Raw genomic sequence first — 121,896 nt, 5'->3', positions numbered from 1 at the left:
GGTCCCTGCACTTGGGTAGGAATATTCAATGTTTATGACTACTGATGAGGATCCCCCCTGGAAGAGAATAGTCTGTTGTTGTGGAACAGAATACACATATCCTTGAACTGTAAAGTGTGACTGATTGTGCACACCTCTGCTGCATTCTTCTACTTTGCCAAAATTCAGTGCTCATCAGTGCAGGGGCTTTGTAAAACATTGACAAACCCATGAGAGTGGCTTCCCTTTAGAAATTAAGGACCCCACAGAACTTGAACTGAGTCTGTGACGTAGGTCTCTAACTGCATTACCCTAGGCCACTGCACTCTATTCTGCACCACTCTACACTATGCCCCTGCACTCTAACCCACTCCACACAATGCAACTCTACACCATGCCACTCCACTCTACTGCATTGTACCGCACCTAACTCTGCACAAATCGCTGTACAACATGGCTAAACGACATTGGCTGAGCCAATAACTCTTGGAGAGGCAAAACTTATTGGCTTTGCCAATGCTTGATTAATAACTTGCAAGTGACCAATCACAAACACACCAAAGTGAGAAAGCTCTGGGAATGTGGACCAAAGTGTGTGGTTGGTTTGTGCGGGGGCCTCTGTTATCCTGGACATGTCAGGGTTTTGGATGAACTAACGCAGACAGCTAAAGTGTGAGCTTTCTTTAGGTCACATTGCCCACTATTCCCTGTCAGGAGAAATAAATAAAGATTTGGAAAATTAAAAAGCATTATCCTGTCTCAATAATACCTAGAAATGAAATATCTTTTGCCGATACCAGAATTATATTATCTGCTGCAAATAAATAACAAGCCATCCACTCTGGTATCAATCTATCGTATGAAATGGTCACACTAAAAGGAGACCCACATTAACATTAAATAGACATCACCCCTCCCCACCAAATAAACGGCAAATGTTGGAACATAATCTACACTTTATATCCCAAGAATTTAGTTGAACTCCTTCCATGACACATGGATGTTCCCCACCATTCGTGTGGAGTAAATGTTTTATTTAAAAACGGACTAAACCAATCACATAATAAGAACAATGAACTCAAAGTAGTCAAGTGTAGCATGCTGCAGCCCCACAAAGAAAACAGAATTTAAATATACACAGACATTATTTGCAAACTGTTGTGTGGATGACTTCATCATCCATGCAGGCAGTGGTCCAAGAGATGAGATTATAGGCTTCTAAGAAATTCCAATTAATGTCCAATACAAAGAAGGATTAACCAGAGCATCCTCTACAGCCGCAATGTGTGCATTCAATGATTCTCCCCTGTGGAATAGAAAAGAAAGAAAAACATAGAAATATTCTTTAGTTGAAGGTACTGAAGTACAACTGAATTTGACTTACAAATGTATCCGAACTGGCACAGTTTGCTAGTAACTTAATTTACAAAATTATGCAGTAATGCAGTCTTATACCCAAAATGAAAAGGTTGTATGTTGTAGCACAATAATTGTAATGCTATGTGTGATAAAGCATACACAAATCAATTTTACAGACTGTGTTACAGTACAAAAGTCACCATTTCAATTGTAAAACATCAATACTGTCCAATAACTGCTAACATTTCTTATTTTGTATATTGTGCTGTGCTCCCCTCACCCTGCGCAACCCATTGCATTTAAATGTGAAATCCTAAAACAATACAAAAAATAATTATGTTACGTTGGGTAGAATTGTAGAGGGCACTATCGCCCAGGAGGGAATCCTGTAGCTGAGAAGGTGTGTGTCAAGTCACACCAGGGGCCTAGTGGGACTACTCGAAAAGCCAGGTCTTCAACTTCTTGCGGAACTCACGAAGTAAAGAATAGGCCATTATGTGTGGCGGCAGATCATTCCACAGTTTAGACATGAAGTAGAAGGCTCGACCACCAGATCTGAATTTCTGCATGTGTGGGATTTGTACAATAAGAGTCCAGACGAACAGAGTTGCCTGGAAGCTTTGTGAAAGCAGATGAGATTGTTCAGTTATGCTTGTCCAGTGCTATGTAGTGGCTTGAACGTGTGCCTTAGGAGTCTGAATTGTGCTAGTTTGTGAATGAGGAGCCAGTGGGGCTCCTTCAGGTATGCTGTGATACAAGTGCGGCATGAGTGGTTGAGAGTGATTCTGGCCACATAGTTCTGAATGGTCTGCAGCCTTCTGGTGAGATGTTTGTTAATCCCAGCATAGAGGGTGTTCCTGTAGTCCGGCCTGCTTGTAACCAGGGTGGGCATGATGGCTTTCCAAGGGCTGATTGGGAGTCATTTGACTTCAGCATATTCAGGGTATGGAAGCATCAGGCTGTGACGGCACCGACTTTGGTGATCATACCGAGTTTGCGGTCGATGATGATCCAGAGGTTCTTGGCAGGGGTCGTAGAAGTAGGTATCGGTCCCAGCTCTGTTGAGCATCTGATGGAGTCCAACGGTGATGGGATCTTTATAAAGATCACGATTTCACTCTTTTTGGTGTCCAGCTTTAGACAGTTGGTCTTGAAATTAGTGATTTCAGTCATGTAGGCATTGAACTTGATCTAGGGTACTGGGCACCTTATCCTTGAGGGAGAGAATGAGTTACACGTCGCCTGCGTAAGACAGAATTTTGAAGTTAGGAAAGCAAATGACACTGGCTACAGGGAATCATGTATGAGCTGACTAGTGTCTGTCTCAGGACGGACCATTAAGGTTCTCTACAGATGAGTTCACAAGCGTCCAAGCTGGATGGTGCAGGCTGACTGACTGGGTACTTCCAGTCAGGAGGGAGCAGATCCATCAGAGCGCATGTCCTTGGATTCCGATGTCTTGAATGTGTTGGATTTTTTGGGAGCCTCTGTCAAAATCTGGGGAAAGGTCCAGGAGGATGAGGGCTTCCATGTCTCCTCTCTCCAGAGTCATGCAGATGTCATCAGCAGTTGCTATTAGGGCAATTTCCATGATGTGGTTGGGTCTGAAACCTTACTGAGTGGTGTTGAGGAGTTGGCGGCTGTTGAGGTCTGCAATGAGGCATCTGCTGATGATTTGCTCCAAGATCTTGGCTGGGAATAATTTTTTATTAAGCCAAAAAGAAACAGAAGTCAGACGTGGAATAATTAAATAGCAAAGGAGGAAATATTGGAGGAGAGGGAGGAAGGGGGAGACAAGTAATCACAAATTCAGTGTAGCTTTGCAGAGTCCCTCGTAATTTAGGTCTTTAAAACCAGCTAAGTGCACTACATCGTGTATTGCTGGGGCGGAAAAATCCTCCGCATGGAAATGGAGGTGCACCCATGCCCCAATTGTACTGAAATCCGAATGCCTAATGCTGATTTTTGTTGTGATAGGCAAAACATGTAGTGTGTGTGTGCCACAAAATGAGCCTGTTGCACAGAACTCGCGCTTGTTGGACAGGGAGGGGCACTCAAAGCACGACCTTCATTGTGGTCAAAGGCAAATTCCTTTACAAGGATTTAAGCAGCACAACCACGGTGGGGACAGCATACCATGTAGTGATCAGTAGGAGCGAACAGCTCCTTTTTAACCTGTGTCATTGTAGTGAGGCCTACAGGCTCTCTCATATAATGTTCCACTGCTGTGTGATTAACTCACCTTTGGCCTACATTGGTTTGGTGTGTAGGTCTGTATACTGGGTGTATGTTTGCCTGTGAATGCTATAATACAGGGATGATGCAGTACTGTGCAGTGTGTTATGTGGTATATTCATGTGCTGGGGGGGTATGCATGCCTGTGAGTTGTACAATACATTAAGATGCAGTGCTGTGCATGTTATATGCATGTGCTCAGTGTATGTGTGCTGTGAATGATACAGTACATGGCAGACTATAGGTTCCATTTTGGCAGACCCAGGGTAGTACGATGAAACGTGAGGAGAAGAGGTAGAGGAATACCCTCCAGACCTATTTGTGTAAGGGTATTTAATTTAAAAAAAATACAATTAAAAAAAAAGTCATATAGTCAAGGAGATATGTTTTACTCCTGTTCAAGCTTGACAATATTATCAGAAAAGGTTAACAGAGAAGGTTTCAAGGGTGATGTCAATATGCACAACATGGATATACAGCTAGGAGTTTATGGAAGTCAACCCACCAAAATGAAGGGGTATTTTCAAGGGAAAATCATGTACAGAAATTGTGTAGCACATGCAAAGTTATACATGTTATTACAAGGAGACCATATCCTTGACTGGCCCATTGAAAAAGACGCCATATATATTTAGATCCTAATGCATGTCCCCAAATTTAAATACAGTCTGTGCAAAATTACACAACTTTTGAGAAAAAAATTCCCAGAAGTTTTCAATGAGAAGCTTAGGTGCCTCAAAACATATTATATATATATATATATATATATATATATATATATATATATATATATATATATATATATATATATGGAAAATGTCACTTACCCAGTGTACATCTGTTCGTGGCATGAGTCGCTGCAGATTCACATGCTTTGCACATCCCGCCACCTAGTGTTGGGCTCGGAGTGTTACAAGTTGTTTTTCTTCGAAGAAGTCTTTTCGAGTCACGAGATCGAGGGACTCCTCCCATTTCGGCTCCATTGCGCATGGGTGTCGACTCAATCTTAGATTGTTTTCCCCGCAGAGGGTGAGGTAGGATTGTGTATTATAGTAATAGTTCCCATGCAATGGAGTGAATATGTATGTACATAATGTAGTTTAAAGTAATATATTTACAAATGTTTAAGATCAACTTCAAAACGGCTACAGGCTCCCGGGGAGGCGGGTGGGGGCATGTGAATCTGCAGCGACTCATGCCACGAACAGATGTACACTGGGTAAGTGACATTTTCCGTTCGATGGCATGTGTAGCTGCAGATACACATGCTTTGCATAGACTAGTAAGCAGTTATCTCCCCAAAAGCGGAGGTTCAGCCTGTAGGAGTTGAAGTTGTTTGAAACAATGTTCGTAGTACTGCTTGGCCTACTGTGGCCTGTTGTGCTGTTAACACATCCACGCAGTAGTGTTTGGTAAACGTATGAGGCGTAGACCATGTGGCTGCCTTACATATTTCAGTCATTGGAATATTTCCTAGAAAGGCCGTGGTAGCACCCTTCTTTCTAGTTGAGTGTGCCTTTGGTGTGATAGGCAGTTGTCTTTTTGCTTTGAGATAGCAAGTTTGAATGCACTTAACTATCCATCTAGCAATGCCTTGTTTTGAAATTGGATTTCCTGTATGAGGTTTTTGGAAAGCAACAAATAACTGTTGTGTTTTCCTAATTGGTTTTGTTCTGTCAATGTAGTACATTAACTCTCTTTTGATGTCTAATGTATGTAGTGCTCTTTCAGCTACGGAATCTGGCTCTGGGAAGAACACTGGTAGTTCTACTGTTTGATTCAAGTGGAACGGTGATATGACTTTTGGTAAGAATTTAGGATTTGTTCATAAGACTACTTTATGCTTGTGTATTTGAATAAATGGTTCTTGTATGGTAAATGCTTGTATCTCACTTACTCTTCTTAGAGATGTGATAGCAATTAGAAATGCAACTTTCCATGTTAAGAATTGCATTTCACATGAGTGCATAGGTTCAAAAGGTGGACCCATAAGTCGAGTTAAGACAATGTTGAGGTTCCACGAAGGAACTGGTGGTGTTCTCTGTGGTATAATTCTCTTTAGGCCTTCCATAAACGCTTTTATGACTGGTATCCTAAATAATGAACGAGTGCGTAATTTGCAGATACGCTGAAATTGCGGTAAGATGTATTTTAATGGATGAAAAAAGCTAGCTTTGACTTTTGCAAATGTAGTAAGTAGCTTACAATGTCTTTAGCAGATGCGTGTAATGGCTGGATTCGATTATTATGACAATAATAAACAAATCTTTGCCACTTATTTGCATAGCAATGTCTAGTGGTTGGTTTCCTAGCTTGTTTTATGACCTCCATACATTCCTGTGTAAGGTGTAAGTGTCCGAATTCTAAGATTTCAGGAGCCAAATTGCTAGATTCAGCGATGCTAGATTTGGGTGTCTGATTTGTTGTTTGTATTGAGTTAACAGATCTGGTTTGTTTGGTAGTTTCACATGAGGCACTACTGAGAGTTCTAGTAGTGTTGTGTACCAAGGTTGTCTTGCCCAAGTTGGTGCTATTAGTATGAGTTTGAGTTTGTTTTGACTCAATTTGTTTACCAGATATGGAAGGAGTGGGAGAGGGGGAAAAGCGTATGCAAATATCCCTGACCAACTCATCCATAACGCATTGCCCTGAGACTGATCCTGTGGGTATCTGGATGCGAAGTTTTGGCATTTTGTGTTTTCTTTTGTTGCAAATAGGTCTATTTGTGGTGTTCCCCATCTTTGGAAGTAACTGTTTAGTATTTGGGGGTGAATCTCCCATTCGTGGATCTGTTGGTGATCCCCAAGAGAGATTGTCTGCTAACTGATTTTGAATCCCTGGAATAAACTGTGCTATTAGGCGAATGTGGTTGTGAATCGCCCAATGCCATATTTTCTGTGCCAGGAGACACAACTGTGTTGAGTGTGTTCCTCCTTGTTTGTTGAGATAATACATCGTTGTCATGTTGTCTGTTTTGACAAGGATGTGTTTGTGGCTTATTATGGGTTGGAATGCTTTTAACGCTAGAAATACTGCCAGTAGTTCTAAGTGATTTATGTGAAACTGTCTTTGCTGAGTGTCCCATTGTCCTTGAATGCTGTGTTGATTGAGGTGTGCTCCCCACCCTATCATGGAGGCATCTGTAGTTATTACGTATTGAGGCACTGGGTCTTGGAAAGGCCGCCCTTGGTTTAAATTTATATTGTTCCACCATAGAAGCGAGGTGTATGTTTGGCGGTTTATCAACACTAGATCTAGAATTTGACCCTGTGCCTGTGACCATTGTGATGCTAGGCACTGTTGTAAGGGCCGCATGTGCAATCTGGCGTTTGGGACAATGGCTATGCATGAGGACATCATGCCTAGTAGTTTCATCACCATTTTGACTTGTATTTTTTGTTTTGGATACATGGCTTGTATTACATTGTGAAATGCTTGTACCCTTTGTGGACTTGGAGTGGCAACCCCTTTTGTTGTGTTGATTGTTGCCCCTAAGTATTGCTGTGTTAGACACGGCTGAAGGTGTGACTTTGCGTAGTTGAGTGAGAAACCTAGTTTGTGGAGGGTTTCTATGACATACTTTGTGTGTTGTGAACACCGTTCTTGCGTGTTGGTTTTGATTAACCAATCGTCTAGGTACGGGAACACGTGTATTTGCTGTCTTCTGATATGCGCAGCTACTACTGCCAGGCATTTTGTAAAAACTCTTGGCGCAGTTGTTATCCCGGCTGGCAACACTTTGAATTGGTAAGGTACCCCTTGGAATACAAACCTTAGGTACTTTCTGTGCGAAGGATGTATCGGTATATGGAAGTATGCATCCTTTAGCTCTAGTGTTGTCATGTAGTCTTGTTGTTTGAGCAATGGGATTACGTCTTGTAATGTCACCATGTGAAAGTGATCTGATCTGATGTAGGTATTTAACGTCCTGAGATCTAATATTGGTCTCAGTGTTTTGTCCTTTTTGGGTATGAGAAAGTACAGAGAGTAAACTCCTGTTCCTTTTTGTTGAATTGGTACGAATTCTATTGCTCCTTTTTGTAGCAATGCCTGGACCTCTAGTCCTAGAAGATCCATGTGTTGTTTTGACATATTGTGTTTTTTTGGTGGGACGTTTGGAGGGAATCTGAGAAATTCTATGCAATAACCATGCTGGATAATTGCAAGTACCCAAGTGTCTGTTGTTATCTCCTCCCAATGTTTGTAAAAATTGCTTAGTCTCCCCCCCACAGGTGTTATGTGTTGGGGATTTGTGAATTGGAAGTCACTGTTTGTTTTGAGGAGTTTTAGGGCTCTGGAACTTCCCCCTATTCTTTTGGAATTGTCACCCTCTATATTGCCCCTGAAAACCTCCCCGCTGATATTGGCTTTGATAAGTGGGCCTTGTTTGAGAGGTTGTGGGTTCTGTAGCTTGTCCTCGAAACCCCCCTCTGAACTGTGTTTTACTAAATGTGCCTCTGCTTTGTGGGGAGTAGAGTGCGCCCATGGCTTTGGCTGTATCAGTGTCTTTTTTAAGTTTTTCGATAGCAGTGTCCACCTCCGGCCCAAACAACTGCTGTCCATTAAAAGGCTTATTCAGCACACTTGTTGTATTTCCGGCTTGAATCCTGACGTACGCAGCCATGCGTGTCTCCTTATTGTTACTGCAGTATTTACTGTCCTTGCAGCTGTATCTGCTGCATCCATTGCTGACCGTATCTGATTGTTTGAGATACTTTGTCCTTCCTCCACCACTTGTTGTGCCCTTTTCTGGAACTCTTTGGGTAAGTGTTCTATGAAATGTTGCATTTCGTCCCAATGAGCCCTATCATATCTTGCCAGAAGTGCTTGTTGTAAGGAAATGCCTCCTTGGCATGGTTGCCCCCTGACTTTTTGCCTTTGCTGATGCTATGTTTACAATTGAAAGTGTGCTGAGGCCTGCTAACCAGGCCCCAGCACCAGTGTTCTTTCCCTAACCTGTACTTTTGTATCCACAATTGGCAGACCCTGGCATCCAGATAAGTCCCTTGTAACTGGTACTTCTAGTACCAAGGGCCCTGATGCCAAGGAAGGTCTCTAAGGGCTGCAGCATGTCTTATGCCACCCTGGAGACCTCTCACTCTGCACAGACACACTGCTTGCCAGCTTGTGTGTGCTAGTGAGGACAAAACGAGTAAGTCGACATGGCACTCCCCTCAGGGTGCCATGCCAGCCTCTCACTGCCTATGCAGTATAGGTAAGACACCCCTCTAGCAGGCCTTACAGCCCTAAGGCAGGGTGCACTATACCATAGGTGAGGGTACCAGTGCATGAGCATGGTACCCCTACAGTGTCTAAATAAAACCTTAGACATTGTAAGTGCAGGGTAGCCATAAGAGTATATGGTCTGGGAGTATGTCAAACACGAACTCCACAGCACCATAATGGCTACACTGAAAACTGGGAAGTTTGGTATCAAACTTCTCAGCACAATAAATGCACACTGATGCCAGTGTACATTTTATTGTAAAATACACCACAGAGGGCACCTTAGAGGTGCCCCCTGAAACTTAACCGACTATCTGTGTAGGCTGACTAGTTTTAGCAGCCTGCCACAAACCGAGACATGTTGCTGGCCCCATGGGGAGAGTGCCTTTGTCACTCTGAGGCCAGTAACAAAGCCTGCACTGGGTGGAGATGCTAACACCTCTCCCAGGCAGGAATTGTCACACCTGGCGGTGAGCCTCAAAGGCTCACCTCCTTTGTGCCAACCCAGCAGGACACTCCAGCTAGTGGAGTTGCCCGCCCCCTCCGGCCAGGCCCCACTTTTGGCGGCAAGGCCGGAGAAAATAATGAGAATAACAAGGAGGAGTCACTGGCCAGTCAGGACAGCCCCTAAGGTGTCCTGAGCTGAGGTGACTCTAACTTTTAGAAATCCTCCATCTTGCAGATGGAGGATTCCCCCAATAGGGTTAGGATTGTGACCCCCTCCCCTTGGGAGGAGGCACAAAGAGGGTGTACCCACCCTCAGGGCTAGTAGCCATTGGCTACTAACCCCCCAGACCTAAACACGCCCTTAAATTTAGTATTTAAGGGCTACCCTGAACCCTAGAAAATTAGATTCCTGCAACTACAAGAAGAAGGACTGCCTAGCTGAAAAAAAACCCTGCAGAGGAAGACCAGAAGACGACAACTGCCTTGGCTCCAGAAACTCACCGGCCTGTCTCCTGCCTTCCAAAGATCCTGCTCCAGCGACGCCTTCCAAAGGGACCAGCGACCTCGACATCCTCTGAGGACTGCCCCTGCTTCGAAAAGACAAGAAACTCCCGAGGACAGCGGACCTGCTCCAAAGAAAAGCTGCAACTTTGTTTCCAGCAGCTTTAAAGAACCCTGCAAGCTCCCCGCAAAAGGCGTGAGACTTGCAACACTGCACCCGGCGACCCCGACTCGGTTGGTGGCGATCCAACACCTCAGGAGGGACCCCAGGACTACTCTAAGACTGTGAGTACAAAAACCTGTCCCCCCTGAGCCCCCACAGCGCCGCCTGCAGAGGGAATCCCGAGGCTTCCCCTGACCGCGACTCTTTGAATCCTAAGTCCCGACACCTGGGAGAGACCCTGCACCCGCAGCCCCCAGGACCTGAAGGACCGGACTTTCACTGGAGGAGTGACCCCCAGGAGTCCCTCTCCCTTGCCCAAGTGGAGGTTTCCCCGAGGAACCCCCCCCTTGCCTGCCTGCAGCGCTGAAGAGACCCCTAGATCTCCCATTGACTTCCATTACAAACCCGACGCTTGTTTCTACACTGCACCCGGCCGCCCCCGCGCTGCTGAGGGTGAAATTTCTGTGTCAACTTGTGTCCCCCCCGGTGCCCTACAAAACCCCTCTGGTCTGCCCTCCGAAGACGCGGGTACTTACCTGCAAGCAGATCGGAACCGGGGCACCCCCTTCTCTCCATTCTAGCCTATGTGTTTTGGGCACCACTTTGAACTCTGCACCTGACCGGCCCTGAGCTGCTGGTGTGGTGACTTTGGGGTTGCTCTGAACCCCCAACGGTGGGCTACCTTGGACCAAGAACTGAACCCTGTAAGTGTCCTACTTACCTGGTAAAACTAACAAAAACTTACCTCCCCCAGGAACTGTGAAAATTGCACTAAGTGTCCACTTTTGAAACAGCTATTTGACAATAACTTGAAAAGTATACATGCAATTTTGATGATTTGAAGTTCCTAAAGTACTTACCTGCAATACCTTTCGAACAAGATATTACATGTTAAATTTGAACCTGTGGTTCTTAAAATAAACTAAGAAAAGATATTTTTCTATATAAAAACCTATTGGCTGGATTTGTCTCTGAGTGTGTGTACCTCATTTATTGTCTATGTGTATGTACAACAAATGCTTAACACTACTCCTTGGATAAGCCTACTGCTCGACCACACTACCACAAAATAGAGCATTAGTATTATCTATTTTTACCACTATTTTACCTCTAAGGGGAACCCTTGGACTCTGTGCATGCTATTCCTTACTTTGAAATAGCACATACAGAGCCAACTTCCTACATTGGTGGATCAGCGGTGGGGTACAAGACTTTGCATTTGCTGGACTACTCAGCCAATACCTGATCACACGACAAATTCCAAAATTGTCATTAGAAATTGATTTTTGCAATTTGAAAAGTTTTCTAAATTCTTAAAAGACCTGCTAGGGCCTTGTGTTAGATCCTGTTTAGCATTTCTTTTAGAGTTTAAAAGTTTGTAAAAGTTTGAATTAGAACCTAGAACTAGTTGTAGATTCTTAAAAAGTATCCCAACTTTTAGAAGCAAAATGTCTAGCACAGATGTGAATGTGGTGGAACTCGACACCACACCTTACCTCCATCTACAGATGAGAGAGCTAAGGTCACTCTGTAAACTAAAGAAAATAACAATGGGCCCCAAACCTACCAAAATACAGCTCCAGGAGCTTTTGGCAGAGTTTGAAAAGGCCAACCCCTCTGAGGGTGGCAACTCAGAGGAAGAGGATAGTGACTTGGAGGACAATTCCCCCCTACCAGTCCTATCTAGGGAGAACAGGGTCCCTCAAACCCTGACTCCTAAAATAATAGTCAGAGATGCTGGTTCCCTCACAGGAGAGACCAACACCTCTGAAATCACTGAGGATAGCCCCAGTGAAGAGGACATCCAGTTAGCCAGGATGGCCAAAAGATTGGCTTTGGAAAGACAGATCCTAGCCATAGAGAGGGAAAGACAAGAGATGGGCCTAGGACCCATCAATGGTGGCAGCAACATAAATAGGGTCAGAGATTCTCCTGACATGTTGAAAATCCCCAAAGGGATTGTAACTAAATATGAAGATGGTGATGACATCACCAAATGGTTCACAGCTTTTGAGAGGGCTTGTGTAACCAGAAAAGTGAACAGATCTCACTGGGGTGCTCTCCTTTGGGAAATGTTCACAGGAAAGTGTAGGGATAGACTCCTCACACTCTCTGGACAAGATGCAGAATCTTATGACCTCATGAAGGGTACCCTGATTGAGGGCTTTGGATTCTCCACTGAGGAGTACAGGATTAGGTTCAGGGGGGCTCAAAAATCCTCGAGCCAGACCTGGGTTGACTTTGTTGACTACTCAGTGAAAACACTAGATGGTTGGATTCAAGGCAGTGGTGTAAGTAATTATGATGGGCTGTACAATTTATTTGTGAAAGAACACCTGTTAAGTAATTGTTTCAATGATAAACTGCATCAGCATCTGGTAGACCTAGGACCAATTTCTCCCCAAGAATTGGGAAAGAAGGCGGACCATTGGGTCAAGACAAGGGTGTCCAAGACTTCAACAGGGGGTGACCAAAAGAAAGGGGTCACAAAGACTCCCCAGCAGAAGGGTGATGAGACAACCAAAACTAAAAATAGTAAAGAGTCTTCTACAGGCCCCCAAAAACCTGCACAGGAGGGTGGGCCCAGAGCCTCTTCACAAAACAATGGGTACAAGGGTAAAAACTTTGATCCCAAAAAGGCCTGGTGTCATAGCTGTAAACAGCATGGACACCAAACTGGAGACAAGGCCTGTCCCAAGAAAGGTTCCACTCCAAACTCCCATCCAGGTAACACTGGTATGGCTAGTCTCCAAGTGGGATCAACAGTGTGCCCAGAGCAAATCAGGGTCCACACTGAAGCTACTCTAGTTTCTGAGGGTGGGGTGGATTTAGCCACACTAGCTGTCTGGCCGCCTAACATGCAAAAATACAGACAGCAACTCTTAATTAATGGGACTAGAATAGAGGGCCTGAGGGATACAGGTGCCAGTGTCACCATGGTGACAGAGAAACTGGTTTCCCCTGGCCAATACCTGACTGGAAAAACTTACACAGTCACCAACGCTGACAATCAGAGAAAAGTACATCCCATGGCAATGGTTACTTTAGAATGGGGAGGGGTCAATGGCCTGAAACAGGTGGTGGTCTCCTCAAATATCCCAGTGGACTGTCTGCTTGGAAATGACCTGGAGTCCTCAGCATGGGCTGAGGTAGAACTAAAAACCCATGCAGCAATGCTGGGTATCCCTGAACTGGTGTGTGTGAAAACAAGAGCACAATGCAAGGCACAGGGTGAACAAGTAGAGCTGGAGTCTGGAAGAATGGCCCAGCCTACCAAGAGGAAAGGAAAGTCAGTTGGGAAACCAACTGCAACACAGCAAAAGAAAGGGAACCTCTCTTCTCAGGAAGATGTTCTGCCCTCTGAGGGAACTGAGCCTTTGGAGCTTGAACCTTACCAGGTTGAGCTCTTAGGCCCAGGGGGACCCTCAAGGGAAGAGCTGTGTAAGGGACAAGAAACCTGTCCCTCTCTTGAAGGCCTTAGGCAGCAAGCTGCTGAAGAGTCCAAAGGCAAGAAAAATGGAACACATAGGGTCTATTGGGAAGATGGGCTCCTGTACACTGAGGCCAGAGACCCCAAACCTGGTGCCACTAGGAGAGTGGTAGTGCCTCAGCTGTTCAGAGAGTTCATCCTAACATTGGCCCATGACATTCCCCTTGCTGGACATTTGGGACAAACCAAGACGTGGGAGAGGTTAGTCAACCACTTCTACTGGCCCAATATGTCCAACATGGTTAAGGAGTTTTGCCTCTCCTGCCCCACCTGTCAAGCCAGTGGTAAGACAGGTGGGCATCCAAAGGCCCCCCTCATTCCACTTCCAGTGGTGGGGGTGCCCTTTGAAAGAGTGGGTGTGGACATAGTTGGTCCACTGGAACCTCCCACAGCCTCAGGAAATATGTATATCCTGGTAGTAGTGGATCATGCTACCAGGTATCCTGAAGCTATTCCCCTTAGGTCGACTACTGCCCCTGCAGTAGCCAAGGCCCTCATTGGTATCTTTACCAGAGTGGGTTTCCCTAAGGAGGTGGTGTCTGACAGAGGTACCAACTTCATGTCAGCATACCTAAAGCACATGTGGAATGAGTGTGGAGTGACTTATAAATTCACTACACCATACCATCCACAAACTAATGGCTTGGTTGAGAGATTCAACAAGACATTAAAAGGCATGATCATGGGGCTCCCAGAAAAACTCAAAAGGAGATGGGATGTCCTCCTGCCATGTCTGCTTTTCGCTTACAGGGAGGTACCACAGAAGGGAGTAGGGTTCTCACCCTTTGAACTTCTGTTTGGTCATCCTGTAAGGGGACCACTTGCCCTTGTTAAAGAAGGCTGGGAGAGACCTCTCCATGAGCCTAAACAGGACATAGTGGACTATGTACTTGGCCTTCGCTCTAGAATGGCAGAGTACATGGAAAAGGCAACCAAAAACCTTGAGGCCAGCCAACAGCTCCAGAAGTTTTGGTATGACCAAAAGGCTGCACTGGTTGAGTTCCAACCAGGGCAGAAAGTCTGGGTTCTGGAGCCTGTGGCTCCCAGGGCACTCCAGGACAAATGGAGTGGCCCTTACCCAGTACTAGAGAGGAAGAGTCAGGTCACCTACTTGGTGGACCTGGGCACAAGCAGGAGCCCCAAGAGGGTGATCTATGTAAACCGCCTTAAGCTCTTCCACGACAGGGCTGATGTCAATCTGTTGATGGTAACAGATGAGGATCAGGAGGCAGAGAGTGAACCTCTCCCTGATCTTCTGTCATCAGACCCAAAAGATGGCACAGTAGATGGAGTGATCTACTCAGACACCCTCTCTGGCCAACAGCAAGCTGATTGTAGGAGAGTCCTACAACAGTTTCCTGAACTCTTCTCCTTAACCCCTGGTCAGACACACCTGTGTACCCATGAGGTGGACACAGGAGACAGCATGCCTGTCAAGAACAAAATCTTTAGACAGTCTGACCATGTTAAGGAAAGCATCAAGGTGGAAGTCCACAAGATGCTGGAATTGGGAGTCATTGAGCGCTCTGACAGCCCCTGGGCTAGCCCAGTGGTCTTAGTCCCCAAACCTCACACCACAGATGGAAAGAAAGAGATGAGGTTTTGTGTGGACTACAGAGGGCTCAATTCTGTCACCAAGACAGATGCTCATCCAATTCCAAGAGCTGATGAGCTCATTGATAAATTAGGTGCTGCCAAATTTCTAAGTACCTTTGACTTGACAGCAGGGTACTGGCAAATAAAAATGGCACCTGGAGCAAAAGAAAAGACAGCATTCTCCACACCTGATGGGCATTATCAGTTTACTGTTATGCCCTTTGGTTTAAAGAATGCCCCTGCCACCTTCCAAAGGTTGGTGAATCAAGTCCTTGCTGGCTTGGAGTCCTTTAGCACAGCTTATCTTGATGATATTGCTGTCTTTAGCTCCACCTGGCAGGATCACCTGGTCCACCTGAGGAAGGTTTTGAAGGCTCTGCAATCTGCAGGCCTCTCTATCAAAGCATCCAAATGCCAGATAGGGCAGGGAACTGTGGTTTACTTGGGACACCTTGTAGGTGGAGGCCAAGTTCAGCCACTCCAACCCAAGATCCAGACTATTCTGGACTGGGTAGCTCCAAAAACCCAGACTCAAGTCAGGGCATTCCTTGGCTTGACTGGGTATTACAGGAGGTTTGTGAAGGGATATGGATCCATTGTGACAGCCCTCACTGAACTCACCTCCAAGAAAATGCCCAAGAAAGTGAACTGGACTGTGGAATGCCAACAGGCCTTTGACACCCTGAAACAGGCAATGTGCTCAGCACCAGTTCTCAAAGCTCCAGATTATTCTAAGCAGTTCATTGTGCAGACTGATGCCTCTGAACATGGGATAGGGGCAGTTTTGTCCCAAACCAATGATGATGGCCTTGACCAACCTGTTGCTTTCATTAGCAGGAGGTTACTCCCCAGGGAGCAGCGTTGGAGTGCCATTGAGAGGGAGGCCTTTGCTGTGGTTTGGTCCCTGAAGAAGCTGAGACCATACCTCTTTGGGACTCACTTCCTAGTTCAAACTGACCACAGACCTCTCAAATGGCTGATGCAAATGAAAGGTGAAAATCCTAAACTGTTGAGGTGGTCCATCTCCCTACAGGGAATGGACTTTATAGTGGAACACAGACCTGGGACTGCCCATGCCAATGCAGATGGCCTTTCCAGGTTCTTCCACTTAGAAAATGAAGACTCTCTTGGGAAAGGTTAGTCTCATCCTCTTTCGTTTGGGGGGGGGTTGTGTAAGGAAATGCCTCCTTGGCATGGTTGCCCCCTGACTTTTTGCCTTTGCTGATGCTATGTTTACAATTGAAAGTGTGCTGAGGCCTGCTAACCAGGCCCCAGCACCAGTGTTCTTTCCCTAACCTGTACTTTTGTATCCACAATTGGCAGACCCTGGCATCCAGATAAGTCCCTTGTAACTGGTACTTCTAGTACCAAGGGCCCTGATGCCAAGGAAGGTCTCTAAGGGCTGCAGCATGTCTTATGCCACCCTGGAGACCTCTCACTCTGCACAGACACACTGCTTGCCAGCTTGTGTGTGCTAGTGAGGACAAAACGAGTAAGTCGACATGGCACTCCCCTCAGGGTGCCATGCCAGCCTCTCACTGCCTATGCAGTATAGGTAAGACACCCCTCTAGCAGGCCTTACAGCCCTAAGGCAGGGTGCACTATACCATAGGTGAGGGTACCAGTGCATGAGCATGGTACCCCTACAGTGTCTAAATAAAACCTTAGACATTGTAAGTGCAGGGTAGCCATAAGAGTATATGGTCTGGGAGTATGTCAAACACGAACTCCACAGCACCATAATGGCTACACTGAAAACTGGGAAGTTTGGTATCAAACTTCTCAGCACAATAAATGCACACTGATGCCAGTGTACATTTTATTGTAAAATACACCACAGAGGGCACCTTAGAGGTGCCCCCTGAAACTTAACCGACTATCTGTGTAGGCTGACTAGTTTTAGCAGCCTGCCACAAACCGAGACATGTTGCTGGCCCCATGGGGAGAGTGCCTTTGTCACTCTGAGGCCAGTAACAAAGCCTGCACTGGGTGGAGATGCTAACACCTCTCCCAGGCAGGAATTGTCACACCTGGCGGTGAGCCTCAAAGGCTCACCTCCTTTGTGCCAACCCAGCAGGACACTCCAGCTAGTGGAGTTGCCCGCCCCCTCCGGCCAGGCCCCACTTTTGGCGGCAAGGCCGGAGAAAATAATGAGAATAACAAGGAGGAGTCACTGGCCAGTCAGGACAGCCCCTAAGGTGTCCTGAGCTGAGGTGACTCTAACTTTTAGAAATCCTCCATCTTGCAGATGGAGGATTCCCCCAATAGGGTTAGGATTGTGACCCCCTCCCCTTGGGAGGAGGCACAAAGAGGGTGTACCCACCCTCAGGGCTAGTAGCCATTGGCTACTAACCCCCCAGACCTAAACACGCCCTTAAATTTAGTATTTAAGGGCTACCCTGAACCCTAGAAAATTAGATTCCTGCAACTACAAGAAGAAGGACTGCCTAGCTGAAAAAAAACCCTGCAGAGGAAGACCAGAAGACGACAACTGCCTTGGCTCCAGAAACTCACCGGCCTGTCTCCTGCCTTCCAAAGATCCTGCTCCAGCGACGCCTTCCAAAGGGACCAGCGACCTCGACATCCTCTGAGGACTGCCCCTGCTTCGAAAAGACAAGAAACTCCCGAGGACAGCGGACCTGCTCCAAAGAAAAGCTGCAACTTTGTTTCCAGCAGCTTTAAAGAACCCTGCAAGCTCCCCGCAAAAGGCGTGAGACTTGCAACACTGCACCCGGCGACCCCGACTCGGTTGGTGGCGATCCAACACCTCAGGAGGGACCCCAGGACTACTCTAAGACTGTGAGTACAAAAACCTGTCCCCCCTGAGCCCCCACAGCGCCGCCTGCAGAGGGAATCCCGAGGCTTCCCCTGACCGCGACTCTTTGAATCCTAAGTCCCGACACCTGGGAGAGACCCTGCACCCGCAGCCCCCAGGACCTGAAGGACCGGACTTTCACTGGAGGAGTGACCCCCAGGAGTCCCTCTCCCTTGCCCAAGTGGAGGTTTCCCCGAGGAACCCCCCCCTTGCCTGCCTGCAGCGCTGAAGAGACCCCTAGATCTCCCATTGACTTCCATTACAAACCCGACGCTTGTTTCTACACTGCACCCGGCCGCCCCCGCGCTGCTGAGGGTGAAATTTCTGTGTCAACTTGTGTCCCCCCCGGTGCCCTACAAAACCCCTCTGGTCTGCCCTCCGAAGACGCGGGTACTTACCTGCAAGCAGATCGGAACCGGGGCACCCCCTTCTCTCCATTCTAGCCTATGTGTTTTGGGCACCACTTTGAACTCTGCACCTGACCGGCCCTGAGCTGCTGGTGTGGTGACTTTGGGGTTGCTCTGAACCCCCAACGGTGGGCTACCTTGGACCAAGAACTGAACCCTGTAAGTGTCCTACTTACCTGGTAAAACTAACAAAAACTTACCTCCCCCAGGAACTGTGAAAATTGCACTAAGTGTCCACTTTTGAAACAGCTATTTGACAATAACTTGAAAAGTATACATGCAATTTTGATGATTTGAAGTTCCTAAAGTACTTACCTGCAATACCTTTCGAACAAGATATTACATGTTAAATTTGAACCTGTGGTTCTTAAAATAAACTAAGAAAAGATATTTTTCTATATAAAAACCTATTGGCTGGATTTGTCTCTGAGTGTGTGTACCTCATTTATTGTCTATGTGTATGTACAACAAATGCTTAACACTACTCCTTGGATAAGCCTACTGCTCGACCACACTACCACAAAATAGAGCATTAGTATTATCTATTTTTACCACTATTTTACCTCTAAGGGGAACCCTTGGACTCTGTGCATGCTATTCCTTACTTTGAAATAGCACATACAGAGCCAACTTCCTACACTTGTGAATTGGCAATGCGCCATTGGTTTGCTGCTTGTGCTGCAACCCTTTTCCCCGCAGTGTCGAATTTGCGACTCTCCTTGTCTGGAGGTGGTGCGTCTCCCGAGGTGTGAGAGTTTGCTCTTTTGCGAGCTGCCCCTACTACCACAGTGTCTGGTGTTAATTGCTGCGTGATATACACAGGGTCTGTGGGCGGTGGCTTGTATGTTTTATCCACCCTTGGAGTTATGGCCCTGCCCTTCACCGGTTCCTGAAACACCTGTTTGGAGTGTTTCAGCATTCCAGGTTGCATAGGTAAGCTTTGGTATTGGCTATGAGTGGAGGAGAGTATATTAAACAAAAAGTCATCCTCAATTGGTTCTGAATGCAAGGTAACGTTATGAAACGCAGCTGCCCTTGAGACCACCTGCGTGTAGGGTGTACTGTCTTCAGGTGGCGACGGCCTCGCAGGGTAACAGTCTGGGCTGTTATCTGATACAGGAGTGTAAAGAAATGGCTCCCTGTTGCAGTTACCCCCCACTTTTTGCCTGATACCGATGCTGACTTGACTGAGAAGTGTGCTGGGACCCTGCTAACCAGGCCCCAGCACCAGTGTTCTTTCACCTAAAATGTACTTTTGATTCCACAATTGAAACACCCTGGCATCCAGGTAAGTCCCTTGTAACTGGTACCCCTGGTACCAAGGGCCCTGATGCCAGGGAAGGTCTCTAAGGGCTGCAGCATATCTTATGCCACCCTGGGGACCCCTCACTCAGCACAGACACACTGCTTGCCAGCTTGTGTGTGCTGGTGAGAACAAAACGAGTAAGTCGACATGGCACTCCCCTCAGGGTGCCATGCCAACCTCACACTGCCTATGCAGTATAGATAAGTCACCCCTCTAGTAGGCCTTACAGCCCTAAGGCAGGGTGCACTATACCATAGGTGAGGGCACCAGTGCATGAGTACTGTGCCCCTACAGTGTCTAAGCCAAACCTTAGACATTGTAAGTGCAGGGTAGCCATAAGAGTATATGGTCTGGGAGTCTGTCAAACACGAACTCCACAGCACCATAATGGCTACACTGAAAACTGGGAAGTTTGGTATCAAACTTCTCAGCACAATAAATGCACACTGATGCCAGTGTACATTTTATTGTGAAATACACCCCAGAGGGCACCTTAGAGGTGCCCCCTGAAACCTTAACCGACTATCTGTGTAGGCTGACTGGTTCCAGCAGCCTGCCACAACCGAGACATGTTGCTGGCCCCATGGGGAGAGTGCCTTTGTCACTCTGAGGCCAGTAACAAAGCCTGCACTGGGTGGAGATGCTAACACCTCCCCCAGGCAGGAGCTGTAACACCTGGCGGTGAGCCTCAAAGGCTCACCCCTTTGTTCCAGCACCGCAGGACACTCCAGCTAGTGGAGTTGCCCGCCCCCTCCAGCCACGGCCCCCACTTTTGGCAGCAAGGCTGGAGGAAATAATGAGAATAACAAGGAGGAGTCACTGGCCAGTCTGGACAGCCCCTAAGGTGTCCTGAGCTGAAGTGACTAACTTTTAGAAATCCTCCATCTTGCAGATGGAGGATTCCCCAATAGGATTAGGGATGTGACCCCCTCCCTCTGGGAGGAGGCACAAAGAGGGTGTACCCACCCTCAGAGCTAGTAGCCATTGGCTACTAACCCCCCAGACCTAAACACGCCCTTAAATTTAGTATTTAAGGGCTCCCCTGAACCTAAGAATTTAGATTCCTGAAACTACAAGAAGAAGACTGCTGAGCTGAAAAACCCCTGCAGAGGAAGAACAGAAGACACCAACTGCTTTGGCCCCAGTCCTACCGGCCTGTCTCCTGCCTTCCAAAGAAACCTGCTCCAGCGACGCTTTCCAAAGGACCAGCGACCTCTGAATCCTCAGAGGACTGCCCTACTTCAAGAAAGACAAGAAACTCCCGAGGACAGCGGCCCTGCTCCAAAAGACTGCAACTTTGTTTCAAAGGAGCAGATTTAAAGACCCCTGCAACTCCCCGCAAGAAGCGTGAGACTTGCAACACTGCACCCGGCGACCCCGACTCGACTGGTGGAGAACCAACACCTCAGGGAGGACCCTCCGGCGACTCCGAGACCGTGAGTAACCAAAGTTGTCCCCCCTGAGCCCCCACAGCGACGCCTGCAGAGGGAATCCCGAGGCTTCCCCTGACCGCGACTGCCTGAACCTAAAGTCCTGACGGCTGGAAAAGACCCTGCACCCGCAGCCCCCAGCACCTGAAGGAACGGAACTTCTGTGCAGGAGTGACCCCCAGGAGGCCCTCTCCCTTGCTAAGGTGGTGGCTACCCCGAGGAGCCCCCCCCCCTTGCCTGCCTGCACCGCTGAAGAGACCCCTTGGTCTCCCATTGATTTACATTGGAAACCCGACGCTTGTTTGCACACTGCACCCGGCCGCCCCCGCGCTGCTGAGGGTGTACTTTTTGTGCTGACTTGTGTCCCCCCCCGGTGCCCTACAAAACCCCCCTGGTCTGCCCTCCGAAGACGCGGGTACTTACCTGCTGGCAGACTGGAACCGGGGCACCCCCTTCTCTCCATTGAAGCCTATGCGTTTTAGGCACCACTTTGAACTCTGCACCTGACCGGCCCTGAGCTGCTGGTGTTGTAACTTTGGGGTTGCTCTGAACCCCCAACAGTGGGCTACTTTGGACCCAAACCTGAGACTTGTAAGTGTTTTACTTACCTGCTAAAACTAACAATAACTTACCTCCCCCAGGAACTGTGAAAATTGCACTGTGTCCACTTTTAAAACAGCTATTTGTGTTTTATGTGAAAAGTATATATGCTACTGTGATGATTCAAAGTTCCTAAAGTACTTGCCTGCAATACCTTTCAAATGAGATATTACATGTAGAATTTGAACCTGTGGTTCTTAAAATAAACTAAGAAAAGATATTTTTCTATAACAAAACCTATTGGCTGGATTTGTCTCCGAGTGTGTGTTCCTCATTTATTGCCTGTGTGTATGTACAACAAATGCTTAACACTACTCTTTTGATGAGTCTACTGCTCGACCACACTACCACAAAATAGAGCATTAGTATTATCTCTTTTTGCCACTATCTTACCTCTAAGGGGAATCCTTGGACTCTGTGCATACTATTCCTTACTTTGAAATAGTGCATACAGAGCCAACTTCCTACAAGGAGCATCATAAAGGTCCCATGCATCAGGATCATCTTGACTCATTGCAGTATGAGTCGGGGATTGCATCAGTGGTGGAGTGGCTACCGGTGATGTGTGCATTGATGGTGGTGGAGTTGTTTGTCTTGCCACCTTTGCCTGTGGCTGCTTGTCCTTTTCTTGAAAGGCAAGTCTTCTTTTCATCCTAATTGGGGAAGGAGTGCTTATCTTCCCTGTGTCTTTTTGAATGTGGAGCCTTAGAGTGTAGTCTGGCTCAACAGATTCAAGTTCCTCTCCGAACTTATGTCCTTGCATCTGGGAGGACAATCCCTGTTCCTCTGTGTAGGAACCCGTTTTCGGTTCCGAGGCTGGATGTTTCGGAATCTAAACCTTTTCTGTCGCCTTTTTGGGCTCAGAGGAAACCTTCTTTATTTTCGGCGTCGTGGTGTCTCGGTGCCGAACCATTTCGGTGCCACTGTCTCGGTGCCGAATCTGCTCGGAGCCGCTGTCTCGGGCCCGAGATTGTTGTGTGGCGGTATCTCGACCGGAGTCGGATGACTTCGCCACATGCATGCCCTTTTTCGGTGCCGATGATCGGTCACCTATTTTGCGAGTTAAGCCATGGCCTGTTGGCGGTGGCGTCCCCTGGGCTTTTGATGTCTTCTCGTGAGTTTTATGTTTCGACGCCTTACTCACGGTTTTCGGCGTTTCTTCGGGATCGAGCTCGTCCGAGTCAGATTCCTGGATGGAGTAGGTTTCTTCTTCCTCCTCGAAACGCCCTTGTCCTGTCGGCGCCGACGCCATCTGCAGTCTTCTCGCTCTTCGGTCTCTTAATGTCTTCCTCGACCGAAACGCTCGACAGGCTTCACAGGTATCCTCCTTGTGCTCTGGAGACAGACACAAGTTACAGACCAGATGCTGATCTGTATATGGATACTTGTTATGACATTTTGGGCAGAAGCGGAATGGGGTCCGTTCCATCAGCCTTGAAGAGACACGTGGCCGGGCCGACCAGGCCCTGACGGGGGGGGGGAATCGAAAAAACCCCGAAGGGCTTCCGGAGCTCTTCAAAACTCGGTGTCGATCTGTTGTAACTAACCCGATACCGAACGCAAACAATACCGACGAATTTGCTGAGATTCTAACTAACTTTCCGACCTGAAACACGGAGCGAAAAGGAACACGTCTGAACCCGATGGCGGAAAAAAAACAATCTAAGATGGAGTCGACGCCCATGCGCAATGGAGCCGAAATGGGAGGAGTCCCTCGATCTCGTGACTCGAAAAGACTTCTTCGAAGAAAAAGAACTTGTAACACTCCAAGCCCAACACCAGATGGCGGGATGTGCACAGCATGTGTATCTGCAGCTACACATGCCATCGAACACATATATATATATATATATATATATATATATATATATATATATATATATATATATATATATATACACACACACACACACACACACACACACAAGATAAAAGTAAAGAAAGGAGCAGCTCTGATTGTGTCAAAGGTGAGAAGTATAATACATGCTGTCAAAGTGGAACTAGAAACATTATGCAACTTACACATCACAGAACCGGTTGAGGCCACAGAATGGCTTACACCTACTGTCGTAGCATACAAAGCCGCTAACAAAATACAATTGTGTGTTGATTTGAGAACTTTACTAAGTAGAGAAGTGATTGTAGACAGACTACCTGTACCCAGTATCTCAGATGTGCACAGCACTTGTAGGTGCCAAATTCTTCTTAACCCTTCACTTCGCCTCCACATGTTATCTAGTATGCCTACACCCAGACTCCTAAGATCTCAGCTCCTTTATTAACCCATGGGAGCATATAAGTACAAACGTATGGTTTGGTTTGGAATCCGCAGCATCAGTATTCCAAAGGACCACGACCTCTATGCTGTGATCCACACCTGGTGTTTTCTGCTATCAGGATGACGTTTTGGTTTTCGGTAAAACAAGTTCACAACTTGAGAGTTAAATTAGTGCTACAGAAATTCAGAAAATACAGCCAAACTGTGAAAACTGGTAAACATAAATTTGGTTGTTAAGAAACAAACAAAAAAAAATAATAATAATAAGACGACCACATTTATGTTATGAGGTCAGTGGAGAAGGAATAGAACCGAAGGAAGAGCTGGTGAATTCTAGCTTGAAGATAGCTGCTCCTGGACATGGCTTGGGAACAGAAGATGGCGGACGCGTGAGCCTGCTGCTCCGCATGAGCCCAATGCTTATCCTGCTCCATCGACACCAGGAGTAACTGCTGCAGCCACAGATACAGAAGAGACGCCAGAGTACCCAAAGAGATGAATCGGGGCAAAGATATTCAGGCCTTGAAAAAATCATTAAAATGTTATGAGACCTGCAGGTCGAGCAGCTTGAATAATCTACTCGACCTAACCGTAATGTACTTTACCTGGAAACAGGTCTCAAATTGTGTGATCCTAGGCAAATATTGTATTTTATAGTCACCCTTTTCTTTATTCTCACGACTGCACCTTCAAATATGTGAGTTCAGCATTTCTGCTGTTAAAAAAATCCTCTTTTGTTTGATTAAATACACTAAACGTTTGCTCCATGTACAATACATCTAGCCCACATATGGGCTAAACATGATCCATGCAGGACTTGCCTCTTAGTTTACCAATAGCTTTGCAGTCAGGGCAGGAGTGTTTCTCAGTTTATGTTCAAACACTCACTTTAACTAAATCTATTACTAAAGCATGATGTGGTAGCGCACTGTCATTTACAGACAGACCATTTCCAAGAAATGTCCAAAAACCTTCCCACTAACTTGCAGCTTTACTGATAAAACTATATAGTGTATTAACAATAATCTGTGAAAATTGGGTTTCAGAACATATTTATCATTTGCACATCACCAAGTGATGTTTTTCTGACTTTTTTCATCCTTTTAAAGTATTTTTTTCATCACACAAGTACAAAAATGGTCTTTCACAGCTACTGAAATATATTTTGAAATAGAAGTAGGGGAGGGACCTGTGGTGATCACTTTTGCTGCTTTGTTCCTTATGTGCGGACCCTGACCTTGTGCTCGGCTGGGGGCGACCTAGGAAAGGAGGCCACTTTTTATCTTCAGATCCACCTTATTGAATTTGTTGGTGCAGGAAACAACTCTTTGTGGTCATGATCCAAACTGTGGCCCCATCCGCCCCCCCCCCCCCCCACCCAGCTGGTTGGATCTCAAGCACTGGGTCACAGACCAGCAAGCACACATGGGCCCATTTCGAAAACTTGTCTGGCGCAGCACAAGGGATCCTCGCTGATCGTAGCCAACCGCACCTGGAATAGCCCCTGCCAAAGTACTGGAAGCAGCATTCAGGTTTTGGCGGCTGGCCGTTGCTGGGCTGCTTGTGGTTCAGGGTTATGTTAGTCTTTCTCGGAGGGTGGGGGTAGTGGGTAGAATTAGGAACCACCCTGAGGTCCAGTTTTACTTGTTGTGGAAACGAGACCCTAGAGCTATAATAACTGTCCTATCCTGGGATATTCGAGGGATGGGATCTGCTACCAAACACCACAACATATATAGATACCTGAAGAGGCGGGTGAGCACAAGTGGCAATACTGCTGGAAACACCGTACAGAGTTGTGTGTATGTGTGAGTTTTTTCCATTGTGGGGCGAGGGGAGAGTGGGGGGGTTGTTGCCACAATTATTTTCCACTTCTTACTCTGCGAATACCTGCGCATGCTCTCATATGGATTAGGGGAAGGGAACACTTTTTGCGCTTACTCAGAGATTGACAAAGAGGGACGATATGTTTTGATTAACGGTAAACTTCTAGGCAAAGACATTACACTAGCGAGCTTAAAACCCACCAAATAAAGATCAATCGGCCTTTCTCCATGCTCTGTCAGTCTCTTTGGTAACAGATGACCTCCTTATTGGGGGGGAGACATTCCTGAGTAGCTGAGACTGGATGGAACACTGGGGAGCTTTGGATATCTGGCAGGTCCAGCAGGGACAGACAAGATACTACTCGTATTTCTCATTATATATATATATATATATATATATATATATATATATATAAGCTACACACCAGTTTACATATGTCCATATGCTCCAAAAGGCTCAGCCAAATCAGCCAATACGTGAGCTATTCAGAGTACCTGGGCCGCACACTGTCTAATGACAGCCACCTACTTCCAAAATTCTGTTCCATGGAAGACCGTCTGGAAATACCCCTCACAGAATACCTATTATCTATGGTGGAGAGCCCAGGCCCTGCTCCAGATGTATCATACTGGGTGCTAATTTGTACATATGATCTGGAGCTGCCCTCACCTATGTCAGTTCTAGGAAGGGGTGACACGTACACTCAACACAACCCTTGGTCGCACTCTCAACTGCAATCTAGAAACTTGTCTGCTAGGACTATTCCCCAGACCACAGATGCGGAAGGTGGCACCAAATTCTTAGACTTAGACTTGGCCTTTGCTTTAGCTAAAAGGCATATATCCTTGATGTGAAAGTCCTGGCCTGGCACACCACCTGAAACATGGGTAAAGGAGGTCACAGTTTGGGCATGGACAGAAGAGAGAACTTTAATTAGAGAAGATGCCCAAGGCATAGTGATAAAGGCTTGGACAGAATCAGACCGTATTAGATGACCAGAGATGAGTTAGCAGAAAACGAGAGTTGGCTATATTGTGGTACAAAGTTTATCTGGAGGAATTAACTTTAAGAGAACCTAGTTTACAGGGCACATGAAGGACACTTCAGTGTTTGCAAAACCAAAGAGCAAATCAGACTTGATTTCTGGTGGCTCGGTATGGTCATTCAAGGAGAAAAAGTCGATCAGAAACTGTTCTGCTTTCAATAACAGCAATAAAATCACCAGAAAACCTCCAAAGCACTCTGCAAACTCCCAGATGAGCCCTGGAATTAACAGACTATAGATATCATATGTCTCTGGCTAAAAGAAGCATTCATTAGATAACAGTGCTTTGTTTTAAGCAGACATGTGTTATTGCATTTTTAATAAGTTAACAGTACTTAACTGATATGTTTAAATACGTCTAGACATATTTAAACATTGCCATCTTTATAAAATACTTGTGAAAAATGCTAGGGGGGGCAATGATTTTTATTTTTCAACATGTTATTGCATTTTTAATAAGTTAACAGTACTTAACTGCAATGTTTAAATAAGTCTAGACATATTTAAACATTACCATCCTTCTAAATTAATTGTGAAAAATGCTGGGGGGGGGGGGGGGGGGGATGGGCAATGATTTTTATTTTTCAACTGGGGGTGGTGCAGCGTTAAAACGTTTGAAGACCACTGCTCTAGAAAGGTGAGAGCTACTTTGACAGTTGAAATTTGCTGAGGTGAGGCGTTGACTTGTCTGACTGAGCTATAGCAGGGCTGTCTGTAAAGTTTGAAGAAACCATGTGCATGGCCTCCTGTGGGGTTTATCTCATCTAACACCTATATAACTACCTCCAGCACGAACCCATTTCCAGCTTATGGTGATTTCATATCAGCCACAGGAACCCACAAAAACCTGCATGCAGTACTTGTGCACTGATCAGACTCTGCGTCAGTAAATCTTCACTCATAAGACCCTTTCTACTTCACTCGGATTTAAATGTGTCCTTAGTCCCAAACTCGACACACCTACATAGTGATCCAGGCTGTTCACAGCCCTTTGACTGACATCAACAGAGGTATATGCCCACACAAGAAACAGAATCACCTCCCAGCATGTACGCCATCATTCATGATACTCACTCTGTCAGGATACTACTTAATTTGAAAATTTCTGTAAACTTGGCGAATGTCTCTGGGCACTCTGATGCTGCCTTAAGGCAGCATGTTAGGGCTACATAAAACACCAGTTGCCGAACACAATTACTTTACTTTGTGCTACATCTATTTAATCAGGACCCAACACCAACTGACACCGCCAGTCAGGCAATCCTCAGAAAAATACAAAAAAAAGTTAAATAAAAACATAAGCCCTAAAGGAATGCCCACATCCTCATCACAACGGTACAAGAGTGGTTTATTTGAAACCATACAGGTCCTGATAACCAACTCACTAATGTCCCACAAAATACACGTGGCAGCTACAATTAAAGTAACAAGGCAATGAACCTACCACTTCCAGCTTGCTTTTTGGGACTCTGCATATGCAGTTTGTTCCAAAGTTGGTATCACGAGTTTGGATGCAGCGCAGGCAGCATAAGTTTTCGTAACCCTGTTTCTTCCATTTTGCAATCAGGTTTTTATCGGCATATCCTTCCCGAATGCAATACTCGTAGAGTTCTGTGAAAAACAAAAGAGCAGGTCACAACTTCACTCCAGACACCCAATCGAAGGCTGGTAGAAAGTAACTTGTACAATAATTTATGTCTATGCTCTGCTGTTTTGTATATAATTTTAACCTACTTACGGAAGAATGTGATCCAGACCAGGATCATTTCAAGGCAGAGCCTAATTTGTGCCTGTGGTTTCCGGTGCTCGGCACATGATTGTCAGTGGATCTTAAGTCTGCCGTTCAAATTTAGAGAGGAACACAACTGTTTATTAATTCAATATACACAAACCCACTGGAAATATGAGATTCTGCTGCTTTTTTTCCAGATGATTATGGATTGGCCTCATTTGGCACATAATCCATCATGTGCTGCATAATTTGCAGACCCCCCCCCCCCAAAAAAAAATTGTTTCTAGTCCAAACGGTACTAAAAACATATTGCACTCAGAGGAAGACCTATTGCACAGGTTAACTGGTCATCTTTCATGGGCTTGTTTCTATATTTAGTTGTTAAACTGACACTAATGAGATAAAATCTTTACCCAGACAGAATTACAATGTGTAAAAATGACAACATAATGAATACTATACACTAATCTGCCACATAATTTAGGCAACCCTGTTGCATAATTAGGTGCTTCCCCTGCTGCATAATTCCAGTGGCCCTGAATATACATCACAAATTACAAATACCTGCCGCTCAAGCCATTTTATAGCTTTGGAGGCCTGGAATAGTCCACTTTCTCACACTAGTAGTTGTGTTGGTGCAGTCAATGGCAGTGCTGGCAGCTTACGAATGAGGGCCCTAGCACTTTTGTTTTTAACACGTTAAGCACTAGATCGAGAGACTAGTGCTGCTGGCAGCAGACAGTCTTATGCCAGCATGCGATATTTAAGACTCTAGTAACCTAAGGAACAAGGGGGACTGTTGATGTAGGCATGATTATAAAGTTACAACACATGCATGTTCAATCATTTAATCTGTGGTTTTCTTTCAGTTACTAGCTGACATCAGCCCTACCCCTCCTAACCTGAACAAAACAGATTTTCATTGTCAGTGAGCTCTGAAAATCTAAGAATAACATGCCATTTATTTGTAAATCCCCTCTGTAAGGAAATGCCTCCTTGGCATGGTTACCCCCTGACTTTTTGCCTTTGCTGATGCTATGTTTTGAATTGAAAGTGTGCCGAGGCCTGCTAACCAGGCCCCAGCACCAGTGTTCTTTCCCTAACCTGTACTTTTGATTCCACAATTGGCACACCCTGGCATCCAGGTAAGTCCCTTGTAACTGGTACCCCTGGTACCAAGGGCCCTGATGCCAGGGAAGGTCTCTAAGGGCTGCAGCATATCTTATGCCACCTTGGGGACCCCTCACTCAGCACAGACACACTGCTTACCAGCTTGTGTGTGCTGGTGAGAACAAAACGAGTAAGTCGACATGGCACTCCCCTCAGGGTGCCATGCCAACCTCACACTGCCTATGCAGTATAAATAAGTCACCCCTCTAGTAGGCCTTACAGCCCTAAGGCAGGGTGCACTATACCATAGGTGAGGGCACCAGTGCATGAGTACTGTGCCCCTACAGTGTCTAAGCCAAACCTTAGACATTGTAAGTGCAGGGTAGCCATAAGAGTATATGGTCTGGGAGTCTGTCAAACACGGACTCCACAGCACCATAATGGCTACACTGAAAACTGGGAAGTTTGGTATCAAACTTCTCAGCACAATAAATGCACACTGATGCCAGTGTACATTTTATTGTAAAATACACCCCAGAGGGCACCTTAGAGGTGCCCCCTGAAACCTTAACCGACTATCTGTGTAGGCTGACTAGTTCCAGCAGCCTGCCACAACCGAGACATGTTGCTGGCCCCATGGGGAGAGTGCCTTTGTCACTCCGAGGCCAGTAACAAAGCCTGCACTGGGTGGAGATGCTAACACCTCCCCCAGGCAGGAGCTGTCACACCTGGCGGTGAGCCTAAAAGGCTCACCCCTTTGTGCCAGCACCGCAGGACACTCCAGCTAGTGGAGTTGCCCGCCCCCTCCGGCCACGGCCCCCACTTTTGGCGGCAAGGCCGGAGAAAATAATGAGAACAACAAGGAGGAGTCACTGGCCAGTCAGGACAGCCCCTAAGGTGTCCTGAGCTGAAGTGACTCTAACTTTTAGAAATCCTCCATCTTGCAGATGGAGGATTCCCCAATAGGATTAGGGATGTGACCCCCTCCCCTTGGGAGGAGGCACAAAGAGGGTGTACCCACCCTCAGGGCTAGTAGCCATTGGCTATTAACCCCCCAGACCTAAACACGCCCTAAATTTAGTATTTAAGGGCTTCCCTGAACCTAAGAATTTAGATTCCTGAAGCCTACAAGAAGAAGAAGACTGCTGAGCTGAAAAACCCCTGCAGAGGAAGAACAGAAGACACCAACTGCTTTGGCCCCAGACTTACCAGCCTGTCTCCTGCCTTCCAAAGAAACCTGCTCCAGCTACGCTTTCCAAGGGACCAGCGACCTCTGAATCCTCTGAGGACTGCCCGACTTCAAGAAAGACAAGAAACTCCAGAGGACAGCGGCACTGCTCCAAAAGAACTGCAACTTTGTTTCAAGGAGCAGATTTAAAGACCCCTGCAACTCCCCGCAAGAAGCGTGAGACTTGCAACACTGCACCCGGCGACCCCGACTCGACTGGTGGAGAACCAACACCTCAGGGAGGACCCTCCGGCGACTCCAAGACTGTGAGTAACCAAAGTTGTCCCCCCTGAGCCCCCACAGCGACGCCTGCAGAGGGAATCCCCAGGCTCCCCCTGACCGCGACTGCCTGAACTCCATTTCCCGACGGCTGGAAAAGACCCTGCACCCGCAGCCCCCAGCACCGGAAGGAACGGAACTTCTGTGCAGGAGTGACCCCCAGGAGGCCCTCTCCCTTGCCCAGGTGGTGGCTACCCTGAGGAGCCCCCCCCTTGCCTGCCTGAGACGCTGAAGAGATCCCTTGATCTCTCATTGAACAACATTGAAAACCCAACGCGTGTTTGCACACTGCACCCGGCCGCCCCCGCGCTGCTGAGGGTGTACTTTTTGTGCTGACTTGTGTCCCCCCCAGTGCCCTACAAAACCCCCCTGGTCTGCCCTCCGAAGACGCGGGTACTTACCTGCTGGCAGACCGGAACCGGGGCACCCCCTTCTCTCCATTGCAGCCTATGCGTTTTGGGCACCTCTTTGACCTCTGCACCTGACGGGCCCTGAGCTGCTGGTGTGTTAACTTTGGGGTTGCTCTGAACCCCCAACGGTGGGCTACCTTGGCCCAAACCTGAGACTTGTAAGTGATTTACTTACCTGACAAAACTAACAAAAACTTACCTCCCCCAGGAACTGTGAAAATTGCACTGTGTCCACTTTTAAAACAGCGTATTGTGTTTTATGTAAAAAGTATACATGCTAATGTAATGATTCAAAGTTCCTAAAGTACTTACCTGCAATACCTTTCAAATGAGATATTGCATGTAGAATTTGAACCTGTGGTTCTTAAAATAAACTAAGAAAAGATATTTTTCTATAACAAAACCTATTGGCTGGATTTGTCTCTGAGTGTGTGTTCCTCATTTATTGCCTGTGTGTATGTACAACAAATGCTTAACACTACTCCTTTGATAAGCCTACTGCTCGACCACACTACCACAAAATAGAGCATTAGTATTATCTCTTTTTGCCACTATCTTACCTCTAAGGGGAACCTTTGGACTCTGTGCATGCTATTCCTTACTTTGAAATAGCACATACAGAGCCAACTTCCTACACCCTCCCTTCCAGATTTATAGACAATACAAAATATTGATGCCTAGAGGTGGAAGACACGTTTATAAAACATTTAACATGCTATTCTAGCACTTATGTTCCATTATCACTCAAATGCCACTTCCTGTTGCCAGTGTATCCGTAATGCAAAGCTCTGCCCCAAAGACTTACCACCATGCTGGACAAAGAAAGTAAAAGCTGGGATAACAGTATTAGCTCATATAGTAAACAAACCTAAATGCTATTCATCTCATTCCTCATTTAAAGTAAACCATATTCCATTCTATTAATCTCTCCTAACATAAGCATAGACACAAGAACAGAGAAATTGAAGGGGTACTTATCCTAAAAGACTCTAGTGCATCACTTTGTCAAATAAGGCAACATCCATGGAGTTAGAATCCATACATCTATGCTCAGAGACAGTATAAACATGTGCCTAAGTAGCAGCCTCACAGACGCCCAACATAAGAACCTGATGAGAGCACTGAAAGATTTGCGCAGTGTACCTCAATCCCTCCACAACTGGTTCTTCAGACATCCACGCCACAAAACAGTGCACCAGATAACTCAATTTAAATAGTGTTTTGCTAGCTTTAGCTCCACGGATTAAGTTGGGCCAACTTCCCTGAAAAATAAACAACTTTAATGGCCATTAGGTGAAAGAAAAGAGCACTTCATTAGCACAGGATTCATAGGCACTCTAGAACCTCCTTGTCCAATGAGGATGTGTGCTCTCCGGAAGAGTTAAGACTCTGGCAAGTCAAAAGCTCACACTGGATAATCAACACAGCTCCCTGTTCTTTCTACAGAAAACTACTGTCATTTAAACATCTTTTTGGCTTGCGATGATTGGGTACAGTTTACAGCATGTTGTCCGTTGTGGCAGCTCCAGACAGAGCAGGCAGGAATTACGGTGTGCTGAGACAGCCATTAGGGACAAGCTTTACAGTTATGCTATGGCAGCAGACACCACCAAACAACTGATTACATGATACAAATATTGTTTGGTAAAATGTAATTGGAGGGCACACCTGTGCAAAATGAGCACAGAAACTCTTATCAGGTGATAAAATTGCGGGAACCCCTATTGAAAAACGACTTGGTTCAAAGTGGGATGCCACCCAGTTATGCACACAACTCTAGATGAGTTTTTAAGTTTCAGGCACTCACACAAAATTGCAACTAACGTGGAATGCTGCCAAAGCGGAGACACAAAACAGAGGTGAAACCCGAGCAAACTGCCTGTGTCCTTTCCAACATAAAAGACATACATTATTCATGCCCAAGATAAAGCACGGTACCTGTGTGTAAACCAAAATTAAAATATCTAGAATTTTATGGTCAACCCATAAAAATCTTCTGGCGATCTATTTTTCCATCAATGGAAGGATGCAGCTCTGCCATAAGAAGGACAGTTATATTTAGCACGATTCATGTATAAAAACATCCAGTCTGACGCCTGTGACAATCAACGGTAAGGAATCTGCAACTAGAAGTCTCTATCACACACAGACATCACACATGTATGCACCTAGAGAGGGTTCCTGACGCCGTGACTCTAAGAAGGCATTTCTCTCTCATTAGCATTTTCATTCCAATCCTAACATTCTCAAAAATCAGCAGTTTCCAGATGGTGCATGAGCCTATGCACTTAACGTAAATATTGCTGGACAAATATTACGATTGATCAAATTATCGTTATGCATCAAGATACACACAATATTTGGAACATTTACATCCTTCACAAAAGTGTTATCTTAAAGTTGTAGATACATTTAATGAACCAAAACTATGACAGACAGGCCCCTTAAATGTGTGAATTACATCAATTAAAAATGTTTACCTCTGCTAATAGCTTTCCTCTTGTAAAAAAGATCAAATATGTAGCGAGTTTTCTGGTGATGAATTCGAAAAATAGGCCACAGAGATTCAACTTTCCTTTTTCCTTCATGTGGATCAGTCTCAGCTGGGAAAAGAATAGCAGACAAATTATTTTCATTTCAAAAGCCAGAAAATGGCCCTACTATATAAAAGTCACAGACTTCCACACCTTAACTCGTATGAAAAGATTTTATAACCAAAGATATGTCAACCACTGTATTGTTAAATGAAATTCAAGTACTGTGAGACATTCAGTTCTAATGCCTTACACGTTATTCGTTTGTATTTTTATGACAGAAAGTTGGAGGAAAAATCTTCTGACTATCCGTCTATCCGCCTCTCGTCCTATGTCAAGAATTTCTACAAGATACCTTTAACTGCCAAATGAAATAACTGGGTCTGCAGGGTTTTATAAGGCCACCTGTTATTGAGCCTGGATTTCACCACCTCTCGTAGAAGCCACTGGACACTCGTCCAGGTAGTTGTTAAGTGGTGAGTACTAGCAATGTTAAACACTAACCTAAATTCTTATTCTATAAATCTGACCAGACTATTTGTTTTTTTCTAAAAATTTTAGTAGTTAGCACTTTAGTTTGGAAAACTGAAGACTTTCAGATCAATTGGTTACTTTGCCACATTGGATTTCTTGAAAACTATTTTAAACTAAAAGAAAGGTATGGTTACATTCCAAATTGCTAACCCCCTAAAATTTACCGGTTAAGGCTAGCATTGTACTTAAATTCCCCCTTCAGTTTTTCTCTGTGATGCTCTGCTCATAGCCTCGCATTAAAGTTGAAATCAAAGAAAATGCTAGTGTGTTATTCCATCCCTTAAGGCGACTAAAGAATACGGTGAAGTTGCCAGCCTATGGCTGTTGTCGCAAAGGTAACCAACAAAAAGCTTTTATATGCCCAAGATTTTCTGTCATTGTAGTTCAGTGTGTCATCTTAGCAGGGAATAATACCATCCATTTAACAATGCTTTACTGAATTGCTTGAGTTTTGTACAACCAGGCAATGTCCACCATTCAGAATATCTACAGGTCTTGGTCATTCCGTCATAAAAGTATGACAGGTTACAACCAGCATGTACTAGTTTAGAACCGAAAGCGAGGCCAAACAAGATAGAACCCAGGAAACCCATGCAAGGTAATTTTATAAAGTACACAATATTACCAATGTTCTTTCTATGAAAAAGCCACTCACAGAACCCAGAAAGATTGGCCAGATGATAAATCCTGTAGGCCTGTGACTTATTTAAAATAAAAGGAATTTTACAACCTCCCAGCAGAGAGTGAAGAATCTGGTTATAAGCTTGACTCTTTGGGGCACAATGTTTAAATATTCAAATAGCTCCTATTATTGTGCAGCATGTTGAGCAAATCTTAAGTCTGCGTTGTATTTTCATTGGTGATCACGGACTGCCAGTTATGTTAATAAGCAGGTATTACTGTTGTGATTAGCATAATTTTAATTTTTATGTTCATGCCAAAGTTAGGCAGTTTGGTTGAAAAATGTGCATGCTTGAAGTTCATTAACTGATACTGGTTTTGCTGCAACATGTAGGACACTGTGCACATTCGAATGAATGCTTGAAAAAAAAATGATAACAATGCACAAGAAACCACTGCCTGGTTAAATGCTAAAGTGGCTCCCTTTAAAACTGGCAATAACACAAAGCCTGTATGATAAGGGAGATTTCCAGAACACAAAGATGGCTGTACCTCAGTATCCAGCAGTATGACTCTACCCTTCTCTAGGTTTTTGTAAATGCATGTGAGGGGTTAACCAGGAGATCGTCATCTGCCTATTTCTTAAAGTGTATTGTGAGCCACATGGTAAGGTCATTCATTTCCGCTCTTGAAATTTTATCTTGCATGTTCAGGGCAACAAGATCCTTATCAATTTATGGAAGAAGTAGGGTGTCTGTAAGGCATGGACTCCGATTTCAAACGTTTAATGGTGGGTACCTGGGACTAAAAATACGGTCATTGTCACAATGCGAAGACTGGTGAGATCAGGAACACAACATTCTGGGCTCCAAGAAGAGGCAACAGACCAGACAGTCAACTTAATTTAATCTGCATTTTTTTAACTGTTGATTTATTGATGAAGGCAATGCAATACAAGGCAAAAGATTTGAGGAGTCAAGCATACGAGCTGTTACGCCATACAATATAGGCAATCAAATACCGATCAGCTTAGCAGAGCAAGAGTAGGAGTGACTGACACAGGACTAAAAAAATGACTATCGATAGTCAACTTGGGGAGCCACTTAGAGAAGAGAGTCCTACCTTCAAAGATAAGATACCAATCGTCCAGCTCAGCAGTGTTATTTTGAAAACACATCCCACAGCCAGGAGTGAGAGAGTAGGTATGTCGAAGTGCTCCCAAAAGTCTATGGGTGTAGCAGTACGAGAGAGGGTGGCGGAGTAAGTTTCAGACCATTCTTCACACAGTCAAGTCTTTGAGCCAATCCTTAAAACTAGGGGGGGGGGGGGGGGGGGGACGGGAAGGTGTCTATGGCCACCCTACTCCATGGAAACAATTAATTTACCCATCAGGATCGTGCCGGAGGTGATCTAGCGGATCGTGCTTGAGGTGATTCGGCGGAAGCCATTAGAAATGTTTTTAACATGACCCAAATTAAATATGTCAGAGGAGAGCTGAAATTTGTGACGAGTGACAGTCTTATAATCTGCATTTTTTGTATGTTGTTTTCAGCTCTTTTGCTGAAATTCTAAATGCATTCAACAGAGTAGGAGTTATTACAGGGGCTGCTGGTTTACTGTATTATTTACTTACTTTTTTTCATCAATATTTATCCTTTTTTATTTTGTGTACTAAAACAGTTGTTCCAACTAGTATATTTCCATCTTTATTATTACCCATTAAAAATACAATCCCAATTAGTACCTGTTGTGTATTAGGGAGCTAAGCAACCACTTACAAAAAAAACACTCCTCAGAAAACGCACAGCAGTACAAATACATGAGCACATCAAAGCTGTCCAAAAAACGTTTTATTTTTTATTTTATCTTCCCATGCTGAGATATTGGGCTGGCCGTCACGAATGGCTTGAAAGAGAATCATTCCAAATAATAAATCAACACAGACCTGGAAATAAAGTATTTCTGTCTGTGTGTAGCTGTAAAAACAGGAGTACAAAAGTAAAAAGCGAGAGTCTTATTTTTAAACCACTGGAGACTTGTGGTATAAGTGGTTTACGCAAATCAAAGCAGAAACGTCGAAAGATGACAAAACTGACTTCTCACCTTCTCTCATTTTCTGGTCCAATTCATCCAAGGTAGGCTCGATGAGTTCCCACCCATCTGGCGGCGCCTTCCTGCTTCGCTTTACTTTTGGCATATTCCTTTAATTGAACAAAAGGAAACACAAGAAGATATGAAACCCCATGAAGCTGAAGACAACATTGTTAAACTATTAAGCTTTATCCAGAAAGACGGTTCTGATTAGTTATATAATCTATTAAAATTAGTCTGCAAATTACATAAAAGTACTGATCCCAAGTATGCAATGAACATTACAAAAAATAAAACAGAAATCTGCATCTAATCCATCATTTACTGCAAAGCACTGCGTACAAGTGTTACTGGCAGCTGAAGTTTTTTTTTAATCATGAAAGAAATCAATAAGATAATAAAGTTAATCTACATTGTTTTTGTAATTTCAATTGGAATGTTGAACCAGAACACATATCTCAATCAAAAAGCCTAATAAATTAATAAATGAAGTAGAACAGAACACCCCAGAGGTCCAAGAATACAACAATGAGGTAATTCCTACACATGCATCCAACACTCATGTTCTCACTCCACACCATGAGAAGGCAAGTAAAAAAAAATAAAAAAATAAAAAAAATACAAACACAGGGGTGTGGAATTTATTAAAATATTTACTTGTCATTGGGACAGATTGCTTTATAAATCTACCTGTGCTGAAACAAAATCCACGTCTCCCTTTGGTGCCATATAGTGTGGTGCCAAATTATGGCAGCAATCTTATTATATAATGGCTTTGATAACAGCCTATCCGATTATGCCAGGGCTTAAATTATAGTAGGGTTTGACTACTAGCAAATCCCTTATTTTGCGACCTTTTCACAGATGTACATAGTGGGGCTCTAGGTAGCAGTAAGCAATAGTTTCAGGAGAGAATGCCCTTTTGAGTCTGTGCAAACCTACGAACTTGCATGTTCTAGGAGTTTATCTGTTCTTCTCTAATCTTTTTCCACACTGAGAAAGCTTGGAAATTTATTTCTAACAGTCGGGAATAAAGTGGCTGAAGGGAAATCAAACTTGTACATGCTCAACAGATTTTCGCATAAGCAAATCTACACATACATATTTGCTTGAGCTCAAATGAAATTCCTTTTTTTTTTTAAATAAAATTTCCATTTCCCGGCCTACTTCTGTAAATCTGCACTAAAGAATGTATACCATGGGTGCACTTTTATGACTTCCTTTAAGAATTGGGCGCCTAAGTAGTCCTGGCATTATTCAAGACCTTTTGTTTTTATTACAATTCTGTCTCTATCTGTCTATTGACTGGCCTCATTATGACAGCTTTGTGCTGTTTCACAAGGAGCATATTGGCACACAAAGTAGTATTGTAGTTTTGTTCAATGCCAGGTACTACAGTGGCAATGTGCGCTTTTTGAAACCATAAATATTTTTGCTTGTGTTTGTTATAATAGTGAGTGAGGGTCCAGCAGCTACCACAACAATAAAGCACGCAAAGGCTGATGACCACGGTTCGACCTCCTGGCTCGGTCAATGCTTGTTCATTTTCATGTGTCCCATAATATTGTTGAAACTGGTTACAATTATTTTTCCATTATGGATATATATATATATATTTTTTTTTTAAATACTAGCATTCATCAACAGATTTTCTAAATGATACTTCTAAAAAATGGTACCTAAAATTTCACAACAGTTTAGCAAATCTTTTCTTTCCTAGTTGCATTTTTTAATGAACATTTTGATTTTGAAAGCAAAGACTCCTCAATATTGCTTTCAAGCATCTGCAAACATTTGCATCAAATTAAAGAGCATTCTGGGGGCATTATACGTAGCCTCATATTGTTAAACTTTGCAAATGTGTATACACATTTTTATACTGGAACTACTATCAATAGAGCAGTCCGAGCTTACAGCTTTTCCTTATTCCACTAATAATAAAGTCTTGGCATTAATGAACCATAAATACAAGTTTGAACGCATTAACATACGGACACAAATGTTAACTTTACTGTAGAGAATGCCCTTCCCTGATCCATAATGTGGTACTCTAAACTGGCAGCCAAAGGGTTTGTGCTGCAGGGGGGTTGGGCATACTTGTCCCAGGGACAAAATAAATATGAAAATCGGTTGCCCCGGACCCTAAACAATATGCCCTGGGCATTGGGTTATAGGTCTCTATGGGTCTCTGCAAACAGGCTGAGGCAAAATTGGTCTGGGGGTTCGCTGCCAGCCTTTTCGCTTTGTCTGTGTTTGTATTGCCTTTTTTTTTTTTTAAAGACAACTCTGTAAATGAGTTTGCCATTCTGTTGCCAAATTAAACAAGCATTGACAAAGCCAATCAGTCTGCAACATGGGGAAAAAATGAAGAAAATGAAAATGTGCAATGATGCAGCTGCTGCAGCTTTCAGTAGGCGTGTGCATCTTTGATGATGCATGTACACGCATTTTTCAAAATACATGTGGAATGATGCAGGCTTCATTTTCATTTCTTTACTTGCTGTTCCAAGAGGGAGAAAGACATCTGGCCAGGTAAATAAAGGGGAAAAAGTTAATGTATACTGGTGTTAAATCCCCATTACAAAAAACTGTTGAAGTACTTAAAACTTCTATTTTGGTTACCTATTGTTAAATACTACATGATTACACATGTACTGTATGTGTTCTATGTTATCACTTCACAGTGCATACACACACACACACACACACACACACACACACAGAATCAATGGATGAAATGTTTGAACAACTATAAAAATATGAGTCTTTAGATCACCACTATTTGGCCCTTGTGGGACTTCTGGTATTATTAATTTTCACCTCGTTAATCAGTGCTTACAGTCCCAGATCAGGATAGAATATGTAAAATCTTTACATGATATTCAATGTGCAAGACTCCACTGGGTCGCCCTGGACCTATACTTTTTTCATTATAACAGTAAACCTAACATTCACTCTAACCAAATTCAATAATGATTTAATGGGAAAATATTTTCCCATTTATTCTTATAATTCAGCAAAAGAGTTAGTATGATTTCAATTGAATGATCTATTGGAAACGCTGGGGAAAAGCATATTTTGATCAGATATAGTGCCCACTAAACATATGTAACAGCAACTAAAGTACCTCAGAGCTACTTGTACACAGAAACTCCAGTTACATTTTAAAAATCCCAACAATTTCAGATTTCTCTTTTTGGCCTATTACATTATGCTCAACTACAAAGGAAGAATGTACTGGACAATTCAAAAACTGAATACCTAGGTGAAAGACAGACTTCTTTGTATTAAATAACCATTTACTGCTGAAATGTGCAACACTTTGGGGAAAAGCTGAAATAAGGACATTCTGGGACAGGTTTGTGTTTTTCACAGCTTGAATTTAGATTATAACCAAAGGTAAATAATACATTTTGATGACAATTTCTGCCAGTGCCAGTAGATCATGGACTGCACATCGGGAATGAATCCAATTCACTGAAGATCTTTCTCTTTGAACAGTTCTCAGTCTCTATATAACAGGGGATGTATTTGCCTTTCTCTTCTTTTTTTTTTTTTTAACATCTAGGGCCTGATTACGACCTTCGCAGATGGGATACTCCGTCACAAACATGATGGATATCCCGGTGGACGGGATATCCATATCATTTGTGACAGAGTATCAAATCCGCCAAGGTCGTAATCAGACCCCTACTCCCATGGCGATGTATATATATTTTTTTTCCCCCCCTTACAAGGTGATACTATTTGGGAACAATGGCTAGTGAATGGAAATATGTGGAATACTGTCCACTTGATAATATACCATAAGTTTTAAATGTTAGCCTTGAAAAATACCTAGGCTTGCATGCTTAAAAGGGTGAAACACGTTGGCTATAAAAGTACAAGCTTTGAAAAGCAACAAAAGAAAGATAGAAATAAAAATAAATAAGTCACAGAACGGGAAATACACTGCTGGTTTTGTTTTCAACCTATTCTAAAAACTGCACAACCAGGACTATTGGAGGAACCACAGAGGAATTATTGGGAGGTAAAACTCATCATCCCCTGAAATCATTTAGGAAAATGTATACATACCAAACCCTTATTGTCTGTTTGAGCAAGGCCTTAAAGAAAAGACTTATATAGCAAAAGCCTTTCATGAAACCCAGTACAGCTAGAAAATAACCTAAGTGTAATTCATGTGATCTATCTTCAGCACATCCTGAAACATGTAAACCATCACTGCTGTGGTAAACAGAACAATGAACAAAATAAACAAATAAGTAAATGATTAGCCTACTCAGACACCTACAAGTGATGTTGCTGCTTAACCAAAAGCATGCCACTCAGACATCAGACCCTCAAACATTCCACGGTTTAAATTACACAAATGTTAGGTCATGCTATTAATGTTTGGGCCCTTGGTTTAAATCACAGATGGTGGCATGTGGCCACTGTTTGGGCCTTAAATTAGCATTGACCGCAACAAGACACTAGGAACAGAGCTATTACTCAACAAACAACAGCACATGTACACAAACAGGAACTTGCAAGTGCAGAGCAGATACACACATTAGATTTGACATCCAATAAACCCTGATGTCATCAAAACATCTAAATCAGACTAAAAATGTCAATTATCGCCAGGTTGGTAGCTACTCTCACCAGTAAGAAAGTACTGATTTCCAAGTCAATACTCAACACCGTGTTCAGATATGCATTGTGCAGAGACCTGCACCTTCACCATGGCACACCCATAATATCACATGACAACAGCAATCATGATTAGTAATGATAGCAAGACACAAAGTAGTATCACATTGCCACCACCCTCCAAGGTAGACTGAAAGAAAAGGCCAGGAGCCTGCAGAGCGGTCCTGGCAAGAATAATCTTAACTCTCAACAGAGCAATGTGTCTGGAAAGAAAGCTGCATAAGCACCCACTCTGTACCATCAACCAGATGCAGTCCAATAAAGGCAGTGAGTCAGTCACACAGATATGGTAATAAAGTTCTCAATCTTTCACACACACTTGGAAATAAAGAAAAACCCTTTACAATAGATTAGGACTTCTGCAGTTTCCCCAAGGTCCGCTTTCTCAGCAGTAGCAGACTCTAGTATTGGGAGTTTTTTCGTAATATTTTTCCAGTTGTCTTGTCACTACTTACTACCCCCATGTTGTGCCCTTCCTTCAGCTTTCCTTCTATGCTTCCTGTGATCTCAGGTAGTACCAACTCCACTAACAAATCACTTCTGATTGCATTCTCAGTGCTAGAGGTCACCAGTCATGCAATCTCCCAGACCTAGCTTGCCTGTGCTTTATCCCAGCTCAGAATACCTTAACAGAGAAATACCTTCTCGAGGCTATATGCCCCTGTAGTGTGGGGTTCATCCAAATGAGTCTTTTGTGCTGTAGTGTTACAGATTTTTTTTATTTCCATAGCAATACTTCATTGATGCTTGGGAGATTTCCTTCCAATCGTTATTTTTCAGTGATTTAAAAAGACTCCAATAACGTGATTTTTCCCATGAGTTCCCTTGATAGTACAGGTTGTCAGCAATTTGTGCTGTAGGGCATATGCAGTCCTGTAGGCACCCAGGAGTCTGATCTTCTCTTGGTGCTATATGAATCGAGTAATGCGGCCTTCCTTATGAGTGCCTCCTTAGGATGCCAGCAAGGATGAGTTTTTCCCAACGGTGTATTCCCAGAGATTTAGGATCAACTGGTACCTTTTCAGCACTACAGACCACTGCAATATGAGAATCCACTAGTAGTGTTTGTCAGTTTTATGAGTCCAGCAGCACCCATACCTCCAAAAGCAACTTCTCCACGATTTATAAATCCATGTGATGTTAGTTTCTGCCAAATGTACTGTATTGGTGCTGGAGAACACACTAGCAAGATATAATTTTTCATTGTCTCCCCTCCACAACGGTGTTAAATGGTCCCGGTGATGTGTTCAGTCTGGTAACATGCGCTTACTCGCGGTCGCTAGAAGCCTGTACAGTATTCAGCAAATTAGTCTCAATGCAGTCGGATCCCAGGAAGGGTCAGCTTCTACAAGCAGTACAGTGCTAGCGCTGTAAATCTACGTGTGGTAGACCCTTCCATCAGTAATCTCTTCTTAGTACTGTAGACTTCAGCAATGCTCATTCTTAAGTGTTTGTCAGTGCTATTGGGACGAAGAATCGTTTCCATTTTTAAGATATCACGCTGCTGATTTTTTTTCGGCGTTGCCTGCTCTGTGATACGTTAGGTGTATACAAGCTATCACTATTTTCACTGTGTTTTCCTTCTTCACAGTTTCACTCAAAACCTTTCGAGTGGTATTATCTCGTAATTTTTTTAAGGGTATGTGACTGTAATCCTGTGGCTATGCGCAGTTTGATTTCAGTCGCAACTATCCCGCCCCCCCCCTTCAATCTTAATGCCTACCCCAACGACCATGTTATAGTGTGTCCACGACTACAAAATACACGCGGGGATTTCAAGGATGGCAGCTGCGGAAGTTCTGAGCTTGGGAAAAAGCATCGAGACATCAGCCCACTTAATAGACACCGTACAAAACGTTTCCCAAATATAAAGCCAAGTGAAATATGCTTAGATGTGGAAAAATAGACACTAGTGAAAGCCCAGGAAAAAAAAACAAAAGCATCTCTCCCCGTCATAGAGCCTACAGCATTTAAAGTAATGTTAAAAACGAAGCAAAACGCCTAAGCCGACAAGAAAACAAACATAAACTCCTCCGCCATAAGAAAAGAGAAACATATACAGCTGAATTACCTTCCGGTCGACCCGCTCCGGTCCGCTAACAGTTGGATTAACGTAGTTTTTAGCAGCCAATTGAGAGAACAGAACCGGATATTAAAATGTGAGTTTTTTTTTCCCTTCGTCGAAAGAGCGGAGCGGAAGGAAGCAACTGCCTAGAGGAGAAGAGGGAGGAGGGACGGAAACTGAAGGGAGCGCAGGAACTTCAGCCGAAAGCGCAGACTGAGGAGGAGCAAGGCAGACATGTCCCACTACAGAGGTAGGCCTGAAAACAGTTTTAAATGTTTACTGCGAGCCAAGGAAGAGTTGTTTTGATTGAGATGAATCGCTAGATATCGTTAACGAACCTGCCCGGGGTTTTAGCTTTCGTTTAGCCAGCCAGCACGATCCAGGTGGGGGTCCGATCAGCGTGGCTGATGGGTCTCGAGCTCTGCTTTGTAGCGAGTGTTTACGACGAGGCACTACGCGCCGTTATGAAGAGAAAATACACATGAATGAATAATTGACGTGCATATCTAGTTTATTGCATGGTTACCTTTATCGAGGCAGGACGCTCGTTGACGGTGTGCTCACCGGCAAAGAAAATCGACTGTACCAGCTTTCCCTCGTCCCGCATAGAAGCAGAAAAAAGACTGCTTGGTTTTCTATAGCTCGAGCTTCATTTTTCTGTAACCAGTAGACACAGAAGAAGGGTTTTAACATGTCATGCTTATGTTGGTGTAAGATTGCGCGACGTTCGACGTCAATACTATTAAAAGAAAATTAATTTGATTTGATGAAATATGTATTGTAAAGAGGGACACAACATATGTTATTAAAAAACGTCTTTAATTTTTGGGTTAAATAGTATCATGTCCCGATATGTTGAAACTATCCGTTTATGCGTTACGACTGACACTGGATCCACCATTTGTTTCTCTCAATGGGATCCAGTCCATTGAAATATGGCGCGTTCTCTCCGCGTTATTTCAAAGGTTCGTTTGTCTGCATCGTCGTCAAAAATATGTCATCCAAGAGCTCTGCCGGTCGAGATCTTTTTATTGAAAGTGCACTAAAAGCTTGATTCGAGCGAAATTTGTACGTGTTTTTGTTTTACGTTTAGATCCATTGCCTCCAGCGGTGCGTCTGAGCAGTACTCGCCTCTGCAGCGAGGCAGACACGTTTCCGTTGTGTGATGCTGCGGCCGGGCTTTCCCTGTATGGCTTTTGGTTGCATCATGTTTTTAGGAGTCCACGATAATGCCTGACTGAAGATCTATCTTATTCCTTACAATGCTCATTGTGCACAGCTAGAGCAGGTTATCCGGCCATCTGAAAACTGCATTTGGCTTCTAGGCTTCCCTTCTCATTTCCCTAGCGCCTGTTGTCAGTGACTCATTAAGGCACTCTAATGGATTCCGTCGGGGGTCCTTCACCACCCCCGCGCCGAGAGGGACGGCAGCATCTGCCGGTGCCCCTGGTCCACCACAGCATTAGATCAAATCACCAGCCTTTCAAAGATGCCTAGAGGAGGTGAGAGATAGCGGGACACGGGCTCTAAGGGTGGGCTTCCATGCGGTATTCATATTAGGTTCGTACCAGGGTGCATCAGACTCCTCCCCCCCCCCCAGTTTATCATCATCCATAGTTATTGTGATTCAGAGGTTAATGGGCTTTAAGCAGCAGACCTACCGCTCAGAAGGGGTACAAAAAAGTGGCACACCCCGTTAAAATTGCTAGTGCTAGGGAATAATTCGTACAGAAGGATCTGTAGCTATTATTTTTATACACCTTGTCGCACCTTGGTGGGACAGTTTCTACGATGTTCGTACGTTGCTGTCAGGTATGGCCCTAATGGATTCTACTAAATGACCCTAAATTATACATATACTCGAGCCATGTTGTGATTTAGTTTCAAAGGAGTAGCTTCACTAGTGGTTTGTGGCCGAGGCCTACTTTTGGTGCCAAGGGTGAGGGGACGCTTACAAAATTCAGTGATCTACAAAATACAATTTCTTTAGTTATGTTTCTATATGTACATACACGCATTTCACATCCTAACACTTAATTGATCACATAAAATAGTATGATGTAACATTATGAAATGGCTATAGCACCAAAAAACCATGTTTTTAAACAGTGAATTTGGCAGCGCTGTTTAGGCTTCAGCGCAGCGTCCTGTGATTATGGACAAATCACTTAATCTCCCCATGCCCACGGACAGCACCTTGAGACCCTCGCATGTGATAAACCGCGCTGTATAAATCAACATTTAATTTTAAACATATGGTGAACGTACAGTCTCTCTTAACTGCGAAAAGACAAGGCTGGCAGGTACACATGAATAAGACTTGCTTGAAGCCGCACAGCGATAACCATACTAGACATAAATGCACCAAACTCAATGCAGATTCACAATTGTGGTCCTTGCTGTGAGAGGTGGATCATCTATTAAAGGAAGAAATGGCAGTATAGGAACTCTAACTTTGTATGGGACAGAGAGCTAGACCGCTTCAACCCCCCCGTTGTAGATGTATGCAGCCACTAGCAGGAAGCTTAAGACCCCAGCGAGGGAACTAGAGCTGGTAGACTTGTGGTGGAGCTTACACAGAAGAGAGAGGGACTTCTCTTGCCTTTGAGCTACACAGAACCTACACCAGAATCAACTACATTAAAGTAGACCTTAAAATGCGGGGGAGAACAGACATGGGCTATATGGTCCTCTTTGACCATGTCATCTTGCAGTGGGAATGTCCTGGCGAGCACCATTCAAAACTCTGGGGTTACAAGGACTATGCATTGACGCATCTGGTTAACGTGCAAGAGATAAGTAAAGATAACTGAGTTCACTGACAATCACACAATGGCTGACACATCCCCCTTCATCTTACTGGGATGCATTGAAGGCATTCCTTAAAGGCACCCTGATAGCAGTGTCTGCAAGAAAATGACAGGAGAGGCGTATAAAATAATACAAGTCGAGAAAGATGAAAAACCTTAGTGAGCAGCAGGCTGCTGCAAGTAGAATAGACGACAGAAACAACTTAAGGCTGCAGCTCATGATCATATCCTCAGTAGCGCAGAAAAATGCCTGTTGAGGACCCAGATAAAGTTTTCAGCGGGGAATAAAACAAGGAGATTGCTAGTATCCAGTTGAAAACTACATCTGAAAAGGCCTATGTGACGAAACTAAGAGGCCGGAAAGGAGAACAATTAAAGGAGAAGTGAATTGATACATTTAGACAGTTCTTTCAGGAACTCTACACTATAGGTCCAGAAGACTAAGAAGATAGACACATATACCTGCTACAATGCAGCCTCCATACTCTTAACAGTAGAACACACAGAACATTTAGATATACCTATTAAACAAGAGGGGGTAACTGCAGCATGTAAAACTCCTAAAGGCACTGAGGTGATCTTTGGGTCTAAAACTGGCAAGACTTTTTAGCTCATTTGGGGAGGTCGGGAAGGTCGCTCCTTACATGTGCCATGCTAATATTGTGATAATACCTAAGACCCCACAAGGACCCCAAAGACTGTAAACCATTTGCCTGCTCACACTAATGAATCTTTACTAAAGCCCTGACAGCTAGAATTGACAGATATATGCCAGAACTAATTGATGCAAACCAATCTGACTTTGTTAAAGGGTGGCAGACATACAACAATATCAGAAGGGTTGCATATCTAGTAGAAAAAGTAACCAAGATGAAAACACCAGCCTTTCTCCTCACTTTAAATGCAGAAAAGGCCTTTGATTGTGTCCGTTGGTCATTTCTCGAACAGCTACTGAGTATGTTGGGATTTGGAGGGAGGACGAGTAGGTAGATACAAGTGAAGGAGTTCTCTGGAGTGTGCCTCCAAAAAAAGAACCAGACTCGAGAGCCCATCTCCGCAATCCCCCCCCCCCCACCCCACGAAAAAACAAAACAATTGGTTGCAATGATATGAGGGGATCCAACAGTTCACTGGATCAATTTTAAACAAGAAACGCACACAATGATGGCTATTTGCATACCATATCTTGCTCACGCATCCTTACCCTGAGGAGTACCTTATGACACATTGGCAAAATTTTTTGAAGGAGTGTACTGAAGGACAGCATTTACAAATGTAGTAGGTTTGACCTTGCCTGACCCTCTTGCATTCAATTGAATAGGTGCGTTTGAGCATGTGAGGAGCCCCCTTAGTCTAACCTGTATGAGGGATGGGCCCATGAATATGTATCTTGTTTCCGTGACCTAAGGCAATAATGAGCAGCAATGCTCCCAGACCTTAAACAATGGATGGTGATTCCCTTTTTTGGTGGACTTTGTTTCCCTCCAGTGACCTTAAAAGTCCTTATTGTCTAAGTGTATATGCTGGTGATATGCCAGGTTCAAGGAACCATTCTGAGTGTGAGCTTCAATGTGAGGGTCCTATAAGTGCAAGTGGCTTCAATTGGAGCTTAGTCAGGACACAAATGCTGCGACTTTAGCTGTAAGTGAAGACCACTACAAAGTTTTGGATACCCTTGTGCGCAGTTGGGATAATGTGGGGGTTAGTAACAAAACCTTTTTTCCTCTTTCCCTCTGCTTCAGTTGCCTTCCTCTGGCTGGGATCTACATTATACAATGAAAATATCCGATTACATTGGGCCTTATATACCATTCTGCTTGATTGCAATGAGCTGAGACTTCATGGATACCAAAACGTTGCAAGTTCGGCCATTTTGCGTTTGTCAGCCCCAGTGTCCACAAACATCATGTGATTATTGTATTGTAGGTTATGGGCTTGGGTTGTGAAGCCTTCACCAATACTGCCCATATATGTGGTAAGTAGGCCTGACTGGTTTGTTCTTAACCCAGTCAAATAATTGAACGTATAACTGAAAGAGACCATAGCGCTAAAAAAACAACTTCAATTTTTGACAAGCGAATGCCATTATCACTCATCTCTAGAATATTCAAGACCATTTAATGTGAAAAGCATAATATGAGAAATCCATGACAATGATCAGCAAAATTCGTGTTTACAGGGTATTGTGACTTTTTTTTGTTCTTTTTTTCATGGAATGATTCCATTGAGTCATCTTGGTTGCTGTGCAAATTGGCCTATTTTCCAAAGTTCATAGACAGTAGGAGGAAATATGACGTTCCCCATGCTTGAAATGCAATCAGTTGCAACTTTTATGGGTTAATAATCGATCTTAACAGATCTATTAACATGTCCAGGTTACTTTAAGGGCTAATCTATCCAAGAGCTTAATTTACCAAAGTTAGATGTAACTGAGAAGGGGACAACCTTGTGCATGTGGCCGTATAGTTTTTGTACCACCTCGAATGTTTAGGCAAAAATTCATAATACTTTCTTGGAAAAATGTATGAAACAAACGTTGTAGTTAGATATTAAAGCAAGATCGTTTGAACTTGGTGGGGAACTTGCTCCTGTGATAAAATGGCATAATACTTAGTAAAGGTCGTCAGAGAGATCCTGAAAATTATTTTGGGCGTGGAATGGAATTCGACAAACTCACCGGGTTTTGAAATAACGATTTACTGAATTTTCACATGCTACTGCATCCCAAAAAAATGATGAAAAATGGCGTTCGGGAGAGAATTTCTGTCTGGCATTGAGCATAGTCATTGGGTGGAAAACATAGTTTGATACTTATTCTGTTTCTTTTCTACCTGTACAGTGCATGAATATGCAAAACATTTTAATCAAATTCTTATCTAACATTTTTATGGCGTAGCAGTGGGAGGAAATTGGCAAATTAAATTAAACCATAACAAATTGAAGAGTGGTCGTCCTTGCATAATTGATCAGTCGAAGGAATTTTGTTAGTGGTTACTCCCAATTCTAGTTTTATCTTTTTTTTTTCTTTTCTTTTTTTTCATCTTTATCATCCTATGGGACCCAGGGATAACAACATCATATGTGGGTTGAGGCCAGTAAAAGGTCTATATGTTTCTCAGTCCATTACCTGTAATCGATAAGAGGGCTGAAAAAAATGTGATTTTTATGAAGAAAATGGGTTGTGAGGGTGTCGGAGTAATGGTGCAGTCATCATTTAGGTACATAATTATGCATGGCACTATATTGCTATAGGTCACCCCAGGCAGGCCTCTGTAATTGACAATAGTCTTGCTAGTTTGCTTAAGGTGCAGAAGCTTAGAGCTGAATCAACTACGAGGACAGTCAATTATTGACATATCTTCGCGGGCCCGTGCTACCTGCCCGGTGAGTTCAGGCCCTCATATCCCAGATATTCAGGATATAGAGGTCGGGCTGCTACATCCTATATTTAACTGTCCCTCTGTGTTGCTATGTCCCTCTGTGTGATCCTGTTCTCTGGGCCTAGGCACTCACCCGGTTCTGATAAGGCTCTTGCACACTATCCCTATGCAACAGATTGGGTCTTGGAGTTACGTATGAAGGACATGGCACTCATTCCCTCTCACGCTGCAGGTAAAATGCGCCAGTCATGTTAATCATGCTCAACACTGGTAAGGTTGAGCTTAAGCGTGCAACCTCTTGTATACGTCTGTGGGCTTCCAGCTATTTCATTTGTTAGTTTTAAGTGTCATTTAAAAATCCTTTTTTGCTAGTGGTCAGTCATGCCTCTTTATCCCTCCTCTTTCTGTGTGGGAGCAGGGGCGATTTACTGTATAATTACGCTGTGTCCTGTTTATCTGGTCTGTAGGGTATTTTTATTTTTTATTTTTAACTTTGTTGCCTGCTGATGTCCAGGGGAACTTCATTTTTCATTTGCAGAGCATTCTTGCTTTGAGTTTAGTTTAATTAGGTTACCTAGTAAACAAGCTATACATCAGGCTGTTATCTTGGTCACATTTGGTCTTTGTGGTCTCTCTGCACCCCCTTTCGGCTGCCTGGCTCCTGCCATTCCCTTGTTTTGGATTTGTTTTATGGAATGTGCCTCCCTGCGATCCCAGTGTTGACAGTAAGGACGGATGATCACTTGTTTTTATTGCCAGTTCCCTTGTCTCCACCCTCTGCCTCCTTTAATTTCAGCCCAGGAGGGCTGAAATTTACAGTGTGCTTTGGAGTCCAATAGAGCAGAGGCTGCAGCGAGACATGAACCATGGCTTTACATCCACAGCCCTTAGGAAGCCACCCAGCCGCCACAGACAATCAAACATTTATTTCTTTTGATGCTCAGACTCCAGTATTCTGGCTGGTCAGAATTATTCCGAATATTGGAAAAAGCAGACTTCATGTCAGCTACTTATAATGAGATCCACTTTTCCCTGTAGAATGACCATTTTCTTTATTTTATGGCAGCCTTTGGCATATTTCCACTTACAATAGTTAAACGTTTTTTCTGATAGCCTATTACACATTCTTCTTTAAAGGAAATTTGATGGGTGGCAAGGAGTCTGATATTTACAACCACAATCTCCTCAGTACATTAAAGAAAGCTCATCCAAACAGTACTGACTTCTTTTCAGCAATAACCGATGGGACAGCACACTCCTTACTGGAACCAAGTGATCTCACTGTATGTGGCACAAGCAGTGTGTGCTTCCGTGCCTGTGAAGGAAATGGGAACCAAAGGTAGACTAGACAGGATGTTACCGGTACTAGTCTGTGAACCTTTCAGGAGCGTGGTTCCCAGTGCAGAGACATGGGAGCATGCATTATGACGCTTGGGAATGTTTTCATTCTACAACACTATTGGAAGTTTATCGAAGAAGCATACATATAGAGGGATGTAGGCACCTGCATGACACAGGGAGCCAGGGCTTAGAAATGTCTTATACTGCACTTTGCATGTAGAAAGCTTTGACGATGCATAAAAGACCTGAACATGCAATGGTTTTAGGAACCTTCAGTTTCACTAAAGTGCTTTACACGCATTGGACATCAGTGATAATGATTCCGAGTAGCGTGCAGCTTTAATCAGACAATCCTTAAATCCTGATTTATCTATCCATGTATCTACCTTTATCCATTTATCTACCTGTCTAGCCATCCATCCGCCCATTAATGCACTCCCTTTTCTTCACCCATTTTTTATTTATCTACCAATCAATCTATTCACTCACTCTCGCTGTGCTCATATATCGACCTTCCTAACCCCCTATCCCTCAAGCCACCTGTCCAAACAACCTACTGCCCCATTCCCATTTGTCAACTTTAGCAGCCCCCGAATCAATCCACCCATCCACCATCCGCACTTTTCCTTATCTACCTTCCCTGCCGTTACACCTGCCCACCCCAATTATCTATTGATTTATTGACTAAGATATCCTGAATATTTCTACTTATTTATCTCTCTCACTCTCTTTTCATCGACCTTCTTGGCCAAACATCTACCCACTCACTCCCATCCACTATTTCTGTCTTTTGATCTACCAGCTTAGCTATGCCATCTAGCTTCCCACTTACCCATGATGTCTGCCTTCCTCGCTATCCCTGTATCCTTCTATTCATCACCTATCCACACACCTCGCCTACTGCTACTTGTCTATCGATCTATTGACATATCTTCCTCATAAATCCATCTACACTCTTTTATTTAAGAAATCTGGCAGTTCATTAATACAGGTAATTTCCCACATTACTTTATATGAATATCTTATAACATAATATAACAGTACCCCATGTTTTGAAAAATGGCTGGCATTCTCCTTTCATTTCAAAGTCTCATCCAAACAATACACTCATTTCTAAGTGCTCCTCAAAATATCAGTTTTTTTTTATAGGAGTAAATATGTGTTCTTTGTGGTTAGAACAGCAGCGGCACTTCAAATAAACTTCATGGTGTTTTGTTTCAATGTCACTGCTTTGCGTGTTACCAAGGCTCATGGAAAGACGGCAGCAGGAAGAGCTCTTGAAACGTCACTACATTCAGAGTGACTGAGTTGGTGGGAGGTTATGCAGCAGAACCTGTATCACCCGACTGAAATAGGTTATCATTGGAGGCAGTCGAGGAAAAGTTGGATGGTAAATATCATGAAGACTTAATCTCGGTGCTTTGTGAAAACGTGATGCTGAGACGCCAAGAAAATCTAGTGGGCAAAGAGCTGTACATTGTTAAGGAATAAGAACTACATGTGGCCAATGGTTCTTGAGAGCGTGAACCATGAGCAAGAAGCCCCCTTCTGTTGGTAAATGGGTGCAGAGACACAGAGTACTTTATTCTATAAAACTAGCCAATCAGCATTCAACAAGAGGAGTCTCTTGTATCTGGAAAATACTTTTCCGAGCTATGAAGTGGGACAACTGTTAGACCTGGCATCCTTGGAATGGTCCAGCCTTCAGACAGCCTGTTTCTGCTGACTTCGCTTTTGCTGGCGTAACTATTTAGTCCTGTCTACTTTACCACTGCTAACCAGTGCTAAAGTGCTTGTGCTTTCACTAAAACATGGTAAATTTGCATATACCCAGTTACAATATTTAATTAAATTGTAAGTCCGTAGTCAAGTGCAATACCTGTCTCCATAGCCTGTAAATTAAATGATAGTAGTGGACCTGCAGCACTGATTGTGACATGTACTTAAGTAGCACCTTAAACATGTCACAGGCCTGCCACTATAGACCCTGTGTGAGCAGTTTTGAACTGCCATTTCAACCTCGTAAAATAAACCTTTTACGAGGCTCAAACCTTCCTTTTTCATACATATAAATTCAATTCGTTTTTCACCTCTGCAAGGCCATAGCTGTGATTTGTTCTATTGTGGGAAGGACAGCTGTGATGTGATCATCTGTTTCCGGGAAACCAAACTGGAACCATCCTTTGGAAGCAGTAGGAACCTTTGCTGATGGGTTTGGAATTTACCAATATTCCCAACATGATTGCCAGGTGTTTTTCATAGCTCATATAAGGCACTATATAAACAATGATTATGGTTGTGCCTCACCTCCGATGCCAGCACTATCAGTGGTTTTACTGAGCAATTGTTTACACATGTGTAGGTAAAACATTGTTATCTTGAGTGAGTAATTACAAGTAATGAAATATTTGTGGAAGTGTTTTTTAAATACTGTGGCCTTGTGCAAGTTACTGCATTACTTTAAATCTGAGCAGTATCATACAAAGAGAGACTGCCCCCGAAAAAAACACACCTCAAAAATGAGCATTAGATAGTGCATGGTGGTCTCTGCTGAATTTCATGGTCGGTGTTTGGCCTGATAAAAGCAATCCATGCACTTGTTTTCGTGTACCATTACCAAAATAATAATATAAAAAATATAATAAATAATGGCAATATTTTCATTTTTTTGCTGCAGATAGAAGATGGTAGATGGAAGTGCTTTATTTATATACAGGGCCACTGTATTTATGTGGCAGAGAGGGCCAAATTATGCAGCAGGGTTGACCAATTTATGTGGCAAGAAAAATAGTTATGCATTTACAACACCAATAGCTTAAATCAAGCACATTTGAGACCTATTGCATTGCAAATGCTTGTATTATTATGCATGGGGATCCAGTGCATTCCAGCCAACTGGCAAAACCAGCATGATCCAACGAATTGCAGGTTTTGCGACTACGGAAGAGAAACCATGATCACCTCCTTTGTTGCTTTTTACCTGCACGCCACACTTTACTGAATCCTGTGTTTTTTAACTCGGGTGGTGGGCTGTGGGGTGAGGGTGGAGGGAAGGAGGGGTATACTTGGCAAGAAGCCTAGAGCTATTGTTTTAAGAATCCACAGCCTGCTCAATTTAGCTCGGTTTGGCAAGTTTGTAAACCTCTTCTATACTGGCATGAAGAAGCTGGCAAACGGGGTGCAATAACAGGAGGACCGATACACATACAAGTTGAAGATTTTATTCTGAGTGTTTTAAAATCAACTTTTAATTATAAACAGTCCCGTGGTCTTAAATTTTAACTGTTTAATGTTAATACTTTCTAATCACTTGTATATTATGTAAGGAATTTGCGTTTTATCTTGTTGCTTGTTCTAACAAATTGTCACCATAATGATTACTTACTTTCTAGTGCAAAACTACTCCAACCAAAAGCTAACATATTTAATCACCTGTGTCCTTTTTGCTATATTAGTGGACTATTGTATGCCCTCTTTTCTAGGCCTTTGATAACTCCCTTTTACTTACTCAATTAGCCCTAAACATTAGATTATTAGAGGGACTCACCCATTTGTCCTACTAAAAAGACTCCCCTTCGACTACTCCCATCACCAGTTAAGGGCTTCCACCCCGCATTCAAACAAATCAGACTCCTTACCTTCAGTATGCTATTTGATATTATGCAGGTTCCTACTAAGAGTTACTTTAATATTGAAGTCGTTGGACCTTAAAAAGTAGATGCAAACCCATTTGAGAGTCTTCTTTAACATAGAGTTACCCATAAAGAATCTCTTAAGTACAAGGTACTTCTACAGGGGTGCCCATCTGACGGTACAGCAGTGTGGGTTATAAAAAGATTAGCCTTCTGCTCCTTTTAGAACTGGAGAAGCTATGTGGACTGCCAGATTTAAATTTCAATACTCTGTGTGCATAAGAAGAGAATATGTGACACTTAGTGTTTTTTCCTTCTTGCATTTTTTGTAGTATGTCTTTGTTCCTTCCACTGACGTTTTTGATCTTGGTAGCAAGGTATCGAGTAGTGTAGTTGTAGATCCCTTTTATAAAATGCTGATGGTTTTGAATGAGATGTATGCAAGAGCGATGGATATGTTGGACTTCTGTGTGTCTGAGTAATTCTGCATTTGCAGCTGCCTTTATAAGAAACACTGCTATATGTGAGGTACCCTTCAGTGTTGCTAGTTGGGTCTCTGCAACTCTGGCTATTAAGGAATTCCCTCTTTCGCAATGGGGTAGATAACACAGCTTTCTTGAAGTCTGACTTGAATAGTCGTGGAGGGAAACCATCCAGAACCACTATTGTACCATTTGTGGTTCATAGCGACTAGTACAGATTTGGTACTGTTGGGATTCAGCTTAAGGTTCCAGTAACGATTATGTGGGGGGCCACTGAAGTCAAAAAGTTTAGAACCACTGTTGTATACCATGTACACTACGCTTTGGGGATGTCATCCAAGTATTCTTCAAGTACATAGTTCACCTTGACTGACACACACAACCTTATGACAGTGAGCATTTTGTGATGCTTCTTAGGGGGATGTTCTTGTCTGTCTAGGAAAGTTGCTTTCTTTGATTTTACAGATTATATCTGGGTGTATTGTAGTTGGGTTGTCACGTGCTCACCAGACCCAATCCTCTTTGGTATCTTTTCCACAGAACATAACCAATGGCTTGTCATAATGTTTATAGCACTCATCCTCATGTACAGTTTGGCTTGTCGGTTTGGAAGGAGCCTGGCTCAAAACAAACCAGGCTGTAGCACAAACATTTCTGAAGTAAAATTCATGCCTAACTTGATCCTTAATGGCACCCTTTTAAGAGCTTCTTGGGGGTTTAGCTTAATGCAAACTAGTTGGTGCTTAGGCAACAAAAAGCCTGTGCACTATTTCCTGGGGTAATTGGATGTGGCAAGCACCTGCATTTGGATATTGGTCCACGATGAGAACCTTGGCATTTAAAATAATAAAAAAAAAAAAAAAAAAGGCTTGGCAGATTTCCAGTGTCTCCTAAAGCAAGAATGTCTTAAAATCCTGTGTGTTGGATGAAAGGGAAATCAATGCTTAGAAAATGTGGTCTAGAATTCAAGACCTTCAGTACAATCCAGTGAGAAATGGGGCAACAGTAAACAACCTGAAGAAAATAGAACATCAAAAAAATGTGTAGGCCCAGTTAGTAAATGTTATACTGAACCCTGCATCTATTAGATCCAAAAAAATAGAACAGAAGATTTTCATAGTTTATTCTGGATTCCAGGAGTGCCTTGACCAGTCGCTTCTGTTAAATTGACAGAGCATGGATGAAATGTACAAAGTTCTGCTGTTTAAATACAAAGTTGAGAATTTGGGGGCCCACGAATATGTTAAAATTTACAGAGGTGTGGAATTCCTATACCCTGACTCCCAGGACATTGTTTGTGTTCAAGGACACAAATGTTTAATGTTTATTTTGTCATTGGGACAAGTAGGCCCAACCTCTGCAGCACAAACCCTTTGGCTTCCAGTTTACTGTACCACATTATGGATCAGGGAGGGCATTGTCTGCAGTTGCGGGCAATAGGTGTGTCCATATGTTAATGCTGTTTAAACTTGTATTTATGGTTCATTAATGAAAAGCCTTTATTATTGGGGTGAGTGCTCTAAGGAAATGTTTTAAGCTCGGACTGCACTGCTGACAGTGGTCCCAGTATAAAAATCTGTATAAACGTTTGCAAAGTTTAACAGTATGATGCTACGTATAATGCTCCCAGAATGCTCTCTGATAAGGTGCAAAAATGTGGAAGCAAGATTGATGAGTCTTTGCTTTCAAAGTAAATGTTCACAAAAATGCAACTAAAAGAAAATGTTTTGCTAAATTACTGTGAAATTTTAGGAGGCCTTGAAAAATTATAAAAATGTTACTAGACCTGCAGGTTGAGTAACTTGGAAAAGCTACTCGACCATAACTGTAACGTACTTGACCCCTTAAGCAGGTCTCAAATTGTGTAATCCTAGTTAAATATTTTAGTTGACGGTCACCTTTTTCTTCATTATCACATTAGTGTACCTCAAATATGTGAGCTCAGGATTTCTGCTGTACAAAAAACTTCTTTGTTTGAATAAATAGACTAAACGTTTGCTCCATGTATAAAAAATAGTCTAGCCCACATATAGGAAACACATGATCTACTTGATTAGTTTACTAATAGCATTGCTATCAGGACAGGAGTGTTTCTCAGTTTGTTTAAACATACACTTTTAATAAATATATATAATAAATATATTACCGAAGCATTATGTGGTTGCATACTGTCGTTTGCAGACAGAACATTTCCAAGAAATGTCGACAAACCTTCCCACTACCTTGCATCTTTATTGATAAAACTATATAATGTATTAACAATCTGTGAAAATTGGGCTTTTTTTTTTTTTTTTTTTGCGATGCGTCATTCCCCATCACCAAACGTGTGTACCACCTTCCAGTGGCTACATTTTTTGTTCTTCTTTTATATTACTCCTACACTTTAATGCTTGTGTGTTTGCAAAACAAAAATAATGTTTAAAAAGATATGTGGGCTTGCCAAGGTCAAACCTGTTGGCTTTGTCAATGCTTGTGTCAACCCATCCCTTATTGTTTTTGCCTGAGCTGGAGTGGGACTGCCAAACATTGGCTTAGAAGGAGAGTGTTATGGGTTGTTATAAAGTGTCATGGCGTAGAGTGAAGGGTTGTAGAGTGAATTAGTGTCTCAGTTTTTTCCGGAGTGGCATAGGATTGAGTATAGTTGAGTGACACATTTTTAAATTTGCACAGGCATACACTTTTTCTGATAAAACTATATGGCACACAAACAATATTATATTTAAAAAAAATTGCATCCCCTACTGTATTGATTTGTTTTGATTCTGTTAAAATTTGTTTCCACCACACTTCTGAATTACAAAAAAGAACTTCAATAGAGCTTTCCTTATTCTGATATACCCTGAAATAGTTGCAATTAATTTACAAACGTTTAAAATTTGTTGTGTGCTAGAAAATAAAATGTACAGCCTCACTCTCGCAACCCCCAGTTAACCCAGCATGATTGCCACATAAATTCTCATACTTAGAAACCAGAAAAAGAAAAGTAAACACCAAGCTCCCTCAAAGACAGAGCCTGATTTTTGGTTTGGCCTCTGTCTTTGAACGGACAGGAAACGTTATGAGATGAGAACAAAATGTAAAGGCCTGTTTACAGAATGCAAGCATCGTGGAAGAATACAGTAGACCAGCTATGCTCCAAGGGAGAGCCAAAGACATAATAGATGGCTGAAAACAAAAAAAGGTCAGCAAACCGAGAGCAAGCAACTATCAATTACAAAACACAAAGCCAGTGGTAAGCAATGGACTGAATTGCCAGGCTTCAATATAAAAAGTACTCCACCGGAGTGCCAGGGCTGGTAGGCTAATCTTGACTTTTCAGTATGTAATAAAGCAGTCAAATTAATTGGGACCACCACCATTGGATATTTTTTTTTTATTCCTGTTTAGTCCCTGGCATACAGCCAACAGCTGTGCAACAGATAAGTGCAGAATTTTGCTGTTTGCTCAGCTGTCGGTAACACCAGGTGATAATTGACCGAGGGCCTCATTACCACTTTGGCAGTCGGAATACTCGGACAGCCAAAGCCGTGGGGAGGAGGAACTGCCAGAAGTGTTTTGTTTCAGGGGTAACAATTCGAGTAGTACTTAAACAGCTGGTTGAAAGACATCTCTCTGCTGGCCCTAAGCCTGGTGGCAGAATGCATTCTTTGAGGATTCTGACAAATGTCCTTCTCATAGTTGTAGAAAAAAAACACCATTTCGATATTGACTGACTTTTTTAATTTCAGCTTTCAGTTTCAAGGACTGATCATATTCTCATTTTGATGGACCATAATATGGAGGGGGGGGGGGAACCCCCAAATAACCCTGTAATCTGCTCCCTGTCTCAAGTGACCATAAACAGTAGATGGAGAACGTCTCTATGAGGACCTTTAGGTTATCCTTACAAAACTATACAAATGGACAAGATAAACTCAATATAGAAATGTTACTGGATGAACATTATCTTCAACCAAGTTTTCTGCCTGAAGACATTAAGATGGCAAACGGATAAGCAGCCATTGATAAATTATATAAGAAAGAAAACAGACACAGTTGTGCGCTCTTGAATTATCATGGTACAAATGTAACACCCCAGTGGATAAAATATGTCTGCAAAGGTGAAACAGGGTGTACAAATCATGCATCAGAAAAGTAAAAAAGACCTACTAATAAAACAGGATTGCCACAGACTGATGTTGTGCTACACAGGACACAGAATATTGAAATTAGATGGTATGTTGGCAACTCGTGGGTTTCGTGGCTTCTGCAACCAAATAGCCAATCACATATTCTCTAAAACCAAAGAACCGAAAAATTTCTATTAGTTAAAAGTAAACTGTAGATTCAGCTATCCCACAAAATAAGCTTTTTGGTAAAAACATACCCACATGGTCCTCCTACCAGAAACTCTTTCTCTCGAAAGTCAATGAATTAGTGATATCAAGTGATCCTACTTGCACTCCCAGACCCATGCCTTCCCGATGATCAAACAAAAAATGCTGTTAGCTTCAGCATCTGTTTCAACACTGAATATTAAGTTCTCCGCCATAGGCATGTGTGCTTCAGAACTCTTAACTTCATACATACAACCACTGATTAAGGACAACTACAGAGCCATTTCTAACTGACCATTCTTTGGAAAATTGATTTAGGGAAAAAAAAAGTTACCTTCTCCCAGACAACAACCAACCTGGAGACAAGCGCCTTACCACCTCACCATCAAATAGGCTTGCAGCCATAAAGATGCACTGACTCTACCTTGATTGCCAAATGAGACGACCTGTAAAATGCAGTGTCTAGAGGTATAGCAGCACTTTTTTTCTCGTGCCGAACTGCAGCATTTGACACCATACTTAATCAAATCTTACTGAGCAGAATGAATAATTTGGGTATCAAAGGAAATATCCTTAGCTGGATCAACTCTTAAAGAACTGGTCAAACCTCATCTCTGTTCTTCCCCCTTTCACCTCCAACTCACATAGACTTAAGAGGTGCTACACACCGGTCAGTTATCTCATTGCTTGCTTTCAGTTTCTTCATTAGATCATTCCTGCAACTCATTTCTTTAAGCATCACTGCCACAACTGCTATAACCCTTAAACTGGATAAACCAAATGACCTTGAGCTCTTAACATTAGATGATTGTCTCAAAGCCACTTACTAATCAGTGATAGTCACTACAAATTCAACACGTCCAAAAACGGATTTCTAACACGCAGAAAATAAAAAACTGCCACCCACTATCAAAGTGGCCTGAAGTACTAAGCATGCCACCAAGGTATAGAACTTTGGGAATATCAAGATTGAGCCCTCTCCATGATTTCATAAGTCCAGTAATAGACCAGATGCCTATTTCACAACATGAGGACACCGGGGTACATCTTCACACATTTTGGTTCCTGCAGGAGGTGTAGACTACACTTCAGTCATCCTATCACGTCACATATGGCTTATATCAATGGATTATACCATTACAATGGAGAATCCACATCTAGTTGGAGACCACTGTAAAGCATTAATGATACAACAGCAAAGCAACTTGTGCACTCAAGAATCACAGCCACATCTCACCAGCTCGAAAGGCTCTGCACATGCTTCCTGTTGTCCAAAGATCTACCATCAAATTACTGTGCAAAACACAAAAAGCAATAAACAGAAAAAAATTGATATCTATACGGATAGAACCCAAGAAATACCCCCCCCCCCCCTCACAAGCTTATTGGACTACTAGTTGTTCTGCCATATCAGAAAAGGAAAGTGTTGACAAATTATAGCTTTTATTCTCAGCAAAAATACAAAGATAATGTGAATAACCTGAGGTTTAAAAGAATGATGTGCATGTGGCTTGAACCTCGGTGCATGTAACGATCTAGTTGGCAATATGAAATGGACACTTAATGTAACAAATAAAAACTAGAAGCCTTCGAAGACCGATCTAACTCAAACACATAGTTGACAAATATGGAGTACACGGTTCTGTCTGGAAGCCAGGATGAAGACCTAGATCTACCAAGAACGTTTTAGGAGACCCAAAAATCACCTGTTGCTATGAACTTTCAGTGCTTGCATAGTCTGAAGGCTACAGTTCCTAATACAAATAGAAAACCATCAATAAAAACATGTCATCTTGTACTTCTACCCCAATGCATCACACAGCTTGTGAGCCAGTAGCAAATTGTGCTTCTTGCATAATGGGCTTATCTCTTTCACCTCCCAACTGAATGTCTCAGTTCTTATCTCCTTCTGTGATACAATCGTACACCTTCTATACTTGTTCCTAATGAGCTCTTCCTGACAGACTCATTCTGAGCCTGTACAAGCATACCCGAAGTTAGTGCAAATGTTGTCTAACAACACTACTGACAAGTAACACTGTGTGCAAGAACAACCAAACAGTAGTATACTGCATGCCTTTTATTGCCTTCAATGAGGGATGCAGAATTATAGGCAAAGATTCACACATAACTAAAGACAGGGCCACTGGAATTATGAGATTGTGGGGCCGCTGCGATTTTTGCATAGTTGTAGCTTTGTAGCATATGCCACGTAATCAACCATCTACCTGCAAAATTTGCTGATTTTAACCCCCAAAATATTGTTTCTAGCTGATACAGTTCCAAAGTTACTAAAAAAAAAACAGTGGGAAAAAAAACAGCGACACGTGTTGCTGTGCAGTTGAAGGCCCTTTACAAATGTTGGCTGGTAGCCTTTCTGTAGCTTTTTGCTATATTGAGGTGTTGAACTAGTACTAATGAGGTGCAGTTAATGCTCAAACAGGGTTAACAAGTTTCAAAATGACAAAATATAGCAGTAATAATATCACAATGTGCTGCATAATTTTCCTTTTCTTTTCTTACTTAATCCAGCCGCATAATTTGACCTCCCCTATCGCATAATTCCAGTGGCCCTGACTAAAGCAGTTCAAGCGCTCCCCCACTGTCTCCTCTCCCCAACCTTTAAATTGGGGTTTTCTGCACTGCGCAGGTGTCATGGTATCTGAACATGATACCAAAGACAGAAGTTGTCCCATGGCAAGCAGCAGTCGAAAGTTTCACCTTTATGGTGTGATGTTGTGGGGTGTTTTTTGGGGAGGGGTGTGCACTGGCTCCACAGTATCTAGGAAGAATACAACCAGCACCTAAACTGTAATGGAGGAAAGGATGTGTTCTAGTGGCAGAACTGATAAATTGGGGACACTAGGTTTTAATCCCAACTATGGGATTCGACTGTAATACGTAATTGTGGTTTTCTGGATATATTTAAGATTCCTGTGCTTAGAAAATGTTATGTGAAATGTCATGCCTTGTGAAATGTCTATGATATGTAATTTGAAAGTGTGAACGTCCTCTATTGGAAGAGTCTTATCTCTTCTTTGAGCACTTCTATCAACCGATCTAGCTAGGTTTGTCCTGTAGAAATACTAATGAACAATAAATCGAGCACAAGGAATGAAATAATATATTTAAATGGAAACGTTTTGTGTTTACTTACAGGAAGAAAAGGCGGCCACAAGGGCCGAGCACGGCAGTATACCAGCCCTGAAGAGATCGATGCACAGCTTTTGGCAGAGAAGGAAAAGGCGAGGGTATGTGATAGACACAGAGTCTTTCTCTAATACAACCAAAGTTTCGTTTTCCTTTGGTTGTATCATTCTAACTTTAACGCACTTCACTGCTTTCCTTAAAGGCCAGCTATACAGGTGCTGTAAGGCCTCTGTTTTTGATTCCATGTCCCTTTTTATAATTTCTTACGTGCTGATAATCTATGCAATCTGAGCTATGGCTGTCGCAATGATCGAACCAAAAGGGGAAATCCATCTTTGAGAATGTTGTCAAAGTTACGTTAGTGTGCATTGAAAGAGCTCAGGGTGGCATAAAATGCATCAAAGAATTACAATTGAGGGGGCTGTTGGTGAATTTGGTTAGTTTGTTCGTGTAGAATTGTTTTTAGTTGTTTAAGGATTAAAGCTTTGATGGGGCATTTAACTGTATTTATAAGTGCCGCCAAGATGCAAACGGCAGTTGCTTACTACCTTGTCTGTTCCATTGACAGTTACCATCAGCATGCATCTGGGTATAATTGCCCATACAGAACAGTGTACAAGGGAAGATGACCTAGGCGAAGCCGGTTACACTATTACTCTTTATTTACCCCCAAGGCTGCAATGAGATGAGAAAACCCACAACTGGAACCATATTTGTGCTGGGGTTTTTCCACGTTATCATATAGTTTTAAATGAACCCTTTTAGTGGTGTGGATGGATTGCCAGGGTTGAAGGATTTCTTAGTTCTGACATGGTTATGAAAGCAGGTAAGAAGCTGCATTTTTTTTTTTCTTAATGAAAATGATACCCTCCTAGTGCCAGAATGGCAAGCAGTTTATTGGTTGACCATAATGAACTGAACGGTTTGGTGAAATCCCTATACCAATTACAGGGCATTTGCTTGTCCACATTTTGGCACTGGAGAACATTGAGGCATAAAACTCTCAATGCCATTATGCCCTTATCCCTCTACTCCTTGGTTGAATGACTATAACAAAGGGTTACATTGTAATTGAGAACCTCAAAGGAGACGATGGAGATCCGGGGAGCACCCCTCTGCACCCTGTAACAGTCTGATGTTCTGTGCCCTGTTCGGACCCTTGCTGAAGGCTTAGCATATAACGCATATACCAGAATTACTCATTTCAGAGTCCTCCCTCCTTCCAGATGTCTCAACACTGCAAACACAAACATCAAATTAAATGTGTTAAATGATTTTCCAAATCTATTGAGACACCTCGGGGCAAGTGCACTCAACTCAAGAAGTCCCCTGAAGTTGGGTGATGTGCTCCTCCCTGGTACAAACCCACTTTGGTTTCTTCAGCTATGGTATCATGTGGAGGATTTGATAAACTTGGCCTTCCTCGGGATCGTTCGTTGAAATGTACATTTATTGTAAAGTAGCTGGTCATTGTTCTTGAGAATGTGATTATGTATATTGGACCCCAGTAATTTTTATATAGGTGTTCTTTTCTTGTTTCTTTATAATATTGAACGACGTAACACGTTTTGTTCTACACATTTATTTATATATAAAAGATAATCACAAGTGGTATTGTGATGATATAATGATGATCTGGTTTCCCAAAGTAAAAAAGAAATAGTTTATTGAAGATCTGAAGGTTAATCCTAAAATCTGATTGACTACAAGATTACTATCAATCAAGCTACCTGTATCTGGGCCACAAAGTGCTGAGCCCTCCCCCCCTCACTGCTCGACACCCCCATGGCCCTGCCCTATTGCCAAAAAAAACTCGTAATAAACAAAGTTTATCGTTTTTGATAGAAGGTTTGCAGCTGCCGCTGCTTGCGAGGGAGGTGCTACTCTGCCATAGTGGAGGAGCCACCCCTGCTGATTTCATTGTACATCTCAGATTAACACAGACCTCGATATATTGCACCTCTAGTGACTATCTCTGTCCTATATTAAAGATAGTGGTGAATTCTTAAGAGAAACCTGATGGTATACTCCTCTCCTAGTAATTATGAACGTTACCAGGTTGTACACGTATATCTTTCATCTACTAGGACTAAATCACTGGGAAGATGGCCTACTGAGTGGCAAGCCTTCAATTTTATTTCTGTGTTAGGCTCCTGGATTTTATTTCAGACAGCTACATATTCAAAGCAATCTGATTTTGGGCCACGAAGTCTCAAGTGAAAAGGAACAGTCTACTTCACATCTTGACAGGAGGCAAGCATGCTTTCACTTGGAGTCCAATCAAGCCTCCTGTCTCTGGGCCACAGAGTGATCGTGGCTTCCCTCGACGTTTGACAGCACAGCATTCATTTCTTTGCCTGGCTTAATTTGCCTTAACATCAGAACCAGGCGTATCCCTAACCACCTGCTCACCTTCAACACCACAATTTACAGCGGACTCCTGCTCTTTGGACTCCAGGTCAGAGCGCACTGATCCTGACCTGTTTATTCAGATGACCAGGAGCACGGAAACAGGCCTCCATTCCTTGCTAGCCCCTGGAACCCAAGAGTGATGAAATGCAAGTCTTCAGTTTTAGGTCTGGCCTTAGACAAGTCCTTTTGATTTTAATAAAAATATTAGGAGGGGCTTTCTAACCGTCCTCCAGAGCGTTGTTGCTTTCATTTTTCTACCACCCATGACAGCATGGTGTGATGTATCAGCCCAATTAAGGTATTTTCTGATCTCACTATATGTGTCTGTATTTGCCTCTTTCCCTAGGATCAGATCCGTCCAAAAAGTAGTTTCATATGTAATTGTATGTTACGTTCTAGGCAGGATCTTCTTAATTCAGAAAGAACATTCCTACCATCACATCGAGAAATGGGGGGGTGAGAGAGGAGTATGGAGGTCTAAGATTATACATATAAAAAGTACAGGATTGAAGTTACTGCTGAAACCTGCACTTCCTTCTTTTAATGTGGAGTCTAATTTGAACCACATTTTCTAGAAAGCTATTGACTATTGGTAGGTGTTGGGAAAAGGTCTGAAGTTAGATGAGCAAGGTTGAAGGGACCCTTGGGAGGGGCTTTCTTCAATCCCTAACAAGGACTTCTGTTTTCATAAGATGGATTTTCAGCAAGTAGGCATCAATCCATTCTTTACCATTTAAAAATAAAATAAAAAAAAATCACCAATTTCCACGAAAATAGCGAAGTTGATGTAATATTTTAGCCATGTATTGTCATCATAAGTAGGCAACTGTATTCCACACCTTCTAATAAAGTGATGGAATGACTTTGAAAAAGGTTGGGGCAGATATGCTCGACCATTGTGAAATGTCAGTAGTGCTAGAGTAGAGAACTGTCCTAAGACCACTTTTTGTGACCCCGCGGACGGTTTAGATCTTCGGTTGTGGTGGGATTCTGTTCCTCTTTGAAGTACAAGTACTGTTGGGCCTCGTGACTTTTTCTGAAAATGTAGCTACAGCAGGTAGAAGTGACTAAAACTGCAAATTATCAAGATTTGACTTTTTAAACAGAGGCTTGATAAGCCTTTCTAGGGCTCAATTTAAATGGCTTGAATTTTTGTGAAGAATATATATAAAGTGGGTTGCTGGAGCCAAACGAAATAATGAACCAAAGTACAAAACCTTTGTAGGCGAATCCAAAGTAAAATTGTCAGATTTGCTGTGAATATCCCATATCGTAGCAGGTCTGTGTGACTAAAAATGGATTGTCACATAAGAGCAATCAGGTTGGGATATTCACAGCAAATCTGACAATTTTCCTTTGGATTCGCCTACGAAGGTTTTGCACTTTGGTTCATTATTTCGTTTTGGCTCCAGCAACCCACTTGGGGCAAAATGAAAAAATTGCAGGACTACCACAACCAGCATGCACTGTTACTCACTTGAGGCCCACTGGGGCGGACTGGTATTTAAAGAGACTAATCAGGTGCCTGTAATTAGACAAGCTGAAGCCATGCCGGTCTTTTGAGAAAGAAAGAAATGCCTGGAACATTTCCAGCACTGGCTGCACCTACGAGGGTGAATCACTTTTTTATATTTTTCTCTGCTGAAGAAAGGATTGACCTAGAAACACGTGTCCAGAGATGATTTTATCACCTAAGGCCTGGAATAATGAAACTGCTTAAAGAATTCACTGTGAGTTGCTGGCTTTGCTTTTTCTTCCCGTTTATGTAACCTGTTGGGAGTGCGCTTTCACATGAGGACAACTTCGTTTTTGATAATTAACCGGCCTGTCCAGCCAGGAAAGCAGCACCACTGCACATTGTAGCAGGTCTGTGTGACTAAAAATGGATTGTCACATAAGAGCAATCCGGTTGGGATATTCACAGCAAATCTGACAATTTTCCTTTGGATTCGCCTACGAAGGTTTTGCACTTTGGTTCATTATTTTGTTTTGGCTCCAGCAACCCACTTGGGGCAAAATGAAAAAATTGCAGGACTACCACAACCAGCATGCACTGTTACTCACTTGAGAGGCCCACTGGGGCGGACTGGTATTCAAAGAGACTAATCAGGTGCCTGTAATTAGACAAGCTGAAGCCATGCCGGTCTTTTCAGAAAGAAAGAAATGCCTGGAACACTTCCAGCACTGGCTGCACCTACGAGGGTGAAACACTTTTATATTTTTCTCTGCTGAAGAAAGGATTGACCTAGAAACATGTGTCCAGAGATGATTTTATCACCTAAGGCCTGGAATAATGAAACTGCTTAAAGAATTCACTGTGAGTTGCTGGCTTTGCTTTTTCTTCCCGTTTATATAACCTGTTGGGAGTGCGCTTTCACATGAGGACAACTTCGTTTTTTATATATATATATATATATATATATATTTTTTTTTTTAGTGGGTGACAATCAAAAAAAAGGACAGTTTACTTGGTTACTGGTTTGAATCTCTGTAACCGTGGCTTTAAAGAATGTAGCATGGTTATTGTACTACTTATTGAATGGGGTGTATTGTGGTGAATCAGAGTGTTTATATACTCTTGTCAGGTTTTAGTTATGTTTATTGTCCCCTATCAATATGACTGGAGTAGTATTCTATACGTGATGTAAATATGGCTGATGTTTGCCATTTTAGGTGCAGGATCCTTGTGGTGCTCAGTCTGTTTGGTTGATCTAATGGCTTTCTAAATTCCAGTAGGAATAAAAATAAACTGAGAAGTTGCCTTATCTCTTTCTTTATACTGTCCCTTTAAGTACTATACATTCTTAAGCCTTGAAAGATATTTTCTCAGTACCTGTGGTTGAATATCCCAAAGGTTTGTTGGATGCCACTTCCACAGACATGACAAGTTGACGTTCAGGCTCATCAGATTGTTAGATGTCTCAATTTGCCAATAGGCTTTGTTTGTTCCTTTCTGGGAGCAGCAGTGTTTTCATTTTCAAATTCTGTTCTACGACGGTCCATATTGGTGTGCATAAAGACCTATATCCAGAAAACGTTTGAGGAAGACTACTTACTGTTAGGTTATAAAGTACTATTTTTATATATGCCAAAAGTAACTAGAATTAGCAAGTACTTTGCATGTACTGCCTCTGTGTATATCTAAAATAGTGTGTTGTATTCTCAACTTTTGAATGAATTGGTTTGTCTGCATATAACCAGACCTCTTAAAGTAGCTGCACTTCGTGCTCAGTTAAACTAATCAGTCCTAGTGTTTAAATTGGCTCTTTGGGGCTTAAGCAGTTGCTTCCAAATTAAGTACAATGTAACCAGTTCACCCTCTCCTATATTTTAACAAACATTTTAAAAGTCCGAAATCCAGCTAGTTAGAAAGGGGTGGACATGTATTGAGGTTATCTCTTCAGTTTTCTGGAGTTTATCGATCATCGCCCTGTATTTCCTTCAGATTCATAACCATTCTCACCTCGCCAGTGCAGTTTTTCCAGATTGAATTATCTCCATCCTCTGCCCTAACTCGTTTGGAACGTTTGTGAGCATCTTGTTATCATAACCAGGTGTCATTCCCCTTCCGTTGGTCTTCTTACCATGTTTGGTCCGTTTCTTCAGTTCAGATGCTTGCGATATCGCAGTGTGGCACCGATTTAAATCACAGGGCACAAGCCCCCCCCCCCAAAAAAAGGAAGTAGTTTGGGACTACCAAATTAGGCAGCATGCAGATGTCATCACGGTAGGTGACATGGCACGTGGCGTTAAAGGAAGTGACATCACAGGAAGTGGCATCACAACTCATGACTGTACGGGAAGTAACATCATAAGAAGTGACCGATCTAAAGACTACACACGTTTAACAGGTTTATCGTGAGTACATTTGAGGCCATTTCAAGTATACATAACAAACACTCCTGATTTAGACAGAAGACTCGTGTTTCTGTGACTTACACGTAACACTGCATTGCCTTTTGTCAGTGCATAGCTTCTTTTACCCAAGGACTGAATAATCTCCATCATACAAATATGAGAGTCAACTCTGCCACAAAAATTGGCAACAAGGAGAAGAGGGACAGTACATCTGTTCTGCTTAATTGGTTACAAAGTTGGAATTTTAAAATATCTTATGGGGTTAATGCACCAGCTGCAGAGATTTTTAGGCTTTCAGTAAATCTGAGAGAATTGTGATACTAGTAGGGTAACTTTGGTGGTTAACACATTTCCCGGAAAGATCTCTGTTTTGTCTAGTGCCCCTTTTCACTCAAAGGTAGCATTGAGGGTTAATGTTTCTCTTGCAAAGCACATCATGTGACATGCAGGAGACAGTTTTTTTTTTTTTAAAGGTAAATAGGTAAGTGGGTTACTGATTTTAAGACAGATACTTTTGTTACTCGCAGTTCATAAATTGTAAGCCTTGTAATATAACGCAGTGAGCTATGAAGGACTATGTGATTCCTACACCTTGTAACCCTCACGGTCTTAAGTAAAATACATTGAACGTTGATGTTCAAACTTGTGACTGTCCATGTAAAGAGTAAGTTTGATTTAATGCGCTCTGACACCCTACATTTTGATCATTAGCGCTAGAACAGGGAAAAAAACACCAAATATAGGTATTTATATTTTTTGTGTAAGTACTGGGACAGACCAACACACTTGACATTCTTACAGTGCATGCATATCTGTCATATATACAGACTGAACTAAGTCAAAGGTGTGCCTCTCTTGTACTTGTGAAGTGCTAACAAGTTGTGAGCCTTTGTTTCCCCTCCATTATGTTTACATCTAGATGTTAGGCTCCAGATAGGTGCGAGGCAGGATACTCCAACACAAGGAGGCCTGACGGGCCCCTCAAATTTGGCCTTTGTCATTGGCCCAGCTAAAACTTCAATTATGAAAGCCCCTTTGCTGCCTGCATGTTATTGCTCAGATTGAAAGCAGACAGCAAGCAGGTGCTGCTGAAGGTGGCCTGGTGTCTAAAAATTACACCGGGGCACATTCAGCATTATTACAGTAGGGCCCAACTTTTTCTTGGCAGGGTGGACGATGTCCACCCTGTGAAAATAGTGGGTGGGCACAGTCCACCTGTGTGTATCCCCGACTTGTGGCTGATCAGACACTGTTAGAATTTCTTTGGGCCTCTATGCTGCCCTTTACTACTGCTTCCAAACCCCTCCTCCCCTCGGTTTTAGTGTTTTTTTCTTTTCTTTTCTTTATCACTGCGGACTAAAGTATGTCTGTGGACTGGTCTGTCTGAGCTTGCTTTTTTTTTTTTTTTTTAAATATATGTACATACGACTTTACTAACCTGTGCTTACTCCACAGGAAGCAGCGCTCCTTGCTGAAAATGGTGGTGAGTTAGCAGCAGGTGATCCATTAAAAGAGAAAAAAGACTCCGATGATAGTGATGATGAAGATGATGAAGATTACCAGGTAGCAGTCACTACTTTTAAGAATAAGTTAATCTTTGTGTGTTAAACTTTTATACATTAAGAAACTTTTGGTTGTTTTCACTGTAAATATTGCTGCTTTAGAAAGTGCTTTAGAGTTCCATTTTATGTCGATCTATTCAATATTCTCCTTTTATCTCTGTGTATTAAAATGAGGGAAAAAAAGTTTACCACAGATTTAGACAAAAATATTAATGCCGTTTTTAAGTAAACTAGTTGATATGCTGTCTTAGGGATTTTATGCGTAATGTGACAAGACCTTTATGCTGCATTTCTTTTTTTTTTTATTCAACTAATTTTAGATTTGTGGCCATTTTGCATGGTACATTTTTGCCAGAACAAGAGTTTTATTTTTTTTTATAATAAAAATTCAAATGTTCAAGCAGACTAATGGAATAACCATAGCTATTTTAGCAAGAGAGTGCAGGTTACTTGGTGTTCATAATTCAGTATATTCATTTTGTATAGTACCAAAAGTTGTTTAAAAAAAAAAAATCTATATATATACACCTACCTACAGGTCGATAGTATGGTGTGGCTTAAGCATACACTATGGGACATGAATCATAGGACTGTGATACTTTTTAGAATTGGAGTATGTTGCAAGTTGAGTGCCTCTGGCCAAGACTGGAATTGTGTACTAATTTGTCTGTCCTAGGTTAAATAACTTAGTCAAAAACGATGTGGGACTGGAAATCTGGAGTTTTGTTGTAAAATTTGCAGGTAACTGGAGAAGTAGTAAAGGTGTTGGAAAGAGGAAGAAAATAAAAGATTTTCAGGGACTATGATGACGAGTCTGTAGATATGACCCTATTTATCTAATGATGTAAATTCTTGTGCCTAAAGGAAGTTAAGATTGGCTATAGGATCTCCGGGAGCGCGACCAGGGGTAGGTGACTCCATCTGACGTCAGGACTTTACAAAGTGTGTCATAAGCCTGGCTATTGGTCTGCGTGATCCCATGAAGCCCTGTCCCGATTCTGGAGGGGTGACCGTTAAGAACAGAAAGTTCGGAGCAGGTTTTGACTTTCGTAAGTGACTGATGATACTTTTTTGACTGTCAGTTATAGTTTGTAAGAGTCCACTTAATCTAAAGTTGGAGAAGCTTAGAAAAACATTAGGTCCTGAAGAAGCGTCATAGGATCCTTGTGGACCACAGAGACGCAAAATATGTCGACCCTAATTGAAGGTGGGTCGGGTAGTTCCTGACCGCCTCCCTTTCTTTTTCCACATTCAGTATTAAAGAGTGGTTGAGCATTATCTCTACCTCCTCTTTGGATATATTTTTAATCTTGGCCATCACCCCATACAGATAAATAAAAATAGCATTTAGTAGGGGCCCTGAGCAAATTTTAGTGCTTGATCTCTTCTCCCCTATTTTTTCCTCACTCACTTGTGGGGCACTAGCTGCATCATCGATAAAAGATCTCCGGCAGAGAGCCCCCATACGGGGGGTGCCCGTCAGACATTGCAGCGCCGGTCTGACGAGGAGCCCGTCCAATGATGAAGCATGACACCCATTAAGGTGTGTGAGGACTCTTGCTCCTAATAATTAGGACTCCCTAGTATTCACCCTGTCTTTTCTTTCTATCCTTGGAACAGTGTATTTCATTATAAAATATAGAAAATGAATAGCCGATGTCCAAGCAGATAATTTAATTCAGCAGCAAAATAGGTCCTTAGCAATTTGTGCATAAGCCCAAAATATGGTGCAGAATTGACAGTTTTGATGACTTTGCAGCACAATTGCTGTGCATTTTACTATTTGGTGACTTGTAGTACCAGATGGGCTGACTGTTACCTTCCAGGACAGCACTTTGGCCAAGTCTTTCTCTCATCTGCATTTGGTTGTCCACATGCAAATAAGGGGATATATGTTTAAGCTGGTGCAAGTCTTATTCTGCAGCACTGAATGCATCTAGGGAAGTACACCTGTCTCAAGCAATCAATATCAATCAGTCAATAAAATCTTTATTTTGGCGAATTAAGACCATACAAGATACGATCTGTACACTATAAACCGTTAAAAACAATAATAAATGCAGAACACTTGTAATAAAAACTGAATCGTCAGCCCCAATAGAATTTAAAATTTCCAAAGCACTCCACAGTATTATAATTTGATCAGACAATATGAAGCCCAACTTGGTTTAAACAGGTAAGAGTGCACAGTGCAGATAATATTTAAAGTGCACTATGAAAATAAGAACTCACTAAATTCATATTACGAAAAAATAATTTTAAAACTATGATGGTTACCCCTCCATTGTTCTCGTTTGTACTGCGGCCTTTAAAAATGAGCACATACTAAAACAAATATCCAGTGTATTCAATAATTGCAAATGATGCAAAGCCTCTCTACACCTATGATGCCCCAATGAACTTAACACACTTTTGAGAAAGTCAACGTACACTTTACAAAAAAACATGTAACAGTGACTGTGTAGAGGTCCCATCATAACTGCAAACCAGGGGAGGGGCTCCCAAAAAGTCTAATTGTCACCCTTGGCTGAGGAGCAGCCACACTATGCCAGCCCTAAAATGAAACAGAAGTGACTGCTCCCAGTCAGTTACTTCCAGAGAGAGCTATGGAGCGGGGTCTGAAATGGCAGGAAATCTTTAGAAAGTCTGCCCTGTAATTTTCGTCAATTCTGATTTTTAGCCTCTCCTCACAGGTTTCCCTGTATACGCTCTTTACTCTGTACTTATCACCTTTCTTGATTTCCACAGACTTCTAGAATAGATCAAGTTGTCCTGAAATTCGTGTGTTCAAGGAACTATAAAAATGTTGGTGATCAGGTGACCCCCAAAATCCATTGGGAACCCATCGGGACCTGGCACCTTGCCACCTGTCCTCTGTTTATTGCCAGTTCAGCTTCTGACAGGAGCACCAAGACTGGTGATGCGTTAATTAACCTCCTGCGCATGTGAATAACCAGTTCTGCATTACCACAAGATGATAAATTGCAGAGAAATGCTCCTCCCAGTCAGAACCTAAGCTATTGCATTGAAGCAGGGAGCTTTCAGAAGTACTCTTAGCTTGAATTCTGTTAACTACATCCGAGCATGATTTACTATTGCCACCCCCTGCGGCGGTTTCCAGCCTTTACTATTTTTTCAGGGCAGACTTGTATGCCTGACGGGCAGCGTTTACCTCTAGCACTATTGTAAGGAAATGCCTCCTTGGCATGGTTACCCCCTGACTTTTTGCCTTTGCTGATGCTATGTTTTGAATTGAAAGTGTGCTGAGGCCTGCTAACCAGGCCCCAGCACCAGTGTTCTTTCCCTAACCTGTACTTTTATATCCACAATTGGCACACCCTGGCATCCAGATAAGTCCCTTGTAAATGGTACCCCTGGTACCAAGGGCCCTGATGCCAAGGAAGGTCTCTAAGGGCTGCAGCATAACTTATGCCACCCTGGAGACCCCTCACTCAGCACAGACACACTGCTTGCCAGCTTGTGTGTGCTGGTGAGAACAAAACGAGTAAGTCGACATGGCACTCCCCTCAGGGTGCCATGCCAGCCTCTCACTGCCTATGCAGTTATAGATAAGTCACCCCTCTAGCAGGCCTTACAGCCCTAAGGCAGGGTGCACTATACCATAGGTGAGGGCACCAGTGTATGAGCACTGTGCCCCTACAGTGTCTAAGCAAAACATTAGACATTGTAAGTGCAGGGTAGCCATAAGAGTATATGGTCTGGGAGTCTGTTTTACACGAACTCCACAGCACCATAATGGCTACACTGAAAACTGGGAAGTTTGGTATCAAACTTCTCAGCACAATAAATGCACACTGATACCAGTGTACATTTTATTGTAAAATACACCCCAGAGGGCACCTTAGAGGTGCCCCCTGAAACCTTAACCGACTATCTGTGTAGGCTGACTGGTTCCAGCAGCCTGCCACAACCGAGACATGTTGCTGGCCCCATGGGGAGAGTGCCTTTGTCACTCTGAGGCCAGTAACAAAGCCTGCACTGGGTGGAGATGCTAACACCTCCCCCAGGCAGGAGCTGTAACACCTGGCGGTGAGCCTCAAGGCTCACCCCCTTTGTTCCAGCACCACAGGGCACTCCAGCTAGTGGAGTTGCCCGCCCCCTCCGGCCACGGCCCCACTTTTGGCGGCAAGGCCGGGGGAAATAATGAGAATAACAAGGAGGAGTCACTGGCCAGTCAGGACTTGCAGATGGAGGATTCCCCCAATAGGGATAGGAATGTGACCCCCTCCCCTTGGGAGGAGGCACAAAGAGGGTGTACCCACCCCCAGGGCTAGTAGCCATTGGCTACTAACCCCCCAGACCTAAACACGCCCTTAAATTCAGTATTTAAGGGCTTCCCTGAACCTAAGAATTTAGATTCCTGAAACTACAAGAAGAAGAGGACTGCTGAGCTGAAAAACCCCTGCAGAGGAAGATCAGAAGACACCAACTGCTTTGGCCCCTGTCTTACCGGCCTGTCTCCTGCCTTCCAAAGAAACCTGCTCCAGCGACGCTTTCCAAAGGACCAGCGACCTCTGAATCCTCAGAGGACTGCCCTGCTTCAAGAAAGACAAGAAACTCCAGAGGACAGCGGCACTGCTCCAAAAGAACTGCAACTTTGTTTCAAAGGAGCAGATTTAAAGACCCCTGCAACTCCCCGCAAGAAGCGTGAGACTTGCAACCCGGCGACCCCGACTCGACTGGTGGAGAACCAACACCTCAGGGAGGACCCTCCGGCGACTCCGAGTCCGTGAGTAACCAAAGTTGTCCCCCCTGAGCCCCCATAGCGACGCCTGCAGAGGGAATCCCGAGGCTCCCCCTGACAGCGACTGCCTGAACCTAAAGTCCTGACGGCTGAAAAAGACCCTGCACCCGCAGCCCCCAGCACCTGAAGGAACGGAACTTCTGTGCAGGAGTGACCCCCAGGAGGCCCTCTCCCGTGCCCAGGTGGTGGCTACCCCGAGGAGCCCCCCCCTTGCCTGCCTGCACCGCTGAAGAGATCCCTTGGTCTCTCATTGAAAACCCGATGCGTGTTTGCACACTGCACCCGGCCGCCCCCGCGCTGCTGAGGGTGTACTTTTTGTGCTGACTTGTGTCCCCTCCCCGGTGCCCTACAAAACCCCCCTGGTCTGCCCTCCGAAGACGCGGGTACTTACCTGCTGGCAGACCGGAACCGGGGCACCCCCTTCTCTCCATTGAAGCCTGTGTGTTTTGGGCACCTCTTTGACCTCTGCACCTGACCGGCCCTGAGCTGCTGGTGTGGTAACTTTGGGGTTGCTCTGAACCCCCAACGGTGGGCTACCTTGGACCCAAACCTGAGACTTGTAAGTGATTTACTTACCTGCTAAAACTAACAATAACTTACCTCCCCCAGGAACTGTGAAAATTGCACTGTGTCCACTTTTAAAACAGCTTATTGTGTTTTATGTAAAAAGTATATATGCTACTGTGATTATTCAAAGTTCATAAAATACTTACCTGCAATACCTTTCAAATGAGATATTACATGTAGAATTTGAACCTGTGGTTCTTAAAATAAACTAAGAAAATATATTTTTCTATAACAAAACCTATTGGCTGGATTTGTCTCGGAGTGTGTGTTCCTCATTTATTGCCTGTGTGTATGTACAACAAATGCTTAACACTACTCCTTTGATAAGCCTACTGCTCGACCACACTACCACAAAATAGAGCATTGGTATTATCTCTTTTTACCACTATCTTACCTCTAAGGGGAACCCTTGGACTCTGTGCATACTATTCCTTACTTTGAAATAGTGCATACAGAGCCAGCTTCCTACAACTATACTTGGGGAAGCAACCAGTGCACTCCTTAGGCCCCATCAAACACCGTGCCTCTTCCCTGTTAGCCCTGGCAGGTTTAAAAATAAATTGTTTGATAGCCTGACTTAAGGGTTTAAAGTTGATTTAACAAAACCTCGCCACTGACAGCAGATAAACAGTTGGAAAATAATCTATGATGTTTGTTCAGAAGCTGGCCAATGCTGCTAAAGGAGCTTTAAGACACCAAACTAGTCTTAATCTGTCTAGAGTGTTGCGTTGGGATAATAATAGCAGAGGGCCTAATCCTGGTTATAGGTAACTGCCCTGTAGCAGACAAGGCGTTGTGGTCCCCCTGCCGGGTTAAAACAACCTCCCAGCTAACAACTAGCTGTGTCAGGTTCTTAGTTGCAAAGATGTAATCTATTGTGGACAGGAGTCTGTGTCTCCTGTAGCTTGGCTGGGGGTAATCCACCTTGCTTAGCGTTGTGATTAAGTCAATCAGACCATGCTCAGCCAAATAATTTGCCAGCCCTATTCGCCTCGCATCACTAACGTCCTCTTTGGTTCCCCCCCCCCCCCCCCCCCCCTCCTGAGCTCCTCCCAACCTCACAGGACCATGCAGTTTGTCATTAAAATTGCCGCATGACACAACAGGAGCTTGCCCCTTGGAACTCCCTTTCAAAGTAGACAGGAAAGTAAATGGCTCCACAAAAAAATAACAAAGAATTCTCAGTCATTATTATGAAAATTAATCAAATAAAAAATAAGACGAGAGACTGTTCTTAACCTGCAGCGCTTAGAAGGCAGCACTCCCAGAGAAGACCGGTGAAACTTCCAGACCTAAGGTAACATGAACCCAAATGGCAAGACCTGCCATAGCCCTGCCCTGACGAGAGGAGATTGCATTGTCTATAATAGAAGGCGTAGCCCTCAAAAGGGATAGGAGAAATGGCCCAAATCTCCTGAAGGGCGATTACGTCATATTTATAAATAAATGCCTGCCAATCTGGGTTGTCAATTTTCTGTTTCAAACCGGCTACATTGCAACTCATCAGGGCATAATGGTAGACTCTGCTGATGCTGTCGCCTGCATGATAAACAATGATTTGTTGAGCCGTAGTAAGAGAAATGGGGCCTTTCACTGGGGTCAGTCAATCTGTCTGCAAGGGCTTTAAATCTGTTAGCTATAGGGATGGTGAAGGGGGAAACCAACCCTTGGGAGAGAACTGGACTTTGGCCTTTACAAACTCTAGGAAACATGGACCGGTATTGGCGGGCATGGGCATTTGTTCACAGAGGTTGATATGAGGGTTTATATAAGTAACCCATAGCGACCACACTAATACCACTCCTCAAGGCAGAAGGTGAATGTGGGCCAAACAACAAATTACAGGCTAGAAACCGATTTAACAGCTATAATAATACAATTACTAATTTGCTCGCCAGGATCGGGTCCAATCCATGCAAACCTGTGCAACATTAAAATATCTCTAGCATGGGGCAATGGAAAGACTTTGTGACTCACTAGCCAGTGCAACGTTGTATTAAAGAGCTCCTCATATGATGCATTCGGGCCCCTGCGCAATGGTGGTACCCCATCAAACACAGCCACATATGGAGTAGCAGCAGCTGGAAGGTTGACAATGTCTCTGTTGGGATTCAGAACAGGTGTTACAGAACCAATCGGTGAACTGGAATTGTAGCCGATTAAACTCTGTAGCGAACCGCACACCCACTCGTTTGACTTGAGTTCCTTCCTCAGAGGACCAGCATACTGCCTAGTATGAACATGGCTGTTCCACCCTTACACTTTCACGGTTAGGGACTGCGACCGTAGATACCTCTGAGCTAGAGGGTGACACAGTAGGCTCTTTATGATGTTAATTCAAGTTCACTAGTGAGGGACAGTTAGTTTAGCATTATTATGTACAGGCACATTGGGTCGATGGTGCGACAAGACTGACACTATCTTGGCTTACAGAGCTTCTCAGCAATTCCGCAGTGGCAAAAGCTCAGAATGGAGCCAAACGCGAAGCTGCTCAAAGTGACCCTCCATTAATCAAATCCGAGTTTTATTAGTTAATAGAGTAGGCCCCCCTCTCGTTCAGAGTTGGTGATCGCTGGTAAAGATTTACACCCTATGAATCAGAGGTCCGCAGGGTGGCCCGGTGGGTTGCCTCCAAGCAGCTGTTGGATGGGTCTTTATTTGCCACCTTTGAGACTGTCTTGGGGTTAGATTGCTTATGCTGAAAGGCACGCTTTGATTTTCTCTAAGGTGCAACAACAGAGGAGCTTATCACAGCTAATGGGGTGAGTGATGCTAGTGGAAGACCCCGTGGGCCTCCTTGCGTGTCCACGTGGGGGGGGAGAATGGTAGTCAGCGGGCTACGATTCACACTACCACATGAGGAGATATTTGCGCCTAAAGATAGTCTCCTTCCCGTGAGCTCAATTTCTGTATTAATACCATTTACAGCGCTCTCCAACATAGTCAATTGAGGTGCTTTTTCTATATGGTGTCGTGGCCCCACTATCAATGGTCTTGTTTTCCCCCATGGCTATTGGAAGGCAAAAGTTAATTTTTTGCAGAATGAATCCTTTTCTGGTGTCCACCCCCCCCCCCCCCTTCTGGGGGTCGTTGACCACCATTTGGTGTTAGGGCCGTCCCCGCATGACGTCAGACACAGTCCCAGAAGTTACTGTGCATGGGAGCCATCTTTAGATTATTTTTTCTGCCGTTGGGTCAGGAAGCAAGGTCGAGATGAGGGCTGAGAAGCCTGCGCAGCATTTGTCCCAAAGACACTCAACGCGTGATAAAAGCAGAGGGATGAACACCACGCAGCGATGCTGGGCCAAGAGCACCACAAGTCACTGAAGGAGTTAGGCCTATCAAGCGACGAGGAAGAGCAAGCGGGAGGTGCAGAATCGACTCCCGGAGGGTCGGACGTCTAGCTCCTCTATTTTAGACATAGAAAAAACGTCCACAAAGAAGGCAACAAAAGACATCAAAAAGAGACCCGAAAAGGTAAAGCCACCGAAAGGCTCGGAGGAGAAAATGGATACAACATGGCAGCCCGACGTCCAAGAAAACAACGATCGAGGGCCAGCCACAAGGAAAAGACCCGCACGGATCCCAGACCAGGGATACTAAAGAGGACGGGCCACTGAAACGGGCGAGACCCCACTGGGCGAAAGAGACCCAGAAACCATCAGGGTAACGGCCCTCAAATCCATTGGGGAACCATACGCTGAAAAGACAACCTTCTGCGGAATGAGAAGCCGGAAAGGCATTGGAGGTGTGGAGAAAGAGGTGTCGTTTGGAGGCTGAAATTGCACCGCTACTGCAAAGAAAGGAGGAGTCTAATGCACTAAAACAATTTCGAATTCCACCCAAACCCTCGACTACCTCTGCGGACGTCAGAGAGCAAGAAACCGACCTCAAAACCTACCCATGTTACCCAGCATACTGGCTCAAGGTAGGAGGCCTTCAGGGAACCCGCAGCAACGACGTAGAAAAGAATGACAAACCCTCTCCAAAGGACCCTAAATACATTCCGAAACACAAAACACAGTGGCTGACTCCTTAATAGTTACAACAGCAAGGAGGGGGAGCCATGCACATTCCTCCACAAGCTCCCCTCCAGAAAGTGAAAGCAAGAGACTAGACATGGTGGGGAGGAAGATGGGAAGGAAAGCGGCAACAGAGTGGCATGTAGCCAACTCCAACGCCCTTCTAACCAGATACTGCCACCAGCAATCAGAGGAAATTGAGGAACTCATGAAAAAGCTCCCAGAAGGAGATAAGAGGGCAAAGGTGATTATTAAAAAAGGAAAGACCATTGCCAATTCATGTTTAAAATCCACTCTGGACACCGCAAACACAGCTGGCAGACAAATGTGCACAGGGACAACACTCAGAAGGCACGCATGGCTGAGGATATCCGGTTTCAAATCTGAAGTGCAGGCCTCCATCATCAACAAGCCCTTCACTGGAGAGGTATTGTTTAAAAGGAGTTCGCACTAAAATGAGAGGGAAATGCGTAACCAAGAGCTTGCTACCAATGAGAGATACAGTCCATGCAGTTCAGGGGTCGAGAACAAACAGTACCTTTCATGCAGGAAGATAAAGAGAATTATCCCTGCCCAGCCTCTTCCGGCCGATGACGGACAAAGACTGGCCCGTTCTATGTCTGGGCACTTCTCGTGCTGTGGGACTCTTTGGCACTTTAAAGCGCTAACAATGCCCTGTCTCTCCGCTCTGAAGCCTGGTGGACTTTGTCCTACCCCAGGCAGCAGACACACCAAAGTCTAGGAGGTGGGAGGGAGAAACAACCACAACACACCCACGCTGCGGGACTCTTCGGTGCTTAAAGCTCTAGCAATGGCCCGCCTCTCCGCGCTGAAGCCTGGTGGACATAGCCTCTCCCGAGACAGCTGACAACCAAAGTCCAGGCAGGGATAAGGGGAACAGCAGCAACACACCTGTCTGAAAGAGTGCAGGTTGCACAGGATGGGTAGTATGCAGTTTATTTAAGGGATTGCTCCAGAACACCAAGCAGAGAATAATCTTGGTTAGAAAGGCTGTTCAACATATCTGTCCATATATTTTCATAACATTATGTACACAAGCATCTTGCTCTGCACAAACTGGTGAATTGGCTTTACTATTGTTCTGCTAGTCCCACTTTCTAAGAGGAATGTACAGTATACACCTGTAAATTAATTTATAATAACCAAACTAATGTATATGTTGATAGATATTTAACTCGCTGGAATTTTACTAAAAATAATACATGTTTTCTTTACTCAGCAAAAGCGCAAAGGAGTGGAAGGGCTGATAGACATAGAGAATCCTAATCGAGCAGCTCAGACCACCAAAAAGGTATCTCAGCTGGATCTGGAAGGTCCCAAGGAGCTGTCTAGGAGAGAAAGGTTAATGTTCAACTTCTTTACATCTAATGCTTATACGGTTATTTATCCCCTGTTTGAACTACTCTACTTCTAATTGGATCATTTGCTGATCTCATGTCACCAGAGTTAATTATTTTCTTCTCCGGCGCTGCTTTCTGAACCTGCTGTCTTACTTGCAGTCCGTTGTGGCCAAGAACTCTTCTCTTGCTCCATTTTAAAAGGATATTCTAGACCTGAGCTAGAACAATTAGAATCAATCTCCACACCTCAGCAATGACTGTCATGGTAGTAAATCTCACTAAAGTCACATTCGCACATTTTCTGAACATGAGCGTTTTCAGTACACAGTTCGCGGTCTCCTCATTTTTGTCCTATTATAGCCAGGTCTGAGAGTGTTAACCGAAATATGATTTTTTTAAAAACAACTTTTCAACTTGTGGCAGAAAGCAAAGCCGAAGGCAGGGATAGGTCACTTCAGAGCGGCTTTGTATACAGCATGGAGCTTGCTAAGAAATGGGATGACGTTGCGAAAATCTGGATACAACTCTTTCTTTTCCTCAAACCGCCCTTATTGAATGGCTTCCACTCCCTAGTGGAGTCACTATCAGAAAGAGGACCGGAACACCCAATCCTTAACAGAAATAATTAGGCAAAATGCATCATTCCTTAAAATGAACCTTTCAGTTGGGCGTTTGTGAAAGTTGTCAAGCAACCGCAGACTGATGACTTAAAGTTGACCAATATCAATAAATCTCATTGTTGTGAGTTTTTAAATGCATGGAAAGGAGTTTTCACTAAAATTTAAAGTAGAAAAGCAGTGTTTCCTGTCATATACACCCCGCCCTCAGAGCCCTTTGTGAAAATCTAGTTAACAACATACTATCCACACAGTAAACCAAAAAAGTCCCATGTAGCTCTAAATTTTCATTCTCAATTATTCTTTTATTTTGTATTTTTTAATTATTTATTTTACCCAAGCAGAACCACCAATGTCGTTGTAATTGATCAAAAACGTGAACTTTCTTTTTTTTTTTTTTGCTATTGCTTGACCACATGTAACTGTCCAAATTATTTTTGTTTTCTCTAGGTAATGCCCACTACTAACTGCACCATGTTTTGGACAGTATATTTAGCAGTTAAATATGGAAAAAACAATTGATCAGTATTGCACACGCACCATATACACAATTCAAACCTCAGCTGTCTACTAAGGAGCAATAGTGCTTACCATCTAGGTGGCATTTTTGGTGGGAATTAATGCATAATGGGGGATATCGGGCAGTTGTGACAGCACTTGAATAGCTTGGGAGAATCTTTGGCAAGGTTTACTTCCAGGTCACCAACACTTTTAGCAGAGTCAGTAAACCTAGCATACTGTAAGGAAAAAGGAATAAACTGATTAATTTTTTTTTTCTATCAGGTTTATTTTACAGGCCTGGCTTCTTCTGGTCACATCTCACCTTTCATAACCCCTCTTCTAAGAATCCTAAACTAATATAAATCGTGACCTCCTATTTACAGAATGAATGCTATAAGGCAGTGGTTCTCAACAGTTTAGCTTATGTGCACCCCCCTCAATTTAACATTACTGGAATCCGGGAACCCCCACTGAATCATTATTGGAATCCGGGGCCCACTGAGTCATTATTGGAATCCGGGGCCCACTGAGTCATTATTGGAATCCGGGGCCCACTGAGTCATTATTGGAATCCGGGAACCCCCACTGAATCATTATTGGAATCCAGGAACCCCCACTGAATCATTATTGGAATCCAGGAACCCCCACTGAATCATTATTGGAATCCGGGAACCCCCACTGAATCATTATTGGAATCCGGGAACCCCCACTGAATCATTATTGGAATCCGGGAACCCCCACTGAATCATTATTGGAATCCGGGAACCCCCACTGAATCATTATTGGAATCCGGGAACCCCCCACTGAATCATTATTGGAATCCAGGAACCCCCCACTGAATCATTATTGGAATCCGGGAACCCCCACTGAATCATTATTGGAATCCGGGAACCCCCACTGAATCATTATTGGAATCCAGGAACCCCCCACTGAATCATTATTGGAATCCAGGAACCCCCCACTAAATCATTATTGGAATCCGGGAACCCCCACTGAATCATTATTGGAATCCGGGAACCCCCACTGAATCATTACTAGAAGCCAGGGACCCAGGCCTAAATATTGTTGATGATTTGAAACGCAAAACAATAAACAAAAACAGCTGAATCAAGCCTTCATCAAACACATCCACAAATAACACGTTTTATTTAATTTGCAAACAAATATAAATTAAAAAATTAATAATTTTGACAGGATTGTAGGTTTCTAAATTCAGTTGAAGCCACACATCGTCTGTAGTATACTCTGTCTGATGCACCTGCACTGCTCCCACAAATACATCTGAGGATACTAATTTAATTTTTAGCATCCAGTTTCATATTCTTTGACATTTACAGTATGTTTTTTAAAAATGTCAAGTGTACAGTTAGACACTTTATATACACTTTATTAATCTTGTAATATTATTTAATTTTTTAATTTAAACTCCATGAGGAGGCTTCGCGGACCCCGAGAGGTCCCCGGCCCACAGGTTGGGAACCACTGCCATAGGGTTCAGTTCTTCTTCTAAGCTTGCAGATCAGGGTTCCCTAGAGCTCTGAACTAAGCCCAGTCATTTGGTGGCTGCAGTCTAATGGAACCACAAGACAGCAGAAATGTGCACCTAGCTCCAGGTGGGCACTTGCACACTACAGTTGCATGGACTTGTCACTGCAGGGCCATTTCAGTAGCACTAGGACTGTACTTGAATGACTGTGCCACTGTGTCCACTGCCTTCCTCTGTGTCCAAAAGGCTTATCAATACGTATATGTATGCTACGAAAACTCTTCAAGTGGCTGCAACAGAAAACCAGACTTTCAGCCAGGCAAGCACTCATCCCTAATAGGCTTGACTGCGGCAACACACCGCATGCCGAAATCTCCAAGCAGGTCCCAGACTGACTCCAGACTATCCAGAACACTGCTGCAAGACTCCTACTTAACCTCTCATGCCGATTCTCCAATTTCACACCACCTCAGAAAGCTACACGGACTCCCCATTCACAAACTCGGCCAGCTCAACTCCTCACGCACACTTATGCTTGGCCAGTATTGTCTAAAGCTTTGTATATCTCAACAACTGCATACACGTACTCTCAGCCTCACTCTCGTCCGCACACACCCACGCATTCACAAGAGCAGAACAGGAGGTCGTTTGTTTTCATACAACACACCGAAAACATAGAATGGCCTCCCACAACACATCGGAGCCTCTTCATCGCTTCTTGAGTTCTGCAAGAAGCTGAAGTCCTGGCTCGTTGAATTACTCTTGGGGGGTCACACTGGATACGCTCACAGGTGATTAGTATGCTATACAAATAGACCAAACATAACTCCTGGGTATCCCTGTATTAGTTGCCCGTTTACTATGTAACTGTATTTTTGTATACATCCCAGTATCCCCATAAATGTCCATGTTTCAGTCACCCCTTACTTACATTATGTTCATGTGCCAAAGACAGTGTGACCAAATGGATGCCCCAGTATTAATGGCCAACCCGATGGTATGGTATCTGTCAATATGCCTCTGCCAGTGAACTTTCCCTGTGCTGTTGCCCCAATGTTTGTGTTCCCTTCTCGATGGCACACTTCCAGGGTCTCAGTGCAAAAGTCTTAATGCCTCTGTGCTAGTTGTCCCTAGCAATGCATCGGTGTCCTATTTTTTCCATGTATGAGGTCGTTGCTTTTTTCCAGTTTTATTGTTGTGGGTCCAGTGTTCCAGTGATGGTTTTTATTGTACCAACATCACTATCACTATTGCCACGGCTTTGTCCCCGCTCCAGTGTAAAGGTGAGAGATTTGTGGTAGTCGTGTTGTACATATTTGTAGTCCAGGCCACTAGAAATATGCAGCTCTGTCACCTGTCGTGTCACAGGACCTGCGTGGTCTCACTCTTTGCAACAATGCACCAGGATAAAGACCAAATCAGATTGTTTTCACCTGCCATCCAGTTCAGACATTAGAGTGCCAGCTCCTTGATCAAGAACACTGCTTTGCTTGGAACTAAGGTGCCAGCCTTTGGGTCTTTGACCTCTGGGATTAGTAAACAATAGCAAACCTCTTAAGTGCCAGCTACAGAGACTTTCTTTTCTGGTAACTTGAAGAGCGGTGGATAAGGTCATTTTTAAGCACTGCTGACCAGCCTAACAAAGATAGTGCTGTATGTTTGCAGCCTGGATCTCACTGTCCTACGGAGGGATTTAAGGTTAATCTCTTTGGTTCTTGAGACAGAGTCTGCCAAGTTGATCCCTCACACATTGATACTACAGTCTGACCAATGAAATGGGGTTCCTTTCTACTAGTTTGCTCTTGTCAGTAAAAGGTGGAGTCACTCCTACTGCTTTACATTGTTTTAAACGTTGACATTTGGCAGTAGAGCCTATGTTTTGCCAGAAATGCAGGCAGAAAACCATCAGATCCATCATTGACAATAGTATAGCTAAAGCAAGCATAGTGAGTTTACATTCATCACCATCCAGTCTAATTCTTTGCATGGGCATTTCCCCAGTTTCTATACTTCGGCAGTTCCATAGTCCGGGAAACTGGAGAGGAAGAGTGTGGACATGCCTGCTATGTGTCTCTTTTTACATTTTACAGTTTCTTCATTGGCTGAAGATACATCTCCTAGTTGGTTGCCGCTAGAGTGTCTTTATCTATTTGACTGCTAAATCTCTCAAAAGCTGCTATTAGAAGATTTTTGCCTCTGTGCTGGTCTTTCCTGGCAAACGTAATTTGTCCCCATCTGTACCTAATTGCCCAGTCTTTTAGAACTTTGGCCACTGGTCTACATTTTTGTAACTTGATTGGTAAGAGGACTTGATAAAATTGTAGCTCTGCACAATTAAACGTAATGCTTCCCTTTTACCTCTCACTATCAGTTATGAGTTCCTTCTCTTCAAGGAAGTGCAGTTGTGACAAGATGTCCGGGTGAAGGCTCTTTTCTCCTGTGATGGGTCTGTGGACTCTGTCAATGCGGTTAAGAGTTCCTGCTTCCCTCTTTTGCATGGCATTAAATCGGTCCTGCATATAATATTTATGCCTTTCCCCTCTGCTCCTACTGGTACCCTTTTATTCCAACAATATTCTGCTTTAAGTGATTTTCTAGGTCTCACTGCTTCTCCTAAAAGATTGACTTGTTCTTCCAGCATCAGTATTCTGGTTCTGTATTACTAGGGTTCCAGTGAACCGATGGAAACCACTCAAAACCTGTTGCCTGTTATGAAAATAGCATCTTCCCTTCTTCCTTTTTATTCACAGTCCGAATATAGCCTAATATAATCCTTAGTTGTAGGTCTGGTTAAGAGACAGCTTAATCTGTGTTTTTTTCCCTCATCTAAGGAAAACAATCAAAACTTCAAAAAATACAAAGGAGGATTTTGGGTTAACTCTCTTCATTCCTTGATTTGCTCACCTGTCATTTACATTTTGTTTCCATGCCCCACAGGATGATGCAGTGGGTCAGTGTGCTTCAGCCATTGGCTCACTTGTTCTGTGAGTGACTGCTTTTTGCCTGATCACGTGCACACATCGCCTAAAAAGAAGTGCACTTCAGTGCCAATGCTGGTAGGCAAATCATTAATTCTACCCTACCAGTGTTTTTTTATTTCTATACTGTATACTATAATTTCGTTTGTCATCCATGTGTTTAAACAAGATGTTCAGTTCGAAGCCTAAACAAAGCTCAGTTCAAAGCCTATAGTTCCTTTTTTCTTTGCACCAATAAGAATATAATTTTTCTGTTATGTGCTTAAAACTTTAAAACAGGTTTTATGTCTGTTCCAAGCACACCAGTCTGCTAGTTAGCCCTTGGTTTGTTCTAATAAAAATATTTGTGATGGTTACTTGAAAAACTTTTATTGCAAATCTATAGCCACCACATTGAGATAATGCCACGTTAGAAAGTAAGAATTGCACCATTTTTCAATTTTTCTTTAATGTTCTGTACTTCGTATCTCTGTTGAAGACCTCCTTTGCTACTATCCTGCAAAACAGACCCACCTTCACCTGCTAGTTCTGTGTGATCTTCAGGTACCCGTGCTAGAGCGGTGCCATTGGGGAATTGAAAAAAATCCTTAACATAGTTGTTAGTTTACATTTTAATAGAGAAAGGTAATATTGTAATAGAGTTGAAGCATCCTCTGAGATCGGAAGTCCCTCACCTTCAAGGAGTGCAATACTTCTTGCTTCGCATAGTCTGTGTGCTAGGTTGTAGCATGCTGGGTTAAATGTTTAAGCTTTCCTGGTAAAGAAAAATACATAATTAGTGATATTGCAATGTTTACATATAACGTCATTTTGTTTCAAAGTATGCCACTGTGTGGATCTGTTTCATGTAGTGTTCAACTACTGTTCATTTGTTAATGAAATTGAAAAATGCAATATCGATGACCTGTTTAAAGTAAGATTTAAAGGCCTCATTTTGATCTGTGTGTCATTTTACCGCAAAAGATTTTCTCTTTCCCTCCCACTAAAAGTTGGCAAATTGTGAGGGGGGGAATTAAAATGTTTTACATTTCTGTTTTTAAGCTAAGTGTTCTATTTTACTAGGGTATGAAATGGAAAGTGCTTGGTTTGCAGTTTATGCATCTTTGCAAAATGAGACTTACAGCAATTGTGGGATTAAGCCCACTCCTGCAACACTTGTTTAAATTAGACGCAAACCAGGGCAACTTTCCATAAGCGTAGTGTGGATGAGAGATGGCCGGAGTGATTTTTGTGGAATGGGTGAAAGTTGCAAGCCTACAGGTACATTAAAATGTGTGTTTTGTTGAACAGAGAAGAAATTGAAAAACAGAAAGCCAAAGAGCGGTATATGAAAATGCACCTCGCCGGAAAGACTGACCAGGCGAAAGCAGATCTAGCTCGGTTAGCCATTATACGGAAACAAAGGGAAGATGCTGCCAAGAAGAAAGATGATGAAAAGAAAGGTATGGTGGGGATTTTTCTGTGTTAATCTGGTGCACATTGTAGCTGGCCTCTGCTGCATTGCGTCACCTTCTTGCTAATTCCATTTATTTGTGAGACCTGGTATGCTTTCTTAAAATGTCACATGCCATCACGTCCCTGCTTGAATAGCGCAGGATATATTGTTACAGCTGGCTTTCATGTCTGTATGATTGTTTGAATTTTGTCCTTTTAAAAGCTTGTTGGTGCTCAGGCTTCAGAGAAGGGGGTCACGTTCAGATACTTAATGCAAATTAGAACTCCTGTGTCAAAGTGAGAGGGCTACTTTCTGCCCATAGGGTGTACATTGATGGGTTGTTACCACTCAGTTATGCGATTTAAACTTTTGTTTCGGTGCTGTAAATTTAGTCTAGGTTGTAGATTGAGTCGTGCAGGTTGTTGGGGTCTCTACTGCATAGTAAGAGAGAACACAGTAGGACTTGCAGATAGTGCTTCTTTCGTGTATCCTATAATACAGGCCAGTTACCAATTGTCCTTTAACTCAGCGAGCCCAAGGGAGAATTTCAACAGAATGGGAGAAGAGCAGCATGAATTGGGTTTGTAGTCAAGCTGAAGGAGTCCTTCCAAAAATCATCTGAGTTCAGATGACCCCATTACAAAAGCACTGTTGAGCATCCTTTTGGAACATTTTGAGGGATAAGCAAAAGTACATTTATATTCCTTCCATGCAGTGGTGACATTTGGGGGTAAGGGGGTGCGGCTTTGATACATATGGCCCTTAGTTCCTAACCAAAGTCTTTTATTTTTGTTCCGAAGCGGATATCTTAGATCACTATGGCTATATTTAATTTTGCTTTCATCAGTTACATGAAAGAATCTATGAATAAGAGATTGCTAACATTTGTTGGCTAGACATGTTCTCGCCATGCAAAACTTTAAATATTCTGTAAATCTCCATTCTGCTTTTCTTGGGGCTTCTGGTATTTCGAAAGATAGATCACTGGTTTTAATTTAGAATGTTATATCCAATGCTTATCTTTTTTTTTTCTTGAGACCCTCTGATATTCTGCAAAAACAGAAATGAAACCAATATGAATTGCTGCAAATCCCATGTAGTTGATCATACTGCTCTATTATTAAAATCAGTCCATCACATCTCCCCTGGTTGACATGCACTTTGCTCAAATACTTTACATTACCACTATGCTAAATACATGAGGCCTAATTCTCGGGGCCCCTATTACAGTGATGATCTATGTACATCATCAGTGTCCTTGTTGGACATAGGTGCTCTTAAATATCTCACTATTGTATAGTTCTAGTCAAATGTCGTACACGTCCCTTTAATTGGTTCACATGTATCTCTTTAGTCTTCTCAGTCTTTCACTCCAGTCTGTTATTATCACTACAAGGGAGCACTTGTCCATAAAAACACTCAAGAATCGTCTACTCTGCAAGATGAAACACCTATTAATCCATTTATGGACTCTAAATGGGGCTCTGTATATCTTGGGATAGTGCATCATTGAGGAACTCTCCCGAAAACGTCTGTTTTTAGTTACTGTCGTCTGAAGGAGAGAATGTATGCATTAAACGCTTTCTGATTTGGAACCAACAGACTTACTGCTGTTTGTAGCCGGTGTTCCCCTTTCTGAGAACCTGTTATCCTACACTAGAATGTAGTGATTACAGTCTAGGTTGGAACCTTATCTTGGACTTTGTCTCACGAGGAGTAAGAATTCTGACCAGGAACATATGACATGCTTGCAGTGGCCAACCCACTAAACCAAGTGAGCATCGCCAGCATTTGGTAACATTGACTTAACGTTGTGATTGATGTCTGTTTATTGCACAAGAATGCGTGGAAACTCCATGTTTTCTAGATGAAGATCCAGTTTGTTCTTGTAGATGAAATGATTATATTCCTCAAAAGTATTGAAATGAATGGTGTTCACTAAGTTGATGATTCATGTTGAGTAATATTTTCCCAAGTTCAATTAAAAAAAATATTTTAGTCAGTTTGAATTTTCTGAGTTTTTTTTATTTCGTGGAGTGTTCTGATATTATTGCTCCAGATGCAGTATAATCGCCAAACACATTAAATGTGCAGCTGCTAATCCATATTTGTCCCAAGTAAAATTTTGCAGGTGCCAGTCAATCTACCCTTTATGTTGTCCTTACAAAGTTTTCTCTTCTCGACTCTCCAGAAAAAGAAAAAGAAACCGCAACCGGCAGAGGAATACAGTCCCTGTCCCTAAAAGACTAACCCTCGCCTGGGAGGAGGAATTGCCAAGGAACTGTGTCTGATGCCTGCCAGGAAATTGTACCGTCACGGGTACCACTGAGGCGCCACGCGAGGGCACTGCAGCATCATTATCTAAGCTAAAAGAGACACTGCTGTGTGTTCCCCTTCTGTAACTGGCACTGGATCCTTTCTCTGACTCCACTTTGGCCATTTCGTGCATCAAAAAAGAGACTGAATGCAAATTTGACCTGTAACTCTTGGGAAGGATCGCTGTGTTCTCTGTTTTTAGGATTAAAGCAAAACGGTGGGTGGGGAAGGAATAAAGTTGGAGATTAGGTTGCAACTTTGTTTTTTGTATTGATTTTGTTTTTTAGGTGGGATTGGGTTTAAAAACCTGAAGTTTTCTCATTAATCCAGAATGGATATAGGACCTTTCGTTTCGCAGTTGAGTTAAGCAAGGGATTTCAGTGTGGTCCTTTAGGATTTTCTTGCAGGCTCTCCCCTTAAAGTTGAGATAAAATGAAGTTTCTCTGTATCATAGTTTGAGGGGTTTCTTCATTTATCTCTTCGATGTACTCGCAGTCCTGTTTCCATCCTCCTTTTACTTATAATTATATATGTAGAATTTTTGGTTTGCTGACGGGTTTCAAATTTTTTTTTTTGTTGATGAGCGTCCCTTTTAAGCACGCCTTTCGTGTCACCTTCCAGAGAAAATATTTACTGTAAAATACCCATGTTTAACAATTCACGACACAAACAGAACTTGTATATTGGCTGAATAAAATTTAAATTATAAAGAACTAGCATGTACCATTGCTTCAGAGAATGCATTTGTAGTTTGAAAATGTCCGCGTGGGATTCTCCTACACGGATCACACAAGCAGAAGATTGCTGCAGCCCTTTATCCAGCTTCTCCATCGTCTCCCATTTAAAGATTGTATCACACAGCGAGATTGTGCCACTTGTATTTTGTGTTTATCTCTCATACCACCTACTCCGTTACACTGAAAGGCAGTGCATCTACGACAGAACACCTCGACCGGTCACTAACGCATGACACCAAAACTCTCCCCACAGAGGGTCATTATCTGCCAGCCATGTACACCCCACAGTATTGTGAGGTCCCAGTCAGAAAATGCACTTTGGCGTCCCACAAAAGGGCACGAAGCGCTCTATAATTGCTACAGTACAGGTAAAGCCTTTTTGTTGAAAGAATTACCCAATCTCCGTCTGTAATTCCCTCAAGGTAGACGCCAAAGACCAGCTGCCTATGCCAAAGCACTTGTGTCGGTGATAAACAGATCAGCAAGGGCTGCACACTCCTGTAACCCCGACAATTGTAAACATCAGTACTTGGAGCATAAATATGTCTGTCTTAGGTTGTTGGGTTGTTCTTCCATATGCACTTAAAGAAGTATTCTGAATTAGTAATTGGAATTTTTGCCACTCCTGTCATGTATGGGGAACGTGAACAATGGGGTTGTGAAGGCAAGGAGATGGGTATCTCCCAAGTCTGCTCTAAAGATGTTGTAACAGGCATAAAAGCTTTTTAGCCCTGCTCATTAGCTTATCTCTCAAAATAGAAGGGCATACATAAATGCAAAACCATTTTCTTTAACGTATATCAAATATATCTGAGCCTAAAATGAATACTCGATTGTCGGGAGGGGCTAGCTTTATTTGATATCATTAGCTTGATTGAATCTCTGCCAAGTGCAAACTTAAGTCGTTTCCTTGTTGGCGCTCATTATGTAGCCTTTGGCTTGTAGTTGGATAGCAATGAGAAGGCGATAACTTGTTTGTTGTGTACGGTATTCCCCTCTATTGATAGTGAACTACTAATCTTTTGCAGGTTTTTCATACATGCCATGTTGTAGGTGAACATAACTTGTAACTCAAAGTTCACGTGTTATTTCTGAATTACTGCTATAAACATGTTACTAATTCGATCTCATATCAGTTCACATTACATAATACTTACCTGTACACTACGTAACATTATATTCCCTATTTGCTGAATATAAAAAAAAATACAACCTGAAATTACTGTAGTGGTTTGATCAGCTACTGAGAACGCCATGGTCATAGCTTTTCGTTCCCAATATCCCAATAATCTGCTCTCGTTGGTATTCATGGTGTTATTGTATTACTGTAAGTCACACCCATGTTACACACTCATTGGTACATTACAATTTTGAATATACTTAGTTTCCTGGGAGGATTGGCAGCCTTCACTGTTTTCTTGATTAAACCTTTGTGGGTTTGGCATGAGTATGTGAGTAGAGGGTGGTGTAGGAAGTTGGCTCTGTATGCACTATTTCAAAGTAAGGAATAGTATGCACAGAGTCCAAGGGTTCCCCTTAGAGGTAAGATAGTGGCAAAAAGAGATAATACTAATGCTCTATGTTCGATGGCATCTGTCGCTGTAGATACACATGGTATGCATGAGCTCGCCATCTGGTGTTGGGTCGGAGTGTTACAAGTTGTTTTTCTTCGAAGAAGTGTTTTCGAGTCACGGGACCGAGTGACTCCTCCTTCTGTGCTCATTGCGCATGGGCGTCGACTCCATCTTCGATTGTTTTCTTTCCGCCATCGGGTTCGGACGTGTTCCTGTCGCTCCGGGTTTCGGAACGGAAAGATAGCTGAAAACGGAAGATTTTCGACGGTATCGTTGCGATCCGGTTCGAGATAGACACATACGACGACGCGTTGAACATCGAAGCACTTCGGTGCCCTTCGGGGTAGATTTCGGCACCCCGTCGGGGCCTAGTCGGCCCGACCGCGTGGAGAACAACGCCGATGGAACGGACCCCGTTTCGATTCTGCCCCGAATGCCACAACAAATATCCTTATACGGACCTACACTCGGTCTGTAACCTGTGCCTGTCACCAGAGCACAGCGAAGAATCCTGTGAGGCCTGTCGGGCGTTCCGGTCCCGAAAAACTCTGCGCGACCGTCGAGCGAGAAGACTGCAGATGGCGTCCACGCCAAAGGAGCGTCGACAGTTCGAGACAGAAGAGGAACAGGAGGAATCCTTTTCCATCCAGGATTCAGACTCCGACGAGCTAGACTCTACAAAAACTGTGAGTAAGACGTCGAGATCAGAACTTAAAAAAGGAAAGAAGGCCCAGGGGACGCCACTGCCAACCGGCCATGGCTCCACCCAAATTCTCGGTGACCAACAATCGGCACCGAAAAAGGCCCATTCAGTGTCGAGATCGTCCGACTTCGGTCGAGACACCGGCACGCAGCCTCCTCGGGACCGAGAGAGTGCTAAACAGAAGCATCGACACCGAGAGTTCGGTGTCGACACGGATCGACGCCGAGACAGTGGCGCCGAAGACCATAGAGGCCAAGAATTTTCGGCACAGAAAAAGAGGAAGGTTACCTCGGAGCCGAAAAAACAATCAACAGGGTTTTCGGAGCCGAAAAAAGCGACATCAGACCCTGTTTCAGGCTCCTATACTGAAGAGCATTCTATGTCTTCACAAATGAAGAAACATAGATTTGAACAAGAACTGCAATCCACTGACGTGGATCACACGCAAAAGCGTATCTTTATTCAGCAGGGGACTAGGAAGATCAGTACCCTTCCACCTGTCAAACGAAAGAGAACGCTTCAGTTTACTCCTCAGCAACAAACAGCACAAAAGGTAACACCTCCTCCCTCGCCTCCACCTGTAACTCCGGCTTCGCCAACTTACACCCCGTCACATTCACCAGCTCACACCGCCATGAGCCACAATGACCAAGATCAGGATGCGTGGGACTTGTACGACGCACCAGTGTCTGATAACAGCCCAGACACATACCCAACTAGGCCATCACCACCGGAAGACAGCACAGCCTACTCACAAGTGGTGGCTAGAGCAGCACTATTCCATAATGTGGAACTACACTCGGAACAAGTAGAGGATGATTTTTTATTTAACACCCTCTCTTCAACCCACAGCTCCTACCAAAGCCTGCCGATGCTCCCAGGCATGCTACGCCATGCAAAGGACATTTTCAAGGAGCCAGTTAAAAGTAGGGCAGTGACGCCTAGGGTGGACAAAAAGTATAAGGCGCCTCCTACGGACCCTGTATTCATCACCTCTCAGCTGCCACCAGATTCTGTGGTGGTAGGGGCTGCCAGAAAACGGGCAAATTCACACACTTCTGGGGATGCACCTCCCCCAGATAAAGAAAGCAGGAAGTTCGATGCAGCCGGGAAGAGGGTTGCTGTCCAAGCAGCAAACCAGTGGCGCATCGCAAATTCACAAGCGCTGCTAGCGCGATACGACAGAGCCCACTGGGATGAGATGCAGCATCTCATTGAACATCTCCCAAAAGATCTGCAAAAAAGAGCAAAACAGGTTGTTGAGGAGGGTCAAAACATTTACAACAATCAAATACGCTCCTCCATGGATGCAGCAGACACGGCCGCAAGGACCATTAATACGTCGGTTACCATCCGTAGGCACGCATGGCTCAGAACGTCTGGATTCAAGCCAGAAATTCAGCAGGCAGTGCTTAACATGCCAGTAAACGAAAAACTTCTGTTCGGTCCGGAGGTCGACACAGCCATAGAAAAGCTCAAGAAGGACACTGACACTGCCAAGGCCATGGGCGCACTCTACTCCCCGCAGAGCAGAGGATCTTATAACACCTTCCGCAAAACACCTTTTAGAGGAGGGTTTCGGGGTCAGGCCACACAAGCTAGCACCTCACAGTCCGCACCGCCCACCTACCAGGGACAGTACAGGGGAGGTTTTCGGGGACAGTATAGAGGGGGGCAATTCCCTAGGAATAGAGGAAGATTTCAAAGCCCCAAAACCACTACCAACAAGCAGTGACTCACACGTCACTCACCCCTCCCACACAACACCAGTGGGGGGGAGGATACGTCAATATTACGAAGCATGGGACAAAATAACTACAGACACATGGGTCCTAGCAATTATCCAACATGGTTATTGCATAGAATTCCTGCAATTCCCTCCAGACATACCACCAAAATCACAAAATTTATCAAAATACCATTCACAGCTTCTAGAGATAGAAGTTCAAGCACTACTGCAAAAAAAATGCAATAGAATTAGTACCAAGCACACAAATAAACACAGAATTTATTCACTGTACTTCTTGATACCAAAAAAGGACGAAACACTGAGACCAATTCTAGACCTCAGAGTAGTAAACACATTCATCAAATCAGACCACTTTCACATGGTCACACTACAAGAAGTGTTACCATTGCTCAAAAAACACAACTACATGACAACCCTAGACCTCAAGGACGCATATTTCCATACACCAATACATCAATCACACAGGAAATATCTAAGGTTTGTATTCAAAGGAATACATTACCAATTCAAAGTATTGCCTTTTGGTTTAACAACCGCTCCAAGAGTATTCACAAAATGCCTAGCAGTAGTCGCTGCACACATCAGAAGGCAGCAAATACATGTGTTCCCGTATCTAGACGACTGGCTAATCAAAACCAGTTCGCTCACACAATGCTCAAACCACACAAATCAAGTCCTACAAACCCTCTACAAACTAGGGTTCACCGTCAACTTTTGCAAAATCAAACATTCTGCCAAGCAAAGTACAGCAATATCTAGGAGCCATAATAGACACGACAAAAGGAGTAGCAACGCCAACTCCACAAAGGATCCACAATTTCAACAGAGTCATTCAACACATGTCTCCAAACCGAACAATACAAGCAAGAACAATACTACAGCTCCTAGGCATGATGTCCTCATGCATAGCCATTGTCCCAAACGCAAGACTGCACATGAGGCCCTTACAACAGTGCCTAGCATCACAGTGGTCTCAAGCACAGGGTCACCTTCTAGATCTGGTGTTGCTAGACCGCCAAACTTACCTCTCGCTTCTATGGTGGAACAGTATAAATTTAAACATAGGGCGGCCTTTCCAAGACCCAGTGCCACAGTACGTAATAACAACAGATGCTTCCATGACAGGGTGGGGAGCACATCTCAATCAACACAACATAAGAGGACAATGGAACATACATCAAACAAAACTGCATATAAATCATCTAGAATTATTAGCAGTTTTTCAAGCACTAAAAGCTTTCCAACCAATCATAACCCACAAATACATCCTTGTCAAAACAGACAACATGACAACGATGTATTATCTAAACAAACAAGGAGGAACACATTCAACGCAGTTAAGCTTGTTAGCTCAAAAAATATGGAAGTGGGCAATCCACCATCAAATTGGTCTAATAGCACAGTTTATTCCGGGGATCCAGAATCAGCTGGCAGACAATCTCTCTCGAGATCACCAGCAAGTCCACGAATGGGAAATCCACCCACAGATTCTGAACACCTACTTCACACTCTGGGGAACACCACAAATAGACTTATTTGCAACAAAAGAGAACGCAAAATGCCAAAACTTCGCGTCCAGATACCCACACAAGCAATCCCAAGGCAATGCCCTATGGATGAACTGGTCAGGAATATTTGCTTACGCTTTTCCTCCTCTCCCTCTCCTTCCTTACCTAGTAAACAAATTGAGTCAAAACAAACTCAAACTCATTTTAATAGCACCAACGTGGGCAAGACAACCCTGGTACACAACACTGCTAGATCTGTCTGTAGTACCACACATCAAACTGCCCAACAAACCAGATCTGTTAACGCAACACAACCAACAGATCAGACACCCGGACCCAGCATCGCTGAATCTAGCAATCTGGCTCCTGAAATCCTAGAATTCGGACACTTACAACTTAGCCAAGAGTGTATGGAAGTCATAAAGCAGGCCAGAAGGCCATCCACTAGACACTGCTACGCAAGTAAGTGGAAAAGATTTGTTTGGTACTGCCATCATAATCAGATACAACCACTAGACGCAACTCCAAAACATATAGTAAATTACTTGCTCCATTTACAAAAAGCAAAGCTAGCCTTCTCTTCTATTAAAATACACCTTGCAGCAATATCTGCATACCTGCAAACTACCTATTCAACTTCCTTGTATAGGATACCAGTTATCAAAGCATTCATAGAAGGGCTTAAAAGAATTATACCACCAAGAACACCACCTGTTCCTTCATGGAACCTAAACGTGGTTCTAACAAGACTCATGGGCCCACCTTTCGAACCCATGCACTCTTGCGGAATACAATTCCTAACCTGGAAAGTTGCCTTTCTCATCGCCATTACATCTCTAAGAAGAGTAAGTGAAATTCAAGCGTTCACAACACAAGACCCTTTTATACAAATACATAAAAATAAGGTCGTCCTACGACCTAATCCAAAATTTTTACCAAAAGTTATTTCACCATTCCATCTAAATCAAACGGTAGAACTACCAGTTTTTTTCCCACAGCCAGATTCGGTGGCTGAAAGAGCACTACATACATTAGATGTCAAAAGAGCATTAATGTACTACATTGACAGAACAAAAAACATCAGAAAAACTAAACAGCTATTTATTGCATTCCAAAAACCTCATGCAGGTAACCCAATATCAAAACAAGGTATAGCCAGATGGATAGTTAAATGCATCCAAATCTGCTACCTTAAAGCAAAAAGACAACTGCCCATTACTCCCAGGGCACATTCAACAAGGAAAAAAGGTGCTTCAATGGCCTTTTTAGGAAACATCCCAATGCAGGAAATATGTAAAGCAGCCACTTGGTCTACGCCTCACACATTCACCAAACACTACTGTATAGATGTGCTATCCGCACAACAAGCTACAGTAGGTCAAGCTGTATTAAGAACTCTATTTCAGACAACTTCTACTCCTACAGGCTAAACCACCGCTTATGGGGAACTAACTGCTTACTAGTCTATGCATACCATGTGTATCTACAGCGACAGATGCCATCGAACTGAAAATGTCACTTACCCAGTGTACATCTGTTCGTGGCATCAGTCGCTGAGATTCACATGGACCCACCCACCTCCCCGGAAGCCTGTAGCAGTTCAGAAGTTACCTTCAATTTTGTACATTTGTATATATATTATTTAATCCTTTAATAGGTACATACTTACATTTTTCATTGCGCGGGCACTATTACTATAGTACAACTCCTACCTCACCCTCTGCGGGGAAAACAATCGAAGATGGAGTCGACGCCCATGCGCAATGAGCACAGAAGGAGGAGTCACTCGGTCCCGTGACTCGAAAACACTTCTTCGAAGAAAAACAACTTGTAACACTCCGACCCAACACCAGATGGCGAGCTCATGCATACCATGTGAATCTCAGCGACTGATGCCACGAACAGATGTACACTGGGTAAGTGACATTTTCATTTGTGGTAGTGTGGTCGAGCAGTAGGCTTATCAAAGGAGTAGTGTTAAGCATTTGTTGTACATACCCACAGGCAATAAATGAGGAACACACACTCAGAGACAATTCCAGGCCAATAGGTTTTTGTATAGAAAAATATCCTTTCTTAGTTTATTTTAAGAACCACAGGTTCAAATTCTACATGTAATACTTTGCATGAAAGGTATTGCAGGTAAGTACTTTAGGAACTTTGAATAATCACAATAGCATATATACTTTTCAAATAAAACACATATAGCTATTTTAAAACTAGACACAGTGCAATTTTCACAGTTCCTAGGGGGAGTAAGAGTTAGTTAGTTTTTGCAGGTAAGTAAACCACCTACGGGGTTCAAGTTTGGGTCCAAGGTAGCCCACCGTTGGGGGTTCAGAGCAACCCCAAAGTTACCACACCAGCAGCTCAGGGCCGGTCAGGTGCAGAGTTCAAAGTGGTGCCCAAAACACATAGGCTTCAATGGAGAACCGGGCCCGTGCCCCGGTTCCAGTCTGCCAGCAGGTAAGTACCCGCGTCTTCGGAGGGCAGACCAGGGGGGTTTTGTAGGGCACCGGGGGCGGGGGACACAAGTTAGCACAGAAAGTACACCCTCAGCAGCACGGGGGCGGCCGGGTGCAGTGTGCCAACACACGTCGGGTTTGTCGTTGAAATCAATGGGAGACCAAGGGGTCTCTTCAGCGATGCAGGCAAGGGGGGGCCTCCTCGGGGTAGCCACCACCTGGGCAAGGGAGAGGGCCTCCTGGGGGTCACTCCTGCACTGTAGTTCCGATCTTTCAGGTCCTGGGGGCTGCGGGTGCAGGGTCTTTTCCAGGCGTCAGGATCTGGGAGTCAGGCAGTCGCGGTCAGGGGGAGCCTCGGAATTCCCTCTGCAGGCGTCTCTGTGGGGGCTCAGGGGGCACAACTTTGGTTACTCAGTCTCGGAGTCGCCGGGGGGTCCTCCCTGAAGTGTTGTTTCTCCACCAGTCGAGTCGGGGTCGCCGGGTGCAGGGTTGCAAGTCTCACGCTTCTGGCGGGAAATGCTGTTGTCTTTAAGTTGCTTCTTTGGAAACAACGTTGCAGTCTTGGATGAACAGGGCCGCTGTTCTCGGGAGCTTCTTGGTCCTTTTAGAGCAGGGCAGTCCTCTGAGGATTCAGAAGTCGCTGGTCCTGGGGAAAGCGTTGCTGGGGCAGTTTTCTTCCGAAGGGGGGAGACAGGACGGTAGAGCTGGGGCCAAGACAGTTGGTGTCTCTGTCTTCTCTGCAGGGTTTTTCAGCTCAGCAGTCCTCTTCTTCTTAGGTTGCAGGAATCTAAGTTCCTAGGTTCAGGGGAGCCCTTAAATACTAAATTTAAGGGCGTGTTTAGGTCTGGGGGGTTAGTAGCCAATGGCTACTAGCCCTGAGGGTGGGTACACCCTCTTTGTGCCTCCTCCCAAGGGGAGGGGGGTCACATTCCTATCCCTATTGGGGGAATCCTCCATCTGCAAGATGGAGGATTTCTAAAAGTTAGTCACCTCAGCTCAGGACACCTTAGGGGCTGTCCTGACTAGCCAGTGACTCCTCCTTGTTATTCTCATTATTTCCTCCGGCCTTGCCGCCAAAAGTGGGGCCGTGGCCGGAGGGGACGGGCAACTCCACTAGCTGGAGTGCCCTGTGGTGCTGGAACAAAGGGGGTGAGCCTTTGAGGCTCACCGCCAGGTGTTACCGCTCCTGCCTGGGGGAGGTGATAGCATCTCCACCCAGTGCAGGCTTTGTTACTAGCCACAGAGTGACAAAGGCACTCTCCCCATGTGGCCAGCAACATGTCTCTAGTGTGGCAGGCTGCTAAAACCAGTCAGCCTACAGGGGTAGTTGGTTAAGGTTTCAGGGGGCACCTCTAAGGTGCCCTCTGGGGTGTATTTTACAATAAAATGTACTCTGGCATCAGTGTGCATTTATTGTGCTGAGAAGTTTGATACCAAACTTCCCAGTTTTCAGTGTAGCCATTATGGTGCTGTGGAGTTCGTGGTTGACAGACTCCCAGACCATTAACTCTTATGGCTACCCTGCACTTACAATATCTAAGGTTTTGCTTAAACACTGTAGGGGCACAGTGCTCGTGCACTGGTGCCCTCACCTATGGTATAGTGCACCCTGCCTTAGGGCTGTAAGGCCTGCTAGAGGGGTGACTTATCTATACTGCATAGGCAGTGTGAGGTTGGCATGGCACCCTGAGGGGAGTGCCATGTCGACTTATTCGTTTTGTCCTCACCAGCACACACAAGCTGGCAAGCAGTGTGTCTGTGCTGAGTGAGGGGTCCCTAGGGTGGCATAAGATATGCTGCAGCCCTTAGAGACCTTCCCTGGCATCAGGGCCCTTGGTACCAGTTACAAGGGTCTTACCTGCATGCCAGGGTGTGCCAATTGTGAAAACAAAAGTACAGGTTAGGGAAAGAACACTGGTGCTGGGGCCTGGTTAGCAGGCCTCAGCACACTTTCAAATCAAAACATAGCATCAGCAAAGGCAAAAAGTCAGGGGGGTAACCATGCCAAGGAGGCATTTCCTTACAGGTGGCATACCTCGTTTTTTGTTGCAATATTTCTGCATGTCTGTTTACATGCAAGATCTGAATCCACTGAAATGACCATCTACGCGCTGGTTACCTCCTCTCTTTGCTCATCACGGTTCCCCACTACTTAATCAGTAGTTAGAGGAATGGTGGCAGAATAGCTGTTTGGTCATTCGTAAGGAGGGAAAAGAATGCTCGTGTTCCTAGCATGTACAGCTGGCATACTCCTGCCATCTAGTGTTGGCCTTGGACTTTGCAAGTTGTTTTCTTTTTTTTAAATGTTTTTTTTTTTTTTAAGTCACAAGGTATGCTGTGACTCCTTTAGGTGAGTGTGCATGGGTACCAACTCACTGTACAAGTGTTTTCCTCTGCCATCTGGTTTGGATTTGTACTAATGAGGCTCCCGGACTCAACGTTTCATTGTCTGTTTTGGGCTCCTGCAGTAGGAATTTTAATCCCTATTGTCTCAAGAAGCTTTCATAGTTGACTTCCAGTATTTGTTAGGACACAGTGGCATTGACCTTTAATTCTTGCACTGTCCGGGTGGCAGCGCTCCACCAGGCTTCATTCGCCGTCTTTCCAATCCGCTCCAGAAAACGAAAGGTGCAAAGGGGGATTGAACGGACACCCTTTAAAAAGTGCCCTCAGTGTCCCTCCAAATACCTCTGAGATGACTCCTATGAGGCGTGCAATTTGTGCCTCTCCCCAGATCACAGGGATACCGAGCACACCCTCTGCTTAGCATTTTGCTGCAATAAAGGTTTCCGACAAGGAAGGGATCACCGCCTCTCACCATGCTACGACAATCTATACAGACCGCGCCCGACATCTTTAGTGAAATGGACCGCCTGGTGACCAAGGAGAACATCCAGTCACATAGCTTGCCAGCACATCAGACAAGTCTGCAAATAATTCCGTCTGAGTCCGTCGCAATGAACTCTGTGAGGAGGAGGCTCTGTCCACTTCTTCCACAGGTCCTGGGACCACATCGATGCCAGGGATAATGAGTATGGGCCAGCCCTCACATCATTACAAGCATGCATTGAGGTGGAGAAACCCACCTTCAGCCCTGAAACCACAGCCAGCCCTAGTTCCGAGGATCCTTCCAGACCGTCTCTAGAGAGACTGCAGGAAATCTCTCTTCTAATGTTTAAGGAAATGCCTGCATTGTACATTCCTTCGGACAGTGCACTGCAACCTAAGCGCTTCGGGATGCTGGCACTAGCCCTCCTCAACAGCATCTACTTACCCACCCTCCCCTCCCCAAGAAGTGACTCCCACATCACCGTCCTCTCATTGTCCACCAGGGTCTCCACATTCATGCTGTGACACAGCCCCAGTCCTTGCACACCTCCTGAGGTCCCCATCCAGGGGATGACTCTTGGGAGCATTATGATGTAGATCCTCGAGGGGATATACATTTGGAGCCTGTCTCACTCAGGGCATCTCCTGCCAATGCCAGTCCCCTATCTCGGGTTTAATCAAAGGGCTTCACTCTACAATAAGGGAGATGTGCATACTATTCCAGAGGAGAGGACTTCTCGTAGAAACATTATCTAGATCTAAATGGTCTGTGCGGTTCCTGCCATTGCTAAAGGGGATGCTCAAAGCTGATATCTTTAAAGATCCAGTTGTAACATACATGTTCTTATTCCCGCCCCCATTCCCAAGTGGAAAAGAAGTACAAGGATTCTCTCTCTCAGACCCTATAAACCCTTAGAGGTCCTGTATCTTCAGATCCCCTCGTGGTGCAAATCGCCTATTAACTGGCCTCTTCAGATAAAAAAAAAAATGGGCACAGAGAGCCTACACCTTATTCATTGGACAAATCAGACCTGAGAGAAGGTGAGAACAAGTTGCATTGTTATATCATCACCGTGCAGAAGAATCTGGTGCAAGAGTTCTCTGGTCCTTAAAGTGGGGTGAGAGCGGTTCAAAGTTAAGTGGAGGGCCTGTCTCTTAAGGTGGTTCAACAAGAAAGTGGCTTGGAAGATTCAACTGTTAAAGTATTCAGTGAATGGAAGTGTAATTAATATTATTTTTTCTACTTGTTTGTAAACCAATTCACTGCGACACATAAACACTGAAAAAATATTTTATATGACTCTCCTTGACACCGAAGTAGCATTTCACATTTTTGATGTAATATCGCCACCTTCTGGAATAAATATGCATAAAATTTTTAGGTCCGTATGTCAGTTTATCCTGAAATAAATACCCAACTAGTGCCAAATGTCAGTGGTTCCAAACTGTGTTGTCGGCAGTGGCGACCCGTCCTTTAGGGCAGAGGGGCCACGCCCCCCCACCTTTTGCCCCTCATGAAGAGTGTCTGTCAGGCTGAACAAAGGTCAGCCTGACTGACACTCTACTCTCCATGTTCAGCTCAGGTAGCCAGGAGCAGACATGCGCGATTTGCGCACACTCCTGGCTGCCTGAGCTGAACTTTGCTGGGGGTGAGTAGGTCACAGCTCCAATGGGCGTGACCTCCTCGGCTCAGCAAAGGTGCCTCGAGGCCCTCCCCTGGGTGACAAGGAAAGCGTCACCAATTGACACTCTCCCTGGGCGCTTCAGGTTTAAGCCCTGAAGTGCCCAAGGCGAGTGTCAACCAGTGACACTTCGTCACAGAATGGGGTGGGGTCAGCAGTCTCACTGACGACCCCATCCCACTCTGTGACGAGGCTGGGACTGCTGCCTTCCCTCATTGGCTGACCTAAGGTCAGCCAATGAGGGAAGGCAGCTGTCCCAACCCTCCTGGGGACCTGGAGACTGAAGGTAAGTGTGTATGTGTGTGATGTTTTAAATTGAATGTTTGGTGCGCGAGTGCATGTTTGAGTGTTATGAGTGGATGTGTGTGCGCGTGTGTGTGACAGAATGAGTGTGTGCGGTCTTTTTAAATGAATGTTTGGTGCGTGCATGTTTGAATGGTATGAGTGTAGTTAATGGATGTGTGTGTGTGTGTGTGTGAAAGAATGAGTGTGCGATCTTTTTAAATGAATGGTGCATGCGTGTTTGAATGGTATGAGTGTAGTTAATGGATGTGCGTGTGTGTGTGAAAGAATGAGTGTGTGTGATCTTTCTTTTTAAATGAATGTTTGGTGCGTGCGTGCATGTTTGAATGGTATGAGTGTTGTTAGTGGATGTGCGTGCGTGCCTGTGTGTGAAAGAATGAGTGTGTGTGTGTGCATCGCAACCGCCCCCCCCCCCTCCCTCCTAAAGCTGCCGGCTATTTTTAACGGCGTACCAGGGTGCTGCGGCACATAGATTGGGCACCACTGTATTAGTGTTTCCAACTCCCTAGTCCGCTTCTCCAGGTATGATGGGGCACAGTGGAAGGAGTGTGAAGGCCTATTCATATCTTCCTGAACCGTCAGAAGGCGGGGAGAGGAGATTGTCTTAGAGGGTAAAATTATTTCCAATTCCACAATAAGGTGTGCGTTGAACTTCAGATACAGCAGCCAAGAAGGTTAAGACTTCAATGATTTCTTTCTTGATGAGAAGAGATGACTGATTCGAGCTCATTTCAACCCCACAAACAAACCACATAAGTGTGGAACACCTGTGTTCAAGAAGAGGTACAAGCACTTCTTTGCGGGGGGGGGTATAGTGCCAGTACATTTACAGCACCAAGGAAATAGAGTGTACTCCTTGTACGTTCTGATCCCCAAAAAGATGGCCCACTAAACCCAATCCCCTATTTCCAGCTCCTCAACAGGTGCAGCCTGTTGGAACATTTCCATAAGACCACCTCCAGGATTTCTCGCTCCTATAGCACCATAATTCAGGTTGTAGTGTCACTCCGTAACTGGTTTCACATATCCTACTTCAAGGTCCTTAATCAAATAATCCCTCAATGCTTTCTTTCACAAAAGTTAGGAGAAGGTAGTATTGCTCAAGACCGAGATCACCATGTGTGGTGACCTCCAGAAATGGGGTGGTAGTGAGGTTGGGCACACCCTCGCTACTGCTGGCAGCACTGGCGCAGCACTGTCGGATGCATCTTTTAGCAAAATGCCTCCATGGAGTGGACAATCACTTTGCGGCCCTGCTCACCTGGACGCAACAGGTCTGTTAGTGGGAAATCCACTCACAAGTGTTTCTCCATTACTTTCAGGGGTGGGGTTTCACAAATAGACGTTTTAGCCACAGAGGTAAACGCAAAATGACAGCCTTTCCCCCAGTTTCCATACCCATGGTCTATGGGCAATGCTCTGTGGATGTACAGGTCAGATATATTTGCCTACGGTTTTCCTCCTCTCCCACATGTGGTAAGGAATCTCCAGCAAACATCCCTCATCCTGGTAGTCCCCATATGGGCCAAACAACCATGGTTATCCAGTATTGGATCTTTCATAAATTCACATGCTTGAATCATCCCCGTTGTCGAAGTGGGAGTCCCACTGTACATAAAATAGCAATAAATAATAAATAATTTTTTTTTGTCATAGGCTATAATGGAGCCAGCACTTGCTCACATAGCCTATCCATGTCCTTTTGTGAAAGGACCCAAACCTGCCTGCTGTCCAATCCGGCACCAGCACCCTCCAGAACCTTCTCCAGAGAAGCTCCCTTCCTCAGATTTTCTACTGCACGTCGTGTGAAGAGGAGTCTCCCTGAGCTCTGCTCAGTTTTTTTTCTTCTACTTCAGAATTTTTTCTCTCAAAAGAGTTGAAAATATGTCAGATTCTTCTAGGAAAGGCCTTTTCCGCCCTTGCAAGACCTGTGGGAAGAAAAGGCTCCATGTGGATGACCCACATAGACTGTTTGTATTGTCTCTACCCACAACATCAGGTTAAGGACTGCAAAATATGTTGCACCTTCTCCACAAAGACCCTCCTAGACCGTGAGGGCAGGCTCCTGACATGGTTACAGGCCAAATCCTGTACTTCAGGTGAGGAGAGTGAGTCAGAGAGGCCACACAAAAGGTCCAGATCTGAGGACCTAGGCCACACAGAAAAATCCAGGAAGAGGCAGAAATCACATCATGGGAAGGGCTTACAGACTTCAGTCTCCTCTGAGCCTTCCTCTCCTCTTCAAAAGAAGGAGTCCTACCGTCTATCTCCTTCCTCAGAGCCTTCCACTTCTGGAAAAATGACTCTAAAAATTAGATCGACGACAACACCGTCGACGACCGCGACGGTACCTACAACTACCGTCTCCACTACATCGTCGTCAGCGTCGACGACTTTAACATCGACGGTAAGGGATCCGATCCTCTCTCTCGACGAGTACAGTAAAAGCATCGTCGGTTGCAACACCGTCGACGACTGCCCCGTCGACTATAACGTCAGCGACGCCATTGTCATCGGCGCTTTCGCCATCGACGGGGACATAGTCAAAGAAGCTACCGTCGACAACACTACCGTCGGCGAGACCATCGTCGGCGACACCACCGTTGACGGAAAAATCTGTACCATCCACCCTGCATCAACTTTCACCCCATCGACAGCAGTGGTGCCCAGTAGACAGGTTGAGGCCACTCCTACCTCTTCCAGGTCTCCAGATCTCCGAGCCATGGTCAGGATCAGATCTCTACCTGCACAGGACATTTATCCAACCGACACATCTCCAAACAAGGTGTCTGCTTTACTACCCAATCATCTTCTTGACTGGGAGGAATCGGACGAAGGTCCTTTCGGAGATGCACATAGCCCCTCGCAGCTCCATGTCAAATACCAAGATGAGGATGAGTATGAACAGTATCAACCATACTACTCTCATCAGGAGCAATACTACGAAACACGAGAGCCTCAACACAGAGATACCGTACAAATGCCTTCCTCCTTAATCCAGGATTTACAATCCATGCTTCAGGATTATAGGAGAAGGTTCCCAGCGGAAGATCAACCACCAGCGCCGGTCTCTCTGGTGACGCCAGTTAATGCTCCTCCTCCTCAAGCTACTCCAAGATTGACATCACATTCGGTGTTAGCTGCACCCCCCAGAGATGAAGGTTCCACTTCAGGGGAAGAAGAACAAGAAGAAAGAGAAATTTCGACTCCACAACATCCTACCGAGGAATGGGATGATTACTTGGCCCTCACTCCTTCTCCACCACCTCCTCGCCCCTCTGATTCTCCGCCCGAGGACATAGGTGGTTTCCATAATCTTATGGACAGAGCCGCAGTACGTTTCCACCTTCCAACATCTGTCTCCCAATCGGAATGTTTCCTACATGATTTCAAGGAGCAATCACGGAAGTCGGTACGGTCCATTCCGATTATTGATTTCATAGGGAGCGAGGGCACAAAGATTATGCGAAATCCGGCTACGGTTCCTCCAGTTCCACAAAAACTGGATAAAAAATACAAGGCAACCCAAGATTCTCCGGCATGCCTTACTGGCCATCCAAAGCCTGACTCAGTCATCTCACAGGCTGCTCAAAGACGCTCCAAAAATCCATCAACGCCCATCTCTACTCCTCCAGACAAGGAAGGTCGCAGACTGGACAATATAGGCAAGAGATTCTCCTCCATGTCTGCAGTCACTGTCAGGGCAGCAAATTCGTTAGCGATTATAGGCCGATATGACCGCCAAATGTGGTCCGACATGCAACCTTTCCTGGACCTCATCCCGGAAAATAAACAAGCAGAGGCACGAAAGATCCTACAGGAAGGTGAGCGTACGTCGGAAGAAATTATAGACTGCGCTCTTGACATAGCCTCTACTGGTTTCCGCCAACTAGCGGGTGCCGCTGTCTTACTACGACAAGGTTGGCTCAAGGCCACATCTTTTAGACCAGAAGTGCAGTCCTGAATCCTAGACATGCCTTACGATGGGGAATCTTTATATGTGGATGACGCACTTCAAGCCATTAAGACGGACACAGACACCGCCAAGTCCCTGGGTACCCTGCAGTGCCGGAAGTAGCCCTTTCGAGGGGCTAGAGGGAGAGGTTTCACCTCATTTCGAGGTTCCTTCCATAGACAATACCAGCAATCCCAGTACAGGCCTTCATACCACCAGCAGTACAGGCAATCATCGACTGCCTCCTATACCAGACAAGGAGGTAAACGAAGGCAGGGTTTGCAATCCAGAGATCAACCCAGAAAACAATGATCTTCTACAGGCACCGGCTATGCTCCCCCAATGCCCACAACATCAGCAAATAGGAGCAAACATTTCCAACTTCATCAAAGAGTGGAAGAAAATAACATCAGACAAATGGGTGCTGGATATAGTGACAAGAGGTCATACCCTGGAATTCACACAAAAGCCACTGCTTCACCCACCAACATCAGGCAGCTCTCTCCATCTTCGTCTGCTTCAAGCGGAAGTCTTCAGCCTTCTGGCCAAAGGGGCTATAGAGACAGTTCCTCTGCAACAACGGGGTCTCGGATTCTACTCCCGGTTTTTCCTCATAAGGAAGAAGTCAGGAGAGTGGCGTCCTATACTAGACCTCAGGAAACTCAACAAGTTCCTTCGGAAACAATCATTCAGAATGATCACACTGTCATATCTTGCACCTCTAGAATCTTGGAGATTTTATGACAACTCTAGATCTCCAGGACGCCTACTTCCACATTCCAATACACCAAAAACATCGCAAATATCTCTGTTTTACAGTATCAGTTCAGAGTCCTACCATTTGGCCTCAGATCAGCTCCGAGAATCTTCACGAAATGCCTTGCCCCAGTCGCAGCCTCCCTCAGAAGCAAGGGTTTCCAGGTGTTCCCATACCTGGACGACTGGCTCATAAAAGCTCCGTCATCTCTACTAGCCTCCAAAGCCACAGACGCCTGCCTAAAACTATTCAACAGTTTGGGTCTAACAGTGAACCTACAGAAGTCAGTTGTGCTTCCCGCACGCAGGAGAGTTTTCCTGGGAGCAGAATTAGACACTATCCAAAACAAGGCATATCTTACCCTAGCAAGGCAGCAGAAGCTGACCAAATTGGCTGTCACAATCTCCGCAAGAAAGTTCGTTTCAGTACGACTATTCAGATCGCTTCTGGGCATGATTTCCTCAGCCATAGTTCTAGTACCGCTAGCAAGACTCAAAATGAGGCCGCTGCAAGAAGAACTGCAACTTCAATGGACCCAGTCGCAAGGATCCTTCGACGACTTAATAACTATCACACCAAAGATTCGGCAGGCGTTAGAATGGTGGTCTCACATCAACCACCTCTCCCACGGTCTAACTTTTCTGGCACCAATAACAGATTTCGTCATCACCACGGACGCCTCCTTGGAAGGATGGGGAGGCCACTTACAGGACATGCGCATTCAAGGCAGATGGTCCAAGCTCCAAAAAGAGATGCACATAAATCTGTTAGAGCTGAAGGCGATTCATCTCACGCTCAAAGCTTTTCTGCCACGCATCGCAGGATCATCAGTGTTCGTCAGAACAGACAACACAACAAGCATGTTCTACATCAACAAGCAGGGAGGAACAAGATCCCTCTCCCTCTCAAGAGAAGCTCAGTCTCTCTGGAACTGGCTCACACTGAACAACGTCCGCCTCAGGGCAGAGCACCTGGCCTGGGTCAACAATGCTCTAGCGGACTCTCTCAGCAGGACAGACGACAACTGTCACGAGTGGGAACTCAACCAGACCATACTCGAGGACATCTTCCAACGATGGGGTCGGCCGATCCTAGACTTGTTCGCCACCAATCTGAACGGCAAATGCCAGTTTTACGCCAGTCGATACCCACTCCCGGGGTCGTGGGGAAATGCTCTTTTGATAAGATGGTCCGGGATCTTTGCATACGCTTTTCCCCCCATTCCACTGAATCATAGGCTCCTCAGGAAAATGAAGACTGAATGCTGCAAGATCATTCTCATAGCCCCCAAGTGGCCGAGGCAGTACTGGTACACGGAGCTCCTCCTCCGGTCAGTAGCCAATCCAGTCCGCCTCCCTGGCAACCACAATTTTCTAACGAAGAATCAGGGTCTTATCTTATATCCCGACCCAACTTCACTACACTTGCATGCTTGGCTCCTGAGTACAGAGAGTTCCAAGATATGAACAGCGATCAAGAATGTAGGCTCATATTATCTAAGGCACGACCAGAGAGCAAAAACAAGACATACAAACTAAAATGGAAGAGATTCTGTGTTTGGTGCTCTCAGAACAATTTTCACCCATTTCAGATTAATCCTGAGCAAATTCTTTCTTACCTGCTCTCCCTCTCCAAAGCTGGTCTTTCCCATGCATCAGTCAAGATTCACCTAGCAGCTATAGCCTCTTACAGACGATCGGCTGACATGCCGTCTATTGGCTCAACCAGAGTCATCAAACAGTTTATGAAAGGGCTGTTCCGCACCTTTCCTCCGGTACGCTTACCTCCGCCAGAGTGGCACCTTAATATTGTTCTCTCCCAACTCATGAAAGCTCCTTTTGAGCCCATTCATAGGGCGGAACTCAAGTACATCACCTGGAAAGTGTCAACCTTGCTCGCTCTCACCTCTACCAGGAGAGTCTGTGATATACAGGCGTTCACTACTAAAGAACCCTTTTTCGTTTTCTCTGAGGACTTTGTTATGCTCCGAACCAATCCCAAATATATTCCCAAAGTTCCATCTTCGTTCCACCTCAATGAACCCGTTATTCTACGAACCTTTTTTCCAAACCCTACTACGATAGCAGAGCGAACTCTCCACTCTTTGGACATCAAACAATGCCTAAAATTTTACCTGCAAAGTACCAAGCACATCAGGAAATATGACCAACTCCTAGTATCTTATTCTCTGGGACGTCAGGGAACAGGAGTAACCAAGGCCACTATAGCCCGATGGATTTCTTCAACAATCCAATTTTGTCACACCAAGGCAGGAAAACCCTTGACTAGGCGCCCGAGAGCCCACTCCACAAGAGCAGTCTCCACATCGGCTGCTTTGTTTCAAGGTATTGCCCTTGATAAAATTTCCCAGGCTGCGACATGGAAAACTACGCACTCCTTTACGCAGCACTATTGTCTGGAGTCATCACAAAGAACAGACTCTCTAGTAGGGCAAGCTGTGCTACGCCATCTCTTTCATTAAGGTGAGACCTTTCCTTAGTTATAGTCATATGGTTTGAGATGCAAATAACCAAGTTTCTATTATGCTTCCATGTGAATATATAAGGTGTATGTATGTATTTATGGATGTATATATAAATATATACATATATATGTAAAATGTCACTTACCCAGTGTACATCTGTTCGTGGCATTAGTCGCTGCAGATTCACATGCTGTGCACATCCCGCCATCTGGTGTTGGGCTCGGAGTGTTACAAGTTGTTTTTCTTCGAAGAAGTCTTTTTTCGAGTCACGAGACCGAGGGACTCCTCCCATTTCGACTCCATTGCGCATGGGCGTCGACTCCATCTTAGATTGTTTTCCCCGCAGAGGGTGAGGTAGGAGTTGTGTATGCTAGTAATAGTGCCCATGCAATGGAGTGAATACGTATGTACATAATGAAGTTTAAAGTAATATATTTACAAATTTACAAATGTTCAAGATCAACTTCTAAACGGCTACAGGCTCCCGGGGAGGCGGGTGGGCGCATGTGAATCTGCAGCGACTAATGCCACGAACAGATGTACACTGGGTAAGTGACATTTTCCGTTCGATGGCATGTGTAGCTGCAGATACACATGCTGTGCATAGACTAGTAAGCAGTTATCTCCCCAAAAGCGGTGGTTCAGCCTGTAGGAGTTGAAGTTGTTTGAAATAATGTTCGTAGTACAGCTTGACCTACTATGGCTTGTTGTGCCGTTAACACATCTACACAGTAGTGTTTGGTAAATGTATGAGGCGTAGACCATGTTGCTGCCTTACATATTTCGTTCATTGGAATATTTCCTAGAAAGGCCATGGTAGCACCTTTTTTTCTGGTTGAGTGTGCCTTTGGTGTAATAGGCAGCTCTCTCTTTGCTTTAAGATAGCAGGTTTGAATACACTTAACTATCCATCTAGCAATGCCTTGTTTAGAAATTGGATTCCCTGTAAGAGGTTTTTGGAAAGCAATAAATAGTTGTTTTGTTTTTCGAATTAGTTTTGTTCTGTCAATGTAGTACATTAGTGCTCTTTTGATGTCTAATGTATGCAGTGCTCTTTCAGCTACAGAATCTGGCTGTGGGAAGAACACTGGTAATTCTACTGTTTGATTCAAGTGGAACGGTGAGATCACTTTTGGTAAAATTTTTGGATTTGTCCGTAGAACTACTTTATGCTTGTGTATTTGAATAAATGGTTCTTGTATGGTAAATGCTTGAATTTCACTCACTCTTCTTAGAGATGTGATGGCAATCAAAAATGCAACTTCCCATGTTAAATATTGCATTTCACAAGAGTGCATGGGCTCAAAAGGTGGACCCATGAGTCGTGTTAAGACAATGTTGAGGTTCCATGAAGGAACTGGTGGTGTTCGTGGTGGTATAATTCTCTTTAGGCCTTCCATAAATGCTTTTATGACTGGTATCCTAAATAATGAAGTTGAGTGCGTAATTTGCAGGTAGGCTGAAATTGCAGTCAGATGTATCTTTATTGAAGAGAAAGCTAGCTTTGACTTTTGCAATTGTAGTAAGTATCCTACTATATCTTTGGCAGATGCGTGTAAGGGTTGAATTTGATTATTATGGCAGTAATAAACAAATCTTTTCCACTTATTTGCATAGCAGTGTCTAGTGGTAGGTTTCCTAGCTTGTCTTATGACCTCCATACATTCTTGTGTGAGGTCTAAGTGTCCGAATTCTAGGATTTCAGGAGCCAAATTGCTAGATTCAGCGATGCTGGATTTGGATGTCTGATCTGTTGTTTGTGTTGTGTTAACAGATCTGGTCTGTTTGGTAGTTTGACATGAGGTACTACTGAGAGGTCTAGTAGTGTTGTGTACCAAGGTTGTCTTGCCCATGTCGGTGCTATTAGTATGAGTTTGAGTTTGTTTTGACTCAACTTGTTTACTAGATATGGAAGAAGTGGGAGAGGGGGAAAAGCGTACGCAAATATCCCTGACCAGTTCATCCATAGTGCATTGCCCTGAGACTGATGTTGTGGGTACCTGGATGCGAAGTTTTGGCATTTTGCGTTTTCTTTTGTTGCAAATAGATCTATTTGTGGTATTCCCCACATTTGGAAGTAAGTGTTTAGTATTTGGGGGTGAATCTCCCATTCGTGGATCTGTTGGTGATCCCGAGAGAGATTGTCTGCTAACTGGTTCTGAATTCCTGGAATAAATTGTGCTATTAGGCGAATGTGGTTGTGAATCGCCCAATGCCATATTTTCTGTGTTAGGAGAAACAACTGTGTTGAGTGTGTGCCTCCCTGTTTGTTTAGATAATACATTGTTGTCATGTTGTCTGTTTTGACAAGAATGTGTTTGTGTCTTATTATGGGTTGAAATGCTTTGAGCGCTAGAAATACCGCTAACAGTTCTAAGTGATTTATGTGAAACTGTTTTTGCTGTATGTCCCATTGTCCTTGGATGCTGTGTTGATTGAGGTGTGCTCCCCACCCTATCATGGAAGCATCTGTTGTTATCACGTATTCTGGCACTGGGTCTTGGAAAGGCCGCCCTTGGTTTAAATTTATACTGTTCCACCATTGAAGCGAGATGTATGTTTGGCAGTCTATCAACACCAGATCTAGAAGCTGACCCTGTGCTTGTGACCATTGTGATGCTAGGCACTGTTGTAAGGGCCGCATGTGCAACCTTGCGTTTGGGACAATGGCTATGCATGAAGACATCATGCCTAGTAGTTTCATCACCAGTTTGACTTGTATCTTTTGATTTGGATACATGGTCTGTATCACATTGTGAAATGTGTGAACTCTTTGTGGACTTGGAGTGGCAATCCCTTTTGCTGTGTTGATTGTTGCTCCTAAGTATTGCTGTGTTTGACACGGCAGAAGGTGTGACTTTGTGTAATTGATTGAGAAACCTAGTTTGTGGAGGATTTCTATGACATATTTTGTATGTTGTGAACACCGTCTTAGCGTGTTGGTTTTGATTAACCAATCGTCTAGGTACGGGAACACATGTATTTGCTGCCTTCTGATATGTGCAGCTACTACTGCTAGGCATTTTGTAAAAACTCTTGGTGCAGTTGTTATTCCGAATGGCAACACTTTGAATTGTTAATGTATCCCTTGGAATACAAACCTTAGGTACTTTCTGTGTGAAGGATGTATTGGTATATGGAAATATGCATCCTTTAGGTCTAGTGTTGTCATGTAGCCTTGTTGTTTGAGCAGTGGGATTACGTCTTGTAATGTAACCATGTGAAAGTGATCTGATTTGATGTAGGTATTTAATGTTCTGAGATCTAGTATAGGTCTCAGACTCTTGTCTTTTTTGGGTATTAGAAAGTACAGGGAGTAAACTCCTGTGTTTATTTGTTGTTTTGGTACTAACTCTATTGCTTCTTTTTGTAGCAATGCCTGAACTTCTAGTCCTAGAAGATCTATATGTTGTTTTGACATATTGTGTGTTTTCGGTGGGATGTTTGGAGGGAATTTGATAAATTCTATGCAATAACCATGCTGGATAATTGCTAAGACCCAAGTGTCTGTTGTTATTTCCTCCCAATGTTTGTAAAACTTGGTTAGTCTCCCCCCCACAGGTGTTATGTGTTGGGGATTTGTGACCTTGAAGTCACTGCTTGTTTGGAGGAGTTTTGGGACTTTGGAACTTTCCTCTGTTCCTTTGAAATTGTCCCCCTCTATATTGTCCCCGAAAACCTCCCCGCTGATACTGGCTCTGGTAAGTGGGCTTTGTTTGTGAGGTTGTGGCTTCTGTGGTTTGCCCTCGAAACCCTCCTCGAAATTGTGTCTTTCGAAATGTGCCTCTGCTCTGTGGGGAGTAGAGTGCGCCCATGGCTTTGGCCGTGTCAGTGTCTTTCTTAAGTTTTTCGATCGCAGTGTCCACCTCCGGCCCAAACAATTGCTGTCCGTTGAATGGCATATTCAGCACAGCTTGCTGTATCTCTGGTTTAAATCCTGATGTACGCAGCCATGCATGTCTCCTTATTGTTACAGCTGTGTTGACAGTTCTAGCAGCTGTGTCTGCAGCATCCATTGCTGACCGTATCTGATTATTGGAGATACCCTGTCCTTCTTCTACTACTTGCTGCGCTCTTTTTTGGAACTCCTTGGGTAAATGTTCAATAAGGTGTTGCATCTCATCCCAATGGGCCCTATCATATCTGGCTAGCAAAGCTTGCGAATTTGCAATACGCCACTGGTTTGCTGCCTGTGCCGCCACCCTTTTGCCTGCAGCATCGAATTTTCGACTTTCTTTATCTGGAGGTGGTGCATCTCCTGAAGTATGAGAGTTGGCTCTTTTGCGCGCTGCTCCCACTACAACAGAGTCTGGTGTTAGCTGTTGTGTAATGTACACTGGGTCTGTTGGTGGCTGTTTATATTTTTTATCTACTCTTGGAGTAATGGCTCTCCCTTTAACAGGCTCCTCAAACACTTGTTTGGAGTGTTTTAGCATTCCGGGTAGCATAGGAAGACTCTGATATTGGCTGTGTGTGGACGACAGTGTATTGAAAAGAAAGTCGTGTTCAATGGGCTCTGAATGAAGGCTGACATTATGAAATGCAGCTGCTCTTGACACCACCTGTGCGTAGCCTGTACTATCCTCTGGTGGCGATGGTTTAGCTGGATAGCATTCTGGACTATTATCTGACACTGGTGCGTCATAAAGGTCCCATGCGTCAGGGTCATCTTGACTTATTCCTGTATGAGTTGGGGATTGCATCATTGGTGGAGTGGCTACCAGTGATGGTTGCGGAGAGTGATGTGGGGATGGTGGCGGTGTTACTTGTTTAGCCACCTTTGCGTGTGGCGGTTTGTCTTTGTCTTGGAAGGCAAGCTTGCGTTTCATTTTGACTGGAGGAAGAGTGCTGATCTTCCCTGTATCTTTTTGAATAAAGAGCCGTCTTTGTGTGTGATCTGGCTCTATTGCCTGTAATTCCTGTCCAAATCTATGTGTCTTCATTTGTGTGGACAGTCCTTGTTCCTCAGTGTAGAAACTTGTTTTCGGTTCCGAGGCCGGATATTTCGGTACCGAAACCTTTTCGGCTGCTTTTTTCGGCTCCGACAAAACCTTTTTTACTTTCGGCGTCGTGCTCTCTCGGTGCCAACCCGTTTCGGTGCCGGTGTCTCGCTGCCGAATCTTCTCTGAGCCACTATCTCGGGCCCGAGATTGCTGTGTGCCGGTATCTCGACCGGAGTCGGATGACTTCGACACCAGCTTGCCCTTTTTCGGTGCCGATGAACGGTCACCTACTTTTCGGGTTAAGCCATGGCCTGTTGGCGGTGGCGTCCCCTGGGCTTTAGCGCTTTTCTCGTGAGTTTTTGGTTTCGACGTCTTACTCACGGTTTTCGGCATTTCCTCGGGATCGATCTCCTCAGAGTCCGACTCCTGGGTGGAGAATGTTTCTTCCTCCTCCTCGAAACGCTCTTGTCGGCGCCGACGCCATTTGCAGTCTTCTTGCTCTTCGGTCCCTGAGTGTCTTCCTGGACCGAAACGCTCGACAGGCCTCACAAGTATCCTCCTTGTGTTCTGGTGACAAACACAAGTTACAGACCAGATGTTGGTCTGTATATGGATACTTGTTAGGGCATTTTGGACAGAAGCGGAATGGGGTCCGTTACATCAGCCTTGAAGAGACACGTGGCCGGGCCGACTAGGCCCCGACGGGGATGGAAGAAAACCCCGAAGGGCCACCGGAGCTCTTCTTAATTCGGTGTCGATCTGTTGTAACTAACCCGATACCGAACGCAAACAATACCGACGATTTTTCTGAGATTCTAACTAACTTTCCGACTCGAAACACGGAGCGAAAAGGAACACGTCCGAACCCGATGGCGGAAAAAAAACAATCTAAGATGGAGTCGACGCCCATGCGCAATGGAGTCGAAATGGGAGGAGTCCCTCGGTCTCGTGACTCGAAAAAAGACTTCTTCGAAGAAAAACAACTTGTAACACTCCGAGCCCAACACCAGATGGCGGGATGTGCACAGCATGTGTATCTGCAGCTACACATGCCATCGAACATATAGATATATATATTTATATCGGTATTTACAGCATGAAATTTACTATATATATACACGTACTTAAAGTATCTGTATTCTTTCGTAACTCACGTTCAGAAATGTATGAGTTTACTATGATTATTATTATTATTATTTATATTTGAGACAGAGGGTCTTCATGCTCGCACCCTCCACCCACGCTGGATACAATGTTTATCAACCATACTGCTGTCTATTCAGATTCAAGCATGTGAATTTATGAAAGATCCAATACTGGATAAGAAAACAAGTTACTTACCTGTAACTACAGTTATCCAGTATTGCTATCTTTCATAAATTCACATGCGACCCACCCTCCTCCCCTTTGATGCTCGCATTTCCTCTCAGGTTTTAATTTTTTTCACTCTCGTGCTGGAAAATCTGAGGAAGGGAGCTTCTCTGGAGAAGGTTCTAGAGGGTGCTGGTGCCTGATTGGACAGCAGGCAGGTTTGGGTCCTTTCACAAAAGGGCATGGATAGGCTATGTGAGCAAGTGCTGGCTCCATTATAGCCTATGGCAAAAACTTTTTATTTATTATTTATTGCTATTTTATGTACTGTGGGACTCCCACTTCCGCGACGGGGATGATTCAAGCATGTGAATTTATGAAAGATACCAATACTGGATAACTGTAGTTACAGGTAAGTAACTTGTTTTCTTCTCCACCGTACTGGAGATGTCAGTTATTCCCCACAAGAAGAACCCCAAAGAGGAGGACCCTCTCACTTTGGAACAAGACATCCAGACCCATGAAAGCACATTCAAGCAATTTGCCACCTGCGGTTTTAGAAGTTGATTACTTCCCCAAGAGTAAGGTGATGTTCTGTAAGATGCACAAAGACCTACTATTGGGGTTTGCTATGCAGCTAATTTCGAAAATGTTTGTCCACTATTGCAACTTCATGAGTTTAGACACACACAGACATTCGGGCCAAGATATTGTTTATTTATTTCACCTTTAAAAATGAAGGATTGCATACACTTGCATACTCCCACATCTTGCAGCCCTCACTGCATATATGTAAAATAGAACACGTCTCTCTTCAAAGTTCCTGTCATTAAGGTTTTTATGGAAGGCTTCACCAATTGTACTTGGGCTATATCTCTGCCACTTCCAGGTTCAACGTTAACTCTTTACAAGGAGTATTTTATTTGCATTAATTGTCGGTGAACAGATGCTTCTAGGGTTGAAGCATTTAGTGGTGGCAGTTGGGGTGTAGGGGGTGTTCATGTTTGATTGTCTTTAATTCACCGACAGGTGTTCCACAATTGTGTCCCAACAGTACATAATTACCATTTTCTGCAAAACAGTTGAGGGTGGGTATGGGGTTATTTGAGAGGGATTCAGATTCCTCTCCTTGATCGTAGATGGACTCAATCACATTAAAGTGTGGTGCAGTCATGCAGTTGTGAAGCAGCACAGCTTGTAAGGCCTAAAACTGCAGGAAACGCACATCTTCCTGGGCAGAATGGTTCAGGCTTTATCTTTCACTCCAGGGTGGTGGAAATCCAGCTTCATAAACCCTTTCCCATGGTGATTCAGCAGACTGAGGCTGAAGCTAAGCAGCTTCATCCTTCTTAGAGGTACCCTACATGATCATTAGTGTTGATTTATGCCCCCCAACTATGATTAAAAATAAATTACAAAACCCAACTACACTTAAGATGTGGTCAGCTGTAGGAAGGCTAGTCAAAGGAGAGGGTGTTTAATGAGGGTATGGACCCTGAACTCGACACATGACACACTGTCGATCTTCTGGGTGCCTGTCACTTCAGCTTCCTCAGTACACTGCCTCTGTTGTATCGCAACATTTATTTAGCGCTTACTAACCACATGTGGTGCGCCACAGCGCTTACCAACAGGTAGTACGTTACACTGTGTACGGTGTTTGGTTGGAAGTGTATGGTCTTTGTTTGGATTCTGCATGGGAAGTGTTTCTGTGTTGTAGTTGCATTTATATAGTGCTTACTACCCCTGATGAGGCGTCAAATCGTTTTTCGGCGAGTAGCATGCTGCTCCAGAACCCAAAAGAATTAGTGGTGGATTAGTATAGAGAAATAGGAGTATAGTATTAGTGTAGGGACAGTTGAGTTAATTTGAGCAGTTGCCACGTGAGTCTGTTGGATTGAATAGAATAATGGAAGGATAGGAGAGGGAAGAATCTGGAAAGTGATAATTAGGATATCATAGTAGTAATTTGAGGTTTGGGATGAGTAAAGGAGAAATGGATGAGTCCGTAGAAAGAGATTAGGGAGATCATAGTAGTAAAATGAGGTTTAGGATGAGTCCAAAGGAGAGCTACATGAGGGAGAATTTAGTAGGGTTTGGGAGATCATAGTAGTAGACTGAAGTTTGGGGTGAGCCAGGAGGGATAGAGGATGGAAGAGTCTAGGAAGGGTTATTTTGGAGATCATAGAAGTAGAATGATGTTTGGGATGAGTCAGAGAGTGGAGATGGAGGTTAGATCGAGAGAGGTATAGGGTGAGACAGGGTAGTGCATTGGAGAGTGTTTTTTTTCCTCTTGTACAGTAGAGGTAAAGTAATATATAAGATACATGATTACATAGAAAGGGAATATATTGAGATTTGGAGTTTTATTGTATAAACACAGACTCAAGTGTTGCAGTATTTGAAGGTGATTCATTTGTGTACTTATTACATTTTTTAAATCTTTTCCTCAATATTTCAATCGTGAAATGCTTGTAGATAAATAGTCAAGATATTTACCTATTGTGATAGCTAAATGGAGACTCATAAGCATCTAATCAAACAACTGATAAACTATGCAATGGCCTATGAACATAAGCATAGAAAAAAAAATATATATCTTCACCATCTGTCTTTCTCCTGTGCACTCGCAGCCAGTGCTCGTGTCAGAGGTCGACCTTCCTCTGTGTAATTATCCTTCACCAAAAACCACGCTGAGCGACTCATATTTTCTTAAGTTCTGTGAACAAGACTTGGATAAGTCGAAACCTGTTGGTTTGTTTGGTGTGGTGTGATGTGCCTATGAAATAAAGTATTGGTACTTAAGAAAATACAGAGTCCCTGGAGTGTGGTTTTTGGTGAAGGAGATATATAACCGTAAGTAATATATCCATTTGTTAAGCAGACCTGAAGAGTGTGTGTATATTTAAAAAAAAAAAAAGTTATTATCCATATCTGTACAAAGTAGTACACATTACTAGATATATGCATATAATCAAATTATGAATGTTTACATACACAGGGATATGCTGTACATTGCTGTTTGAGTATGGTGGTGATGGAGGAAAGAGCCAACTCTTGAGTGGACTTCTGAAGATAAGATAGTTATCCATGGATCTTTTATTTGGGGGCAATGAATTCCATAGTTTGGCTGCTTGAACAGAGAAAAATGTTGAACCTATTGTCTTTTTTATTTTATTTTATTTTTTATGGTGGGGTTTTGAGGCGAGGTGCCAATCTTGAGCAGAGGTTCCTTTGTTGAATATTTTTGGTGATGTTCTTCCTGATGAAAAGCTGTCTTGTTCCACGTATCACCCATATATTGCTTTGTGGGTGATACAAAGCAGCTTGAGGGTGGATCTTCTGGCAGCCAGCAACCAGTGTACGGCCCTCAAGGCAGGGGCGATGTGGGCTTGTGGCTTTACACATAGGAGTAGTCTGGCAGCAGAATTCTGAATATGTTGAAGTCTTTTCATAGTAGATAGAGATGGTCCATGGTAGAGGCCTTTGGCGTAATCCTGTTTAGGCAGTACAAGAGAGATAGCAGCAGTAGCCTGGGCCTCATGTGTGAAGCTTAATCTTGCTAATTTGTCCACTTGAGCATTCATTGTTGACTTTTGAGTCCATGGTAATTCCAAGGTTTCTTGCTTGCTTAGATACTTTAGGACGTGGTCTCAGATCATGAGGTGCAGAGTGGGTCATAATTTTTCCAGTTGCCACATTAGTATTTCCATTTTTGAAGCAATAGTTTGAGATGGCTCCATGTCATCCACTGACCAACAGCTCTGAGCCTGTCGTGGGTTCTCGCTTTTTTTTTTTTTTAGCGCTTAGGTTGGACACCCGTATTTTAGATTTTAGGCCTACAACCTGTCCCTTTAAGGCTCGCACACGTGTTATTCGCTTTTATTCATTTTATCATTT

The 121,896-nt window shown here is 43.8% G+C and overlaps 2 protein-coding genes across 5 annotated transcripts; one reads left to right on the top strand and one right to left on the bottom strand.

Annotated features, from left to right (window-relative positions):
* Nucleotides 1–976: 976 nt before the first annotated feature.
* BUD31 (BUD31 homolog) lies at nt 977–44,677 on the bottom strand. 3 transcript variants are annotated; one of them, XM_069210026.1, is made up of 5 exons: nt 44,530–44,677; nt 37,256–37,353; nt 33,944–34,066; nt 28,149–28,315; nt 977–1,285 (listed from the first exon to the last, which is right to left on the bottom strand). In XM_069210026.1, the coding sequence occupies exons 2-5, from the start codon at nt 37,347–37,349 to the stop codon at nt 1,235–1,237; spliced, it is 435 nt and encodes a 144-aa protein (XP_069066127.1). In that variant the 5' UTR covers nt 37,350–37,353; nt 44,530–44,677; the 3' UTR covers nt 977–1,234. The 3 variants fall into 3 exon arrangements, with proteins under 3 accessions (XP_069066127.1, XP_069066128.1, XP_069066126.1); XM_069210027.1 differs by lacking the exon at nt 44,530–44,677 and adding an exon at nt 44,342–44,453; XM_069210025.1 differs by lacking the exon at nt 44,530–44,677 and adding an exon at nt 44,010–44,139.
* Nucleotides 44,128–91,707, top strand: PDAP1 (PDGFA associated protein 1). 2 transcript variants are annotated; one of them, XM_069210023.1, is made up of 6 exons: nt 44,128–44,253; nt 63,124–63,215; nt 70,840–70,947; nt 81,541–81,662; nt 88,534–88,685; nt 90,870–91,707. In XM_069210023.1, the coding sequence occupies exons 1-6, from the start codon at nt 44,238–44,240 to the stop codon at nt 90,926–90,928; spliced, it is 549 nt and encodes a 182-aa protein (XP_069066124.1). In that variant the 5' UTR covers nt 44,128–44,237; the 3' UTR covers nt 90,929–91,707. The 2 variants fall into 2 exon arrangements, with proteins under 2 accessions (XP_069066124.1, XP_069066125.1); XM_069210024.1 differs by lacking the exon at nt 44,128–44,253 and adding an exon at nt 45,408–45,505.
* Nucleotides 91,708–121,896: the final 30,189 nt, after the last annotated feature.

The sequence above is a fragment of the Pleurodeles waltl genome, chromosome 10 (assembly GCF_031143425.1).
Source record: "Pleurodeles waltl isolate 20211129_DDA chromosome 10, aPleWal1.hap1.20221129, whole genome shotgun sequence".
NCBI classification, from domain to species: domain Eukaryota; kingdom Metazoa; phylum Chordata; class Amphibia; order Caudata; family Salamandridae; genus Pleurodeles; species Pleurodeles waltl.
The sequence above is the reverse complement of the archived record's forward strand: the minus strand, read 5'-3'. Positions and strand labels throughout refer to the sequence as shown.

Bases quoted from the DNA above. Each gene is read 5' to 3' on its own strand.
- BUD31 (XM_069210026.1), bottom strand. From the start codon at position 37,349: ATGCCAAAAGTAAAGCGAAGCAGGAAGGCGCCGCCAGATGGGTGGGAA. The intron at 28,316-33,943 runs GTAAACATTTTT...TGTTTTTCACAG, and splicing joins GAGGAAAGCTATTAGCAGAG to AACTCTACGAGTATTGCATT. The intron at 1,286-28,148 runs GTAGGTTCATTG...TCTATTCCACAG, and splicing joins CAAAAAGCAAGCTGGAAGTG to GGGAGAATCATTGAATGCAC.
- PDAP1 (XM_069210023.1), top strand. The intron at 70,948-81,540 runs GTAGCAGTCACT...TTCTTTACTCAG, and splicing joins AAGATGATGAAGATTACCAG to CAAAAGCGCAAAGGAGTGGA. The intron at 88,686-90,869 runs GTATGGTGGGGA...TCGACTCTCCAG, and splicing joins GAAAGATGATGAAAAGAAAG to AAAAAGAAAAAGAAACCGCA.